At 38.3% G+C, this 121,896-nt stretch overlaps 1 protein-coding gene and 1 pseudogene across 1 annotated transcript; one reads left to right on the top strand and one right to left on the bottom strand.

Moving 5' to 3' along the window:
* The first annotated feature begins 486 nt into the window (after positions 1–486).
* LOC141493519 (alpha-enolase pseudogene) lies at positions 487–12,805 on the top strand (annotated as a pseudogene).
* A 14,962-nt stretch (positions 12,806–27,767) lies between these two features.
* On the bottom strand, positions 27,768–75,978 carry TGM3 (transglutaminase 3). Its single transcript, XM_074211188.1, has 13 exons — positions 75,873–75,978; positions 64,107–64,280; positions 63,080–63,325; positions 61,574–61,692; positions 59,434–59,562; positions 53,602–53,779; positions 52,765–52,900; positions 45,389–45,492; positions 43,121–43,363; positions 39,564–39,875; positions 36,099–36,256; positions 32,755–32,888; positions 27,768–30,049 (listed from the first exon to the last, which is right to left on the bottom strand). The coding sequence occupies exons 1-13, from the start codon at positions 75,877–75,879 to the stop codon at positions 29,902–29,904; spliced, it is 2,088 nt and encodes a 695-aa protein (XP_074067289.1). The 5' UTR covers positions 75,880–75,978; the 3' UTR covers positions 27,768–29,901.
* Positions 75,979–121,896: the final 45,918 nt, after the last annotated feature.

Genomic DNA, 121,896 nt, shown 5'->3' with positions numbered 1-121,896 from the left:
GATCCCCATAACAGTCCTAAGAGGTAGGTGATATTATCTCCAATTACTTCTGAGAGTGAGGCAGAAGTTAAGTTACTTGCATAGGATCACATAGATAGTAAGTATCTGAGGCTGGATTTGAACTCAGGTCTTTCTGACCCCAGAGCTCAGTGCTCTATGCAATGTATTTAATCTTTTTTTTAATCTTTTTTTTTATTAGGTTTTTTTTTTTTTTGCAAGGCAAATAGGGTTAAGTGGCTAGCCCAAGGCCACACAGCTAGGTAATTATTAAGTGTCTGAGGCTGGATTTGAACCCAGGTACTCCTGACTCCAGGGCCAGTGCTTTATCCACTGCACCACCTAGCCACCTCCAATGTATTGAATCTTAAAAGAAGCCCCTGCCTCTGTTCTCTGAATCCAGTGGAGGAACTTCTGTCCAGAAATTTAACGTGTTGATTTTGAAGGTCAATGCAAGAGAGATCTTTGTTGTGGAAACACCACTGTTGAATTGATCTCCATACTGCAAAAGGTCTCTTCTGAGCCTCTGTGTCTAGGGGTGCTTCTACTAGCATTCATGAAATCCTGGGGCTCTGAGATAATGATAAGATCTGCTATATGGGGAAAGGTGTCTCAAAAGCAGTTGTGTATATCAAAACTGTTACCCTGATCCTGGTTAGCAAGAAACTGAATGTTGTGGAGCAGGAGAAGATTGACAGAATGATGATAGAAATAGATTACACTGAGAATAAACCTAAATTTGGTGCAAATGTGATATTGGCAGTGTCTCTGGCTATTTGTAAGGCTGGAGCTGCTGAGAAAGGTGTCTCCTTGTTTCACCATAATACTGACCTTGATGGGATCAGTGTTGTCTCCCATGTTGGTAACAAGTTGGTATTGCAGAAGTCCATGATTCTCTCTGTTGAATCAGCAAACTTCAAGGAGGTTATGCACATTGGAGCTGAGGTCTACCACAACCTGAAAAATATGAAGCAGAAATATGGACAGGATGCCACCAAGGTAGGAGATGAGGGTGGTTTTGCTACTAACATCCTTGAGAATAAAGAAAAAAATCCTGGAGCTGCTGAAAAATGCTATTGGTGAAGCTGGCTTTACTGACAAGATTGCAATTGGTATGGATGAGGTAAATTCATCAATCTCACTCTCTTCCAGAGTCATCAAAGTCCCACTAGTGGCAAGACAAAAGTCAAGACAACTAGAGATGGCTCTGGATGCAGTGGATGACTGTGATGTCTTTGGTGTCTGACCAAGCTCTAAGCACTCCTTAGCATCTGCTTCAGAAAATATTAATGGGCATGACATGAATGAAGAACCAGGAAAAAAAGACAGAGAAATAATGATTAGATAGATAGGAAGAGAACCAGGATACTGTAGTTTAGAGAGTTTAGAGAGAAAAGAGTATCCAAGAACAGAAGACAAATGTAAGATCCTGCAGAGAGGTTAAGGGAAATTAGGATTGAGAAAATGTTGTTTAATCTGACTATTATGAAGTTATTGGTAATTGAAGAGGGTAATGTTATTTGAATGATGAAATCAGAAGAGGAAGTGTTAGTATCAGATATGATAACTTTCTCAAGGAGTTTAGTCAGAAGGGGAGGAGAAATCTAGGACAATACTTATTGGGGATGGTCAAATCCAATGAGGGTTTTTTAAAACTGGAGGAAACATGGACATGTTAGTTAACAGCAAGGAAGGAAGCAGTAGATAGGGAGAGATAGACCATTAGAAAGAGAGGGAAAATACTGTGTAGCCAAAGTCTGGGCCCCTCAGAACAGCCCTTGAGCACCAGTGATTTGGTTAAAACATTTCAAAGGTACTTTTGTCTATTCCTCAGGGTACAGTCAGGAGGTCTACCTGAGAAACCATCAGCGTCACTAGTAGCCATCTTGAGCTCTTTAGAGATGCATTTATGTTTTGGAAATGTTTTAGATGTGATTTCTGAGAAAGATTTTTTTTTTTGGCCAAGGAATATAATATCTTAAACAAATTTTGTGAGGGGAATTGACTTTAAAATCTCAATGATAGCCTCAAAATCCTGGGACATAGGAATTAATCAATTTGTAAGTAATTCTTATGTTTGCCTGAGGGCACACATGAAAATTGTGATGTATTAAAGGACCCGGGGATTTCTTAGGTCAAACACCAAGATTTTATTGTTGACTTTTTTTGGCACAATTGCACATTAAATATAAGACTGACTATATTTATACAATAGAGACTTTAATAATACATTTTTCAGCTTTGTGAAACCAAAATTCTGTCTTGTCAAAATGCGTTGAATTTCCTTTTTATACTGTTTTCCAAGAATTTGTAGTTTGTTAGGGGATGGGTATTGCATGTAACATGTTTGGAAATAAAAATATACCTTTTGGCAAATAAAAGAAAGAAAGAGAGGGAAATAGAAGAGTCAGTCTTCTGGAGAAGATGAAAGTGGATATAATTAACAGTATTTGCTGAGGTGTTTTCCTTGGAAAGGAGGTGGACCTCTTTGTCATATGAGAAGAGTGAAGGACAGCCTAATGGAGAAAGACAGTTGATGTGATGAGATGAGATGTGAGATGAGAATCAGGAGAAGGGGTGGGGATTTCATCAAATAACTTCTTTCTGCTTCTATTCTCTCCTCCCCCACTCCCAGAATGAGATGAGGTTCCTACTCCATGTAAAAGAGTTCGGACTTAGGGGTGGCTAGGTGGCGCAGTGTATAAAGCACCAGCCTTTGAGTCAGGAGTATCTGGATTCAAATTCAGTCTCCGACACTTAATAATTACCTAGCTGTGTGGCCTTGGGCAAGCCACTTAACCCCATTTGCCTTGTAAAAACAAACAAAAAAAAGAGTTTGGACTTTTTTCTGTGGAGAACAGGGAATCAAGGGAAGATTTTTTTAAAAAATAAAAATGATTTTTTTTCTTAAAAACAGAGGGAAATTTTTAAGTGGAGGAGAGAGGTGGTATGTTAGGAAGATGATTCTGCCAATTTTTTTTTTCAGTATAGGTTAGAGAGAAAGGACCCGGAGGCAGGGAGATGGATTAGGAGGCCATGACAATGAACTAGGGACAACTGGGAGGCAGGGAGTAAACTAGGGGACAGTTGTGAAGATGGTAAGGATAGCCTCCCCAATCTGTACCAGTACATCATGTATAAAATAATTTCTTGTACAAGTGGACCAGGCAGGGCTTTAGCAGAAAATGTCATATCAGAGGAATTCATCTTCCCACTTTGCAGTTCTCTTTTATCTGTCTTCCTCCACTTGACAATCTTACATTTACCATCTTCTAAAAGATCTTGATCTTGGCCATCTGTCAGCTAACCATTCCCTCTCCCTCAAGATTTCAAATATCCCTCTTCTGGGGAAAGTTGTATAAAAGATTTTGGTAGATAGAAAAACTTCCAAGAGCTATTATCAGGGTTCTAGATGTGGAATTTCTGAGTTGTCTGGAATTCCTGGCTCTGCTACTACTTTGGCATGACCTTGGGCAAATCACTTTCCCTCTCTGGCTCTCAGTTTTTTCTTCTGTAAAATTAGGTGATGTACTAGATGTGGTTTCTGAGGTCCCAGTTCTGATGTATGGTGTTCCCAGTCTGACAGTTTATGGTTTCATTAAACAGCTAAAATTCCATCTTTTACAATCCTCCTTAGTACTAGTTTCTTCTCTCTATTGATCATCTCCAATTTATTATGTCTGTAATCTATCATCTGTCTAGCCATCATCTATCATTCTATCCTTCTATCCATCTGTCCATCTGTCTATCTATTTGTCTGTCTATCTGCCTGCCTGTCTACCTACCTGTTGGTCTGTTTTCCTACCTGTCCATCTGTCTGCCTATCTTTCCACCTGTATGTATGTATGTCTGTCTGCCTGCCTATCTTTCTATTTGTCTGTCTGTCTGTCTATCATCTATCTACCTATCTATCTGTCTGTCTAGCTATCCATCTACCTGTTCATCTATCTGTCTGCCTGTCTGTTATCTGTTATCTATCTATCTATCTATCTATCTATCTATCTATCAGTTTATCTATCTACCTGTTTGCTTGCCTATCTATCTATTATCTATATTTCTAGCTATCTATCATCTATCTACCTGTTTTTCTGTCTACCTATCCATCTATTTCCCTGTCTGTCTTAATATCCATTTATCCATCCATCTGTATCTCTCTCTCTCTCTCTCTCTCTCTCTCTCTCTCTCTCTCTCTCTCTCCATTCACCTATCTATCTATCTACTTATCTGTCTGTCTATCTATCCATCTGCCTATCTGGTTTGTACATAATTGTTTGTGTATTGTCTCCTTCATTAGACCATGAGCTCCTTGAGAGCAGGCATTGATTATCTCTTGCCTTTCTTCAGTGCCTTAGCTCAGTGCCTGGCATACAGTAGATGCTTAATAAATGCAAGTATATGTATAGCTGTGGTGGGCACAATTTTATGATACAATCAATGCATTAGAGGCATTATATTACAATTACATTACATGGTTTTACAATTAATGCATTGGAGGCATTATGGTACGTTGGGTTGAAATTCAATGAATCTGGATTTAAAAACCAGCTTAGTTACCTGTGTGATGTGGGTAAGTCAAATTTTTAGTCTTTGTGCCAGTTTGCCTCTCATTTATAAAAGAAGATAGTTGGATTAGATGGATGATCTCTCTGGTCCCTTCCCAACTCTAATTCTCTAATCCTATAAATGCTGATTCTTTTGCTTCCAGACAATTCATAGGTATTACATACAGGCTTATATTCTCTTCTTCTGTGATAAAGTTAAGGACTGTGTTATTGATGAGGGTCTGTCTCCCTTCCTGCAGTCCTGGTTTGCTATGTCATTTTTTCCACCCCCCTCTCTGTGACCCATCTGTATATTAGGTCTTCCTCTGCCAGATCCCCCAGGGATTCCTGGTATATGGTATGGTCATTTGGAATGGGTGGTGTCTTTCTATATATTTTATAGTTGGCGTCTTATAGCCCTCAATAACAGGTTGGTACCTGTCATGCAGAACTTCCCTCTCAAAAAGCCCTGGAGGTTTTTACAACCAGTTTCCACTGTGGATCCTATCTAGGCCAGATCTATCCAGTGTGTGCATTGCAAGTCCCAAAGGGTTTTTAAACCATAGAATATCAGAACTGGATAGATCACAGGTCTAGAACTAGAAAGAAATTCAGAGACCATCTACTCTAATCCCATTATTTTATAGATGAGCAAATTGAGGCCCATGGAGTTCAACTGCCTAGTCCAAAGTCACAAAGACAGTAAACTTCCCAAGTAAGAAAGAATTCTGAGACACAGAATACAAAAATTGGAAGGTACCAGGACCTTCCAGCATTTTCATTTTACAAACCAGAAAACTGAGAATCAGAAGGAAAATAATTTGCCCAATGCCACAATAGTGGTAAAGGCTCTTGGAAATGAGATCACATAGTTTCTATGGTGGGTAGTCAGTTGTAAAGTGATGGGGTGACAGCTGATTTGGGCATCTCACTGTCCCTGAATTCCCTGGAGCTTTTCACATACAGATTGCCCTTTTCTCTTTGATAATTTCTTCCCTCTTTTATTTCTTCTCTGGATCTGAATGCTCCTTTTCTGTCTCCTTGTTGGATCTTTATACAGGTCATGTCCACTAACTTTAGCTACTGAATATGACTGCCCAGGGTCCTCTTTTTTTTCTCCCTCTATACTATTTCAATTGGTGATCTCATTGTTTCTGATGGATTCAATGATCATCTCTATGTTGATGATTTTTAAATCTTCTTCAGGTCAGACCTCTCTGCTGTCCTAGTCTCATATCTCCCTCTAGACATCTTGAACTGGATATCCCATAGACATCTCATACTCAACGAACTTTTTCTCTCCAAACCCTTGTCTTCTTCCAAACTTCCTTTTTACTGTTGAGGGTACCACCATCTTCCCACTTACTCAGGGTAACAACCTCAGCATCATTTTTACTCCTTATTCTCTCACCTCCCATATCCAATCAATGGTTAAGTCCTATAGTTTCTATCTTCAAAATGTCTTTCATATACCCACCCTTCTTTCCTCTGATGTTACTGCCACCCTCTTTCAGGTCCTCATCACCTATGCCCAAACTATTACAATAATCTCCTAATGAGTCTTCTTTCCTCGTTTGTTTTTGTTTTTGTTTTTTGCAAGGCAATGGAATTAAGTGACTTGCCCAAGGTCCCACAGCTAAGTAAGTATCTGAGGCCAGATTTGAACTCAGGTGTCAGGATTCCAGGATAGGTGCTCTATTATCCACCCAGTTGTCCCCCTTCAAGTCTTTCTGCACTTCAGTTCATCCTCCATTCAGATGTAAAACTGATTTTCTTAAAATGCAGATCAGACCTTTTCATTCCATTCTCATTCAGTACACTTCAGTGACTTCCTATTACCTCCAGAATAAAATATAAAATCTTCTTGCTTTGAAAGGCCTTCATAAATTCACCCCCTCTTGCTTTTTTATTTCACTTAAAATATTTTATGTTTTCCAATTATGTGTGAAGATAGTTTGCAGCATTCATTATTTTAATTTGAGTTCCAAACTTTTCTCCCAACCTCCCTCCTTTCCCCCTGCTTAAGACAGCAAGACATTATTTTCACATTAGTCATGTTATGAAAGAAGAATTACAACGAAAGGGGAAAATATGAGAAAGAAAAAATACAAAAAAAGTGATAATAGCATGCTTCAATCTGCATTCAGACTCCATAATTCTTTCTTTGATGTGGATGACATTTACCATCAGGTGTCTTTTGGAAATATATATCTATATATATTAGGTTTTTGCAAGGCAATGGGGTTAAGTGGCTTGCCCTAGCCCACACAGCTAGGTCATTATTAAGTGTCTGAGGCCGGATTTGAACTCAGGTACTCCTGACTCCAGGACCTACTGCACCACCTAGCCACCCCAGAAATATTTTTGATCATGGTATTGCCGAGAAGAGCTAAGTCTATCATAGTTGATCATTGCACAATGTTGCTGTTACTATGTACAAGGTTTTCCTGGTTATGCTCAATTCATTCAGCATCTGTTCGGGTTTTGAGAGCATTCAGTTCATCATTTCTTATAGCTCAATAGTATTCCATTACATTCATTTACCCACAACTTATTCATCTATTCTTCAATTGGTGTTCATCTATTCCTCAATGTCCAGTTCTTTGCCACCACTAAAAGAATTTCTATAAATATTTTTTGTACATGTGGGTGCTTTCCCCTTTTTAATGATATCTTTGGGATGCAGACCTACTAGCATCAGAATCAAAGGATATACACAGTTTTATAGCCCTTTGGGCATGGTTCAAAGTTGCTCTCCAGAATGGTTGGATCAGTTCACATCTCCAACAGCAGTGTTCCAATTTTCCTTGCAATCCTTCCCAACGTTTATCATTTTCCTTATATTAGCCAATTTGATAGGTGTGAGGTGGAACCTCAGAGTTTTTAATTTGTATTTCTCTAATCAATAGTAATTTTGATAATTTTTTCAGATGACTAGATACTTTAAATTTATTCATCTGAAAGCTGCCTGTTCATAACCTTTGAACACTTATCAATTGGGGAATGACTTGTATTCTTATACATTTAAGTCAGTTCTCTATATATTTGAGAAATGAGGCCTTTATCAGAAACACTGGCTATTAAAATAGTAAGTTCTTAGTCCAGAAGCTGGAGTCTTTGGATTTATCAACAATAGATTGCTATAGTCATTTACTACTATATCTTGTGTGTACCTAATCTATTCCACTGATCCATCGCTCAATTACTTTGTCAGTACAAAATAATTTTAATGATTACTACTGTGTGGTATAGTTTTAGATCTAGTTTGACTAGATCACCCTCCTTTGCATTTTTTTCATGAGTTCCCTTGTTATTCTTGATCTTTTGTTCTTCAGATGAATTTTGTTGTTTTTTTCCTAACTCTATAAAATAATTTTTGGTAGTTTGATTGGTATGACATCAAATAAGTAAATTAATTTAGGTAGAATTGCTATTTTCATTATATTAGATCAGTCCACAAATGAGCAACTGATATTTTTCCAGTTATTTAGTTCTGACTAAATTTGTATCAAAAATGTTTTGCTCATATAGGTCCTGGGTTTGTCTTGGCAGACAGACTACCAAATATTTTATATTTTCTACAGTTATTTCAATTGGAATTTCTCTTTCTATCTCTTAGTCCTGAGTTTTGTTGGCAATACATGGAAATGCTAATAATTTATGTGGGTTTTTTTTAAATCCTGCAATTTTGCTAAAGTTGTTAACTATTTCAAGTGGTTTTTAAGTTGATTCTCTAGGATTCTCTTAAGTATACAAATAGATCATCTACAAAGAGTGATAGTTTTGTTTCCTTTTACTTAGTATAATTCCTTCAATTTTTTTCTTCTCATTGCTAAAGCTAATAGTTCTAGCACAGTAATAAATAATAGTAGTGATAACAAATATCCTTGTTTCACCCTTGATCTCTTTGGGAAAGCTTCTAGCTTATTCCTATTACATTTAATACTTGCTGATGGTTTTAGATAGATATTACTTATCATTGTAAGGAAAATTCTATTCCTATAATCTCTAAGGTATTTAATCTGAATGGATGCTGAGTTTTGTCAAAACTTTTTTCAGCATCTATTGAGATAATCATAATATTTCTGTTAGTTTTGTTACTGATAAGGTCAATTATGCTGTTAGATTAAATATTTCCTAATATTTAATAAGCTCTATGTTCCTTGTCTAAATCCTACCTGCTCATAGTATATAATCCTTGTGATAAATTGCTATAAGATCTTTGCTACTATTTCATTTAAAATTTTTGCATCAATATTCAATAAGGAAATTGATCTATAATTTTCTTCCTCTGTTTTAGCTCTTCCTGGTTTAGGATCAGTGTTTGTATCATATTAATACATATTTGTGTCATAACAGGAATTTGGTAGGACTCATTTTTTGGTTATTTTTCCAAATGGTTTATATAGTATTGAAATTAAATGTTCTTTAAATGTTGGTAGAATTCATTTGTAAATTCATATAACCCTGGATATTTTTCTTAGAGAGAGAACTAATGGCTTGTTTAATTTCTTTTTCTAAAATGGAGTTATTTAAGTATTTTATTTTACCTTTTGTTAATCTGAGCAATTTATATTTTTGTAAATATTAATCCATTTCGCTTAGATTTTTAGCATTTATTTATTTATCTGTTCATTTATTTATCTATTCATTTATCTATCTATCTATCTATCTATCTATCTATTTATTTATTTTAGTTTTTTTTTTACAAGGCAAATGGGGTTAAGTGGCTTGCCCAAGGCCACACAGCTAGGTAATTATTAAGTGTCTGAGAACAGATTTGAACCCAGGTACTCCTGACTCCAGGGTCGGTGCTTTATCCACTGAGCCACCTAGCCACCCCCATTTCACTTAGATTGTTAGATTTATTGGCTTACAGTTGGGCAAAATGGTTCCTTATTATTGCTCTAATTTCCTCTTGGTAAGAATTCACTTTTTTCTCATTTTTGATATTGATAATTTGGTTTTCTTTTTTAAAAATAAAAATTACTAAAGATTTATCTATTTTATTGAGTTTTTTCATAAAACTAGCTCTTTGTTTTATTCGTTCAACAGTTTTTCCCTTTCAACTTTATTAATCTCTTCTTCAATTTTTCAGAATTTCTAAATAGGAGATAGGTTTAGAAGATTTTTAAATTTTTTCCTTTTCTACTTTTTTTTAGTTTCTTGGCCAACTCATTGATCTGCTCTTTCTCTATTTTATTCATGTAAGCATTTAAAGATATAGCATTTCCCCCCTATGAACAGCTTTGGCTGTATCCCACAAATTTTGGTAAGTTGTTTCATTATTTTTTTTTTAGGTTTTTGCAAGGCAAATGGGGTTAAGTGGCTTGCCCAAGGCCACACAGCTAGGTAATTATTAAGTGTCTGAGGCCAGATTTGAACTCAAGTACTCCTGACTCCAGGGCCAGTGCTCTCTGTCCACTGTGCCACCAAGATGTCTCTTCCATTCTATCTCTTTTCAATTTTCTCCAGAGATCTAACATATCTAGCTTAAATTCTATTTACTTTCTTATTTTCTTTAATTTTTATCTTGTGGTTAGATTTATTTAGTTTTGAGAGAGGAAGGTTGAGGTCCCCCACAAGAAGTAGTATTGTTTTGCTGTCTATGTCTTCCTGGAACTCACTTAACTTCTCTAAGATTTTGGATGCTATACCAGTTTGTGCATTTTAATATTGATATTACTTCATTGTCTATGGTACTTTTTAGTAATATATTGTTTCCTCTTAGATTAAGATAGCTACTCCTGCTGTTTTTTTAAACTTCAGCTGAAGTATAACATAATCTGCTCCAGTCTTTTACCTTTGCTCTGTGTTTATCTTTCTTCTTCCAATGTATTTCTTGTAAGATTCCAATTTTTAATCTATTCTGCTATCTGTTTTTAATTTTATGGGAGAGTTCATCCCGTTCACAGTCATAATTGTTAATTGTGTATTTACTTTCATTCTATTTTCTCCCATTTTCTCCATTTATATTTTTCTCTCTCCTTTCTCCTGGGTCCCTCCTTAACAGTGTTTTGCTTCTTACCAACACCTCAGTCTGCCTTCCCTTTTCTTTCCTATTTCTCTTCCTATTTCTGCTCTTCTTTCGGCCTTCCCTCCTATCAGATCAACCTCCAATTTTCTTTTCCTTTCCCCTTCCTAATTTCCTGTAGGATAAGATTAATTTCTACACCCAATTGAATGTGTATGGTATTCCCTCCTTGAGTCAAATCCATTGAGAGTAAAGTTCAAACATTGCTCATACCTTCCCTCCATTCCCTGTGCTGTCTTTTGTATCTCTTCATTTAATGTACTTTACCCTATTCTGTGTCTCTTCTTCTACTTCTCCCAGTTAAATCCTTTTTTTAGCCCCCTGATTTTTTATATCTTTACATTAAAATCAACTTATACCCATGCCCTCTGTCTATGTAAACTCCTTCTAATAGCCCTATTAGAGACCCAGTTCTCAAGAGTTACAAATATCATTTTCCTATGTAGGGATGTAAACAGTTTAACTTTATTTAATAATGTGTTTTCTTATTTTTTACCTGTTTACCTTTTTGTGCTCCTCTTGAGTCTTACATTTGAAGATCAGATTTTCTGTTCTTCTCTGATCTTTTCATTAGGAAAATCTGAAAGTTCCTTATTTCATTGAATGTCTATCCTTTCTCTGGAAATGCTAAGCTCAATTTTTCTGAGTAATTGATTCTTGGATGTAATTAAGGCTCCTTTGCCTTCTGGAACATCATATTCCAAACCTTCCAAACCTTTAAGATTGAAACTGCTAAATCTTATTTAATCCTGACCAGCTACTTGATATCTGAATTGCTTCTTTCTGGCTGCTTGCAATATTTTCACTTTGACCTGATAACTCTGAAATTTGGCTATAATATTCCTTGGAATTTTCTTTTTGGGATCTCTTTTTTTTTTGCAAGGCAATGGAGTTAAGTGACTTGTCCAAGGTTACACAGTTAGGTAATTATTAAGTGTCTGAGGTAAAATTTGAACTCAGGTCCTCCTGCCTCTAGAGTCACTCTATCCACTGCACCACCTAGCTGCCCTTGGGATCTCTTTCAAGAGCTGATTGGTAATTTTTTAAAATTATTATTTTATTCTCTGATTCTAGGACATGAGGGCAGTTTTCCTTGATAATTTCTTGGAGGATCTTGTTCACATTCTTTTTTGAAGACAATAATTCTTAAATGATCTCTCCTGGATCTATTTTCCATATCAATTTTTTTCCAGTAAGATATTTTACACTGTCTTCTATTTTTATATTCTTTTGATTTTGTTTTATTGATTCTTGATGTCCCATAGAATTATTAGGTTTCCACTTGACCAATTCTAATTTTTAGGGAATTATTTTTGTTGGTTAACTTTTGTACTACTTTTCCTCTTTTTCCATTTGACCAATTCTACTTTTTAAGGAATTATTTTCTTCAGAGGATTTTTTTCCATTTGGTTAATTATGTTTTAAGGAATTGTTTTCTTCAGACAATCTTTATCTTTCCTATTCCCCCTGTTGACTCTCTCTTGTATAACTCTCTTTTTCCTTCCATTTTTTTCTTCTACATCTTTTATTTATTATTAAAAACCTTTTTGAACTCTTCCAAGAAGGCTTTTTGGTCTTGAAACCAATTCATCTTCCCCTTTGAGGATTCACATGTAGGCATTTTGACACTGTCGTCCTCTTCTGAGGTTGTGTTTTGATCGTCCCTGTTACCATAGTAACTTTTTATGTTTAGGACTCTTTTCTGTTTTTTGCTCATTTTTTAATCCAATCTCATGATTTTTAAAAAAATTTATTTTATTTTGAAAACCACCTCCCTCTCCCCCATCTACATGCATAATCTTATAACTTAAATTTGAACTCTATTTCTAGGGTATCAGGGTACTTTCCCAATCTTCTTGTACTGGGAGCCAGGGGCCTGGTCACTGCTCTTCTGGGCTGGGGACTTATTTGCTGGAAGTTTGCCCATTGCACTAGACTGGCTCAGCCTAGTCTTACCTGTTGTTCTGGGGTTCCAGAGATGGCAATTTGCTTTCTGTGCTGGGGCTGGAGTCCACACAACTGGCTTGCTGAGCCAGGACCAAAGGGCCTTGGCTGCTGATCTTGCTGTGGCTAAGAGCCTCCTGCTGGCTTATGTGGACACCCTTTGCTCTGGTCTGTGCTCCCCCTTTACCCAAGTGAGACACATCTTTCCTAAAGTCCTTCTATGTTATCTTAAGCTGAAAATTGTTTCACTCTGTCTTTTGTAGGTTCTGTTTCTCCAGGATTCATTTAGAGGCTTGATTTAATATTGTTTCTGAAAGAAGCTGGGAAGAGTTCAGGGAACTGCCTGATTTTTCTCTGCTATACTGGGTCTGCCTCCTTTCCAGTCTTTTAACACTGTATTCCCCACCAAGTACTCTGTAATCTAGTGATCTTTACATCTTTGCTGTCCCTCTTACAAGATGCTGCATTTCCTGATTTTGAGCATTTTCTCTGGTTATCTCTCATGGCTGGAATGCTCTCCCTTCTTGCTGATGACTTCTGGCTTCACTGGGCTCCTACAAGAGTCAGCTAAAATCTCACCTTCTTGCAAGAAGTCTTTCCCTGTTTTCCTGTCTCCTTGCCTTTCCTCAATTCATTCCTGTTTGTAAAGTTTTTTACACATTGTTGTTACCTTCCCCTCCTTAAGTAAGTTGTTTTATTTGTTTGTTTGACCTTTCTTTGTATCTCCATTGCTTTGCACCATCTGGTTCATATTGTTGTTGTTGTTGATGTCAAGTCACTTTGCAGTCACGTCCAACTTCCCATGACCCCATTTGGGGTTTTCTTGGCACAGATACTGCAGTGGTTTGCCATTTCTTTTTCCAGTTCATTTTACAGATGAAAAACTGAAATAAACAGGGTTAAGTGATTTGCCCAGGGTCACCCAACTGGTAAGTGTCAGAGACCAGACTTGAACTTGTAAATTTGAGACTTCATGACTTAGGTCTCATTGCTCCACTGAGTTGTCCAGGGTACCCAGTAGAGCTTAATAAATGCAGACTGATTAGTGTACTACCTTTCTAATCCTATTTTTGTTTTCTACCCTCTAGTCAAATTAAACTATTTTCCACCTTCTGATCATAGTCTGCAATTCCTTCCATGGGACCTTTGCAATGCTATTTCTCTAAGCTTAGAATGTTTCTTCCTGTCTTTGCCTATTGAATTCTTAGCCATCTTTTCAAAGTCTAATTCAAATGCTGCTTCCTCCATGAAGCCTTCCCTCACTGCCAGTAATGTTTCTCTCTTAAATCTTACACAATCCTTTGTTTACTTTTCTCTAATGAACTTATCATGGAATTTTGTACATTACAGTTATCTCTGTTGATGTGCCTGTGATCTCTAAGATGGCAGGGAATCTAGCTGATCTAAACTCTAATTCCTCCATAACTGTGCTGGTGATGAGCACATGGAAGTCACATAATTGGTTGGTTTCTTCTTTGAAGGTCAAATGATTTCTGGCAAGTTGACCTTCATAGTGATGTCAAATCCAACCAATAGACTTATATGGAACAACTGTTATGTACAAAACTAATCTTTACAATGCAAGTTATATTTGGGTTGGGCGGTTAGTTGGCACAGTGGATAGAGCACTGGCCCTAGAGTCAGGAGTACCTGAGTTCAAATCCAACCTCAAACACTTAATAATTACCTAGTTGTGTGGCCTTGGGCAAGCCACTTAACCCCATTGACTTGCAAAAAAAAAAACCAACCTAAAAAAAAGTTATAGTTGGGTCCTTGCCTTTATGGAGTTTCTCCTCTGAATAAGATGTCTTACAGAAAGTGAATAGGCATGCTACCTCCTCTCCCCACAAGTTTTCCCTCATGCAAACTTGCCTTGGAGGAAGTTTCTTAGAGGAACAATATCACACTCATTCATCCATCCTCACATCTATATATCCAATATTTAGTGAGAGAATTTTTGTGTGCAGAGCCTTGTCCTAGGAATCAGGAGAGATTCAGAGTTGATCTAAACTCATGATTTTTTCATGAACAAGTCCTGTGCTCAGCTCTGCAGACGAGACAAAAATAGAAAAATACAACAAAACAATGGTTCCTGTATTCAAGAAGCTTATAGTCTATGAGGAAACTATATATATATAGACACACACATATACATGTGAATATATTATGTATATATATGTGTATAAATATCAGTAAATTATACACACACACAGATAAATGTACAAAGACACGAATATGGAAGATAGAATACTGTGTTTAAGAACTAGCAATTAAGTCTGTTTGGCTGAATCATATAGTGCATGAGGGGGAGTTATATGATAATCTTGGAGAGAAACACTGGGGCCAGACTGTGAGGAATTTTGAATAACAAAGTTTAGTTGAGTTCATGACCCAAAGGAACTCAAAACATTGTGGAATATCAGATTGTGGAAGCCTATCTTGTTAGTCCATCATCCTGCCAGAAATTCATTCTATATCTTCACTCTTTAAGTTGGTTTTTGATTCAGAATAAAGTTAAGTTCCCCCCCCCCCCCCAGGGTTACTATACCAGCCTGCATAATTGAGCCTATAAGAATCTTCGTGGACAGCTTTTTGAATGGAGAAGCTGCCTGAAGGCCTCAGGTGATGAGAGTTAGAGCAGAGGAGACAGGAACAAACCTGTCAAGGAATGAAAGAAAATGAGGTTTTTGGAAACATTTCCCAAATAAATTTTTTTTATTTCCTAGTTTTTTGATGTCTGAGGCCTCTGTCATAAAATCAGATCAATGAATCCCTTATGCCTAGAAGTTCTATGAGGATCTTAGAACATATAAATCATCTGGAAGGGGCTTAGAACAAAGAAAGTCAGAGTGGGAAGTAAAAATAAGCTGGAACAGGCTCATGAGAGCTGATTGTTAAAATTTCAGCAGGAGCATTTATACCTTAGCTATCAGCAAACACCAAAAATCATGGCTTGATTTGTTGTTTTTTAAATTATCCATACATAAAATGATGGAAATGGCTAATGTGGAAATGTTTTGCATGATTTCACATGTATAATTGATATATTGCTTATCTTCTTCATGAGTAGGAGAGATGCAGGAGTCAGGGAGAAAATTTGGAACTCAAAATTTAAAAAAGTCATATACAAATAAATATTAAATATTAAAAAAGAAACGTAGAGGACAAATAAACTGGAAACCTGAAAAACTAAAGAAATGGCAAAATTAAAGACTGGTTTCTTTAAAATGTCAAATAAAATTGATAAAAATTGGGGGGAGGTTTGCAAGAAAATGGGTTAAATGATTTGCCCAAGGTCACACAACTAGATAATTATTAAGTGTCTGAGGTTGGGTTTGAACTCAGGTCCTCCTGACTCTAGGACTGATGCTCTATCCCCTATACCACCTAGCTGCTCCCCAAAAGTGCCCCAGTAAATCTTTTTTAAAAGTGATGGAAAATGTTGATAATAGGATGGAAATCTAAGTATATCGTGTGTACATTTTTTTCTGGACAAAAAAAGCTGGTTGTTAAACATTTGCACGAATGCTTTTGGTTGGAGGACCCTTAGAACTCAATGTCAAGCTGAAGGGGTCATTAGAAGAGGGAATATAAAGTGTTGACAGGAATTTAGGAACCCTTTTAACCCCATCCCTCTATTTTTACAAATAAAAGGGAACTGGGAGCCCAGAGGGAAGTGACTTGGCTGAGGTGGTAGTCATCAACTAGAGAGTGGTCTCCTGACAGGGAATTGTCCTTGGCCAACGTTCTTCCTATCATTCCATTGAGTATCAACACTAGCTTTCTTCCCAGGCTTGGAGTGAGCCATCCTCCTTTATTATGGAAGTTCCCTTGAATCTCTAAAGGCTGAGATGTGAACTGCTTTGAGAGGCAGATAACCTGCTGCTAGGAGTGAATGGAGAAGAGGCTGCTCATATCATGTCATTTCCCTCTGCTGGCTGCTTCTCAGACTACAACTGGCTGAACTGGGAAGAGCATTTCTTTCTTTGACTGGGGAAGCCACCTTCTTGCTACAGTGATAGACAGAGGATCTGAATCACAAATTTAGCTGCCAGATCAGAGTAGGCATCCTTTCTCCAATCTGGATAAGGATTGGAGCAGGAGCATTTATACAACCCTTAATCTATTTCTTTCATGAAGTCTTCTGGGATCTGTCTCTCCCTCTAATCCTGTGACTTTTCTCTTTTGCTCTCATCCCCCTCCCCCCTTTAAGCCAGGATTAGTCTGAGGCTGGTCTGTCTGAACTCCCTTAAGACCTTGTTCATCACTGTCCCCTAGGTTGACTACTTAAGAGTAAGGTGGGGTAGGGGTGGGGTGCCTGACATTAGCAGGTATTTAATAAATGTATTTTGATGGATAAAACTCATGCTATTCCCCACTACTTGGATGCCTTTAATCTTCTCTTCTACCCACTTATCAGATTAAACCACATATCCCTACAACTCTTTCAAAATGCTTTCCTGACCATCACAAGTCACACTCACTTTTCCCTCTTCTGATATTCTATCCATCCTTCAAAGCCCTTGAATTACCCAGAAATATCTCTTCCTTCAAATTCATACCATTTATATTTATTAAGAGGCTGACATATATTACTCATGACTTGGTATTAGTTATTTTTTCATAGGTGTGTGCGAAAGAGTCCTGCATTCTGATGAAGCAGAGCCAGGGTCAAAACTCATTTACCAACTTTGTGTCTATTCTGATTCCTGACCATAAGATCTTTTTATACAGTAGAAGCATTTTGATAGCTACATTTCAATAAAATGATTTCCTTTGAAATCCTATGGATTTTATTTTATGCATTTAAAAACTTAATTCTGTGGAGGTGTTCATAGATTTTACCAGACTGCCAGAGAAATCATGATACAGAAAAAGATAAAATCCTCTAAGCACTTGAGCACCTACTGTGAGAAACTTCTGCCTGGAATATCTCTTAATTCCTCCTCCTCCTCCTTCTCCTCCTTTGTCTTCCTCCTCCTTCTCCTTTTTCTTTTCCCCAAAATGAGGCTTTAAAATCCTATCCTGACTTTGAGTTTGCCATCCAGATCCACCTTCCACCCACCATTCTTCTGAATCAGAATGGCACTTTGAATCAAGTATATACAGGAACCAGTGGATTGTTAAATCTCCAGATGAACTTTTTTTTGCCTCAGAAATCAACAAATTCTAAAAATCAGGGCTTGACATTGTTTTTTGATTGTCTAGACTTAAAGTATTGGAGAAAATCTTAATGTAAATTAATTTAAAAATTGTGCTGTCCTCCTCACCCCCTCCCTTTTTTGGAGAGTTAGTTGTTAAACATTTGCCAGTAAATCATTGCCTCTCTACTGAATGTTTTATTTCTGTTGCTCTCTTACAGACTTTAATCCTTTTCTTAGACTGGGATTTCTGAGAAGACAGGGATGCAGGAGCTGCATTTTTTTGCCTTTTAAAAAATTAGTATTTTATTTTTCCTCAATTCCATAATAAAATTATTTTCAACATTAGTTTTAAAAGCTTTGAATTTCTAATTCTCTCCCTCCCTCCCTTTTCACCCTCCTTCCTAAGATGGTAAGCAATTTTATATAGGTTATACATATGTAATCATGCAAAACATTTCCATAATAGTTAAGTTGTAAAAGAAAATATAGACAAAAATATCTCAAGAAAAATGAAGTCAAAAAAGTTTTAATCTACATTCAGATGCTATCAGTTCTTTCTCTGGGAATGGATAGCATTTTTCATCATAAATCCTTCATTGTATTAAGTTAAATCAGTCACAGTTGATCATCATGCATTAGTGCTGTTACTCTGTATGATGTTCAGTTAATTCTTGAACTGAATGATTGATTAAATCCATTTTCTCTGCAGTCTTGCAGTTTTACCCTCTAAATTTCCCCCACCTTTCCCCACTTCCCCACCTCATTCCCTTTCCCAGTTCTGGAACAATCAATCAACAAGTATTTCATTAAGTTCCTGCTGTGATCCAAGAACTGTTTATTTTAAGCACAGAGGATACAAGTATAAAGAATGAAGCAATACCTGAATCCCAAGAGTCCACATTCTTCTTGTTCAGTTATGTCCAACTCTTCATGATCCCATTGGGTTTTTTTTTAAAGAAAGATTTTATTTATTTTTGAGTTTTACAATTTACCCCCCATTCTTGCCTCCCTCTCCCCACCCCCCACAGAAGACATTCTGTTAGTGTTTACATTGGTTCCATGTTATACACTGATCTCAGTTGAATGTGATGACAGAGAAATCATATACTTAAGGAAGAAAAATAAAGTATGAGATAGTAAAATTACATAATAATATGCTCCCCCCCCTAATTTGATGATAATAGTCTTTGCTTTTTCTTCAAAGTCCATAATTCTTTCTCTGGATACAGATGGTATTCTCCATTGCAGATAGCCCAAAATTTTCCCTGGTTGTTGCACTGAAGGGATGAGCAAGTCCATCAGGGTCATTGGGGTTTTCTTGACAGAAATGCTGGAGTGGTTTGCCATTTCCTTCTCCAGCTCATTTTATAGAAGAGGAAATGGAGGCACACAGGATTAAGTGACTTGTCCAGGGTCACCCAAGTAGTAAGGATCTGAGGTGAATTTGAACTCAGGTCTGGCACTCTGTGCCACATTCTAACCATGATTAAATCAACTCTGTCATTTATTCCTAGAAAGTGTGTGCTAATCTACTCCACATATTCACAATGAGTAAAGTATTGCCCAAATTCTCCCATACAGGCCCCTCTTGCTCTCTTTTGCTTCCTCCTTTTAGAATGTTTGCTCTTTGAGAGCAGGACCTCCCTCTGCTTTTTCTGTTGACTCATAACAGCAGAAATATTGTCCAACCCTTTGAGATGGAAGAAAGTTTTAAGATAGTCTTTGTGGTAGCAAAGAACTTCAAACAAACTGATGCCCAAACAAATTGTGTAACATGAATGAAACAGGATACTAAATATTGTAAGAAACAATGAATTTGATAACAGGGAAGACTTATATGAACTGATGCAATGGGAAGTAATCAGAACCAGGAAGACAAGATTCAGAATGACCACAATAATGCAAGTGGGAAAAACAGCATCATCATGGAGACTGAGGGCTATGAAATTATAATAACCAAGAAGAGACAAGAGAAAATATACCTCCCTTCCTCACCTTTTTTTTTGCAGAGGTGGAGGACTTATGGATATGGAATGAGACATACATTGTTATACTTGAGTGACACATTGGTCAGTTTTGTTAAACTGCCTGAAAAAATTCTCTTTTCTTAATTTTGTTGTAAAAATAATGCTAATGATAGCAAGTGACATTATGTGGCTCTTTTTGTGTGTCAAGAAACTATACTAAGAGCTTTACAGTTATCTTCTTTGCTTTTTGTGTGTCAAGAAACTATACTAAGAGCTTTACAGTTATCTTCTTTGGCCCTTCCAATGGCTCTGGGAGATAGGCACTATTATTATCATCACTTTACAGATGAAGAAACTGAGTCAAATAGAATTTAAGTGAACAACCCAAGGTCACATGAATAAGAGATGGTGTACTAGGTGAGAAGAAGGGAAGGATATATTTAGAAATGAAAGTAAGGTAAAAACAAAAATAATCAATAAATATGAAAAAACTTAACAGTCCTTAGAGGTTCTTAACCTTTGTTGCCACAGGCCCCTTTGACAGTATGGTAAAGCCTAATTCTATGTGCTTTTTTGCTTACATTTATAGTGGAAATAAATGCTAAAGTTCCTTTGGAGGCTAGTGAAAAGAAAAATGTAACTTTTTCCCCCATTCAAATTCATAGATCCCCTAAAATCTATATATGGATTTTATGGATGTCAGGTTAAGAATCCTTGATCCAGATGAATCTTTCTTTGCTTCTTCCATTAATGTCTTTCTGTAGGGAGGAAAATGAGATGACCCAAATCATATAGTGATCTAGTGACAGAGACAGATGTAGCCCCTGAGTTTTCTGATACCCAATCCCCCATTATAACCTGATAAATAAGCTAGAGATTTGGGGGGAAAATCAGGCCAGGAAGCTTTGCTGGAGGAGGCAGCATTTGAAATGTGGGGAAATCATCCTTTCCATGTTTGAGTAACTGAGGTTAATCAGATGGGTTTGTTTATTTCAGTGGTACCCAGCCACATTCTCCTAGCTGGAGTCATCAGTGAGACTCTTGGTCTGCCTGTTAATTGGTAGCTTTGGGCAATATTGTTTAGCTTGTTTATGAAATGCCCTATTCTTAAAGCAAAATCATTAGGATTCAGTCCCTTTGGGCCAGGGGTGGAGAAGGCAGTGATGAGTTACAGCCTCCCAGTAAACAAGTAGGAACCAAACACACTACAGAATTAAAATACTGGGTAGTTGAGATGCCATAATTGCTTCTAGTTCCTATACTGAGCATAATAATAGGTTATCCAAGTGATACAGCTAAACATGATAGGGGACAATTTAGTAAATCATATCCCAGGAGGATGTTTTGTCCTTACCCTCTCCAGAACAATGTGATGAGGACCTGGAACTCCCCCCACCCCTGCCCTGCAGTCAAAGTATTTAGAACTGGAAGGGACCTTAGGAATAATTCAGTCCCAAACCCTTACTTTATGGATAAGCAAACTGAGGAGTAAGTGACTTGCTCCAGACCACATAGTGAATAAATAGCAGGCAAGATTCAAACTCAAGTCTTTTGACTCCTAAGCTCTTGCTCTTTCCACTCTTACATGCTGACTTTGACCATGGCAGGTCTTCTGCAGTATGGCCCCCCCAATTACCTTCCCAACTTTCCTGCCCACAATCCCCAGTATGCTCAATGGTCCACTCAGATTGGTCTGTTCTTTGTTTCCTGTCCACACATCCAATTTTTTTTTTCTGTGGGCCTCGATATCTTTATGTATAACCTAAGGAAGGATGTTAGACTAAATGGATTTTTAAGGTCCCTTCCATTCTACCTTCTGAGTTGTCTCTCCTCTTCCACTTTGAATGCCTCTCTGAATTCTGACTTTCCTTCAGAACCCAGTAGGGAGAGCATGCCTCCTTCATCTGCAATCTGGTGTTTGATGACCTCTCTTCTGAACTTCTACAGCATTCATCATCTGTGCCACTCACTAGACATAGAGCCAGTCTTGATGATGCTAATTACTGATCTGCTCATGTAAATGCTTTATTTTAAGAGAGTCATTGTGGAATTGAGGAAAGCCCTGAGGTGTGTGTGTGTGTGTGGGGGGGGTCAAGAGAAGTCTAGGTCCTAATGCAACAAAGACTGAAAAATTTGAGGAACAAAAAAAATCTGGGAAAACAGAGTAGAACATTATGAAAGAATTACACACAGAGAGAACATGAAAAATTTTGAAAAAAGTGATGTTTTTACCTGTTGAAATTGATTCAAATGATTAAATTATTTAAATGAATTACTGCTTAAATAATATTGAGAGATCTGGATGCTGGGAAGGAGGTTGGGGGTGGGGAGGGAACTACTGCTTCCTAAAGAAATTTGTTATATGCACAACTCTCTCATCTCTATACCCCAAACACATATATGCTTCTATACCATATCTTCCCTAACCCCATACCCTGTCCAAAGTTACTCCCACCTATATAGTACAACCCCCCTCCCCCAAAAACTCTAAAGCAAGGACATACACATATAAATTCAGGAAATAGAACCAGGAAGGTCATAGAGGTTGAGATTTCTGAGATAGTACAAGAAAGTAAATGTCAGAGCTAGGATTAGATCTCAGCTTCTCTGACCCCAGACCCAGGACTTTTCCAACTCCATAGCACCATTGTGCTAGATCCTCACAAAACCAGTTCTTCATGTTTAAAGGAGTAGAAGGCCTAAATTCAACATCACCACATTAGGCTGAATTCTGCTCCCACCTTCTCTTACCAGTTGGGCAAACAAAATAGTTCTTGGAAGCACCTTTGCTCACAGAAAGTCACTAGAAATAGGGCCCATCCCATCCCCAATCACACCAAATTTTTCCATTTTCCTAAGCTTCCATCTCTTCTTTACACCACATTCATGTAATATTGGAGATAACTGTCATCCTTTATAATTTTTTTTTTCAAAAAAGAAAAGAGTGGGGTAGGGGATTAAAAAAGTCTTATAAAGGAATAGAGCAATAAACACAGAACCTGCATGTACTTATCCTCATTCCAGATATTTCTTGGTCCCCTCCCCTTATTGGTAATAATTATTTAAAAAGTAGAGTAAGTTACTTGGGAGGAACTGATACTTTGCATCTGATTCTGACCAATAAGGAGAGGGCTGCTAAAATAGAAATGATGTTGATGATATTTGTCCTTCATTCTCAAAGAAAACCATGACATTGGGGAGGTGATGCTATGACAAGCACATGAATTAGATTTGAGTGAGGGGGTGCTTTGTTGAGTCACCAGTCTCACTTTCTCCTCCAGAGTCATCTGGGTCCAGTGGCCAGATTTGAATCAGGATGACTGGAGATGACCCTGGATACAAGGCAATCAGGGTTAAGTGATTTGCCCAAGGTTACACAGCTAGTAAATAGCAAGTGTCTGAGGCTGGATTTGAACTCCTGTCCTTCTGACTCCAGGGCCAGTCCTCTATCTACTACATTACCTAGCTGCCCTAGAAATGATGGGAACATCAGGGACAAGTAGAATTTGTAATTGAGGAGAAGAAGAAAGACAGGGTTAATCTGATGTATACCATAAGTTTTGAAAGAACAAATGTCAGAGGACTTCTGAAAAGTGATAAGTAGGATCTAATTATCCAGAGGAAAAGGAAGCTCCCAAGCTACAACTAGATAAAAATTCTGAGTAGCAAGAAAGGGGAGATGTATTAGAGACTCTTGTAGATTTACAGGGGGTTCACTGGCTTTCTCAGATTTTCATTGATTGACTGGGAAAAACTCCCAGAAACTCTAGAATAACTTAGTCCCCAAGAACCCACAATAAATATCCTCAGTGTCACCTAATTTCAAGAATAAATGTTCCTCTTGCCTAGGCCCTCTCTGAGTCTCATCTGTCTATTGTATTTTCTGAAGTCTACCCATTCCCAGATAGTGGAAACTTCTTCCATTGTTCTTGGCTGTTCCCAATCAGCACTCTCTTGGCATTGCTATCTGGCTCCATTGTCTGGCAAGGTGAGGGAAAGCAACCTTAGCAATGTCCTTCTCAACTGAGAATTATAGCTTTTTCTTTAATTTGTCCCAGCTCAGGTGGCTTGCCTGGGGCCGCATAGCGGGGCGATCATCGGGTGTGTGAGGCTGGATTTGGACCCAGGTGCTCCAGGCTCAAGGGCCAGTGCTCTGTCCACCATTCAGCCACCCCTACTATTATCACTATTTTATGTCTTTTTTTTGTTTTTTGCAGGGCAGTGGGGTTGGGGTGGCTTGCATGTCACACAGCTGGGTTATTGTTGGGTGTACGGGGCTGGATATGGGCTCGGGTACTCCTGGCTCCAGGGCTGGTGCTCCGTCCACTGTGCCACCTGGCCATACCTACAATTATTACTATTATTTTTTTAATTTTAATTTTAATTTTTTCTTTCCCCTTTACTTTATCGCTCAAGTGAGTCTATATTTTTTGGAGGAGGGGGTATTTTGTTTACTCTTAAACAAGAATATTTTATTAATGTATAAAAAACATTATTTGTACAAAATGAGAATAAATAAATTTTAAATAATTTGTCCCAGCTCTAGGGATGCTGGCGCTTCACAAGGGATTCCCTTTTTTCAAATTCAGATTGTAAATGGACACATATGGAGATAGAAGCAAGGATAGGTTTCACAGGATGGATGCCTAGGTCTGGTCCAGGTCTCTAAGGTAGGAAGCGAGCATTTACTAAACACTTACTTTGTGCCAAGTACTTTATCAACAGTGACCTCATTTGATCCTTACAATAACCTTGCAAGGAAGGTGCTCTTATAGATAGTTTACCTAGAGCAAATTTGTCTGCTGACATGAAGGAAGCAGGGAGGAAGGGGGCCACACTGCAGTTGGCAAAGGGAGTTGGGACACAGAAGTAAGAACAAGAGGAAGAATACACTGGGGCTGGGGTCAGTCCTGTGGTGACCTGACCTAACAGAGAAGAAGAATACAGGGGTGGAGGAGAGGAAGGAGGCAGACATGTGGGGGCAGACACAGACACAGACAATATGAGAAACATGTTGGGTGCAGGGACAGACATGTGGTACCCTTGTGCAGACAGAGGGATGACAGACATGTGGGGGTGAGGGTGAAGGTGGAGCAGGGCAAAGGTTTCCTCTCTTGTGGTCTCAAACCAAGCCAAGGATTTGTGGAAATAGTGACTTTCTCTCTGTTTCTCAAGTCTAGTCTGCTTTTACTTGGAGGTTTTTTTTTTTTGTAGCGATTTCTTTTGGTCTTGAGTGTTAGACCACATGGATGGAGAGGCATGAACGAAAAGAAAGAGGGAAACAGAAAGACAGACACAGGGCCAGAGACAGAGAGACAGAGAGAGATGGATGGAGGGAGGTAGAGGACTGTGGGGTACAGTAAAGCTAACATAGGAAGTATTTTTGGAATGTGGATTTCTTTTAGAATTCTTCACATAAAATCAAATGTTTATTACAAGAATTCAGGTAAAGCAAGAACTGTCTATATTACTCCTCTATTAGCGTTTAGGAAAATGAGGCAGAGAGAGGTTAAGAGACTTGACTGAGTCATATAACTAATAAGAATCTAAGGCAGGTTTTGCTTCAGGTACTTCTAACTATAGGTCCGGTGCTCTACCATTGCTCTACCATGCTCTACCACATCTTAGAAAAGTGTTAGGAGTGCTAACATTTAGAATGAACTGAGGGAAGCTGATAAGAACAGCTAAAAACAGCCAAAAAGGAGAAGAGGTCTGACATGACAGTTACTCAAGAAGGACAGAATAACAATATTGGACACTAGAGAGGAGAACCTCTAGACCTGTAAGGTCATCAACTTAGTGCTGGTTAGCTGAGAGTTAAAACCCAAGCTAAAGGAAACAACGACAAGAGAATACCAACCAGATCTAAATCAGTTCAAGTCATTGGGACATGATCAAACTATATACCAGGGCATTGAAAAATCTGGAAGATGTGATTATTGAATTGCCATTATTTGCCTTTAAAAGGTTATAGGATAGGTCTTAAATATCTGCACAGAAATGCACAAATGATGGGTAAATTAACACAGTAAACTGGAGATCTTGATGTGAAGAGGCACATTCTACCTTGATAGTACAATAGTAATCATGCATAATACTATTTCTGTGGTGATGTGGGGTGTAATTGCCATTAAAAAGTAATGTGGAAATGGAAAGGTATTTGAATAAATTAAAGACATATCCAAAATAAAAGAATGCTTTCTACTGATTGTTAGTTTCTCAGGATTGATGGTGATGTTGGTGTTGTTCTTCTTGGTCCTCAAAATGACAGCACTATGTTGGGCTATGGTATAGTGTGTCTAGCTGTGACTGAGTAGACTTCTGTGACCTAGAAAGGCTTTATTATGGGTTGGGCACAAATAGTCCATGTGAATATTTGGAGAGGACATGTTTCTTTTGAGCTACTGTAATTCTCTTTAGCTCATAGAGTATATCTCCTTTGAAAGGGGCATGCCATGCTGGGTAAATGAAAGCAAATGAAGAAGGCAGAGTCTATGAACTATAAACCAGTAAGATTTACTTTAATAGCAAAGTTCCACAATGTATTATTACAGGAATAGTTTGTGAGCATATAGAAAAGGATACAATAATTGCTGGGAGGCAGCATAGCATCTGTCATATGACCTATTTTGAACAGGTTATCAGACTAATCAGAGCGGCATCATGACATTTTCCTGTTCAGTCGTTCAGTTGTGTCTGACTCTTCATAATCTCATGGACCATAGCACTCCAGATCCTTCTATCCTCTATCTCTTGATATCTCCAGTAAAATGCACTTGTAATCAGGAAGACCTGGGTTCAAATTCTGCTGCTGACACTGACTCTATGACCACGGGCAAGTTTACCCTCTCTGAGTTTTAGACAACTAAGATTGCAAATTACTGATGAATTGTGATTTGTATCAGAGGAGGGAGTCCCTGCCTCTAATGAAATCTCAGGTCCTTGATGAATTGACATGAGTTACAGATAAGGGTAATATTGTAGATATGTTTTGTCTGGATTTTAACAAGTATTTGACAAAATTTCTCATGCTCTCCTTGTGGACTGGGGGAGAGATGTGGGTTAGGTTATATAACAATGGGTAGAACTGATTGTATGATTGAATCAACTTGGAAAGAGATTTAGAGTGAAATACCCTAGAGATTTGTCCTTGGGTTTATGGTGCTTAACAGTTTTGAAAATGGATAGAATAAAGGCAAAGATGGTATCTTTATCTGATTTGTAGATGTCATAAAGCTGGGGAAAATAGTTAACATATTGGACCACAGAATTAGAATCTAAAGTTTTTGGTTAGAATGATAATCTGAATCTACTAAGATTAAATTTAGCAGGGGAAAAATGTAAAATCCTACACTTGGATTTAAAAATCAACTTCATAAACACAATATGGGGGTAGTATAGATAGATAAAATTTGAATGAAAAAGACTGGCATAGGGAGTAGGGGAGTTTTAGTGGGCCAGCATCTCAACTCAATTTTAGTCCAAAGTACAACATGGTAGCCGAGAATGTTTATTTGAAGTTATTTTTATAGAGGTTTCATTTCTAGAATGGGGAGTAAAGAATCCTGTTGCTCTCTGACCTGGTCAAATCACATTGTTTCAGATTCTACATTTTAAGAAAGATACTGATAAACTGGAGCTTTTCCAGAGGGGGACACCTAGAGTGGGGAAGGGAATGGAAACCATGTACATGGGGATCAATTGAAAGAATTGGGGATTTTATCCTGGGGAAGACTTAGGGCAGATATAACAACTATCTCTTCCCCAAAGTACTTGAAAGACTATCATGTGGAAGAGGAATTGGACCCATTCTCTTTAGCTCCAGGGGGCAGAACTAGAAGTAACAAGTAGGCATTATAAGGCATTTAATTTCAATTCAATGTAAGAAAGAACTTTCAGACAATCAGAACCATGCCAAAGTTGATTGGTTTGCCTTGGGAACAACAGATTACCCTCTTGGTAGAAGTGTTCTAAAAATGTCTGGATGACCGTTTGTTGGGGATGCTGCAGAGGGGATTTCTAATGATAGATGAGTTGAGGTACAGGTAGGTGGCTCAGTGGATAGAGCACCAGCCCTGAAGTCAGGAGGACCTGAATTCAAATATGACCTCAGACACTTAATAACTGCCTAGCTGTGTGATGGGCAAAGTCACTTAACCCCATTTGCTTGCCAAAAAAAAAAAAAGGAGATGAGTTGAACCAGCTGGACTTGAAGGCTTCTTGGGTCTCTTGAGGGTTTGTGTTCTCTAATGCTGACATTTCATCTTCTAAGGTTCCTTCAGTCTCTTAATAGTCTATGTCTAAAAATTTCTTTTAGGTCTAACTTTCTTTTTCCTCAAGTATCTTCCACCTCTACCCTTCCTGTTAAAAACTTGAGTGAGATGAGTGAATGTCATATGTGTACTCCAGGAGTAGGTCTCTTCTGGCTGGTATAACAAAGGAAACTGGCACTAGGAAGAGATGATGGTTTCTGCACTAATCTGAACTAGTTAGATACTAGTCTGAATTAAGGTTTCTCTCCATCTCTGTTTATTTCTTGTCCTTTCTGGTTGGCACATCTGTCTTGTTTTTCTGCACACTGAACCATGGGGCTAATGGTTCAGTTAGGCAGAGGCAGTACCTCTTTCTATCTTTTCCATAGCCCCATGAGTTGGGGAAAAACAGAAAGGTATGTCTACTGTAATGTCACACTTTTTCTATGGATGGAGACAAAATCTCCTCCCCTCCTTTTATATGGAGAGAACTCATCATTGGTTCATTTTCTCAGTGGAAAGAACCTGGAGGCTAGGGAGTTAGAGATTTGTAATCCATTCTTGACTCTGCCACAAGCTATTTCTCCTCCCTAGATCTGTTTCTCTAAATGGGAGTTTGGATATGACCATCTCCAGGGTTTCTTCCACTTTTACCTTTTTAAGACCTTCTCCAGCTCTGACACTTTATGCTCTAAGGAGACATCTCCTCCAGCTCTTACTTCCTATATTCTAAGTCCTTTTTTGAGCCAGGAGGCTGCAACTCACCAAACAGATTTCTCCAAATCTAAGAGTATGGAAATAGAGGTGGAGGGTGGTGGTGGTAACAACATAGTACTAGAAAATCAGGAGTATGGGACAGGACAGGACTCTGGGCTTCTTGAACTCTGCCCAAGCTGGTAACAGAGAAGGTATAACAAGCACTTTCCTCTGAAGGCATGAGAGTGGGATGTCCTTCAACATCACTGTCATATAACATTGTTTATTATTACCATTGTTCAATGTATGGAGTTGTATCATGTGGCAGATATATCCCCATATCCTCACATCTGAGGTAGAAGCAGGAATAGCACAAACACTCATCTCATGTTGGCAAACAGTCCAAACATCCTCTTCTTCCATGGGAAGGGGAAGGAGTCAGTGGAATGAGTCCTCAACTTGGGATCTACAGCTTTGGGTTTGAATCCTACTTTTGTCACTAGCTAGTTGTGTGACCATAGGCAAGCTGCTTAAACTTTCTGACTCTCAATTTCTCTATCTGTGAAATGGGGATAAAAATCCCTACCTTGTTACCCTCATGGGGTTAAGCATCCAATGAAACAATGGATGTGAAAGCCCTTTGTAAACTGTAAGACTTATAAGCAGTAATGAGCTTGGGAGATTGTAAGGCACTGTATCAAAATTAGGGAGACTATTATTTCTATTTCTATCCTGAAAGTTCAATGGTCAAGTAATGTGCAAATCCAAGACAAAAGGGGCTTAGAGGAGAAGCAGAGGAGGCAGCTGTGGCCTGAGGAGGAATTACCTGCTGGGGAATGTGCAAAAGTGAAGTGGGTACATCCCTTGCAGACACCATCTGAAGGGTGTGTGTGTGTGTTTGTGTATGCATGTGAATGAGATACAGAGAGAGAGGGAAAAAGAGAGAAAGAGAAAGCATGTATATGAGAAAAGTTGTATATGTGTGTGGACTGGAGAAAGAATATGAGTAGTATACATGAGTATGAATATGATAAAGAATGTATGCAGTTGCATGTGTGTATTAGAAGATGTGTGTGAGAGAAGAGAGAATATGTATGTGTAAAATTGTGTATGCATCCACGTGTGTGTGCATGTGTGTGTGTGTATGTGTGTATGTGTATGTATGTATTTAGAAAGGGACTTGACAAAGGTGTTTGAGCAGCCTGGCTCTTGGGTGGGCTTCTCAGGTATGACAACCCTGGCTGAATGACAGGGCTATTTCAAGAAGCCCATGACCCAGTCTATCCAGGTAGGAGGGGAGGTGGATAGCAGATAGCTCCAGCCTCCTCATTCAGTCACATCAACAGACAGGAAGGCCTTGATTGCTGGGAACTTGCTGCAGGAGAAGTCAATGAGGAGCTGTTTGGTGCCACTCTTGAGGGGAGTGATCTCAAACTTGAAGTTGGAGCGCTCCTTTGGGCGTAGGGATGGTACCCTAAAGGGAAGAGTGAAGCAAGAAGTATGAGGAAAGATAAAAAGAAAAGAAAACAAGCCTCCCCATCTCGTATCTCCCAGGTGACACAGCTTTGGCCAAACAGCAATTCAAAAAGAGACCTCAGCTGAAAATCAAAAGACTTGAGGCCTGAACTCTACCACTGTTGCTGTGTGATACATCATTTCATCTCTATGGGCCTCAGTCTCCTCCTCCTCCATTTTCCCTCTTGAATAGACTATGTGTTCTCTGAGGTTGTTGGGAACCATTTAGTATGGTAGTGTTGTGAATTATCTTCACCTGGTGTCCTTGAACACCAGAATCTTATCTTGATAAGTGCCATGGGAGTGGGAGTGGATTAGAGACTGTAAAGGTATTTAGGCATTGGTGTTTTGGTAAATAAAGGGAGCTCTTGGAGATCTTGATGGAGTACTTGTCTCCTTTGTAATCCTTGTTTCCTGCTCCTCCAGTGCTTGCCTGGGGAAGATTAAGGAGTCTAAAAGTGGAACTTGATGACATATGGTGTCCAACAGGGACTAAACATATAGCACAAAGGCGTGTTATCTGAGTAAAGTCTGGAAGAAGGACATAGCAGATACAAGCAAGAGAATCAGGCAACATCCCAGAGCAGAGGACTCTGGAGAAAGTAACAAGTTGATTTGCTACTTAGGGGCTGATTTTAAACAAAGAGGAACCAATGAAAGTGAGACAACAATTAAGTATTTAACATCTGAGGATTCAGTGGGAAGTAGAGTCTCTGAGGCAATGCCCCAGGGGATGAAGCTTCTTGCTCAGCAGGAGTTCATACCAGTGCAGTGAACCCGATGCAGAGGACCTGCTTGATGCTCCTTTTGGCTGGGGCAGCAGGCCTGATTGTTCTATGCCTGTTAAGTGCGATCCAAACCCCTAAACCAACTGGCTATTTTAGAGACTTCTCATGGTTGCCAAAGACCCCGATGCAGACCCTGATGTTTATGAGTTTTGCTCTGGAAGCCACAACAAGTTTCACTTGCCAGCCTACAGCTGACTGCAACTTGGCAGTTGTTTGGGCAGCAGAGGGCTGTGTATGGAACACTAACTGTGCTTCCTGTGTAGAGAGCGAAGGTGTCACATATTGTTGGACAGTTTGTGATGGTGATAGCTACTGTTTCCCAAGGTACTGCAACTCCAGGTTGTACTGATGTCAACCCCTTAGGTGATTTCAAATGCTCTCTCATTCTCTGCCCTTCCCACCCTCTGCAGAGGGAGGGGGGAGGGAGAAGGGAAGTCTTCCTTTTTGGAACTTCGGAAACTCAAACCCATGTCTCAAAAAACTTATTTTAGAAATCAAGGGACTCCCATGTCTTTTTCCTGGTTTGGCAAGGACAGGGGGGTTGGACAATGACTATGTTTTTCAATAGGTTATCGATTGGGAAGCTTTGTGGTTCAATTAGTTATGAGAAAAGGGGAAAAAGACTTGTTTTTCCTGGGATTGGGAAATTTAGATTTTGAAGCCTGTGCCTATGACTTATATTTCTGTTGACTGGTCTTAATTGGTTATGTGTGCATATGTGTATTTAATCATCAATAGGACATTTTTACATCTCTCCACTGGCCTGGAGAGGTGGGAAAATGTTTTTATATTTTGAGATTTTGGTACCAGCCAGGGTATTCAACAATCTCACTTTGATGAATTTGAAATACAAAACATTTGTTTTCCGTGTTTGTGCTAGTATCTAAACTCTGAAATAAGTAAAGTTAAATGTTACTCCTTTTGATTTGAATTTTGAATTTGATTGCTTTGAAAGGTTTGTTATTGGCAAAAGAAAAACTTTGTAATCTTTGTAAGTTGGGGATAAAAGGTATTTCAAGGAATTTGGGAATATTGGTTTTTACTATTGCTTAATTGACATTTTTTATACTGTTTTTGAACTTTTGTTTACAACTTTTGTAGCATTCATTATGTAATAATTTTTTTTCAAAAATAAGAAGGGGGATATGATGGGAACCATTGTGTATGGGAGTATTGTGAATTATCTTCACCTGGTGTCCTTGAACACCAGAATCTTGTCTTAATAAGTGCTGTGGGAGTGGATTAGAGACTGAAAGGTATTTAGGCACTGGTGTTTTGGTGAATAAACAGAGCACTTGGAGATCTTGATGGAATATTTGTCTCCTTTGTAATTCTTGTCTCCCACCACTCCAACGCTGGCCTGGGGAAGATTGAAAGAGTCCAGAAGTGGGACTCAACATGAGGTCCTCTCCTGTTGTGAAGTTTATATTCTATGATCTAAGTTTCCATAGCTGATGAGTAAAGCTCTGGGGAGTTGGCGACACTTGGGTGTCCTTCCGGGCAGAGTTAGGAAGTTAGGAGAGTTAGGAAACATAGCCTTTGATCTCATGAGATTCAGTCTTACAGAGACCTTTGTGTTTATGTGCTGGAAACTCTGGTCTTTGTGAGTGCCCATCAGATGGTGTTACCTCATTGTCCTCTTGCTCCCACCCTTGTCCCACAGTCTACACCCCCTTGGTTACCATGGCAACCAGCAAGGATTGGCTGGAGATGGGAGAAGAGAGGCAGAACATAGATCCCGATTTGCTGCACCCTAAGGACAGCAATATCACTGAGTCCTGAGAACCACAAGGGTCCCCCAGTTACATTAGATCTAAACAAATCAGCTTCCTGAATCATACAAGTCCCCGTCCAGGGCTGAGATTCCAAAACTTACCTAATCCTGAGGTTGCCCCGCATGAGACCGCTGCCTTCCACTGTGAGCACACAATTATCTACTGGTTCATCCAGGGGGTTGGCAAACAGAACCTGCACATTTACGGGGGTCCTCACTCTAGCCTGGTCCAATAACTGTGGAGAAAAGATACAGATTCTATTATGGCTTATCTCCCTCAGCTCACCCAGTACCTGCTCCTCTGCACTTGACCTAGAAGACAGTGGAGAGAGGATGCTGTAAAGTGTAGTGGAGTGTTGGGAAAATGATTAGGAGGAGTCAGGCAATCTGGCTTTTAATTCCAGCTCTGCCACGGACTCACAGACTTAGAAACTCAGAAAATTAAGCAAAAAGGACTCTTAGAAGTCACTGGAAGAGAGACATAGAATAGGGAGACCCAGGGGCAACACTGTAGAGTGCTCCCTAATCAGATTCACATGGGAATAATTTAATAATAACTGGGTAATATCTAACAAAATATATTTTAAAATACAACATAAATAATGTTAACATGAGGTTTCTAAGTCTCAGTGCAGGACTTTGGGATTCTTACAAATGCCTTAGTGGTTTCATTTCCATTTGAGTTTGATACTACTGAGCTAGACCAACCCCTTCTTTTTTATGGATGAGGAAAGTGAGAGAGGGGAACCTGGAGACAGTGATGGAGCCAGGAAAAGAATTCTGAATACTTGGCTCCTAGGCCAGGGCTTCTTCCACTGTGTATCACTTACTCTCTCAATTTGACTCTGGGAAAAATACTTAAATATTGACTCAAAATAATTGGAAGCTGATATTATTTTGCATCAATGTATGCTAGGATCATAATAACCTCCCAACATAACATAGTTTAAACTATTCAAAGTTTTAAGTGCAAACATAGTTTAAACTATTCAAATGGACCAGTGACCTCAAGGCCATGGCCAGTCTGACCTATCAGTACCAGGCTATGCCATGTGATCATGTCCATGTGCTCCCAGTTCTCCAGAGGGGTCCCCTGACATTTTGGGACCTCCCTCAATTTTTCCTGACTCCTTGTTGATGATAGTAGAGTAGAGAGGCTTATTTCTCATTCTCACTACCTGACTAAACATTTTTATTAGGTCTTTCTTCAATAATATCCTTTCTTTATTTGACATTTCCTTACTTTTCATGGGTCAGAGTTGGCTCATGCCCCCTCTCACCCTCCATGTAGTTCTCTGTTGGTCATATGACATCCTTATTTTAAAAATTCTTCAGAAACTGTTCCATGTTGGACTACAGATAACCACATTGGAGATCACTGTAGCAAAAAGATAGGACTTGTTTATAGAAGAAGCTGGGGTCATTAAAAGAGCTTTACAATTTCCCTAAATTGACCAAATTCCTATTTTGTTTGGGCCTACTATCTTGTTTTCTTGTTCGGTAGTGTTGATGGTCTGGTCAAACTGCCTGGAGCAGTTACAGATCTCTTCCAAGAAGCTGTGCAGGGTTCTGGAGTGAGATACCAATAGCAGAGAAATGCTCTATCTATCTTCCTTGCATACTTGGGAGGTTGGCTAAGTAGGGATCCTCCCAATTAAAAGGGAATGATAAAAATAAAAACATCCTTGAAATATATAATTTGCCTTTGGAGAACAGAAGACAGCATAGTGAAAAACAGTGGAGTCTGAGGACCAGGGGTCAAATTGCAACTCAGTTATTTGCTACCTGTAAGTCACTTAATTTCTCTAGTCCTAAGGAAGTCTTGCAAACTGGGATCAAGTCCCAGTACTATCACTACCTAAGAAGAGAACCCTACAGAAGATGCTGCTTCCTCAGTTTTCCCAGTTTGAGATTCATTTGTGAAGGGAGTATATGCCTTGCTATCCTTCTGAGGATCCAAGAAGATAATAGATGCAATTAATCTAAACTAATACTGTATTTAATAATACTGGATAATGAGTGCATTTTATAAACTGTAAAGCCCCTTATATGTGTTAAGGTCATAATATTCTTTCTTTTTTTTGTTGTTTTTTTGCAAGGCATTGAGGCTAAAGTCACACAGCAAGGTAATTATTAAGAGTTTGAGACTGGATGTGAACCTAGGTTCTCCTGACTCCAGGACTGGTGCTCTTTCCTCTGTGCCACCTGGCTGCCCCAAGGACATAATATTCTTTTTTTTTTTAGGTTTTTGCAAGGAAAATGGGGTTACATGGCTTGCCCAAGGCCACACAGCTAGGTAATTATTAAGTGTCTGAGGTCGGATTTGAACTCAGATACTCCTTGACTCCAGGGCTGCTGCTCTATCCACTGAGCCACCTAGCCGCCCCTCCAAGGACATAATATTTTTAAAGAATTTGGTGTTGTAAAGTCCTTTGAGACCATCTAGTCCAACTTTTTCATTAGACAACTGAGGAAAAAGGCTCAGAGCATCACAGATCTGGGGCTGGAAGGGATCTCAGATACTCCATAGGTCAACCCCCTCATTTTAAGAGGAGGAAACAAGTCCTGGGAAATTGTGACTTGCCCAAGGTCACACAAGTAATGTGGAGCAGAACTGGATTCCAAACCCTGGTCCTGTGACTCTACTCATTGCTACCATTTTAGGATCTTATTCTACTCTAAGAAGCTGATGAGATATCTAAGTTGGGGAGAAGAGGTGAGTTTCTTAGAGAGGAAACCCCAGTTCAAGCCAGAGCAGCCTTCATCAGAATAAGGACTCAGCCTTAGACTGATCTTGGAAGAGTCAATGTCAGAGCCTCTTGTGGGCCGGCAGGCCTCCACATGCCAGCCCCTTAGGGAGATGGGGCACCAGTAGGCCTTGTACAGGAGGATGAGTAGTCAAGAAGGGAGAGAGCTCTGAAAAGCTTGTCTGTTTCCTAACCAGGGTACCAGGTTGCTCTGGTGGAGAATAAGGATATCCTTCACTGGCTGTACTGTCCTGGCTTCCTTTATTCCCCCTTTTCTATGTGTTTACAGTGTGACCTAGGAAGTTTGCAGATTTGTCTTAAACCAAAAAAGGTTGGTAAATGTTGTACAGGAGAAAAAGAGGAAGGAAAAAGGGAGTGTGACTATCTCCTTGGGGCATGTGCATATGGCATCAGAGAAACAGTCTCATCCAAATCCCTGAGTTGAGATACTACTAGGTCCTGGGCAGGAGTCATGTCTATACCAAGTTTCTTGTCTTTGTTTTTATTTATGAAGATCTTATTCTTTGAAAGAATTGAAGGGTTTATGGTTATGCTAGTGGTTTCAGTATACTCAAGATATGATTGTACTAATTTCAAAATAATGTGTCCATGTATGTTGGTGAGGGTCCCTTTAGCCACAGGTCTCTACTCTTGGCTACTCCCAAAATCCCCCAACCCATAGAAGGAGTATCCTTCTACCTCCAGAGTGATGGCAGGGTTGTCCAAGATGACATCTCTCTCCACCACAACCTCAGCTTCATCGGTAACTTGACACACAGCAGTGATGCGGATCATGTTGTCTGCCGTCAAGAAGTTTTCATATTGAGCATATGTGAGCTTCAATGGGTACTCCATTTCTAGAAGGACAATTCCAAGAATGAGTGTGGGGCAGTGTGGTTTTTCTTAGGAGGTGAATATGAAGCTGGTCTACTCTGGGGAAAAGTTTTCTGGTCAATGCTTGGGTTACTTCTCTCTTAGTTAATCACTGATAAAAATACCTCCTTCCCTGTGGATGTTGAGATAGCCAGACACCTGGTAACTAAGAACTGCCCTGGAATTAGGATGGGGCATCCACCATAAAAAAAGTTGAGCAAATGCTCCAGAGGCCAAACTTCTGTAAGGGAAAGTTTTCTTCTCTTTTTTTAATCTTTTCTTTCTTTTATTAAAGATTTTATTTGAGTTTTACAATTTCCCCCCCAATCTTACTCCCTCCCCCCAAGGAAAGCAATCTGTCAGACTTTACATTGTTTCCATGTTGTACATTGATCCAAATTGAGTGTGATGAGAGAGAAATCATATTAAGGGAAAGTTTTCAACAGCTCAGGCACTGCTGCTCCCTCCTTTTCCTGAGAAGAATAAAAGGCATTTAGTCCCCAGGGCCCAGGCATGTCTGGGCCTAGGAGTTGCCCATTCTGTGAGGGATATACTATATTTTCTATTCTAATTCACTAGAACCACAGAAAGTGACTGTAGCCTCGGGCTACATTTGAATTAAACAGGAAAACTCACATGAGCCAGGATAGCTCACACTCAGAGTGAACTCTGAGGGTATATGGAACCTAAACCAACAGTTTCTGCACTGGCATAAGACCCTCATACCTTCCTGCCAAGTTTAGCATAGATATGGACCTGGACTCTTCACCTTCCTCTTTAGGCGAGATGCTGGGACCTTTTAATCCACTTGAATAATACTAATAGAACAGGTTTATATATTTCACTTTATGGTCCCAAGATGCTTCACATACATTACTACATTTAATTGTCCCAACAACCTGGTGAGGGAGGCAGCACAGGAGTTATTCCCATTTTATAGATAAGGAAACTGAAACTCAGAGAGAAATAATTTGCTTATGGAAGCATGGTGAATTAGTGGCCGAGACAGACCTCAAACCCAGGTGTCCTGGGTCCTATTTCAATGCTCTTGGTTTCATACTTTGTTTCTATTCCCCCAGAGGAGGGAGGGTTTTCTTCCTTTCCTCTTTCCCTTCCTCCCTACCCTAGCTGGATGGTAAAGGATACTGCCTGGTCTCTCCCCAGGGTCACACTTCTCTAGGGACCAGTCTAAGCTCATGGCCTGTAGAGCCAGGACCCTATAGCTGCTCTTCAGAGGTTTTATATCTCAAACCCCAAAATCATAGACCTCTGCCTGAGAGAGGCAAAGAGACACGTGATCATCTCAGATCTGGCCTCTAAGTTGCATCAAGTCACTTTACCACTCCTAGCCTCAGTTTCCACATCTGGAAAAGGATGGAATTGTATTAGATGATCTTTGCTGTCCTTTATAGTTCTCACATTCTAGAGTTCTATAGCAACAGCCGCCTGCTCAGTCCCCATCCCTGCCTCTAGTCTCCAATCTATCTGGCCAAGGTAAACTTCCAATAGCATCTTCCTCTCCTGCTTGAGCATATTCAGTTGCTTCAAAAGCAATATCCCATTGCTTAAAGGTGAAATGCTACAAACTCATAAACCTAGCATTAAAAACCTTTATAAGCCAGTCCCAGTCAGCCTGCCTAATGGGAGGCTGCTCAAAAACAAACAGGGAGAGTCAGGAAAAACCTAAATTTAAACTCAGCCTCAGGCACTAGTTTTATGACTGTGGACAAGTCACTTTACTGCAGTTTGCCTCAGTTTCCTCATCTATAAATTGGGGATAATAAAAGCACTTCTCTCCCAGCGTCATTGTGAGAATGAAATGAGATCTCTGAACTTTCAACTTCATAGGTATAATGAGTACCATAACACCAATGACAGTGTACTATCTACCTCACAGAGTTGTTATGGGGGAAAATGTCAGCTTTTAAAACCTTAGAACACTAATTTTTGTTACTATTATGATGTTCTGCCCCTGGGAGAAGGTATAAGAGAAAGACTGCTATTATTATTGTTTTTTCCTAACCAGAAGGCAGGGAAGAGGAAAAGTTGTAGTTCAGGTGTAGCAGAGACCCCTGGAGTTTTGGGATTGCTTTGCAATATACAACATAACCCTGAGAACATCTATTATTGGAGAACTTCAAAGTACTTAATGCCCCTTACGGCTCTTCTTGGACTATCTTTACCTCTTCCCATCAGTAGTAGTTTAATTCCCTCTGTAGTTTAATCTTACGCCATCACTTTCTTAAATCTAAACATAAAAAGTAAATAACTCAAGTCCTGGTTTGTGATCTTTGAGGATTTTGCAAGGTGTAAATTCTCACATCAAAAACTTAACAAATGACTCTAGAGAGCAGTCAGGCACTGGCTCCCCCATCCCCCCCCCCCACACACACACACCTGGCCCCTCCTCCCCAGGCCTTTCCTAGTCCCTTAGAGCAGAAGTTCCTGGAGGCAGGCTTTGTCAGAACTTCCTGTAGAGCTCAGTGCCTTACACACAGTAAGTGCTTAATAATGTTCTATATATATGAAGAGAACATTGATTGATTACAAAGTGCTGAGAATAGAAATAGAAAAGTAAGACAAGCCCTGATTTTAAGACACAAATTCTAATGGGAGAGAAAATGAATAGATAGATCTATCTCTAATCTTTCTATCTCTTATCTATTTGCCTATTTTTATATTTTATATTTCTCTATCCATCCATCTATCCATCTCTAATGTATCTAATCTACTTCTCTCTCCTCTCCTCTCTCCTCCCTTATCCTCTTTTGCTCTCTCTCTCTCCCTCTCTCCCTCCTTTTCTTTCTCTCTTGCCCTTCAATGCTTGCGCCCTCTCCATCTTTACTCATCTGGTCAATTTGGAAACTTTTGAGTCTCTTTATGACTTGCACTATATCCAGTCAATTCTTATTATTTTCCACACTGTAGTGTGGAATCCATAATCATTTAATAAACTTTAATTAAACATCTATGTGCCAATGTGCCAGTCTTAGGTCCAGGAGACACCAAGATAAAAGTGACATGGTCCCTGCTCTTGGGGACCTTCCATTTCAATGAGAGGGACAACATTCCTACCTTCTTTAGAACAGTATTAACTCAGTAGCTTTGGGCCAGTCCTTGCTTGGTCTAGTACCTGTGCAGGGATGGGGTGAGGGGCAATGATCTCTGCAGGGCCTGCAAACATTGTAAGGCTGTACAGAATACACCAGGAGATAATATACAGGTGAGAATTCTGTCTAGTGTAAATTGTAGCAGAAGAGGGAACCTTTAAGGAAAGAGCTCCCAAGTTACCTTCTTGAGGATTCAGAGAAGCTGTGAAGGAGTCCTTCCACACCTCATGCACTAGAGTCCCATTGTACACAATGGTCCAAGCCGTCATGTTCACTGACACAGTTTTCCAATCATCACTCAGGTTTTTGAGCTGCAGGATCAGGTTGACCTCTTTGCCCACTTCCAGAGTACCATTGACCTTGAACTTCCCAGAGATAGTGGGTGGTCTTTCTCCTGGGTTTTCTTCTGTAGATGAGGTGGCACCAAAAGCCCCAGCATTGGGCTTCAGTCTCTGCAGAGCCTTATTGAATACATCCCTCTCCTCTTTAGAACCTGTGCAAAGACAGAGGGAGAAGGTGTTGGGAGGGAATCTTAAGTATTTGGAGGTCATCTTATAGTAGTGGTAAGAGCACCAGAATTCAAGATTTGAGATCTAGTCTTGCCTTTGTTATTGATTTGCTGGATGTAAGTAGCCTCCCTTCCTTAGGACTCAGTATCTTCACCTGTGAAACTGGGAAGTCAATAGCTTGATAGTCTCTACTTAGGTTCATTTCAACTTTCAACTTCCAAATTGGACTGCTTTCAATTTCACAGACATTTATGAAGTATCTATTACAAGGCAATAGGGATACAAACATCCATATAAGACAGATGCTATTCTTAAGGAACTTAGGAGCTCAGGACAATTCCAACACTTTATGTTCTAAGGTCCACTCCCTACCTAAATTTTAGATTTAACTGTTAGTGGCTGTGAGCCTCAAATCCTTACCCAGTTGGCCATTTGCCAAGGATCTCAATGGAAAGAAGGGAGATGGAATGATTGGCCTCACCCCTAATCTGCTCCCAAGTTGCCCCAGGGAGGTTCAGCTCCAGCTTTCAAGGGAGAAAAACAGATTACCAGAGCAGCTAGATCCTTTCAGTGGTGGTTCCTCTTGGCTACTTCCCATCCTTTAGTTGAGATGCAGGCTGAATACTTGGGGTCAAGAGCTATGCTGAGAACTGTAGTTCCCACTGACTGGGGCTATGTAGGTCAGCTACTGGGCTTTGCCCAAAGATCAAGACTTCCTACTCCTGTTATACAAAAAGCTTAGCAACTACTTTTATGAGCTCCTTGGGGCAAAGTGAGCGTCATAAGGTGAGGAAATTGAGGCTGACTGGTCAAATGACTCTGCTTCATGTCACGCAGGGGATGGGGCGGAGCCCAGGTTGGGTTACCAGTAGGGGATGGAAATGAAGTAGCATGGGTCCAATGGGGAAAAAAATGATGGACCAACAGCCAGGTCCTGTATCTGCCAATGACTCTCATGTGATCCTGGGTAAGTCATTTCATACTTTCAATTTTCCCATCTGTTAAATGGGGTTAATAATACCTGGATTGCCTTGTGTGAGGCAAAAATAAGATATACTATATATATATATATATATATATATATATGTACTTAAATTCAACTGCTTCCCTTTTGTAACTACACTGTATAATGTGCTTGTTATACTAAATTGTGGTCTCTTTGTTTCTAGTCTCATCTTGTTTTCTAGGTATTTTGCATGAACATAACATTAACCTGGAATAGGTCACACTCTTGATTCAACCTCTTTTGGATGGTGGGACATTTATTTGCTGAAGCCTATTTTCATCCTGCACTCTGGGGGCCAGTCTCTGCCCTTGGTTACAGAACCACCCCAGGATGGTGACATGAAGCTGATGCAGTTGGGATTGAGGATGGTTCAGGCTGCATCCATATGGAACCTTCTTGCTGGCACTGATTCTGCTCGTGACCTTAGTGTCAGCACTGAAAAGGATCTTACAGCTGTCTACTCTGATCCTCTCATTTTATAGATGGGGAAACTGAGGCCAGAGAGAAGAGACTGATCTGAAGTTAGGCAAGGTCAAGATTACACCTCAGATCACAGGACAACAAGTCCATTGTTCTTTTCATTATACTCTCTTGTCTATATTTCAAATCAGTGTGTGTTAGGGGTGGGAACAATTGTTTGTAAAAGGCTAGGGGGTTATCTGGAATTGGTAGGAGGGAGGCAGAATAAAAATCACTGTGCTTAATTTTCTGAATTAGGGATCATCAAACAGGAAGCTTTGGGCGTTACCTATAGGATAGGCTAGGCTGGCAGGAGTTATAGATGGTCCAAAGCAATCTTAGAAGAGGGAAAGGGAGTGGAAAGGAATGGAAGAGGAGGACAAAATCTAGAGAGAGAAGGGAAAGCAAAATCAAAGGGGTTAATAAAGAACATAAACCTAGGAATCTAGAGACATTGATTTTAGTTCTGGCTTTACTACTGATGAGCTGGGTGACCTTAGGCAAGTCACTGCCTCTCCAGGCCTCAGTTTTTCCATCTGTGGAATTTGAGAACAGGATAATATTACATCTCTAAAATTCCTTTCAGCCTGAACATTATATATTCCATATTCTAAGAGCTATTCTGTGTTCCCTTTTAGTTCTGACATTCTGTGGTCTATGACTTCAGTTACATTTTTAGATTCTACAGTCTAAAGTATCTCCTAGCAATGCCATTCTTTATTTTAGACTCTAGGGCCCTTTCGATGGTCTATATCCTTCAGGCCCTTTCTACTATGACATATCTTCATGATATCAGTGCCATCACCCCATTAGGACATGGTTCCCTGTTAGGCACAATGTTTTTGTGGTTTTTTTTATTTTTTCAAGGCTATAGCATTAAGTGACTTGCCCAAGGCCATACAGCTAAGCAAGTATTAAGTGTCTGAGGTCACATTTGAACTCATGTCTTCCTGACTCCAGGGTTGGTGCTCTATCCACTGTGCCACTAAGCTGCTACCTAGCTGTTGCTTGTTAGGCACAATGACAAAGTCAACTAAACGTGATCACTGATATCTCCAGGAAACAGTCACAATCTAAATGGTCTTTACTTTCTTCCCCTACTTTTCTTACTTCCCTTCATTATAGCATCTCTGGGCTTCCTTCTCAATAATTGGTGCTTATAGGCAGCATTGACTTATTTAGAGAAAATCCTTTTTTTTGAGGTTGTTCAGATCATGTCATTTCACAGCTTCCTATTGCCTATAGGACACAAGCCAAACACAATTCTGACACCTGATAGCCTCCACCACCAGGCTTCAGTAGACCTTTCTGCTCATTGTTACTTTCCAAATGGACCCTTCTTAACATAACCTGGATGCTTTTGCTCTCATTATCCATATGCCAGAAAGATTCATCTTTGCCATTCAAAATTCTATTTCTCTTTCAAGATCTCCTTTTCCACAAAGCCTTTCCTCTGTACTTCTATGATACCTTAAACCTATTTGGCATTTATTTCACACTCCCTAAGAGAATCATTTGCAGACATGGCTTCTACCCCCGTTAGTCAACAATCTTGATGAGGACAGAAGCCATGCTTTATTCATCTCTCTATGCCTTAGGATACAAATAACCAGGAGCTGTGTGGAGCAGATGCTTATACATATTTGCTAAATAAATGAACAAATGAAATAGAGTGAGTCCTGCCATATTGTAAATCTCAGGGCATTAGATAGACATCTCTCTTTCTGGGGATGACAGTCCCTGTCTCTGGTCTAGGGCTCTCACCTTCAGGATATTTGTATTTGTCTGTGACATCCATGCGGGAATTGCTGCCCACAGCCTTTGTGCTGATGAACCTGCCCACTGAGCTGGTTTTGGTAGAGGCTTGCTTTTTGCTGTTATCAGGGCCGATAACCCAGATGATCTGGTCAGCATTCACTTCCGAAAATACAAAGGGCATATCAAAATCCAGGTTCACCTCACCCTGCTTGACAGCAACGACAGAAGCAGGACCACACTGGAACACTCCTGGAGCATAAGAAGGCAAACAGATTATAAAGATGTAGCTCAGATACTCCCAGCCCTGTATCATTCCTGCCACCCTGAGAAGGCCTCCCAATTTCATTTGTGTCCTTCCCTTTTTTTGTCTGCTTCTCCAAATCCCATCTGTCCCTCAAAAACCAGATGAAGTCCTACATCTCCATGAAGTTGTCCTTGAACATCTCATGTCAGAGGAATTGTTCCCACTTCTCAACTCCAGTAGATTATATACCATCTGTACCAGTTCTGAGTTCTTGTCATAAACTTTCCAGGATTTTTAGATTGAGATTGGAACTACACAGGGACAAAGAGTATGCTCTCTATTCTTATATTTGCAACTTGCTGTAGCAGAGACAAAATAAGGTCTGGCAGGGCCATCTTTACATTGCTCCTCAAGGTTTTTATGCTTTGATGAGCACAGGCCCCAATTCTTATTCAAGAAAGTACCAGGGCTAGCGAAAGGATCAATAATTTGGGCAGGGCTGTAGGACTGCATTAAAGAATGAACAATGTCATATACAAGTTATAATATAAAGCTAAAAACCATTTTTATTAATGTATGAAAGGATCAGTAGATTGAGGGCAGGGAACATATTGTATCCGAATTTTGTACCTTCTTTTATCCCCAGCATGGTGTTCTATATATATAAAAGCTCTTGAGAGATATTTTCCTAATTGAATCCTTTAATTTTAGGAGTTGAGACAAAGCATTTATTTCTAGGCCCTCTAAGTGTAACTGAAACAGTGACAGACTTGCTGTCAGAAGACTTGAATTCAAATCTTAGATCTCTTATTACATGTGTAACTTTGGCTAATTCATGTCCCTGTTTCTTCAAATGTAAAATGAAGAGGCTGGATGACATGATGTAAGTCCCTTCTAGTTCTAAGTTTTAGGATTCTATGAAAAGTGAATGGCCTCTATTTAGTGGAATTGCTGAATGGCCCCTGATGTCATGGGACACAAGTCTTATAACAACAAGAAATTATGAGTCATACCAGGCTATGTTTGATCAGGTTCCATTGAGTGGTTAAAAAACTTAAGAGTATTTGAGTGTATATAAAGAACTTTCAACCAGAGCTGTCAAGACCCACTTTGGGGAGCATTGAGTTTTAAATCAAGGCTGAATGACTTGTTCTCAGGGTTCTTATAGAGTTGAACTCTTTTAGTTGAATTCTTTTCTAATGATAAAAATTTTATGATTCTCTGGGTTCAAAATGGGAAGGGATGATCAATAAGGGCAGTAACACAAGCCAAACACAATTCTGACACCACCAAACTTCAGGAGATCTTTCTGCCTGCTGTTATGGACCAAATGGACCTTTCTTAACATAACCTGGATACTTTTACTCCTATTATTCATATGCCAGAAAGTTTCAAAAGCCATTCAAAATCCTACAAAAACCTATGTTGATATAGGTTTCATACCAATGGTGACACTTGAAAGATGGGTAAAATCTAGATTTACAGAGAAAAGGAATGGAGGGTATTACAGGCACTGAGGAAAGATGTAGAAATAGGAGAAGGCAAGGCATGCATGTATTTGGGATGATATGTCACACTGGAACAGATGATTTGAGTGTGACAGAAATGTGTGATAAGATTGGGTTATAGGTGGTGAGGCTAGATTGTGAAGTTCAGACTTCTTAGGGAAGAAGGGAGCTAATAAAAGTTTTTGGGCAGGGAATGACATATTGAAAAAAGAGTTTCAGGAAGTTTCTCCCTCGCAGATGTTAAATCCCAAGATAGCTTCATTATACCTGTAGTGTGGCATGAGTGGTGACTTGCCCTGTCTTTAAGTGGAATGGGGTCAGAGGATACAAACCCATTTTATTATCCATCAAAACCAACAGAAGAAGAGGGATAAATTTGCAGGGAAAATATAATCTCAAAGATAAATCAAAATAACTTTGGTACCATCCTCCTCCTATTAGTTGAAGAATAAAGATCTATCTGAACTATGACCAATCAAAGAATCAAAAGATAGTTACACCAACTTAATCTTAAAAGTTTACCTTGACTCCTTTCCTGTGGAGTTGCATCCAACACTTGCCATCCATTATACTGTGAATGCAAGTCATTTCGAACAAACCAAGCTTCATTCCATACATGAAAATTCCTGAATAATCAAGTCATAGTTAAGTCAGAGCATTAGGGTCAAGTCAACTAGCCCAAATATCTTGTTTTATAGTTACAGAAAAGAGGTGTTAGACTAGAACTATTTCAGCAACAGTTATTTACCACATGAACTTGAAAAGAAGATATTTCTCCTATGACACAAAGAAATTCTGATCATTTGAGGGGCTTTCAAGTGTGGGTTATAAACTAACTGGTCTCAGAAGCACCCCAGGGAATCTGTGTTTCTGTTACAGTGAATTCTGAAGCTATAAAGTTCTTGAATTGATCTGGAGCCTTATATTAGCTTTATCCATCTCTGCTCAAGCCCAGCTACAGGACAGAGAAAAATTGCATTCAATCAAATTGCATTTAGTATGCTTTACACAAAGTCCTAGGCTCTGTTAAGCTGGAGAACAAAGACATAGAACTCCTGCCCCCAAGAAGTTTGATCTAATGAAAGAATATTTAGGTTTAATATTCTAGAGGAAAGGTTCAATTTCTGCCTCCTTCACTTACTACCTGTGTGACCTTGGGTAAGTTGGCTTCCCTTTTCCGAGTCTCAGGTTCCTGATCTCTAAAATGGGAATAGTGTTATCTATTGACCCAGTTTTCCTTATGGGAATGTTGTGAGGACTGAATGAGTTAATAGGTTCACTTTTGAAAAGAGCTACAAAATGTTAAGTGACTATTCTTATTAGCAGAGATAATGAAGAATTTTAATAGAACAGAGATATCAAATCTCCCCAAGACAATAAACATCACAGGGAATTATGGAAAGGAGAGAGCCCTTTGACTTGAGATGGTCAGGAAAGGTTTTTTGGGTTTAAACTGAATCATTGGATCACAAGATTACAGATCTGGAAGGAGCCTCAGAGATCATCTAGTCCAACTCTCTCACTTTACAGATGACGACACAATAGCCCTGGCAGATTAAATGACTTGCCTAGGATCAAACAGGTAATGAACCTAATCTGAACCTAATCACATATTCAATCAACCCTTAGAATCTGTCATTCCAAATTCCTCCTTCCTTTTTGAGGTTAGCTATGGCCAGGAGACCTTCATAACATTCTGCAAATTGAATATTCACAAAAGGGCTATTTCAAACTGGAGGGATAAGAAACTATTCTTAGAGTTTCTCCAGATGCTCCTCTCCCCTCCATTAGGACCTTGTCCTTCTGAATTACTTTTAATTGAACTGAGTAGATGTAGCAACTCTCTAGTGGAATGCAATGTCCAGGAGGACAGGTATTTTTTCTTTTTGCCTTTGTCTATCAATCACCTAGAACAGTGCTACACACATGGTAAGCACTCATAAATATTTATTGAATTGAATTGGAGTCCTTCTAGGCTGAGAGTTGGGAATCCAAGCCCTTGGGACAAAGCTGTTTTTCCAAATGGGTATCTATCTGTAAGAGTTTTCATTCAGCAGGCATTTGTTACACATTCATCTATGCCAGGAATTTTGCCAGTTACTAGGGATTTGAAACTAGAAATGAAAGTAGTCTTTGCTCCTCAGGAGCTTCCACTTTACTGGGGCAAACTAACATGTATATAATTAAGTAACTACAAAGTTGTATGAGGGAACCTTGATGATAGGCATGGGACCAGGAAAGGTCTTGGGTAGAAGCTGACATCTGAGCTAAGCCTTAAAAGAAGCTAGGGATTCTAAAAGGCAGAAGTCAGGAGTGAACACATTTTAGACATAATAATATTGTATAGAGTTTTAAGGTTTACAAAGGGTTTTGCAAATATTATCACCCTTTATCCTTACAAGACAAATGGAAAGTGGGCCATGTGAGTTGGAGAGATGATCACTGAACTAATGGAAACTACTGAGATAACACCAAGAACAGAATAGAAAGAAAGAAGAGGGCCTAGATCAGACCCTTGAAGGCCATTCACAAGTAGGGGCTAAATATGAATGATGAGGCATCAAAGGAGACCCAAAGGAACATTTAGATAGATAGGAGGAGAACAAGGAGAATACAGAGTCACAGGGTCTAATGCTGCAAAGAGGTCAAGAAAGATGAGGACTGAGAAAAAAAAACCATTGGGTTTAGCAATTAAGAGTTTTGGTCTGAAAGGTAAATGTTGAGATTGAGTTAATAGGTAGTAATTCCTACTCTGATATCCATGGAGAAGAAATTAAAATAATAGGCTGTGAGGACTCAGACTTTTCTTGGCATATACCTTGCTCTCTTGGACTCAAAGAACTTATCCAAAGAGCTGGAGGGGACCCAGGAACACAAAATGTTAGAATATATAAAGCCACAAAGTAGAACTGGTAGGAATCTTAGGACATAAAATGTAGGGGTGGAAGGGATCTCAGAGGCCATCTAGTCCAACCAAGACCTAAAGGGGTGGAGTTACTTGTCCAAACTCACACAGCTAGTTGGACCCTGTTTTTCAGTTTTATATTCCATTCCTAAACCTGACTGGCTCCAATATGTAAGTTCTGATGTCAGGGATTAGCTACAGAAAGCAATTCCTGTTTCATAGGTTCTGTGATTATGGAAATAGTAACAAGTCAGGAGTGAGGAATATTTGTGGGGCAAATTTACAGGGAAACTAAGAGTAGGCAAATTTCCATCATTGTAGTCCAGAAAGTACAGAACATGCCCATTTCTCTGTATTACAGTAAGCAAGTCACTTCATTTCTTTGGACTTCTGTGCAATGAATGAGGGAAAGATTTTATAATCTAATGTTCTTTCCAGCTTTCCAGTGTTTTATGATCTTACAGATGAACTAAAAGTCTCAAAGGTCATGAACTAATTTCCTAAATTTCTCTTCCCTAAAGGGAATCAGACAGCATTCTGTCCTAGGGTAATCTCTCCCAGAACTGTAGCCTCTATTGGACCGATAGACACTCAGGAATGGATTCTCTGTGAAGCAGAGCTTTAAAGAAGTTCAGGACTATGCCCAAAGGGCTGTAAAACTGAGCATACCATTTAAGTCAACAATCCCACTACTAGGTTTATATCCCAAACTGATCATAGAAAAGGGGACAGACTTCTCCTCTTCAAAAATATTTATAACAGTTATGTTTGTGGTGGCAAAGAATTTGGAAATTGAGCAGTTGCCCATCAATTGAGGAATGACTGAACAAGTTGCAAGCTATGAATGTGATGGAATACTCTTCTGTAAGAAATAATACATGGGCAGATTTCAGAAAAAACCTGGAAAGAATTAAATGAACTGATGTTGAATGAATTGAGCAGAACCAGAAGACCATTGTACCCAGCAACAGCAACATTGTGCTCTTAAAAATAGAATGATTAAAGACTTGTGATGGAAAATGCCATCCACATCTAGAGGAAGAACAATGGGGTCTAAATGCAGACCAAAGCATAGTTTTTACTTATTTAAATTTGTTTTTTGCTTTTTTCTCTCTCTCTCATGTTTTTTCTCTTTTGTTTAGATTCTTTTTTCACAACTTGACTAATATGGAGATATGTTTAACATAATTGTTCATATATTATATTAGATTACTTGCTATTTTGGAAGGGAGGAAGGAAGGGAAGGCAGGAGAAAAATGTGGAACTTAAAATCTTACAAAAAAATGAATGTTGAAAACTATCTTTACATTTAATTGGAAAAATAAAATGCACAAAATATAAAATAGATAAGTAAATTGCTGAACAAATAATAAAGAGATTAATTTAAAAAAAAACCTCAGCAGAAGTAAGCATTCATCTCTGAAGGCTTAAAGCTGGAGTTAAAAGAGAGACAGTGGGTGATGGGTCAGGGGTATGAAGGTATCTGAATGAGGTAAGGTATGAGGATATTTGTCTAATTTGCTTGAAACAGCCTCTTCCTGCCCCTTTTCTCTTTCCAGGGATTAGGTGGTGCAGCATACTACAGAATGTGGCATGACATGACCTGGGTGCATTTTCTGCTTTTACCAGTCATCCTAAGATATATTTTTACACATAGGTTATCTCTCTGACTGGATTGTAAGTGCCTTAAGGGCAGAATATGTTTTATTCATATTTCTAACTTCAAAAAAGTCTTCCAATTTTTGTCTCCCAATTCACATAGTAGGTGTTCAAAAAAACATTTATGATTAGGTTGGTGTTATCAGGAATAGCATAAACCCTGGAAATATTTTACTGCTGGTCAGGAGGAGGTGGAATAAAGAGTTAGAATAAATGACCTTTCAGGTGCCTTCTGAGTCTGACACTCTATGATCCTAGGACTATAAGAAAAAAAGAATTGTTTTCCTCAGGTATTCAGTGCCAGGGGGAACATTTAAGAGGGACCAGGACAAAAGAGAAATAGTGTTGGTTCAGAGACAGGGGATCTGGGTTCAAGTCTATGCTCTCTTATGCAGAACCAGGGTGACCTTGGGACAGTCACTTTTCCTTAAATAAGGGGGTTGCCCAGATCATCTCTAAGATCCCTTGATCTATGACTCTTCAAATGGGCCCCATACTTGCCTCAATGAGCACAGGACAAGGTTTCCACAGAGCTCCTTAAACATAGTAAATATGCAATCCAAGAGTGCTCAGAGACAAATGAAATGTACACAAAGACACATGCACATAAACAGAATCAGGTTAAGGTATAAGTTAACCACAGCCTAAATTGTTTCAGATGATTTAGTTATGCTCATTGACCTGGCTGGGCCTGAGGCTTCATTTATGTTAGCAGACAGAGGAATCACAGAAAAGCCCTCTAGCTCTGAGTAGGTAAATACAAGATACTCTCTGCCATCTGGTGTCAAACTAGGGGATGAACTCTGATGTAAAAATGAGGATTAAACCTTGAGGTGCTGTTCTGTATTTGAGTACTGTTAAGGCTGGAAGGACCCCGAGGGATTATCTAGTTTAACTCTGGCTTGTTTTATAAATGGGAAAACTGTAGTGCAGATTAGAAAAGGCCTTTGCTCAAGATCATAGAGGAAGTAACTCTCAGCCAAGTACTTTTTCTACTGTCTTCCCCTTGGACAAACATATTTCCTACTTCCTCACAATTAAAAAAAATTGACTCTAACTTGAAGATCCACTTGGATATGTTGAAGCTGTTATATTTTTTGAATTGGATGCTGGGTGGATGCAGGGAAAGAAGGTTCAAATTTAAGAAAGACCTTTGAGGGGCTCAATATTGCTTTCCTTCTGATCTGACCCATAGGATGGACACAATAGGGTGCCCTCCTGAAGAGAGGTCAGAATATTCTGACTCTCTTGGCATCATGAGATGTGGACTGGTCTGCCTTGTGGTGATGACCATGCTCAAAACACAGTTCAGCAAATTGTACCAGTGAATTTGGCTAAAGAAGCAATGACCCTCCTTTCCAACCAGTTCTGTGATCATACCACTGAAGGCAATGGGGATAACTGAGAGAAAATTGGTGATGGACCATGACTACAATTTACTGCACTTGAATCTGGAGGTCCTTGAGGTATTATCAACACTGTGCAACCATGGATCAGAAAATCATATGATCTTTGGGTTCCAGTGAATCCCAGTAGAATGAGGAAGAGGTGAATAGTAATTTGGGACTTCTAACACCTACCTGATCATTGTGCACCAAGGGTATTACAGCTTACTTAAGTATTATTAGTCCACTGTTTATTCTTAGAATAGTGAATTCCTATTTTACTGAACCAAAATCTGAGAACCTGAAACATCTAGAAACATCTAGAACCACCTGAGAAATGTCTACTTCCTCAGTCCCATGGCAGTGCCAGATAAATGAATACAATAATTATGTCCCCATCCAAATCTTCTGGATAGAGTACTTGGGCCTGGATTTGGGAAGACCTGAATTTAAATCTGGTTTCATATGATCCTAGGCAAGTCACCCAATCCCTGTTTGCCTCAGTTTCCTCATCTGTAAAATAGGGATAATAATATTACCTACTTCTCTGAGGATCAAATGTAATAATAATTGGGAAACACTTGGCACAATGCCTGTGACATATAAATGGCAACTGTTATTACATGTTGATGAATTTTCTAAAATGTGGTGCCAGATGCATTCTGATCAAAAAAAGAGTGCATTAATTTGGTTTAGGATAAAATCAAGATTATTCATTACCTGTTCTTCACAGGATTTCACTTTAACATGAATAGCATTTGTATTGTGCTCTAAATTCTTGCAAAGACAGGTTGGTATTCTATGCCAAACCTAAGTGGCTCTAGGCCTTCTTCACCAGATAGCACAGGGATTGAGTAAAAGAGGGTGTGACTTCTCTGGGAGGTTCAGCTATGGGGAGGGAAGAGAAATCTAGAGAATCAGAATTTTTAAGATGATTTATAGAGATAATTTGATCTATTCCCCCTCAATTTAGATTGGAGAAAATGTCTTGCTAGGGGCACAGAGCCAGTTAATGGCATCATTAAGACTAGGACCCACATAACTCTGATCTTTGGTTTTTATTAGCCCTGTCAAGTAAGAGGATAGAGGTAGGGATCAGACCCTACAGTCTTCTGTGTAGAACTTTGACTTTACAGGGACTTTCAGGCTGCTTCTAGAAGAACACCTGGACATATGCCCTGGCAGGAAGTCATAGTTATGTACAGAGTTTCTTTGCTAGCATAGCTGGGTGGACTAAATAAGTGTGAGGGTTAGGGGAGGAGTGTGGAATTCTGCATCCCCCATAGAACTCAAGGCATTTAAAATGACATCAGATGGCAGTGCAGAATTCTTCAAAGAGCACTGGAACCCAGGAGGTCTATATTCCAAGTTTGATTCTGCCACTTTACTAGTTAGACCTTGGGCAAGTCACTAAATCTCTGTGGGCCTCAGATTTTTCCTAAGTAGATTGAGAGGTCTGGATTAGATATCTCCAAGAAATCTTCCAGCTTTAACCATTATTCTGTGCTCCCCTCAAGTCTGGAAATGTTCCAAGATCCTACCAGTTTTAACATTGTTGACTTTGAGGTCTTTGACAGTCTATTTTCTAAGGAAGATTTCAATTTTAAGTTCTAAGAACCCTTCTCATCCAAAGTTTTTATAATTTAAAAAATGTCTATACTAAGTAAAATTTCTAAAATATATATTTCTTTTTATTAGGTTGATTCCAGAGTGGGCACCCATTATGGTAGTGGGTTTTCTGGGTAGCCTTTTACCAAAACATTACATTGTGTGTTCCATTCTAACAAATTATGTGCTGAAATATGTCAATTAATTTGAGATGAGTCTGCATTTCTCTTCTTCCCACCTCTCTAACCTCTTACCGCATATGTAGAGCTGAGTCTCTAAGAAACAATACAAACAGGGAGATGCTTAGTAGAGTCAGTACAAAAGAAAGGGAGGGTGCTTACCAAATGCTGTCACTCCCTCTCTCTACTGGGTTTCCTAGAGCATCATAGTAGACATCTATGGTCAGGTTGCGGTCTGTGTCATGGGCTGAATTAAAATTGGTGATCACCCGAGCAGGAATCCCCAAACACCGAAGCACTGGAAATCGAAAACCAAGGAGAGAGCTTAGATGACAAGGACAATGACAATGATGATGGTTTTGAGGCTAGTGGTGACTATCCATTTAGATATTGTCTTACTATTTACAGAAACATTTTCCTCACAACTATCCTATGGGGTAGGTTTGTGGTGCAGTGGAGAGACTAATGAACTCACATGGAGTATTTTAGGAGATATGGACTAGAATACAGGGTCTGACACTTGTTGGCTATATAACCATGAGCAGCTCAGCCCACTTCTCTGAACCAAATCTCCATCATCTATAAAATGGGGGCAGCAGGGCTCATGCCACAGGGCTGCTGTGAGGAAGGCACCAATCTTACTTCCAACCTCTATGGAGGGTAATAGTTACATTAGTCCTTGCATAAGCCTGTTATTTCCCCTTTTGTACAGGTAATAAGAGAATGATAACAATACATTAAGTATATATAGCAATTTAAGACTCATAAAGCATTGAACTCACAGCAATCCTGGTAGGCAGGTGATACAACATGATTACTATTCTCATTCTACTAAGTCTCAGTGATATTAATTAGACAAAGAGAGTGAATAGCAAAGTCAGAAAACTGGAACCCAAGACTCTTTATTCCTAATTCAGTTAAGGAAGTCTGAGACAAGTTTTGGGGAGTGAGTTCATGATTTTGTACTGACCCCACCAGGCTGCATTTTCCCCAGTGTACCTGTATTCAGAGTCCCGGCAAAGACCCAACATTGGCCAAAGCGAACAGGTTGGAAACGGTTTTTCTTCCATTCCTTCAAGATCTCAACACTACCATTCCAATTCCTAGGGTCCTTGCCACCAGTGTAATTTCCACTCCAATTCCCAGATAATACACCATTATCATCATTGCCATTGACCTAAAAACACCAATGTTCAGTCAGCTCCGCAGGTGGAGAGAAGGGAAAGGTGCAATGTGTGCAGATTGAATAAGGACAAGAAAAAATCACAGATGAGGAGAAAAGCTCAGCATGGAGTAGGGGAAAGCAATGGCTTGGGAGTCAAGAGACTCCGTTGTTCTTACTTAACTCAATGCATGTCCTAGGGCAAGTCATTTTCACTTTGGGATTCAAGTTTCTTCCTCTATAGACCTGGACATCCTCAATATTACTCTGACTCTTCATGCATGGAAAATTTTACATCAATTATTTTACAGCAACAAAGTTTTACAACTATTAAAATTTTTCTGTATTAAATGTATTCCTTATAAATAACCTATTAGATTTTAATGTATTTTGTAATCATTTCTTTTTTTAGGCAGTTCAGTTTATTTATAATTAGCACTTAATTATTAAATCTATTTCTTCCTCTCATTCTTTATTAAATTATTTTTAGTTCTGCTAGAAGGGAATATTCTTGTTACTTCTGTTACTCATCAAAACCATTAAAACAAATTTCTTCTGTCTTCTACTACTAATTATATTTGTGCAAAAAGCCTTTTAATTTCACATAATAAAAATTATATATTTTATCTTTTGTGATTCATTTCCTAGTTTGGTTAAGAATTCTCTACCTAGCCATAGTTGTGAAATATACCTAATTCCATTTTAATCTAATTTCTTTATGGAGTATATTTTATATTTTAAATATTTAAATTATCTTTAAAAATATTTTTATATTTAGGTCATATTTCTATTTTGAGCTTATCTGTGATGTATGGCATAAAATGATGATCTAAATCTAATTTCTAGGGCAGCTAGATGGTGCAGTGGATAGAGTGCAGGGCCTGGAGCCAGGAAGGCTACTCTTCCTGAGTTCAAATCTAACCTCAGACACTTCCTAGCTGTGTGACTCTGGGAAAATCATATAACCTTGTTTGTCTCAGTTTCATCTGTAAAATGATCAGGAGAAAGAAATAGAAAATCATTCCAGTATCTCTGCATCTCTGCCAAGAAAACTCCAAATGAAGTAACAAAGAGTCAGATACAACTGAACAACAACACACCTAATTTCAGTCAATTTGCTTAACCAAAAGCAGTCATCTCTTCAATTACTTGTTATTCTTTATTTTTTTTTGTTTTTTGGCTTTTGGCTTTTGCAAGGTAATGGGGTTAAGTGGCTTGCCCAAGGCCACACAGCTAGGTAATTTTTTTGACATTTTTTTAAAGAGGTGTTTTAAGGTAATTATTAAGTGTCTGATGCCAGATTTGAACTCAGGTACTCCTGATTCCAGGGCCAGTGCTTTATCCACTGTGCCACCTAGCCGCCCTGATTCTTCATTTTTTTTAAAGAATACTTTGTGATTATGTATTGTGAATAATGCATTTTGTCCTTTTAAAATTATATATATATATATATAATATATATTTCAACTTAAATTTCTATTACCTCTAAGAAAACAAGTAGATAGAAATTCACCTTTCACATAAAACCTTCTTTTAATCAAATCAAATTAGAAAAGGAGAACTTTGTCTTTAGAGAGCCTTCCCTTAACAAATTATCATTTGAAAAGGTAAATCTTGTCTTTAAGAAATAAAGTTCCAGAATCCTGTCAAGATAACCTTTTCTGCTAGAAAGGGGACATGCTTTATAAAGATCACCAAAGTCCAGAGCAGGAGAGGAACTTTCCTGACTTAATTATTAATTTTTTAAAAATTTATTTAAGGCAATGGGGTTAAGTGACTTGCCCAAGATCATACAGCTAGGCAATAAATGTCTGAGACCAGATTTGAACTCAGGTCCTCCTGATTCCAGAGCCAGTGCTCTATCCACTGTGCCACCTACCTTCCTCCTGACTTAATTATTGATAATGAACCCTTGTCTAGGAACTCCTTTGATGGACATGTACTGAAGACCCCACCTTCTGATATAGTATCAGTATATAAATATGATCCCCTAGGAAGACTCTGTGAGCATGATTGACTGCAGGCCTAGTGAACAAATAAACACATGCTGTTATCATGTCTTTTATTAAATATATATTAAATCTATTATATATGTTTAGATATGTATATATAAATATAAACCAAGTGTTTCTTGTCAGACTGACTTCCAGATAGTTTACATTTTTGTAGTAATTTGAATGGTCTTTCTATTATTTCCTCTGATTTTATTATTACTATTCTAATGATGATATGAATTTTTTTATGATATGAATTTTAAAACCCTCTCTACTTCACTTTTTTCAGAGAAGAGACTTATTCTGAAATGTTTTCTTTTTTTTACAAAATGACAGGGTAGACAATAGGAGGTCCCCTCTGGCACTGACAATTAATGTTTCAAGGCCTTTTCCAGCAACTGATGTTTATGATTCTATTTAGAAGAGCAGCCTAGAGACCATTACTTTCCTGTTGGCAGTAGTGACATGAACTTACACATCTTTCTCTCCTCCTCCCATTTTGATGGGGTCATCATTTGAGATCATAAGATATATTACAGACAGGCCAAGATGAAAGATTTCACCATCTGTCCCCATCTCCTGAATCACCAGGACACCAGCATGGAAAGTAGTAATCAGTTGGGTTACCCAGAAGTTGGGATCCTTTCAAAGGGCTGTGCAAGTGGTAATTAGTGTAATTCACCCAGCCCAGCCTAGCTGGGAGTTTGGGAGGGATCATCTCCTAGGTGCAGCTCAGGAGACTTGAGGGGAGATAAAGCTGCTTGCCTGAGGGGCTAGGAATGAGTCAGCAGCAGCTGAAGCCAAACTTGGAGAAGGCAGACTGAGGGAGGGCTAGGCACTGGGGAGGAGGACCCAGTTTGCCTCACTAGGCTGCAGGCTTCAGCTGCTCTGCACAAATCTCCCCTGATCTTTGGCTTAGCCTTCAGTGCTCTCACTTTTTCTGAAACCTCAGCTTTCAAAGTCTTACCTGCCTTCTTTGACTACTCTAAATATTTATTGATTTATAGAATATCCAAATTATAAAGGGACAGCTGAAATATATCAGGGAGTGTCCAAGAAACCAGTGTTTCATACAATGAAGGAAGGCACTTAATAAATACAGTTGCTTCTGATTATTGAGAGTATAGAATTATAGATTTCCAGTGGTAGGTAACCTTAGAGGCCATCTAGTCCAATCCCTTCCTTTCACAGGTAAAAAATTCAAAACTCAAAGCAGGTGAGTGACTTTCTCAAGGTCATACTTCTGGGATTCAAACCTAGGTCTTCACATTCCATATCCAGAGACCTTTCCATCTTACCAGTATGCCCTGACTTCTAGATTTACCCCTGCCACAGACTAACCTTTATGTTGAGTAAGCCACTTTTCTGTTAGAGGCCTTGTTGTGTTCTCTTATAAAATAAGGAGGCTGGGTGAGTTGATTTCTAAGATCCCTATGGCTTTGGAATAGTTGATGAATTAGGGACAGCTAGGTAGTGCAATTGGATAAAGCATTGGAGAAGTCAGGAGAACCTGAGTTTAAATTTGGTTTCAGACACTTGCTAGCTGTGTAACCCTGGGCAAGTCACCTTGATTGGGTACAAAAGAAAAAAAAAGTCCATGAATTATTGAAAAAGATTTTAGTGACAAAGATGGACTTAGAATACAGGACTTTTGGCTAAGCCTTTTGAAGAGAAGGTAATCTCTAGAAAAATGGACAGGTAAAGTGGGAATTTTGTGATGAGATGAGGATGATGTTCTGAAGGTTCATTGTCAAAGATGATGCATACTAGACCAGACAGGCAGGGTTTCTGGCCTGGATCTAAGAAGTCACTTCAATTAACTTGTTAAAATGTTAAAAGTTAAAAAGTTCAAAGCCAAAGAAATTGCTTTACCTTTTAACCTTTAAGTTAAGTCAAATCAGCAGCCAAATGAGTTAATTAACAAGTTGAAAGGAAAAGAATTAATTAACTAAGTTAATTAACCAAGTAGGTAACAAGTTAAAGCCATTCCTCTGACTCTGAACTTGTAAATGTTTGTAGAGAGTCAAGTGTGGTATAATAGAAGGAATCCCACTGAAAGCTAGAAGCCCTGGGCTGGAGTTCAAACTCTGCTTGTGATTCTAGGTTTGACCTAGCTAGATCACTTCCTTTCTTGGGTTGCAGTTTTCCACGTGTAAGATCAAAGTGCTAAACCAATGATCACAGATACCCTCCAGTTCTGCCATTCTGTGACTCTTAGATTCACTTATTTCTATCCCGAAGGTTGAGCCAGCTCCAAGATATCAGACCACTCTCACAGGAGGAGTGCAAAAGCTAGAGGTGTCTTGATGAGGACAAGAGCTGGACCAGCAATGGGATCTTGTACAGGCTGTATTATGGCTCCCTGGTACAGACTGGCACTGGGAACTATATCCATCCTTTGAGGCCCAGCTCCCAAGCACCTTCATCCAAGAAAACTCTTTTGCTAAACATACATATTGACCACTGATCTGTCCTCATAATCTCTTTTATAGAAGAATTATTTTTTGTTTGCATCTCATCTCTTTTGAGGACTATAAGCTCAACAGAATGGCATAGGGGGAAGAACACTGGATCTGAATTCAGAAACCTGGGTTTGAATCTTAGTTTTATAATTGCTAACTATGTAACCTTGGGGAAGGTTACAATGAAACTCTCTGGGGCTCACTTTCCTCATACACATGAACTATGTAACATCTAAGGCCCTTTCCATCACTCCATCCTGTCTTGTGCTGGGGTAGCAGTGGTTATCTTTTATCTTGGTATCTCACCTAGAACCTAGGAAAATACAGAGTATCTGTTTAGTGATACCTACTTGCTTGCCTAATGAATGAATAAAGGCTTTGGCACAATGTGGCAGAGCTGGGGCCTGGATAATAACAGTTCTAAAGTCGTTTATGGTTTAAATTGCACTTTCCTCACAATATAGTTAAGAGTCAGATGATATGAGATTTATTATCCTTATTTTATAAATTAGAAAACTAAAACTCAAAAGGAGAAGATCAGTCAGTAAAGTATTAGAGCTGGAAATTGAATCCAAGTTTTGGATTCCAAGTCCAGGGTACTTTCCAGAGTTCCTAGGTGGAGGTAGCTAGGTGGCATAGAGGGCTGGGCATAGTCTTAGGAAGCCCTGAGTTCAAAGGCAGCTTCTTGTGTGACCTTGAATGAATCACTTAACTTCTGTCTGATACAGTTTCCTCAACTGCAAAATGGCTATATTTGTGAAGTGCTCATTACAATGCTTGGCTCATAGCAGGTGCTGTATAAATGCTTATTCTCTTCCCTTACCCATGTTATGTGGAACTCAGGGGAGAATGTCCTAAAGTCCTCCCTCCTAGACTGGGTTCTGGCTCTTTTTTTTTTTAGGTTTTTGCAAGGCAAATGGGGTTAAGTGGCTTTCCCAAGGCCACACAGCTAGGTAATTATTAAGTGTCTGAGACTGGATTTGAACTCAGCTACTCCTGACTCCAGGGCCAGTGCTTTATGCATTGTGACACCTAGAAGCCCTGGGTTCTGGCTCTTGATAGTACTTTGTAGGCTGAACCCTGTCTGATTTTCTGAAACTACTATGCAGTGGCCCTGGCCATGAGGACCATGCACCAGGAGAAGAGCTCTAAGCCAGGGTCAGAGTTGGAATTGCCCAGGCCCTCAGTCAGGGTTAGATGATATTCTTCTTACCATGCCACTCAGCACTCGGCCAATGTATTTAGGGTCATTTCTTCGGGCCACATCAGTGACAGGATCCCGGCGAAAATTGAGGCTCTTGTCCAGGATCATGAGGGTAATGTTTAGAATGTCATCTTCAAACTGTTTAGAAAGAGAAGTCTGGGGTTAATATTCAATATGTAACCTGAAAGGAGAGAAGCCCTAAGGGAGGGCCACAAGGTAAACTCCAGGCTCTCTTTATTCAAGGCATCCAGGTTGAAGCAGCCAATCGATGCTTTTCTGGTTCCCTCTGTAAACTAGTTTGCTCACACTAGAGGAGGAATATGGGCTGGAATGGCAAACCTAAGACCTGGGTTCCAGAGCTGCCACTGACTTATGTGGCTTTAGAGAGGTCACTTGATCTCTTGGTTAGACTAGAGAATATCTAAAGTTTCTTCTAGCTCTAAATCCTATGACTATATTAAAAAAAAATCTGAGATAATTAGGGGTTCAGGCTAGAGGATGGATTTGTGTCACTGTGTAAGAATTTGAAAGACATGGTGCAGTAGCTAGAAACCCAATCAGTATGCCAGTTTATTACTCTGCGGTCACCAAATCTTAGATTATTAAGACAGTCAGAGAATCATTGAATGCTATTCCTAGAAGTAGTCTTAGGACACAAAGCATAAACTATTACTCTTAGCTCTAGACTTAAAAGTGATCAAGGGCCAACTGATCCTCATTTTTTTTGATTAGGAATCTGAGACCCAGAGACAGGGGCCATCCCTACAACTCACCTCACAGTCCTCTCTCAGTCTGTGCCTCTATGGGATACAATTAATTGATTGCACCTGGGTCATCTCCCCTACCCAGGGTCCTGTTGTCTTCACACCCCTCTCTTTCCCAGTATTTTTCCATTCAACCCCTGAGGGGATGAGGGTCAGACTGTATCATCTCCTAAAGAGACTGAACCCATGGTCATATTGTCCTCTGCAGTGAAACTGTCCCCTAGATCCTCCCAAACAGTTTTTGTGCTAGTCATGGCTCTGAATACAGGCCAGAGAATGTCAAAGTCAGAAGGGACCTTAGAATATAAATCATAAATATATAACTTGTCTGTTCATCATTTATCTAAAACTACATCCAAATCTTTTTGACTACTACACTTGTTCAGAGCTCCAGGTTCCTGTCTTGCTCTTCTCCCCTCTTTCTACCCAAGCACATAATGCAGCTGGGTTTTCCCAGCTTGAAAATGTTGTCTTGGTACATTTAGCAATTGTACTCACTAGATATACAAATTTAACCAAGTAACTGTCTTCTCCTGGAAGGGACCTTTCAGGACCCTAACCCTTTCATTTTATGAATGGTGAACTAGAAAGGACCTGACTACAGAATGGCAGAGATGTGAAGTACCTAAGAAAAGAAAGGGTTTTAATCTCTCAATGTATATTAGTAAAAATTAATAAGATATTTCTAAAAAACTCAGAATGCCATTAAGACTTTTGGGATACCTTATAGAATATTAAAGCTGGAAGATACTTAAAACAAAGAATGCTAGAGCTAGAAAGGATCTTAGAGATAATCTAGTCCAACCCCTAGAGGTTACTAGGTAGCACAGCAGAATGTGGAGCCTAGAGAAAGGAAGACTGATTTCAAATCTGACCTTAGATACAAGCTATATGACTTTGTGCAAGTCACTCAACACTCTTTGTCTCAGTTTCTTCATCTGTCAAATGAATTGGAGAAGAAAATGATAAATCACTCCAGGATCTTTGTCAAGAAAACCCCAAACAGGGTCATGAAGAGTTAGTTGAACACAGTGAAACTACTGAACAACAAAAGTCCAACCTCCTCATTTGAAGTTTAGGTTCAGGGGAAGAAAGTGACTTAGTTGAAGCTGTATAACTAATGAGTTCAACTACCAAATGTACCAAGAAAAATTTTTCAGGCTTGGAAAACCCAGTTGTATTGCATGCTTGGGTAGAAAGAGGGGAGAAGAGCAAGACAGGAATTTGGAGCTCTGAACAAGAGTAGTAGTCAAAAAGATTTGGATGTAGTTTTAGATAAATGTTGAACACACAAGTTATATACAAGTGAAAATCCAACTTATCTTTTGAAGTCAATCACTCAGGAAATTTGTATGCAACCCTTGACTGCTTTATTATTAATTTACCTGTCCAAAATTCCAGCCAACCATGCTGATTCGATTTGTGCTCCCTACGTAGAGGATACCGGCATCTTCCTCCACATATTCTTGTCTCTCTGCATTATTCATCATGAACACACCATCCGCTGGAAACCCCCCCAAAAGGAAATGTTTGAGGTGGGAGAGAATTAGAATGGATCCTTCCCATCTTACACCCTCTCTCAGACCACCCTCTATGTTAGGGGATTGGCTATCTCAGGGGAAGTCCCCTCCCTGCCATTGTTACAGAATTTCATGAATGGAAGGGATCCCAGAAATCTTTGAGTCCAAGAATCCTTAACTTGAAGTCCTGTAAATAGATTCTGGTTGGCCCATGTATGGAGAAAAAAAATTATATCTTAATAACCTCTTTCTGACATTTAGTATTTCCTTCAATTACGATTTTAAAATCAATTATTATTCTGTGAGGGGGTTCATTGACTTTATCAGACTGCCAAAGGGGTCCAAATCTCCTTGCAGATGGAAAAACCCTTGATCTAGTTCAACTCATATCTGAATAGGAATTGTTTTTATAACAAACATCCTGACAAGGATCCAGGATCTGCTTAAAGACCTCCAGGGAAGTAGGTGTTACTTTTGCTACTTTAGCTCTAATTGCTGACAAGTTTTTCTGACCTTCTGCATCTTCCAACCTTTGTTTGTGACTCTGCCCTTTTACAGTTCATACATGGTTAATCCCTTCTTCATATGATAGGTCTAGGCTTGATGCCTCTGGACTACCTGCTTATGCTCTGGGAACAGTGAATGCAAGTGGGAAGTGAGATTGGAGAAAGGGTCTCTGCCAACCAGTTATAAATCCTATGACCAAAATAAACTAGATACTTTAGGGGTTCAGGCTGATGACTTGATGTAATTGTGTTGTGGTGTTGAGAATTTGGAAAATGTGAAGTAGTAGCTGTCCACACACTAGGAAGTCATTCAATATTACTAGTTATTGCAGTGCTATCATTAAATATTTAGACATTGATGCTGTCAGAGAACTACTGAATGTTATAATGCTATTTTCTTGACTTACTGAGACAGAAATATTATTTATACATGAAGTCCTGTGCTAAGACTCACCTTTAAAAGTCACTGACCCCAGTCATTGAACTTTAGAGCTATAACAATCCTTCAGTAGAACAGAGATGTATAGATTTACAAGAGATATCATAATGTCTGAGATAGAAATGACCTCAAAACATAGAACACAATATTCAAATTGAAAGGATTCTCAAGATGAAGAATATTATAACCAGAAAAGCCTTTGAAATGTCTTAGGCCAACCCCCTTCATGGAGAAAGTGAGGCCCAGAGACAGGAAGTGCCCAATGTGAACCCAAGTTATTGGAAGAACTAACATTAAGACCTAGCTTTCCTGCCTCCTGGAGCAGAGTTTTTTCCAAGTCTTCCTTTTTCTTCTGTGAACATCAAGAACCCCCTGGAATGGGACACCCACGGTGGGCCAATGATGTGATGGGGACTTGACTCCTACCTTGCAACCAAGGGTTAAATAGTTGAATCCATGTCCCCAGAGTTATGGAGGTGTTACTGCCTTGAGAGGAAATCTGAATGCTGAGTGTGTATCGACCAATAGGGGCATTGGCTGGACTGGAGATGGCGATGATCATTGACCTATCATTGTTGTTGGATGAGAGTACTGCATTCCAGGGGCTGCCACTTGACTCAGTGGACAAAGGCATCACAGCTTTAGTCCGAGCTGATTCGGAGGGGTTTGGACCTTCCAAAAAATAACAGAGAACAATGGAATTCATATCTAAATAAGGAGTCAGGATAGAGCAGGTGAAATAAGATGAATATTGTTACATCCAGAAACAGATGGGGTCACTGAAGAAGTCATAGTCTATCACAATTGGAAGAGATCTTGGAACATGAAATGATATGTCTAATACTTCTCATTTTCTAGATGAGGAAATTGAGTTACAGAGAGGGGAAAGACTTGCATTTGGTTATAAATCAAGTTATTAGTTTAGAACCTGGAGTTTATAACCCAGGATATACAATTCCCAGGAAAACTCTCTGAACTGCTGCTACCCAAAGAAGTCATCAAATTGGATAATTTTAGAGCTTGAAGGAATAATTAGGTGGATACGGTGGAATCAGGAAGACCTGAGTTCAAATACAACTTCAGACACTTAATAGCTGTGTGATTCTGGGCAAGTCACTTAACCCTGTTTATATCTCAATGAGGTGAAGAAGGAAATGGCAACTACTTCAGTATCTTTGCCAGGAAAACTCCAAAAAAGGGGCATGAAGAGACAGAAAGAACTGAAATGACTGAATAATGATCCCACTTGAAGAGATCTTATAGTCATTATCTGGCACAGGCCTAGAGACGTCACCCAAGCAGAGCCTGGTCCAGGGTTCTTTCTACTATATTATGTATCTTCATGTTAATCATAACATCCTGGAGCAGTAAATTTAACACAATTTATTGAGTGCCCACTGTATGTAGAGCATTATGCTTGACCCTGGGAGAGAGAAAAAAAGAATTCAGTTACCTGTTGAAGCTATGAAGGTCAGTTTTTCCCCAGAGGTTATGGGTCTGTTTAAGGACATCCTGACCTTAAAGGGATTTCCCCTCCTTGTGATCAGCTCATTAGTATAGTACTTGTCTGTGTGGTGAGCATTTCTGTTAGCTTCTGTCTGCCAGTTGAAATCTGTGAGTTGCAAATCTGTAAAAGGATAAAGGAGAATCTGGAGACTTTGGGGTCTTTTACAGAACAATAATCAGGCCATCAACATTTATTAATCACCTACAAGACTGATAATCTAATGAATGAGAAAACATGCAAACAAATACATACAAAGTAAGCTCTATAGAGGATAAATAGGAAATAATAAATGGAAGGAAGGCACTGGAATTAAAAAGCATTGGGGAAGGCTTCCTGTAGAAGGTGAGATTTTAGATGGGATTTAAAGGAAGCTAGGGAGGTCAGTAGGTGGAAAAGAGGAGCAAGAACATTCCAGGAACTGGGGACAACCAGAGAAAATGCCAGGAGCTGAAAGACAAAGTGGGTCTTGTTTGTGGTACAGCCAAGCCAGGAGACCAGGGTCACTGAATCAGAGTACATGTTGGGGAATGGGTATAAGAAGAATGGAAAGGGGGATAGGCAATGAAGGGTTCTGAAGAGCTGTGTTTTATCCTGGAGGCTAAGGAAGGAGCTAGAGAATTTGGAACACTCAAGCTGGAAGCCATATTCATTCAACAGACATTACTAGGCATATATGTAGGTAACTAGGTGGCACAGTGGATAGGGTGCCAGGCATGGAGTCAAGAAATCTCCTCAGTTGAAATTCAAACTCAGACACTTATGAGCTGTATGACCCTGGATAAATCACTTAGCCCTGTTTGCCTTGGTTTCCTCATCTGTAAAATGATCTGGAGAAGGAAATGGCAAGCACTCCAGGTCTTTGCCAAAAAAATCCCAAAAAGGATCACAGAGTCAGATACAACTGAAAAATGATTAACCAACAAATGGGACAGTGGTGGCCTACAAATAATTCCCCTATTCCTAGCACTTTTTGGCATATAACATACTATCCATACAAGAGTCCACTGAGGTAGACAGTATCAGTATCATATTTACAGATGAGAAAATCTTGCTCTAGAGAACTGAAGTATCTTAGGATAGTAGGAATTAGAACTGTGGTGTAGGGTATGTGTGGGGGAGATGTCAGACTTCAATGACCATCTAGACTATCTTATTTTTGGGTTTGTCTGTGGTCATAGTCTAGTTCAAGATTTCAAGGAAAAGGGACACATATTTTCTTCATTTTACTGACATCCTTATTCTCAGTCTCCATGGATTCATTGATCTCTGATGGGGTCTTAGAAGGCAGTCAAGTTTAACACCTCATTTTACAGATGAGGAAACAGAAACCCAGAGTGATCAAGTAATCTGTTTGGGATTACAGAGCAAGTGAAGTACCTGAGAAGAGATTTGAACCCAGATCTTTCCTTCTCTAAGGTCATGCTGCCTCCCACTAGCTATAGTTCTAAAGACACACAATTCCTCCTCCACCTCCTTCAAACCAACCTGCCCAAATCTGCTGGCCTATTCAGAGTAGCTGACATAGTGAAGGCCTTATAATTAGGCGAGCAAAAAACACTGGAAACCCCTGGTTAAGGTGACCCAGGAAACCTCCGAGATGCTGAGATTAAGATAAACACAGGGACTTGTTACAGATATAGCCTTTTAAGTTATCAAGTCCTCAGCCTTGCTTCCTCCATGTTGGGCTAGGAAGAGCCTAATGTGAGCAGCCTTACTCCCTTAGGGTAAGAGCAGAGCAAAAATCTAAGATCTAGAAATTCTGAATTCAAGTACAGTGCCATAATACTATGATTCTCAGTAGTCTTTCAGAGATAAAGAAGGTTGGGTTTCTTGCCTTTATATGGCTTACAATTAAGAGGAAAGATGAAATAGAAATCCAAATAACAACAGTGTAAATTAATAATAATAATAATAATAATAATTGTTAGGTAAAGTGCAAAGCAGTTTACAATTCTTATCTTGTTTGATCATCCCAATCACCCTGGATGGGAGGTGTTTTTGCTATCCCCATTTTACAGATGGGGAAACTGAGGCAGTCAGGGGTTGAGCAACTTATACTAGGTCACAGAATGATTGTCTGACTGGATTTGGACTAAGGTGTTCCTGAAGCCAGGTTTAGTGCTCTATCCGCTATACCACTTAGCTAATAATAATAATAGTAATAATAGTAATAATAATAATAATAATAAAAATAGCTAACATTTACCTAGTACTTATGTACTATGTATACTACTGAACTATAATAACAGTTAATATTTACATAGTACTTACTGTATTATGAATACTACTGTTTTATATACTATTATAATTTTTACAAATATTATTTATTTGATCCTCACAATAACTCTGGGAGGGAGGTGATATCATTATTTTATTTTTTATATGAGAAACTGAGGCAGACAGATGTTAAGTGACTTGCCCAGGGTCACACAGCTAGGAATTATCTGAGGCCCAATTTGAAGTCAGGTCTTCCTGACTTCAGCCCCACCACTTTATCCATTAAACCACCTGGCTGCACATGGTTTCTCTGTAGTCGAATTAGCTATTTTTGGTCATATTTCCAGAGCCTTTGAGTCCTCTGAGGTCAGGGATGTGTGATTATCTCCCTTGCCTTGGGGTTGCCCCCAAGGACTGTGGGACCCTTGGTCAGTTGCCTTGCAGATGAAACCTTCCTAGGGTATGCTCACCTCCACCAGAGTTGGAGGTCTTTACAGTAGGGTCTATTTGACTTTTGCACAGTTATAAGTGCTTAATAAAAGCTTCATTCTTTCACTCATTCAATCAATCAATATTTGCTGAGCTGAGCTGAGCTGAACAGCAGCACTTTTTCTCTCTGGTTGGACAAGAGACTTTGTTTGCCAATGAAAAGTATGTTTCCTCCCTTCCCTAGGGGGCATTAAATCTCAGGTTATACTGGTCTCTATTTCTTTCATTCTGAAAGCCCAGGACAGTTGTTTGTGCTTCTGATGAAGGTACATGGATTAAGAAAAGGGTGTCTAATGTAGCCCCAGCCCCACCCACCAGGAAGGACCTACAGCCCTAGGCAGGCAGCAGTGCTGTCAGCAGGGAGGAGAAGACTCCAGTTTGGGGAGGACCTTTGTAGCCCAATGACTATGAGTTCGATCAATTAAATTAATTTCAATTTGGGGTTACAGTTCTGTAAGCTTTATGTCCTAGGGAAGGCCATCTCTAATCATAATAATGATGGTGGTGATGATGACGATGATGATTATGCCAAAACATCAACATATATATCCCTTGAAAATTCAAAAAGGGCTTTGCTCAGCATTACTCTTTCAGGTAGTAACATATATTATGGTTCTCATTTTATAGATGAGAAAACTAAGGTGGAAAAATGTAAGGTGAAATTAGGCTCAAGGTCACACAGTCACTAAGCTGGATCTTTCTAACCCAGGCTCAATGTCCTTTCTACTTTATTGATGTAGTGTACCCAAGGCTGCTCACATGGAGCCAAGGAACAAATTTTGCTGTGAATCATTTTTTTTTCCTCCATGTTATTTGTATATCTGTGAAACCAAGTTAAAGTGAAAAACAACAAAGATAGCCTTGGAACAGAATTAGTAGAAAGACCTGTTTGCAATTCATCTCCCAGCTCATTCTGAGGTATCTAGGGCTGATGCATCCCAGATTATATCTGATATTGCTGTATAAGTTGAAATCATGAACCCATGACTTTGGTTTGCTGTCCCTCAGGATGTAACACAACTTATGAAGGTGGCACCCCCATTTGAGCTCAGAACCCTCAAAACCTCTAGAGTTTTTCCTTCTTTAGCCACCCCCCCCCAAAAAAAAGGTATTTTTACTTCACAGACCATACATTGTCCTGAAAATGCCATTAGAACATAGAATGTCATTACTGGAAGAGACTTTAGAATGCAATGGCAGAGCTGAAAGGAACTTACTTAGATGGAAGTAGCATTAGCAGATGGAAGATTTCATTCCATTTAAATACATATTTATTAAGCATCTACTAAGTTACTGGGTACTGTGGATAAAAAGATAGAAAATGATACATTTCCTGGGGGAGTTATGCCATGTAAATATAATGCAAGATGCATTTTGATGGTGACAAAGGAGAGATCCAGAATGCTATAGGACAATCTAAGCAGGAAAAAGACATTTATTTACAGCATAGACCATATAACATGGAGGGGACATGGAGGGCACATGAGAGACCATTTAGTCCTACTCTTTCATTTTATAGGGTGAGATCCAGAGAAGAGATTGACTTGGTCTCAGTTACACAGAAAGAGGTACTGGAACCTAGGTCTCCTGAATAGTCTGATACCAGCTACCTCCAAGGAAGATGAATATATGGAGAAAGAGGCATTGCACAGACAATCTAAAAAGAGAGAGGAGACAAGAAGTATGTATTATATCTATTTCCTCAGTAGGTCCCAGCAGTCAGCTTAGGGCTCTGCTCCCCTCTTCCTGTGAGGGAAGAGAGCATTTCAGTTCTTATTTCTGTTCTATGAGAGCACCATTTTCCCAGGCTCATGGCAGCAGGGTTTTGGAGGGACAGTGAGGAGGAGAATAGGCTAAATAATCTCTCTGAGACAAAGAGTCCTGTAAAGATAGAGGAGTGGGGAGGGAGATGGCTCTTTACTAATGAAAGACGAATTCTCTAGGAATTTCCCTTGGTGTCTAGTATAAGACTTGATCCAGTGAATAAATCTTTTAATAAGCCAAAGCTGGAAGACAGGCCCATAAAAGATCTATCAGCACCTGGATGAGTGGGCGTGTTTCCTTTTTCAGGTCATATGAGGTGAATCTGCCCCAGATGGAGAGGAGTGTTTTCTGTCCCAGGTGAAAGGCCTCAGGGGTGAAGGGAATAGGAGAGGTGGCTCTTCTTAGAACTAAGAACAAAGCAAGTAGATCCATAAGGTATCAGTCATCTAGGACTATTTCTCAGATAAGTTTGATTTTGTGAGTCTAATTCTAGCCTGGGTGATTGTTCTTGTATGTTGAATGAAATCAGAGTCCTCCTGTTGTTTAAGTAGAAAGAAATGTCAAAATTTCCATTCTCAGAGAAAAACAGTGATGGAAAGGGCCTTAAGAATATAGAATGTCAGGGATGGCTAGGTGGCACAGTGGACAGAGCACCGGCCCTGGAGTCAGGAGTACCTGAGTTCAAATCCGGTCTCAGACACTTAATAATTACCTAGCTGTATGGCCTTGGGCAAGCCACTTAACCCCATTTGCCTTGCAAAAAAAAACCCTGAAAAAAAAGAATACAGAATGTCAAAGATGAGGGACTTTTAGAACACATTGTCAGAGCTGGGAGTAGCCCAAGAACACACAAAGCCAGAATTGGAAAAACTTTAGAACATAAGAAGTCAGAAGTAAAAGGGCACTTCAAAGCCCATCTGGTTCAACTCCCATATGAACCAAAGTCCTCTCCACAATATAACCAACAAATAGTTGGCCAACCATTGCTTGAAGGCTCTCAACTCCCACAGCAGCCCATTCCAATTTTGATTAGCTATAAATCGTCATAAAATTTATATCAATTTGCTTCTTTGAAATTTTCTCCCATAGTTTCTATTTCCACTCTTGGGAATCAACTAAATTTGATATAATACCAGTGAACATAGAACATAGAGCTGAAAGGGATATTAGAGATGTCTCATCTTGTTTAACCTCATTTTGCAAAAAGAAAAAGAAAATAGGTTCAGGGAAAAACACAGGTTCATAAAGCAAATTAGTGGCAGAGTTAGGGCATGACCCCAGTTTTCCTGATTCTCTATCTCTAGGAAATATACTTTTAAGATGAAGGCTGGCATTCCCCAATTGACAAATGGTCAAAGGATATGCAAAGGCAGTTTACAGATAAGAAGATCAAAGCAATCCATAGTCATATGAAAATTGCTCTAAACCATTACTTATTAGAGAAATGCAAATTAAAGCTTCTTTGAGGTACCACCTCATACCTCTCAGACTGACCAATATGACCAGAAAGGACAATGATCATTGTTGAAAGGGTTGTGGGAAATCTGAGACACTATTACATTGTTGGTGGAGCTGTGAATTCATCCAACCTTTCTGGAGAGCAATTTGGAACTATGCCCAAAGGACAACAAAAATGTGCATACTCTTTGACCCAGCAATACCACTACTGGGTCTATACCCTGAAGAGATGATGAAAAAGGGAAAAACATCACTTGTACAAAAATATTCATAGCAGCCCTGTTAGTGGTGGCAAAGAATTGGAAATTAAGTGAATGTCCTTCAGTTGGGGAATGGCTTAACAAACTGTGGTATAGGTACATGGAACACTATTGTTCTATTAGAAACCAGGAGGGATGGGAATTCAGGGAAGTCTGGAAGGATTTGCCTGAACTGATGCTGAGTGAGATGAGCAGAACCAGAAAAGCATTGTATACCCTAACAGCAACATGGGGGTATTGATCAACCTTGATGGATTTGCTCATTCCATCAGTGCAACAATCAGGGACAATTTGGGGCTGTCTGCAATGGAGAATACCATCTGTATCCAGAAAAAGAACTGTGGAGTTTGAACAAAGAGCAACGACTATTACCTTTAATTTAGAAAAAAAAAACCTGATATCTTATGGTCTGATCTTGCTATCTCTTATACTTTATTTTTCTTTCTTAAGGTTATGATTTCTCTCTCATTATACACAATTTGGATCAATGTATACCATGGAAACAATGTAAAGGCTGCCAAATTGCCTTCTGTGGGGGTGGGGGGGTGGGGGGAGGGAAGTAAGATTAGGGGGAAAATCGTAAAACTCAAAATAAATAAAATCTTCATAGTTTAAAAAAAAAGATGAAGTCTGGGATCCCCAGCTGTATCCAGATGTGTATAATCAGCAACAAGGCAAAGGTTAGCCTGTCTGGAGAGACCTCTGATCAGTCACTGTTCTCAGACTTTCAGGTGGCTTGAAGGACAGCAAATATTGCTTAAGTAAATGATTAAGTCCTTTTCCAACACAAAGGCTGTCTTGTACCTAACTCTTGCCTGGTTCAATGGAGACCATAGGCATTGTGGGAGAGGCAGAATCTCAGAGTTATCTCACAAGGAATCCAAATCTCATCCCTCACTCTGATCACATCCAGAGGTCAGTCAGAGAGTTTCTTTCTTATTCAGGAGGACTTAAGAGCTACCAGACCCAGACTTTTGAAAAATTGACTATTTCATGTCTATAGTACTTGTTACTTTACAAAAAATACTTTCCTCATAACAATCTATGAGGTAAGTCATAGAAGCATTACTATTCTCATTTTACAAATAAGGAAACTGAGGTTGTAAAAGACTGACTTGTCCCAGTTAATATTAGCATAGCTGGGACTTCAAATCTAGGGCTCTTTTGATTGCTCTATGCTGCCTAACATCCATGTCCTCAGTTAGCTCTCAACCCTAACCAAGGACAGAACCAGAGAAACCCTGGGCCCTTGGCCTCTGAAGATTTAGATGGACCCAGATGCTAGGCCATCTGGACGATGTAAGAACCTTTTCTAATGTGATTTTCAGAGAGCTTTTAGATTTCATCCTTTAGTCTCATGCTGAAATTACCTTCAACCAAATCACTATTCCTAAGAATGTATTCTCTTTCAGGAAAATCACTAGGATTTCTGGGTCAATGCTATCCCCCACTGCACCCCGCCAGCTGGTCTCCCCCTCAACACCCCTACCTTGTTTGGGTAAAGTAATTGCTTCTGAAACATCTTTTTGGCACTGAAGAATGTGGTGTAACTGTAGAAATTACTTCCTCACTCAGACCCTCACTTGTACAGTCAGGAAAATAATACTTGTACCACCTTCATGGGACTTTTGAGGAATGCACAAGTGTAAAGTACCCAAGGAATGATATTATTTTATTATTATTAATTGCTAAGGTCATCCAGCACTTAGCATAATACCTAGAACATGGGAATCCTTTCATAAATCCTTTCTCAATGTATTTCAAGCACCTAAGAGAAATTAAAAAGGAGAGTTGATAAACAAGATGAATTGTAAAGAGAATTTTAGCCATCATGCCCTCTTTAGACTATGCTCTGAGAGTGAGGACACATCCCGGGGATGCTCAGGACAAATACTCTAGGCTTTAGAAGATCTGATTTTTCTGTATGTTGGTACTGTCATTCCTGATGGCCTCTTACACACACATATGCATAGTACATGTGTGAATTTTCACATGTATGCACACACACATACACACACATGCACAGGTGGATGACTTTGGAAGAGCAAAACATAAGGAACAGATCACTGGTCTCCAGCCTGAAAATGAAGAGACTGGAACTCTAATGTCAGTCTTGCCTCAAAATTGCATCCCGTCATGCAAATCATTTGCTATTCTGTAAAACAAGCTAACATTCTTTGCCAGAAAGTTCAGAAAACCTGTTCGAAGCTGGGCAAAAATGAGCCAAATTTATCTAAATGCCTCACCCAGAATCACAGAGCATCAGAGCTGGATGGGCCCTCGGTGGTCATCAGTACCACTAGCACCTGAACAAGAATCCTCTCTGTTACTTCCCCAAGTGGTTGTGCAGCTATTATTTAAAGACCTTCAATGAGTGATGGGGAACCTCCTGGGGCAGTCTATTCCATTTCTGGATTGTTTGGATCATTCTAATTATTAGAAGATTTTCCTTACACTAAGTCTAAATTTATGTCTGAATTCCTAGGGATTTAGAGAACATGGAGTGATGAAGTCCTGAGCTTTTAATAAGGGGTTAGGTAGAGAAGATTTAAAATTAAACAAAACAAAATTCCAAATTAACCCCCCCAAAAAACAACAAAACTGAACTAAGATTTTGGGAGACCCTGTATCAGTCCCAGGGTTCCATATTCTCAAACTTCAGCTTAGGGGAATTTCTAACAGGGTCATAAAAATCTTCCAACCAAACCAAACCCAATACAACCCTACTCCCTTCCACCTACTCCCATGTCCTTTTCTCCCTAGGTAGGCTGTGTGCATTTCAGACAGTGTCTGTAATTGGCATTTGGGTAATATATGACAACTCCAGGCCTAAAATGAAAATGATATATAGAATAAATGGGACACAACAATAATGCAATGAGTACATTCAGCTTTGCCAACCCAGACACCCATCCCCGAGGTTTCAAGCAGAAGTCTGATGTTGACATCTCTTCTTGACAATGGGCAATCCTAAGGAGAGGATACATGGACTTATCTAATCTATGTGCAATTGTAGATTTGTCTGTTTTGTTGTTTTGGTGATTATGTTTTAGGGTGTTGGGATGGAAAGCACAGGCATTGTGTTTCACATAAGCCAGAGAAATTCCCATTCCTTGCTATTACAAAATTATAGAATTGGAAGGGATCTCAGAGGTCTTCTAGTCAGTCCAACTTCAACCTGAGCAGGGACTTTTCTATAATATTCCAAACAAGTAGTTCCCTAGCCTTGTGGTGAGAAGGAAGAAAGGAAAATTTTTCCTTACTTTAAAAGTTCTAAAATTCAATGCTTATTCATTCATTCATTTTATCCATTTATTCACTCAACAAGCATTAAGAGCTTACTATTTGCCAAATTTTCTACATAGTGGAGTGCTTTTAATAGGGGGTTAGGTAGAGGAGATTCAAAATTAAACAAAACAAAACTCCAGATTAACCCCCCCCCCCAAGAAAACAACAAAACTGAACTAAGATTTTGGGAGACTATGTATCAGTCAGAATTCTTTGGATTCCAAAGAATTCATTCTGCCATGCTGTTTTTCTAAGATCTAAAGCTCACAAAGACAAAAATGAATTAGTCCCTGTTCTTACCTAGAGGTAAGGGCTCTGGGGCTTTTTGAGCACAACAATAACTAACAATAACTAACTAGAGAATGCTTTCTATGGGTCAGGCACTGTGTTAAGCACTTTACAATTATTATCTCAATTGATCCTCACAAAAAGCTTGGGAATTATGTACTATTATTAGCCCTATTTTCCAAAGGAGGAAACTAAGACAGACAGAGCCGAAGTGGCAGTTATGCTAAGGTTTCTTTCATTAAGTTCATTTCTATAAGCCTTTGTGATTCTTAATATCTTCCCTGCAAAGGCCTCTCTGGCAAAGGCAATGTGCTCATTGCATGGAACAGATCTGTGTAATTTGTCATCCTCCTGCCCTATGCTTTACAAACCATGAAGTGACTGGGGCTTGATTCCCACATCTGGCTTAACAATTTCCCTTGGCAAGCTTTCTTGCAGGTTTCACCACCATTCATGAGATTTTTTAAGAGTTTGACTCATGCCATGTTTGGGTTTGGCTTGGCTGTCACCCACCCTGGCTTAGCTACTGCACACAATAATTAGCCTGCTGGAGAGCAGAAGAGCCACCTAACTAGCACCTTAAATCCTCGACAGCCACTCTGACACTTAAGACATTTCTTGCTTTCTCTATTTTTCTTAATTTCTTTATCTTCCTTCCTTTTTCAATCTTTATTTTTTCTCCCTCCCTCCCTCCCTTCCTCCTTTCCTCCTTTCCTTCCTCCTTTCCTTCCTCCCTTCCTTTCTCCCTCTCTTCCTTCCTACCTCCCTCCCTCCCTTCCTTCCTTCCTTCCTTCCTTCCTTCCTTCCTTCCTTCCTTCCTTCCTTCCTTCCTTCCTTCCTTCCTTCCTTCCTTCCTTCCTTCCTTCCTTCCTTCCTTCCTTCCTTTTTCTAAAGTTCCAGGAGCTATTTATAAAAACAATGATAATCTTACCCTACCACCTGCTCATTCTGCTACTGGGAGCTTTGACATCACCAAATCACTTTCAAATCAGACTGTGGAATGCTTCCGGATGTTACTTTACTTATGTACATTCCTAAAGTGCAGATGTTTTCTTTTCAATCAACTTAGTTACCATAGCTGTTCTAGAAATAGAGAATATCAGAGCTAGGAAGATCCTTAGAACATTGAAAAACAATGCCAGAGAAGGAGGGGATCTTAGAGCAGAGAATATTAAAGCTGAGAGGGGTTATACAAACTATCTGTAGCCTAAAACCCCATTTTACAAATGAAGAAACTGAAACCCAGAGAAGGGAACTGACTTGCCAAAGGTCATTCAATGAGAGTCAAAACAGGAACTAGAACACAGTTCTTCTGACTTTCAGTCCTTCCACATCATGCTGAATTTTAAGTGTTTTTTTAAGTGACTATTTTACTAACATTTCAGAAATATCAAAACTGTTAAAAATGCTAGGAAGCAGGTACTGCTTAGAAAAGATGACTGGAGTCTAAGATATTCTAGTGAGGCAAAACTGTTCTTTATAAATGGATATGTCTAATATCTGCTCAACAAATGCCTGCCATTCTCAGATCCATCCTAAACACACACCTCTGCTGCCTTGGAGATCATGCCTTACAATCCATGTGATAGTGAGCCTTGGTGGACCCTTTCAAAAAACTAACCTTATCCATGAATTGCAAATAGCAAATTTATGTGGCACTTTACAGTTTCTAAATACTTTCTAAGCAATAATCCTGAGACAGATAATATCACTATTAGTGTCTCCATTTTATAGTAGGAAACTGAGGTTCAGAAAGGTTAAGGTTAGTGACAAGTTAGGTCTTGAGAGCCTAGTTCTTTGGATTCCAAAGAATTCATTCTGCCATGTTGTTTTTCCAAGATTTAAAGCCCACAAAGAACTCCCGTGTCAGACTGGAGGATCTGCTAGACTGGAAGAGGTGGTTGGTTCCCTATCAGTTATTCATTGGAGAAGTTTCCATCACACTTACCAGCCATGTCTTTTCAACCTCTGCTTCTCCTCTGTGATCCTCTTAGAATGGCTGAGATACTGTGTGCCAGAGACAGGGCTGCTCCTTACCATTTATAGAAGCTGCTCCTACACACACCAATTAGAATTATAACCAGGTGGGCGAGGCACCAGGTCATTCCTGTAGTGCCTGTAGACTTCACTTACGACATACTAATCATCCGCAGGAAGGTCACTATACTTGAGAAAGATTCAAAAAAATAACTGGGGAAAAGAGGGGTCAGATAGCTGGATTTTTTTTTTAAGATAGACAAGTGATTTCAGGATCTGAATTGTGGGATTTGGTGTATGGCACCTTTTTCTCTATAAAGGTCCTTTCCAGGTCTGCTGTAAGGGTTCAGAAAGTGTATAATCAGAAAAGGAAAAGACCTCTTTCTTTATCCTGTTCTCTTGTGCATAGGAACACAAGATCCTAAGAATGGAAAAGGTACTCAGAAATTAGCTCGTTCGATTCTCTCATTGAATAAGTAGGGACATCAATTCAAGGAAAGAGAGTAAATGTTCATAGTTAGATAGTATGTGGGTGGAAGGGATCAGGAACAGCCAGATCCCAGATGTTCAGACCAAGGACTCTGTCCACCAAATCAGATTAAGAAAAGAGTCGGAATCCTACAATGCTCATTCTTTTATTTAGAGAGCAAACTTCAAAGTCAGGAAGACCTGAATTTGAGGTCTATCTCTGGCATAATCAAGATATATGATCTTGGGTGAGTCCTTTAACCTCTCCCAGATAACCCTCTAAAACTAAACTGCAGAACAATCAGAATGCCCTTCATAAGTGTTCCCTAAACTGATGAATATGCCTGCAGACAGAAAGACTAGAACTGAGTGTAAAATTTCCCCTATGCATTATATAACTGGAAGAAACCTTAAAGCATGAATGTCATGGCAGCCTAGCAAGAATAATGGGATGTAGAATGTCAGACTGGAAGGACCTTACATCACTAAAAATTAGAAGGGACTTTAGAGCAGATTGAGCTTTAGAAGGGGCCACAGGACATAGAACATACAATCTGGAAGGGACCTCCGAACTTAAGATGTCAGAGCTAGAAGGAATCTCAGAGCAGAGAATAACAGAGATGAAGGTGACTTTATAACATTGAATATAGAATGTCAGAGCTGGATTGATCTTAGAAATATCTGAGCAACCTCAATTGACAGAGGAGGAATGTGATTCCTGGTGAAGTAAGGAGATTTTTACTCTAGTTCAAAAAGTAACAGAGCAGAGAATTAAATGTAGGTCTTCTTTTTATAGTTCTCACATCCAGCTGCTGGCTGGTGAGTTGATCCAGTAACAATAAGAAGACTTTGCATGCACACACAAGATATAATGTGGCCTGGTGTTTGCCCAGGCAGATGGCCAGGAAGATAGGATGGGTTGGCAGGGGAGTACATTGTGTCTGGGTCCTATGGAAGTTCTAGGGAAGCAACATCTTGACAAAAAGATGCCAAAGAAGTTGTGGTTCCCTTAGGAAACACATGTTTGTTGTACTGATATATTTTTGCTGACAAACCACAGGTGCTCAGGAAGAAATGCCTTCCAACATATAGTACATACAGCACTAGGGTTATTAAGTGTTTCATAGGTATTACTCATAGAATTTCAGAACTCTCTTTTGAAAGAGGACGATGTAGCCATGAGAGTCCAAGCGGGTTATCCAGAGTCATTGTATGATTTACTGGTAGATCCAGGAGTCAAAAGTAGGTTCAGGGTTCTTCCCACTATTCTAATGAGGGACCTGGCATGTGGGACATTCCCCATTAGCTCTCCTGAAGAGCTGCCTTTATTGGGGAGGGTTTGTAGTTGAGCCCTATAAACTGAGAATGAGCTTTCCACACTCCTCCCAGATTAGATCTCAGTTCTGATTCTCTGCTCTCTCTCTCTCTGCACAGTTAGACTCCTGTGTAACTGATGAATGTGTGGAGATTCTGGGTCACCATAAGAGTGCCCATCTCCTAGGCTCCAATACCATGAATCCCTTTAATGTCTCTGAGGATTGCCCCACCATAGGGAGACAGGGCCTAGGCCTGCAGGCTGAGAACTGTAATTTGCACAGGGTTGTGTCACAATTTCAGGGTAAATGATTTTAAACTCGTAGGTGGAGTCATTATCTGTAAGCCTGATGGATTTCCTGCTTCGCCATACTCTTATAACAGAGACATTAGAAAAAAACAGATAGATGGAGGTTAATGTGGACTTTTTGAAGGTGAGGTCAATTAATCACTTATACTTTTCCTTCTCTAATTGAGAAATTGAGCCTTTGCAATAGCCTCCTCAGCAGGTATAATTACCTGAAAAAAAGAGGACTATTCAGCTAGAGATCTTTTCCATTTACCCTCTTGCTAAGCTGAGTCCAAGATGAAAGTAAGGTTTGGGCAACAGCCAGAAAGAAATAGCAGTGACCTTGTTTTTATATATGATGACAATAATAGCAGTTCATATTTATAGAGTATTTTAAGATTTATAAAGTTTGTCACAATGAGGAAAATTGTACAAGTACTATAGCCCATTTTACAGATAAGGAAACCGAGGCAGAGAGGTTAACTGATTTGCTTGTGATCATTCAGCTAGCAGGTATTCTGATTACAATTCTAAACAAATTTTCTGAATCCAAATCCATTGGTTCTTCTACTGTACAAGGCTACCTTGGTGAAGGGTGATGTCATATGATAAATATCACTCCACTCCTGAAAACTTTCAGTTAGTGCCTGTTAATTATAGAAGTCCATACTCCTTACCTAGGCATTCAAAGCTCTTCGTAATCAGGTCCAAATCTAACATCTCTTCATTCATCCACCAAACATATACTAAGCATCTAGTATGTATAATATATCATTTCCTGACTTCAAGGAGTTTATATTGTTGTAGGAAATTATGCATGGATATAAATAGAGGCATTCACATACATACATATAATACTTGAATACTTCAAGAATTATGATTTATTAAGTATGAATACTCCCACTGATGATCATTCAATAAATAAGCTTCATTAAGAACTTACTATGAGGGGCAGCTAGGTGGCACAGTGGATAGAGCACTGACCCTGGAGTCAGGAGTACCTGAGTTCAATTCCGACCTCAGACACTTAATAATTACCTAGCTGTGTGGCATTGGGCAAACCACTTAACCCCATTTGCCTTGCCAAAACTAAAAAAAAAAAGTTTTAAAAAAAGAACTTACTATGAGCATCGTGCAAAGGTCTGGGGATACAAAGACAAAGCAAAAAGTCCCTGCTTTCAAGGAGCTTGTATTCTAAAGTTGCAAATGGTGAACCTGCTATCAGTAATGGTCTTTGAGAGTTGTTTTGGTTCCCAAATTCATCACTCTGCAGTCAATCTGGTAACCATTTTTTTTTTTTGCTTTTTGCAAGGCAATAGGGTTAAGTGACTTGCCTAAAGTCATATAGCTAGGTAAATTATTAAGTATCTGAGGTCAAATTTGAACTCAAGTCCTCCTGACTCCAGGGTCAGTGCTCTATCCACTGTGCTACCTAGCCACTCCTGCCCTAACAATTTTTTCCCAAAATTAGGTAATTTGACCCTCAGACAATAAACATTTATCACCAAGTCTATTGTTTTAGTTCAGGAGACTTCAGGAAAGCTCCCATTTAGCAAAAAATCCCTAAAAGAAAATAGAGAAAAGAAAAAAATGATATTTGGGCCTCATCAATTATGTAGCTACTTTGCATAATGCAGGTTTGTTTAAAGGGGGAGGGGAATGTCTGCACCATTTGACCAAACTGAGTCAAGCCAGAGTGACTTGCCTCACCCCATTCTGTTGCATAGCTTTGTTTTAGCTTTATTGAAGGAAGAAATATCCACAAGGGCAAAACTGACTAGTCCAGATAACTAGTTGCAATGGCAATTGGTCAATTTTTAAGGGATGACCTTTAGGGGATTTTAAGGCCCTTTGAACTAACTACATGCTCCCATGCCAACTCCATAACAAGAATCCTGTATCAGGATTCTTGTTATTCAGTTGTTTCATTCATGTCTGACTCTTCCTGATCCATTTGGGGTTTTCTTGGCAAAGATATTGCAATGATTTGTTACTTCATTCTTCAGCTCATTTTACAGATGACAAGTTGAGGCAAACAGGGTTAAATGACTTGCCCAGGATAAGTAAATGTTTGAATCTGGATTTGAACTCAGATCCTCCTGAGACCTCCTGAGGGCTCTAGGCCCCAGTGCTCTATCTGTTGTGTTATTTAGCTTTGATTCTTAGGTGCATCTCTAAGCCAATGAAGAGGAATGACTTCCATTTTTTTTTCTCTAGATAGGAAGGAATATGTATAAATCAATGTGTTTTACTGGTGCTGTATAAGAGGATATACATATGTAAAAAGATACAACATAGAATGGAATAAAAACATGAATAAAATATAAGGTAACATTAGAGAGGATGCATTAATTTGCTTTGCTGCTTCATTCTCAAAATCATATGTCTTTTTGTTTTTTTTTTACTTATATCCCCAGAACTGAGCTCTATATGTTAAATATAGAAAGTACTTAATAAATAATTTAAAATTCATTCATTGGGGCTAACCAAATGAAATATTCAACTACATAAAAGATATTTTACATGTACTTATTTTTATATAAAGTAATAGAAATATTATGGAATATAAGACTGAATTACAGAATAGGATATACATCTACATAAGACTATATGGATCCGAGGCTGCAACAAAATAAGAAAAGGAAAAAAAGAACAAATATCTATTATTTATTCCAAAGCTTTATTGATCACTTTTTAAAGCAAAAAATTATCTTATTTTTATTGCCTTTTGTTTTTACATCACATGTATAAATTCCTCTCCTATTTAGACAGACAGACTTCCTCTGCAATATTTTTCTAAATGGGGAAAAATTACAGGAAAAAACTAACATATTGACTGTATCTGAGAATATGGGCAATATTCCCTACCTATAGCCCCCCACTTGTATAAAGAAGGGAGGGAGGAGCATTTGTTCCCTTGTCCAGGGCCAAGTTTGATTGCTATAATTACATAGCATTCTCCCTAATTATTTGTTGACCAATCATAGGTGTCAATAAGCCTTTGCTTGGTCTAAGTACCTGACTTTTCCCTACCACCACACCCACATGCAAAGCCTTTCCAGCCTGGTAGGATCTGCCAGAGCTTGTGCTTCTTAAACATATCCTCTGAGAACACAGGCTCATCTTCCTGATACATGAGGCACTAAAGGCAACTTTAGATGAAAAAAAATGTAATACAAATTAGAATGTGTTAAGTGTATAAAAGGAGCATTAAGTCCTATGAAATCAAATGAAGGAGAAATCATTTCCAACTAGATGGAATCAGAGAAGCTTTATGGGGGTATGTACTATGGGGCTTCAAAGATGGGCAGAATGTTAAATGGTGAAAATAGACGGGGGGAAGTATTATAGGCACTGGGAATACCAAATAAAGGTATGAATGAAGAAAAGCATGATACTTGTTCAGGACAAAGCAAGTGTCTCAGTTCAGCAAGAATGTAGACAGGAACAGATGTCAGGGGATTTGTGAGGAATCAAGATATGACCAGACTATAGAGGCCTTGAATGCTAGGCTGACCTTTCTAATTTTTATCTCCCACTGCTTTAAAGACAGGGAGCTAAGTGGTACAGGGTGCTGTGTCTGAAGTCGAGAAAACCTGGCTTCAAATCCAGCCTCAGATATCGCATTAGGTCTATCTCAGTTCTTCAACTATAAAATAGGGAAACACAGGAGAAAGAACTGGCAAGCTACCTGGGTTACAAAAAGTCAGACACAACTGTATAATTGAACAATGCCCTCAAAGAAACTCTGCTACAGCCAAACTGGTCCACTTATCAAAAGCCTCATCTTGCCTGTTTCTGCCTTCTCTGGCCATAACACTCTCTCTCCACTCTTTTCTACTTAGCTGGGCTCAGCTCTTCCATGAATCTATTCCCAATTAGCCTGACTCCCAGGGGTCTTTTTTCCTTCTGAGTTCCAATGGCAATTACTGCCTAAACTATTTATTAAAGTATTTATTGTATGCTGCTTTCCTATACATCTTTCCTTTTTCCTCCTATTTTTTTCAGGTTTAACATAAATTTTGGGAGAACACTGGCTGTATAATCTTATACTGCTGTAACCTGAATAGTACCTAGCACCAAGAGAGCCTTGTATATGGCAAACATTCAATAAATGCTTGTTGCTATCACTCCTAAAGACTTTGGGCAAATTATTTTCTCTCTATAGGCCTCAGTTTATTCAGCTGTAAAGTGAGGTAGTTGATGATGTCATCTGAAAACATGGAAACATACTATTTCTCTTTCTCTCTCTCTCTCTCTCTCTCTCTCTCTCTCTCTCTCTCTCTCTCTCTCTCTCTTTTTAGGTTTTTTGCAAGGCAAATGGGGTTAAGTGGCTTGCCCAAGGCCACACAGCTAGGTAATTATTAAGCGTCTGAGACTGGATTTGAACCCAGGTACTCCTGGCTCCAGGGCGGGTGCTTTATCCACTGCGCCACCTAGCTGCCCCCCTCTTTTTTCTTTTTTTTAAATTTATGTTTGAGTTTTCTTGCACAAAATGACTGATATGGAAATATTCTACTCATGAATAATCTGTATCATATTGCTTCTTGACTCAGAAAAGGGATATAATGTAGAACTCAAAACTTTTAAAAAATGTTAAAAAATGTTTTAACACGTAATTGAGGAAAAATAAATTATTTTAAAAAATAAAATGAGTTGGCATCTTTGAATTCTAATGTTCTCTCTTCTAAAGTTCTTTTTAGCCCCCACTTTAGAGCATAGAGTCTGTGCTATAAGATTCTTTAGTCTGTGGATTCCTTTCATTTTATGAATCACTGAACCAATAATGAAAAAAGCATAACATGTCTCAAAAGTTTTAGTGTAGATTTAATCAATAACAGCTCAAAATTGCACTAAGATTTTTGGAACACCACATCTTTGTAAATCACATTGCAAAACTTTAAGTATTGGCTATTATGATAATATTGGTGATTCTGGACTGAGTAAAGTCTCAATGAGAGAGCAGTTTACCAGGAAAGTAGAGATGCAATGTAATGACCCTTGACTAGGAAGGCAGTGGGCAAGTGAAGTCAGAGGACCTGGGTTCAAATATTATTTTGTCAATTACTCCCTTTGTGACTGTTGGCAAGGTACTTACCTTCCTTGGTCCCCAGTTTTCTCATTTGTAAATGAGAGTGTTGGACAGGTGTCATCTGAAGTCCTTTCCAATTCTAGATCCAGGATGCTAGGATGTTTGGGCCTTTCAAAGGAAAGATTGTTCTTTCCTTCATTTCATACTTTTAATCATCTTCCCTTGTAAGGGTTTTTCCTATTAAATCCACATATTCATGATCACCCATCAGTTTATCTTTCTATCTAGTCTTCCATCACTCTATTTAGAATTGTTAAATATTAAATATTAAATAAAATGAAATATTAAATATAATTGACTAAATATTGCCTCTAAATTAAAAGTTCTTAAACTGGGGTCCATGGATTTATTTTTTAAAAATTTTGGTAACCAAAATGATATATATATATATATATATATACATATATATATTAATACTATATATTTTATCTTATGCATTTAAAATCATGGTTCTGAGAAGGGGTCCATAGGTATCACCACATTTCCTGAGGAATCTCTGCCACAAACATAGTTTAGAGCCTAGGTTGCAATCATTCTACTTCACCAGCACAGGATGTCTGACTCTTTGTTGTACATTCATTCCCCTGCCCATCAGAAACTTGTAAAATTATCTGATACATCTTTCAAGTATTCAGATGGATCTGTGATCTGATAGGTTTGTTTCTTCCAGTGATGCACCTGTAATGTATCCATGTCTGCCTATTCTGTGGGACTCATCTATATTCTTCTATAGATTTCTCAAATGTGGGGTCCACCCAAAGTGCTGAGCATCTTCCTTTTTTTCTCTTGACATGGGGAGGGTGATGATGAGGAAAGCAAGCAGTATCTATCAGTTATCCTTCACTCTTACCACATGATTAACCCACCTGTGTTTCACTAATACTTTTTTTGGAAGGTCTGTGTTTCATTAATACTTTATACAACTTCTCTTTTGTGATTTCTTGCTTGTAATATGTTGCAGTGTATAACTGGAATGTGGTTCACCCTGCTAGGACTCAGGTGCATAGCAAGACCAGGAAAAACTTCATGAAATAAGTGGCACTTGAGCTGTACCATAAGGAAAGGGATTTCAAAGGCAGTGTCTAGACAGAAGAATGTGGGGAGTCTATTCCAAACATTTGGTATGCTATGAGCAAAGACAATGATGAGAGAAGGCATCTAGCATGGGGGTAAGAAATAGTCCAATTTGAATGGACTACAAGAGGGCATGAAATCTCTGAAAGAATATTGAAACCAGGCTGAAATATGACTGTAGAGGGTTTTAAATACTGGAAAAGTTTATATTTTTCCTGTAGGTTAATGTCAAATATACCTTTGAATATAATGTACTAAGTTTCATGGGATAGATACAAAAATGTGTGTATAAGGGCAGAGGGGGGTGGTGGTGGTAGTGAGTGGTCAGGGTTTGAGGAAAAAGCTTTATTTTAATATTCATTTTAAAATTTTGAGTTCAGATTTTCTTTTCCCTTCAGCCCCTCCCTAACTCATTGAGAAATCAAGCAATATACCTTTTATAAATGACTTCTTATGCAAAACCTATTTCCATATTTGACATTTTTAAAAAGAAATAAAGTAGAAAAAATATTCTTCAATCTGCTCTCAAAACTCATAAGTTTTCTATTTTCCTTTTTTTTTAGGTTTTTGCAAGGCAAATGGGGTTAAGTGGCTTGCCCAAGGCCACACAGCTAGGTAATTATTAAGTGTCTGAGACTGGATTTGAACTCAGGTATTCCTGACTCCAGGGCCAGTGCCTTATCCACTACACCACCTAGCTACCCCATAAGTTCTCTTTCTGGAGATAGAAAGCATTTTTCATCATGGATCCTTTGGAATTGTTTTGGATCTATGAATTGAAATATTTTATAGTTGATCATCACTGCAACATTGCTGTTACTGTATGCAATGTTCTCCTGGTTCTGCTCACTTCACTCTGTCTTTACAGGTTTTTATGAACCTATCCTACTCATCATTTCTTAGGATACAATAGTATTCCATCACAATCATATACCACAACTTGTTCAGTCATTTTGCAATTAATGGACATTCCTTAGATTTCCAATTCTTTGTCACCACCACCACTACAATATAAAACAAAACAAACAAAAAAACCCCCTGCTGTAAATATTTTTGAATACATACATCCTTTCCCTTTTAGGAGAGAAAGCTTTATTGAGGTGCTGACATTTTAATTGGACTTTGAAGTGTGACTTGGACATTGACAGAGATGGCAGGAAGAGTATTATAGACATAGATAACATTATGAAGAAAAACAAAGAGAGACAGGAAAAAAATGACATGGTTTGAGGGCATAGCAAGGAGTTCATTCTAATTGAATTTTGACTACTGAAGATGGGCTAGAGGGGAAGTGGGTGACATTTCAGACAAACAGAATGGTGTGGGCAGGGGCCAGAAAATCCAAACATATTGGGGGAATAGAGAGTAGTATGATTTGTTTGGAAGTTCAGGATATGTCAAAGGATTGATCACCAATGACTGTTTCATTTTCTATCACCTTAGATGAGGACACCATTCCTACCACATTTACTCATAAAGTTTTGCAGAATTATTTCAAATCAAATGTGTTGCAGTCTACTCTGGGCAGCCAGGCATCAGCCTAATTTACACAACTCTTTGGGGCGCCGCCGGACATGACCCACATGTTCAATAATGAAAGTCAGCCAGTGAGAGATAAGCAAGGAGTTTATTGCAGGTATATGCTACATCTCTGACTCACATAGTTGAAATAAGGGTATATCTAAGCCTAGTCCCCCTGTATCAGCATTCCTCATCTCCAGGCACTGTGAAAGTGTAATGGGCATGCCACAAAAGGTGTGTATCCTGGAATATGTGGAATCTTCAACAAGATAAGGATGAAAGGCAGAGAGATAAGGACCAAAACTCCCTGAGACACTTGAACAGGATGAAGATGAAAGGCAGAGGGATAAGGACAAAAGGTCCTTGCTGAGAATATTCAACAAGATAAGGATGAAAGGCAGGAGACAAAGAGAGAGAAGGGCTAGAGCTCCTTCCTGAGTTCAGAGCACTCTGGTATGGACATTCCTGTTGTCCCAGGTCTCAAGGACTCTCAGGATGAACTCCTCATGGCCACGTACTCTGTCTATTAACCCCTTACACAAATGGTTGAGAAATAGAGAACATATCTGATCTCATTAATTAATATCATTTAATCAGCAATGGATTCAGCATTAGTAGAATAATTTTGTTGATCTTTTGCACAATCAGTTAGCTTTTCTTAGACAAATGACCCATAGGTGACTAGTCTAAGAATAGAGATAGCTGTTTTGTCTCTTTCTTCAAGTGGAATGAGAGGAGTTTCCTCATCAGAAGATTTATGTCTAAGTTTCAGTCCTAAAGATAGTTATAAACTGCAATGAGAAAGAACCTGTCCCAGCATAACAGGGGCTCCTACAGGAAGGAAGTTCATATTTTCAAACTGGAATGGTGACTTACATATTACATCAGAACTTTTTCCATTAGGAAATATGAAGAGTGAAGGAGAAATAAGTGAGAAATAACTCATCAACCAGAAGATCCAACCCTCATCAGAGGCCCAAGGTCCAAATGGATCTGTCAATGCACTAGTCTATAAAGTGGATATGATTCTCATTAATTCTCTTGAAGGGAATAATAAGAAAAATTATGCTATCCACTATGACTAGGTATATACCTAACCTGTGGTAGAGAGTTCTGAGCTCATATTGGTCTATCCAGTCACAGTCAGTACTTTAATTCCAACAGAGTAATGCCATTTTGATTCTCTTCAAGAATGAAGGACAACAGCCATATACCATGGGAAAGTTGAAGATAAGAGAAAAGATCTCATATAAACAAAAATATTTATAACAACACTTTTTGAAACAGCATAGAACAGGATGAAAATAAGGTGCCTAACATGATAAAGATGGAAATTATTAATGTTGAAGGGGTTTCAAGAAGACAGTAATACCAACACACTGGTAGAGCTATGCATTTTCCCAACTATTCTCAAAAACAATTTGAAACCATACTTTTTTAAAAATTAAAAATGACTGACATGTCTATATCCTTTGATCCAGAGATCTTGTTGCTAGGAACATAGCTCAAGGAGGTCACTGTCATACAGAAAGTTCTCATGTAGATAAAAATATTCATAATAGCCCTTTTGTGGTAGTAATGAATTAGAAAGAAAATAACTGTCTATTGGTGGGGAATTATCTAAACAAACTGTGATATATGAATATATTGCAACATTATTACACTATAAGAAACGATGAATATGAAGAATTCAGAGAAACATGGGAAGATTTCTATGAACTAATGAAAGAACCAAGAAAACAACACACATGACTACAACAATGTAAGGTAAATGGGCCTGAAAACAGGAAAATCTGAATTAAAATCTTGCCTTGGGGGCAGCTAGGTAGCACAGTGGTGGTGGTGGGGGCAGCTAAGTGGCAGAATGGATAGAGCATTGACCCTGGAGTCAGGAGAACCTGAGTTAAAATCCCACCTCAGACCTTAACAATTACCTAGCTGTGTGACCTTGGGCAAGACACTGAACTCCATTGCCTTGAAAGAAAGCAAAGAAAAAAATTATCTGGCTCAGACATTAGTTGTATGACTCTGAGCAAGTCACTTAACCCTGTTTACCTTAGCTTCCTCATATATAAAATGAACTGGAGAATAAAATGTTTGCCAAGAAAACCTCAAATGGGATGAAGAGTGGGACACAAAACAACTGAACAATAACAATGGAAATGGAAAAAAAACCCCAAAAAAGAACCTAAATATTACATAATTATAATGACCAAATGTCCCCAGAGAAGAGTTGAGAAAAAAGAACTTCTTTCTCTACTGTGCAGAGGTTATGAATGTGGAAAACTTAGATTCTATCAAATTTTGGCTGAACTACTTTTTCTTTTTTATCTGTTTCTACATGCTACTGTTTATTGGGTAGTAGAAAGAAATGAAGGAGATCTAAAAACAAAAGATATAAATAAAAATAAGATTTAAAAAAGGAAGTAAATGCCTATCAGTAAAGAAATAGAAAAACAAACTGGAATATGAATGTAATTAAATATTATCCCACTATAAACATTCCAAATATTAAGAATTCAGAGAAACTTGGAGAATTTCTCAAAAAAAATGAAGTCTAGGCTCTTCTTTTGGTCATAACTTTCAGGTGGTCCAATAATTTTTAAATAATTTTTTCTGGATCTGTTTTCCAGGTCAGTTGTTTATTCCAATGAGATATTTTACATTTTCTTTTACTGTTTCAATCTTTTGGCTTTGTTTTATTGTTTTTTTGATTTCTCACAAAGTTATCAGCTTCCCTTAGCTCCATTCTATATTTTAAGGAATAAGTTTCTCCAGAGAGTTTTTGAATCTCCTTTTCCATTTGGCCAATCTTGCTTTTTAAGGCATTCTTCTCCTCATTGGCCTTTTGAACTGCATTTTTGATTTGATCCAAGCTGGTTTTTAAGATATTATTTTCTTTAGTATATTTTTGTATCTTCTTCACCAAGATGCTGACTTGTTTTCATGATTTTTTCTATGGTAATCTCATTTCTCTTCCCAATTTTTCTTCTACCTCCCTTACTTAATTTTCAAAATCTTTTTTGAGCTCTTCCATAGTCTAATATCAATTCATATTTTTCTTGGAGGCTTTGAATTCAGAAGCTTTGACTATGTTATGTTCTGAATGTGTATTTTGATCCTTCAAAGGACCAAAGTAATTATCTATGGTTGGATTTTTTTTCTTCTGTTTATTTATTTCCCCAGACAATGACTTGAATTTAACTCTTTGTTAAGATGGAGCTCTGCTTCCAGGGTAGAAGACACACTCTCAAGTTTTTGAGGGTTTTTGCAGTTGTTTTCATGGATACCCCGAGAGCTCTGTAAGTTCTTAATTCCTCCAAGGTCTTATGAGTAGCTATGACTCCTCTCCTGAGGTGCTGTGCTCTGGCCTGTGGATGACCACCCTGGAAATGCTGCAGGGTCCCTGGGTCCCTGCTCTGCTGTAGGCAATAAGTTCTGTTGTGCTTCTATTTCTCTTGCTGGCACTGGGGCCCTAACCTGAGACCTGGATCTGAGTATGGCAAAATTATTCTGCCTGAGGAGCCTGCCTGAGGAATAGCAAAGAGACTTGTATGGTCTTCCCTGACCCCCCTTACCATCTGTGGACTGAGTGCTATGGAAGCAGCAGCTGGGCAGCTCCTGAGGCCTGCTCCTGGTGCCCTGGAGTTGGGTCTGTGCTGAGGTCTGCATTTGAACTAGGCTCCTCTCTCACTCTGGTGCAGCAGTTTTCCCACTGACTTTCCATGTTGTCCTTGGAAATCCCTGGGCTGAGAGGTCTAGAAACCACCACTGCTGCCATGGACCCAGGTGCCCCCCGCCCCGGGACCCTGCAGTCTTTTACCGGATGACTGAAGCTGGTTCATTTCTGTGTGGCCTGGGCTGTGCTGTGGGCCCTTTCTAACCCTGGTGTAACAGATCTTTCCTATGAATCATTCAAGTTGTCTTGGGTAGGAAAATTATTTTACTCAGTCGTTTTGTGAGTTCTGCCACTCTAGAATTTGGTTAGAGTCATTATTTAAAGGTATTTGGAGTGGTTTAGGGTAGAGCTCAGTTAAGTACCTGCCTTTACTCTGCCATCTTGGCTCTGCCCTCCAACCCTCTCATTTTATAGAGAAAGAAGTTGAAACCTTTTGCATTTAAGTGACTTGGCCAAAGCCATCCAGAGATTAAGTGGTAGACTAGGATTTCAATCCAGGTGTCCAAACCCAGAGCTTTTCCCAATATACGATTTATATTCATCATTTTCAAAAGGCTTGGTGCCCAGGGAAGACTGGCCTCATACTCAATCACTAAATGTCCCTTAATCCTTGATCTCTTCCTTTTAAGCCCCTTCTATCTTGTGCTCCTAGAAACCTATCCTTTCTAGATGTTGTCATCACTGACCATCTTCCCAAGTTTGGATGCTCTTTCTTCACATCCCTTCAGGAGAATGGGGGGCACACTAATTGATCTCTCTACTCTCCAAATCACTTTCAGATCTTCACTTTGCACTAGCTCTCCTCTTATGAGCCTCATTCCAGCTGCCCATATCATCCAGGCTAAATCCTAGCAGTGGTAATATCAAATAAAATAATATTTGGGCATTTCAACACATGAATCACTAATTTCTCAAACACTGTGACTTCCTAACTCATCAACATCTTCAATGTTTATGACCTACAGCTTCAATTTATGTCATCCATAGGAATGGCCATCCCTTAGATCTTACTATCCTCCATAAACTTGCCACATCCTTGGTTTTAGTTCTGCAAGTAGCCCCTATGGTCATGATTCTTCTATCTCTTCTCTGTCTTACTCCTCCTAAACCTTTTTTCCAATCTCAGTCAGACAATTAACATTTATTAAGTGAATATCATGTGCCAGACAGAGTGCTAAGTGCTGGGGATGCAAAAAAAAAAGAGGAAAATGATAGTCCCTGCCCTCAAAAAGTTGACAATTTAATGGAAGAAACCACAAATATACACAAAAGAAAAAAAAGAAAGAATGAATGAATGGATACAATCACTATTTCCTTTATCCCCTTCTGTTCTCCCTAATCTGACCTCAGTCTTCTCCCTTCACAGTTGTGATTCTATGAAATAAAATGGAAAAGCATTTTTTTGTTGTTACTATTCAATTGTTGTCAGTTGTGCCTAACTCTTCATGACTCCATTTGGGGGTTTCTTGGTAAAAGTCTGGAGTAGTTTGACATTTCCTTCTCTAGTTTGTTTGATAAATGAAGAAACTGAGGCAGCCAGGGTGAAGTGACTTACCTGGGGTTACAAAACTAAGAAGTGTTTGAGAGCAGATTTGAAGTCAGGAAGATGAGTCTTCTCAACTCCAGGCCTGGCTCTCTACCTACTGATCTACCTAGCTGCTCTAGAAAAAAATATTTATTAAGTACTTAATATGTGCCAAATATTGTATTGGGAATTCAAAACCAATACTGTCCCTGTTATGCAGAGTTCAAATCTAATTGAGGGAGAAAACACATTCATCTGGCTTTAGCTGAAAGACTTAGGGTTCAGGGGCAGAGCTGATGGCAAAGCCCAAGAATTTTTAGCTACATTGTTGGGAAAGGAAGTTTATAGCAGGATCTAAGTGGACAAAGTTGGGGTGGTGTCATAAAGGGAAGAAGTCCCAGGGTAGTTTTGTTGCCAAAGCACCATAATGGTCTCAGTGGGGCTCAGGTTGAAGCCATCAAAAGGGATGTCTCTCAGTGATATTAGTCACTCCTTTCTGCAATTTTTCCTAATTTTATTTCAGCATTGTTTTTTTGTTTGTTTTTTAGAATTTTTTTGGTCAGGTTGGTATTTCATTTTCAAGAAAAGACTTCTTAATCTAACATTTTAAGATAGTTTTTGGAACTCCTAAAAATATTATAGAAATTTCTATAGTCATAATTAATTCTACAATCATTTAAAATTCAGGTGTAAAAGTGAAAATTACCTGTTTTTAGATTCCCCCAAATCTTTGTGTCTTCCCTTGGGAGATAAAGATGAAGCACTGCTCTCTTCCTTCCTGATCCCCCAACATCAGTTTCTGTTGGTGCTTTTCAATTTCTCTCTGCTCCATCTGCAAGACTCCCCATAACTCAGGTTCCAGTGTCCTACTTTACTGAGAAAGTAGATGATCTTCATCCTTTTTATTATTCAATACCTCAGAAGCTCTCTACATTTTTACTTATCTTTTACTCCTTAACTCCTATCTCAGGGAAGGTATGGCCCTTGCCAAGGTCAACCTCTTTATCTATTATTTTTTACCCCATCTCTCTCCATTTTCTCAAGAATCTTGCTCTTTTGTCTTCTTTGCTCTCCACCTCCCCACCTGCAGCCATTTCCTAACCAGTGACCCTAATTTTGTTCAGGTCAACCCCTTCTTAAAAATCTTCACTTGAACATTCCAACCATCAAGCTCTCTATCTCTCTTCCTTTTCACTTCAAAACTTCAATTTCTGCTTCCCCTGCCTTACCAATTCACTCATTTTCTATGTCCTTGAAATCTGACTTTAGGCCCCACTAATCAACTGAAATAGCTTTTTCCAAGGTCACCAAAGGTCTCTTAATTATCAGATAGCCTTTTCACAATTTTTGCCCTTCTTGACCTCTGCAGCTTTTGAAATCATGACCATCCCCTCTTTCTGGTTCTCCTGTCTGACCATTCTTTCTCAGTCTTCTTTGTTGGTATTTCAGCCATTAACTCTCCCACTACTATAGCTATCCCCCCTGTATTCTGTCCTGAACCCTTTCTTTTCTCTTACACACTCTTCTTTAGCAATCACATCTGCTCCACTAATTCAAGAATTATTTTAAAGCATATTATTCCCAAATATATATATATATATATATATATATATATATATATATATATATAATCCAAGTTTTTAACCAAATCTCCTGAACTTCATTCTTATACCATCAACTGACTGTTGGAAATCTTCTGCTGGTTACAGTACAAAGTATGTCCAAATAATTATGTCCCAAATCAAACTCATCATTTCCCTTTTTAAACCTCTCCTTCAAAATTCCCCATTTCTGTTGAAAGCATCACAATCCTTTCAGAAACCTAAATGTGTGACCTTGTCATCACTGATTCTTCCCTTTCTCCCTACTATCCACAAATCCATTAAGTTGTCAAATCCTCTCAATTTTCCTTGCTCATCTTTCACATTCATCTCCTCTCTACTCACACAGCTTTTGCCCTAGGTCAAGCTCTCACCTATTTTCTCCTGGACTATAACAATAGATTGTTAATTGGTCTTCCTACTTCTAATCTTGCTTCTCTCTAATATAGTCTCCTTATAAATGACAAAATAATGTTTCTAAAATATGTCTGACCATATCACTTCTCTATTTTCTATAAAATAAAACACAAAGCTATTTAGACTGCATTTCAGTTCCTCTACAATTTGATTTCTCCTTTTCTTTCTAGACTTATTTCATACTACCCCCTTTCACAGACTGTAGGTTCATCCAAAGTAGACTATTTTTATCCTTCTTGCCTGAAATGTCATCTCTCCTCATCTCTGCATCTGAGAATCTTTATCCTCTTTAAAAGATCAGTTCAGTTGCTACCTCCTCCAAGTTCTACTAGATGTCAGTCTTCCTTCAATTGTCTTTACTCTATCATGTTATCCTCCCTAGAGACCATTTTTTTGTATTCCCAGTGGCTATCTCATACTCATAGTAAGTAAATATTAGTTGAATATGAATTAAAGTGGAACCCATAGAAATAGACCTGACAGTACAGAAAGGCAGAAAAGAGAGTTATGCCCATGGGGATCCTCTCCTAGACCTCTGATTCCACTGAAGGGACAACAGGGAGTCAACAGATACAATCTGGAAATTGGATCTGATCTCAATTGTGCCATCTTATGGTAGTCATTATAAATCTTGTGGGCCACATGCTAGCACTTAGAACATGACTCTGGTCCTCAAGGTCTCACAGACTCTTATGCTAACAGAACATTAAAACTGAAAAGATGGGGTGGCTAGGTGGTACAGTGGATAGAGCACTGGCCTTGGAGTCAGGAGTACCTGAGTTCAAATCCAGCCTTAGACACTTAATAATTACTTAGCTGTGTGGCCTTGGGCAAGCCACTTAACTCCATTTGCCTTGCAAAAAAAAAACTTAAAAAAACTGAAAAGACTTCAGTCCAACAATCTTCCCTGTAGAGAGGCAGCATGGTAAAGTGAAAAGAGCATAGCACCCAGAGCTAGGAATCCTAGATTTGAATTGTAGCTCTCCTACATGCTACTTGAATGACCTTGGACAATCAACTTCACCTGTCTCGGCTTCAGTTTCTTTATTTGTAAAATAAGGGGGTTGACCTAGATGATCTCTAAGGTTTTTTTCTAGCTTTATATGTTGTGATCTGCTTAATGATTTTATGATCTTAAAGGCAAACCAGCTTTTTCTGGTGGAGTAAATGGAGTTTCTTTTCTCATGTAAAGAAATTAGGATATATGGTTCATGGCTTAGTGGGAATTTGTTTGATCTGAGCCTCTGATTCCTCTCAAATCCTGGAAAAAATAAAATAATTTTAAGAATTTCTCCAAATGATTGAAGAAATTTGGCAGTCTTCCCCATACCACATATGTATTTTTTCCTTTATATGTATTTTCCCCTCTATTCTGGTGCTTCTGTCTCTGTCATCCCTTTTAAGTTGGTATTTCTTACATCTTTATCAATTCTGATGTTCTAAATTCTAAGGTCCTTGGTTACTCCCATGTCCTGTCCAGCTCCAAAGGCTGCTTTGGAAAAACATTTGTCAAAACTTTGATTTAGTTTCTGATAGTATCTGGAGGATGATCAAGTATTCTTTGCTCTCCTGAGGCTCTGGTTCTCAGCCAACAGTTGCAACACCAGGTGTTGCTTGGAGGATTTCAGTGTGTGTGCTTTTTTTCCACTTTCTTTGCCAAGTTAGGCTTAATACTGCCATTTATTTGTGTCTCATGGATGAATCCCTCTGCTTTGGTTGTCTTGATTAGATGATTAGAAGTTTGGCTACTGTTTTGCAATGCAATGTGTGGAGTAATCTCTACTCTGCCTGGGGCTAGTGGTGAGGCAGAATTCCAATTTAGGGTTTTTCTGGCTCTTCCAGGGAAGTGAGTTAAAATCCGATTAACAGAATTCTGGTGACTAGCTCTGAGTTGGAGTGAACTGAAGTCTCTCCTTCCTGTGAAAGAGAGCAAGTCTCTCTCATAGCTCCCTAATAAAATTTCTAGGGCTTTAATCTTAAAGCTAGATCCCACAGAAAACATTACTTTGACAGAAAAGAGGGTTAAACCAAAGGCTTCTTGTATCAGATTTTAGGTAAATGCTCTCATAGTGATTATACTTCTTTATCAGATGAGAATCACAACACTTGGGTTCTTGCTCTGAATTCAGATGTTAGATGTTTAATTCTATTTCTAAAGTTCTTTTCAGCTCTAACACTGTTTTCCAACAGTGTGGTACTATAACAAGGAAAGTAGAATTGAAAGTGGAAGAACTGACACTGAATCCCAACTTTCCTACTTACCACCAGTGGGAACTTGGGAAAATAACTTGACCTCTGTGGGCTTCAGTCACATCATGTATAAAATGAGGGGATTGACTAGGTGAATTCTAAGATGCCTCTAAGATGTTCAAACTCCATTTTCCTAATGAAGAAAGTTTCCAAATCAAATTCTACAATTCTATCATTCAGATGACAATTTTAAAGACTATTAAGACTAACCACTTTCATTGATCTAAAAAAGGACTCTCAAATTGAGTACTCACCATAACTTGTAACTATCAACAAACCATGTAGTATCTCTTACAAGTTTTAACTTGAAGAATTAATTTAAATCAAGTGAAAAGTATTTGCATTATCAAGACTTGATTTATTACTGGCATTGGCCATCCTTTTAAGGAGGTTCTGAAGGAAAACTAATAAAAACAGGCTGTAAATTCCTTTGCAACACTAGTTGCTTTATCAGTAGATTCAATTGTGGGGAGGTACATAGGAGAGGTTACAAGTAAATAGCTCTAGGATTGGTCCTTAAAACCTAGAAGGAAATTGCATATTAATTAATTCCATGGTTGGTTCTTGGGAAAGTTTGGAAGAAAAATGTCATCATAACCCAGGGAACAGAGAAATTAGATACAAGGAATGAAGGCAAACTGAAATGAATTTTGGACATCTCTGTGTTGACTGACTCTTAGAAAAAGAGGTGTTCAGGATATTTTCAGTAAAAAATTTACATGAGTAGATGTAATGGAAAATGAACTATATATAAAGTAACAATAGTATTGCAAGATGATCAGTTGTGGGAGTGGCTAGGTAGCACAGTGGATAGGGCACCTGCCCTGGAGTCAGGAGTACCTGAGTTCAAATCAGGCATCAGACACTTAATAATTACCTAGCTGTGTGGCCTTGGGCAAGCCACTTAACTCCATTTGCCTTGCAAAAAGAGAGAGAGAGAGAGAGAGAGACTGAGACTGAGACCATCAGCTCTGTCTTTGGGACAGATTCTTTATCCTAAGTCCTTCAGAGGTCTGAGAAAAGGTAGGTCATTCACAACTGATGATCTTTTTTTTTTTTCAAGGCAATGGGGTTAAGTGACTTGCCCAAGGCCACACAGCTAGGTAATTATTAAGTGTCTGAGATGGGATTTGAACTCAGGTACTCCTGACTCCAGGATTGGGGCTCTATCTACTGTGCCACCTAGCCACCCCAGCTAATAGTATCTAAATACAGATTGGAGCGTACTTTTTTTTTTCACTTTATTTTTTTTCACTTTATTTTTCACTTTATTTTTCTTGCCATTTTTTCCTTTGGGGGGGTGGTTATGTTTACTTTTCTTTTTGCAAGGCAATGGGGTTAAATGCACACAATTAGGTTAATTATTAAGTGTCTGAAGTCAGATTTGAACTTGGGTTCTCCTGACTACAGAGCCACCTAGCTGTCCCAGTTATGTTTATTTTTACAACATGACTATTGTAGTTATGTTTTTCATGATTACACATTTTTAATCTTTATCAAATAACTTGCTTTCTTAATGAGGGGGAGTGGGGTATGAGGAAGGGAGAGAATTTGGAACTCAAGGTTTTGGAAGTGGATGTTGAAACTTGTTTTTGCATGTAACCAGGAGAAAAATAAAATAAAAATTAAATTGGAAAAAGAAAGAGGTAGTCAAATAGTTTCAAAGAGATAATGATCAGAAAATCTGATACAAGCACCTTTGCTGGAACACAAGCATTACATAGATTTACTAATCTAGAGTAGAGGGATGACCTTGACTTCATTTCTCTTCCTTAAAGAATATTCAACCCCAAAGGTACCTGACCCTCTGTAGGAAATTAATCAACTGGAGACTTCAAAGGATTGAAACAACATTACTGGTCCATGAGGCCAAAGAGACTCTTCCCTTGCATCTTTCCACTCTATCAATGAACAGGATGAAAGGAAAAGGAAATAGGAAGAATGTGAATTTTCAATATTCTTTCCTTATCTAATGGATTTCTAGTGGAATTGGTCATAGAACCATAGATTGTTAGAAGTGAAAGGGAAATTAGAAATCATGAAATCTAATCCCTTCATTATGGAGAACACAAATATACTTTGCTTTCCCTCTTGAAGTTATTTTGTCTAATTTTTAATTTACCCACACAGAAAATAAGCTTCTGGAGTGCAGAGACTAGTTTCATTTTGCCACTGTGTTTGGCATACAGTAAGCACTTACAAGCTTGTTTTACTGAATTAGGCTGTGACTTGCTCAAGCCAGTAAATGAAAAAGCCAGGATTTAAAAGTGTATCTTTTGTCCAGTGCTCTTTCCACTACATCATCTTGTCTCTAATTATTCTTAGACACATCCCTCTTGAGCTAGTTGAAAATGTTCTCCTTTATGTAGACATCCTTGAATTTTTCCCAAGATTGGCCTCACACTTTTCAGGATACATGTCAGGAGAATCTCTGGTTGCTAATTCTCCTCTCCAGGCTACAGAGCTGTTGGCATTTTTAGAAGAGATGGGTCAGGCATATCCCACTAGAACCCCAGAAGCATGATGACATCAAGATGATGATTGTCTATATCTAAGTCTTCCCTGTAAGAGATAGAGTCTTTAGCTGTTGGGAGCTGGACCCCACATTTAGGCAGACTGTGCAATCATGGGGAAATTTTTACACAGAGGGCTGATTTGGATTAGGTTGACACAGGGTCCTGATGACCATAGCTTTTTCTTGGCTATTATATGCCCTTTTCTGAGCTGCCTTCCTATTATATAGTAGAGAAAGGAAGAAAAGGAAAGAAAAGGAAGAAAAATTAGCAATTGAAATGCTAAGTAAAGAATGGGCAACTAGATGGTGTAGTGAATACAGCACTGGGCCTGGAGTTAGTTCAAATCCAGCCTCAGACACTATGTGATCCTATGCAAATCACTTAATCCTGTTTGCCTCAGTTTCCTCATTTGTAAAAAAGAGAGAAGGAAATGACAAATTACTTCAGTATCTTTATCAAGAAAAACCCTAAAGGGGGTCATGAAAAGCTAGATGGAACTGAAACAAAAGAACAAAAACTAGGAGGGAAAAGATGGTATCTTATTGCAAAATTTGCATTTCTATAGCACTGTTCTTCTCAGTTTAGGCCTTGGCTCTCTCCCCTGTATGACTAGGGGATCTATAAGGTCTTTTCCAGCTGTACAATTCTATATTCTGAGACTTAAACCCCCCCCACCTCAATTTTATACAAATACATGTATGGTCTTTTATGTAGTTTCAGAACACAGGATGCCAAAACTGGAAAGGACATCAGAATAGAAATTGTAAGAAGCAGAAGGGATCTTACAGTATGGAATATTAGCACATAGAACATTGACTCATACAATGTCAAGGAAATTTAGAGCTTATCAGTTCAAGACATTTATATATCTCAAATAATAAGCATTTAATATGGGTTGGATTTTCCAGGAAGATTTAGAAATGCAAATCTGGGGTCTATTAAGTGGCAGTAAATGTAACAAGTCCTTAGGAAAACCCCAGAGAAATGAAGTTATAATTAAAGTTCTTGCTTTCATCACTATTTTGAAGCCCTCATCTCTATATTGTATTCTCTTTTTTCCCCAAACTAATATCCCAATTTTACAAAAAAAAAAGAAGAGTTACTATGTTAACAATATACAGGGAATATAGAAGACCCAAATTTATTTATTTTTTTCAAGAAATATTTTATTTATTTTGAGTTTTACAATTTTTCCTCTAATCTTACTTCCCTTCCTCCACCCCCCACAAAAGGCAGTCTGTTAGTTTTACATTGTTTCCATAGTATCCATTGATTTAAGTTGAATGTGATGAGACAGAAATCATATCCTTAGGGGAAAAAAATAAAGTATGAGATATCAAAATTACATAATAAGATAATGTTGTTGTTTTTTAAAATTAAAGGCAATAGTCTTTGGTCTTTGTTCAAACTCCACAATTCTTTCTCTGGATACAGATGCTATTCTCCATCACAGATATCCCCAAATTGTGCCTGATTGTTGCACTGATGGAATGAACAAGTCCATCAAGGTTGATCATCACCCCATGTTGCTGTTAGAGTGTACAATGTTTTTCTGGTTCTGCTCATCTCACTCAGCATCAGTTCATACAAATCCTTCCAGGCTTCCCTGAATTCCCATCCTTCCCAGTTTCTAATAGAACAATAGTGTTCCATGACATGCATATACTACAGTTTGTTAAACCATTCCCCAATTGATAGATATTTACTTAATTTCCAGTTCTTTGCTACCACAAACAGGCCTGCTATGAATATTTTTGTACAAGTGATGTTTTACCCTTTTTCATCTTCTCTTAGGGTATAGACCCAGTAGTGGTATTACTGAATCAAAGGGTATGCATATTTTTGTTACCCTTTGTATGTAATTCCAAATTTCTCTCCAGAAAGGTTGGATGAGTTCACAGCTCCACCAACAATGTATTGGTGTTCCAGATTTCCCACATCCCTTCCAACATTGATCATTGTCCTTTCTGGTCATAGCGGCCAGTCTGAGAAGTGTGAGGTGGTACCTCAGAGATGTCTTAATTTGCATTTCTCTAATAAGTAATGATTTAGAACAATTTTTCATATGACTATGTATCACTTTGATTTCCTCATCTGTAAATTGCCTTTGCATAACCTTTGACCATTTGTCAATTGGGGAATGGTTTGTTTTTATGAAAATTTGACTCAGTTTTCTGTATATTTTAGAAATGAGTCCTTTGTCAGAAACACTAGTTGTAAAAATTGTTTCCCAATTGTTTCTTTTGATCTTGGTTTTGTCTGTGCAAAAGCATTTTAATTTAATGTAATCAAAATTATCTAATTTGTTTTTAATCATTTCTCCATCTCTTCCTGGGTCAAAAACTGCTTCCCTTTCCATAGACCTGACAGGTAAACTACTCCTTGATCTTCTAGTTTGCTTATATTGTTTTTTATGTCTAAATCTTGTATCCATTTTGATCTTATCTTGGTATAGGGTGTGAGGTGGTGGTCTAATCCAAGTTTCTTCCATACTAACTCCCAATTTTCCCAACAGTTTTTGTTGAAGAGAGAGTTTTTATCCCAATAGCTAGACTCTTTGGGTTTATCAAACAGATTACTCTAATCATTTCCTGCTATTGCACCTAGTCTATTCCACTGATCCACCACTCTATTTCTTAGCCAATATCAGACAGTTTTGATGACTGAAGCTTTATAATTTTAGATCTGGTAAGGCTAAGCCACCTTCCTTTACACTGTTTTTCACTGAATCCCTGGAAATTCTTGAGTTTTATTTCTCCATATGAATTTACTTACATTTTTTTTCTAACTCATTAAAGTAATTTTTTGGAATTTTGCTTGGTGAGGTACCAAACAAGTAGTTTAGTTTTGGTAGAATTGTCATTTTTAATATATTAGCTTGACCTATCCATGAGCAGTTGATGTTTGCCCAATTATTTAAATCTGATTTTATTTGTGTGAGAAGTGTTTTTAATTGTTTTCAAAAAGTTTTTGAGTCTCCCTTGTCAGGTAGACTCCCAGGTATTTTATATTGTCTGAGGTTGCTTTGAATGGGATTTCTCTTTCTAGCTTTTTCTGCTCTATCTTGCTAGTCATGGATAGAAATGTTGAGGATTTATGAGGGTTTATTTTATATTCTGTGACTTTGCTAAAGTTGCTAATTATTTCTAGTAATTTTAGATGATTTTCAGGAGATTCTTAAGGTATACCATCATGTCATCTGCAAAGAATAAGAGTTTTGTTTCTTCCTTCACAATTCTAATTCCATCAATTTCTTTTTTGTTCTCTTATTGCTGAAGCTAATATTTTAAATACAATACTGAATAGTAATGGTGATAATGGGCATCCTTGTTTCACTGCTGATCTTACTGGGAATGTCTCTAGCCTACCCCCATTGTATATGATGCTTGTTGATGGTTTCAGATAGATACTGCTTATTATTCTAAGGAACAGTCCATTTATTCTTATATTCTCTAGTGTTTTTAGTAGGAAAGGGTGCTGCATTTTTTCAAAAGATTTTTCAGCATCTATTGATATAATCATGATTTCTGATAGGCTTGTTATTGATATAATTAATTATAGTAACAGTTTTCCTAATATTGAACCAACCCTGCATTCCTGGGATAAATCCTACTTGGTCATAATGTATGATCCTAGCAATAACTTGTTGTAATTGTTTTGCTAAGATTATATTTAAGACTTTCAGATCTATATTCGTCAGGGAGATAGGGTCTATAATTTTTTTTCTTCTAGTTTAGGTATCAGCACCGTATTGGTGTCATAGAAAGAGTTAGGCAGAGCTCTGTCTTCATCTGTTTTCCCAAAGTTTATATAGAATTGGAACCAATTATTCCTTAAATGTTTGATAGAATTCACTTGTGAATCCATCTGGACCTGGAGAGTTTTTCCTAGGGAGTTCAATAATGGCTTGTTGAATTTCTTTTTCTGAGATAAAGTTATTTAGGTATTTGATTTCCTCTTTATTTAATCTGGGCAACTTACATTTTTGTAAATATTTGTCCATTTCACTTAGACTGTCAAATTTATTGGCATAGAGTTGGGCAAAATAATTCCAAATTATTACTCTAATTTCCTTCTCATTGGTGGTGAGTTCACCTTTTTCATTTATGATACTAGCAATTTGGTTTTCTTCTTTCTTTTTTTAATCAAATTGACCAGAGCTTTATCAATTTTACTGTTTTTTTTTTTATAAAACCAACTCTTGGTTTTATTTTATTTATCTGGTTTTCTTGCTTCCAATTTTATTAATTTCTCCTTTAATTTTTAGAATTTCTAATTTGGTATTTAATTGGGGGTTTTTAATTTGTTCTTTCTCTAATTTTTTTAGTTGCATATTTAATTCATTGATTTTCTCTTTCTCCAATTTATTCATGTGAGCATTTAAAGATATAATATATCCCCTCACAGACATCTTGAATGAATCCCATAGGTTTTGATATGCTGTTTCATTATTGTCATTATCTAGGATGAAATAGTTAATTCTTTCTATAATTTGTTGTTTGATCCACTCTTTCTTTAAAATGAGGTTATTTGGTTTCCAATTAGTTTTGGGTCTACATATTGCATATGATTTTTATTGCATTATTATCTGAGAAAGATGAATTCACTATTTCTGTCTTTCTGTAATTGATTATTAGGTTTGTATGCCCTAGTACATGGTCAATTTTTGTGTAAGTGCCATGTACTGCAGAAAAAAAGTATATTCTTTTTATCCCCATTCAATTTCCTCCATAAGTCTATCATATACGGGTTTTCTAACAATCTATTTATCTCCTTAACTTCCTTCCTGTATATTTTATGATTGGATTTATCTAAATCTGAGAGCAGGAGGTTGAGGTCTCCCCAGTAGAGTTTTGCTGTCTATGTCTTCCTATAGCTCTTTCAACTTCTCCTCTAAGAATTTGGATGCTATATAATCGGGTACACACATATTTGGTATTGAAATTACTTTATTACCTATGGTACCTTTTAGGAGGATATAGTTTCCTTATCTCTTTTAACACTATCTATTTTTGTAGCTGCTTTGTCTGAGATAAGTATTGCTACCCCTGCTTTTGCTTCAGCTGAAGCAAAATGTTTTACACCAACCTTTTACCTTTACTCTATATGTATCTCTCTGCTTCAAATGGGTTTCTTGTAAGCAGCATATTGTAGGATTCTGGTTTTTAAGCCACTCTGCTATTTGCTTACAATTTAAGGGAGAGTTCATCCCATTCACATTCAAATTTATAATTATTCTTTATTGCTCTCCATTCTATCTTCCCTCTGTTTGTATTTTTCCCCTTTTTTCACTTTATCCATATTCCTCAGTATTTTGTTTCTGAATACCGCCACCTTCAGTGTGTTTGCCCCCTATATCAACCCCTCCCCTTTCTTTCCCCTTTCTCTTTTCCCCTTCTTCATTCCCTTCCTTCTGTTAGTTCCTCTTTTCCTCTACCCTCCCCCCTCCCCCTTTCCCTTTTTTAATACTTGAAAGGTAAGATAAGTTTCCTAACTTAACTGAGTGTGGGTAAATTAACTTTAAGCCAAGTCTGATGAGAGGAAGATTCAGGTGGTTCTCACCTCCTCCCTTCTTCCCAAGCCTCTATTGCAATAGGTCTTTTGTACCTCTTAATTTAATGAGATTTACCCCATTCTATCTCCTCCATTCTCCTGTCTCCTTACTGTCCCCCTTTTAAAGGAGATATTGTTTTTAAATCATTCTATCTGAGTCACCGAAAAGTCATGAGTGTTCATCACTTCTGGCTAAGTATATTCTCTCTAATAGAGTTACAATTCTCAAGAGTTATTACAGTCTTTTTCCCAGGTGGGGATATAGCCAGTTTCATCTTATTGGATAGCAGTTTTTTTTCTTTACCCTGTTATACATAGTATTTTACCTATTCATGTGTCTCTTGAGACTGTTTGGTGTCCAGATTTTCTATTTAGCTTTGGTCTTTTCATCAGGAAATATTAGAAGTCTCCCATTTCCTTAAATGTCCATCTTTTCCCCTGGAAGAGAAGATTCAGATTTGCTGGATAGTGGATTCTTGGCTGCATTCCAAGCTCCCTTACTCTTCAGAATATCTCATTCCAGACTCTTCGATCCCTTAATTTTGATGTGGCCAGGTCCTGTGTAATCCTTACAGTGACTCCTTGGTATTTAAATTGTTTCTTTCTGTCTGCTTGCAGGATTTTCTCTTTTATCTGATAAATCTGGAATTTGGCCACAATATTCCTTGGTGTTTTCATTTTAGGACCTCTTTCCAGAGGGGATTGATGTGTTCTTTCAATAACTATTTTGCCCTCTAGTTCCATGATATTAGAACAGTTTTCCATCACAAAATCCTGGAATATTAAGTCCAGTCTTTTTTCCTCTTCAATGTTTTCAGGAAGACCTATAATTCTCAGGTTATCCTTTCTCAATCTATTCTCAAGGTCAGTGGTTTTGCTGATGAGGTATTTTACCTTTTCTTCTATTTTTTTGAGCTTTCAGTTTTGTTTAACAAAATCTTGTTGTCTCATGAAGTCATTAGATTCCACAGATTCCATTCTATTTTTTATTTTTATTTTTTTATTTTTTATTTTTAGATTTTTCAAGGCAATGGGGTTAAGTGGCTTGCCCAAGGCCACACAGCTAGGTAATTATTAAGTATCTGAGACCGGATTTGAACCCAGGTACTCCTGACTTCAGGGCCAGTGCTTTATCTACTGCGCCACCTAGCCACCCCTCCATTCTATTTTTTAGAGAAGATTTTCTTCATTTACCTTTTGCAATTCCTTTTACAATTGGTCAATTCTATTTTTGAAGGAGTTTTCCATTTCCTGAGTGTAGTTTTGAGAGAATTATTTTCTTTTTGCATTTGTCCAATTGAGGATCTGAGAGAAGTAGTCTCATTTTGTATTTGAACAATTGTATTTTCCAAAGATTTGTTTTCTTGTTGCAAGGTTCTTAGGTTCTCTTAGGTTTCTTTTTCCCAAATTTACCAATTGATTTTTAAACTTCTTCCTGATTTCTTCAAAGAAGTCTTTCTGGGCTGAAGACCAATTCATATTCTCCTCAGAAGTGCTAGATCTCTCTGGGTTAGAATCTATTTCTTTTAAGTATTTCTCCATGGGTCCCCCCCTTCTGCTGGCCTTTCTTCATTTCCTAGGATCTTGTGATGGGGGAGGGGCTGGCTCTCAGTGGTTTGCTTTTGAAAACTCTAGAGGCTTTGTTCACTTGGCTTAGTAGCTCCAAGTGGGCTGGTCAGTAGGAGGTGCTGGTTGCTTTTACTGGAGTGTTTGAAGCCCTCTTCCTAATCCTGGAAGGGGTGAGGAGGGAGTGAGGAGGAGCAGCAGGGTCTGAGTTGACCTTGAACAATGGGCTGATCCCTGGGGGAAGGAGTGAATCTCCCTTTCAGCTGAATGAACTCTGTTGCCCACACCTAAGCCTGAGGGGGTGGGGGGGGCATTTACCATTTGTTCTGGGAAGAATGCTCTGCAAAATGTATGGAGCTCAGGTTCTTTGCCCAGCTGGTCATTTCCCAGGCATTCTCTGCAACTCTCTGTGCTGGAACTCACCAACCCATCAAATGGGACTCACCAGAGTTCCTCTCCCCCCTGGCCAAAGATTCTGCAGCTATAGCTGGTCCTCGGACTGCCGCTCACCAAAGTCTCTGCAGCTAAGGCCAGTCCTATGGCTTCACCTTGCTGCTGCCCCTGTGCTGGTTCTCTACTCTCCATTCTTGGTTCACCCATAGTCCCCTGAGACAGATCTTCTTGGTAGCTGTTCTTCTCCTAGCTTCTTTTTCTGAGTTTTGTCAATCAAACTTCTGTTAAGAGGTTTCTTTCATGTTATTTTTGAGGGGAACCAGGAGCACTTAGCACAGTGCCTGTCTTCTCTCTGCAATCTTGGTCAGAAATCCCCAAATTTATTTTTTGAATCCTTGGGTATTGTCAAACATTTTTTAATGGGGGGAGTGAATATTATTTATTTTGTAACATCTGTAACCTGCTGTCATTATTACCCATTAAAATTTGAAGATGGATATAAATTATTTTTAAGACTTTGTTCTTAAAATTCTAAATTTAGTGTCCATCTCTACCAAAAATCCTTTCCTCCTCTGAATTCTCATCACATTGTTTGTACTGCTCTCACATACTGTGTATCATGTTTATTTGTATAGGTAATATATTCTGCCTTGCTCCCCACTGCATTTCAAGTTCCTTAAGGGCATATACCTTTATCTTAATCCCCACCTTCAGTACCTAGCACTATTTAGCACATAGCAGGAGCTCAATAAATACTTGCTGACTTGAAAGTGGTTTGTAAACTAAACTGATCCCATTTACCTCTGTTGATATCTTACCTATTCTTCAAAGTCTGCAAAAAAAAAATACCCTTCACTCAGTAAAACTTTTCATGATCTGCATTCCCCTGGTCCCTCATTCAGATGAGACTCTTCTTTTTATGTGATAGAGCATTCTCTACTTCTCTTATGTTTGTTGTTATTGTGCTTCTCTGTGTAGGAGCCTTATCAACCCCAAAAACAATAAGCTTCTTGAAGGTAGGGACTAGGTCTTATTTCATTTTTTATCTTCCACAATATCTAGAACAGCATATTATATAGATTTGGTGCTTAAAATGCTTAATTTTGAATGGAAAGGAAACTGAATTTGGAGCCAGAAGCTCAAGAGGAAATGCAATTTCCTGTTTATCATAAAGGGTTGGCTTCCATCTGCCACATCTATAACCCAGGATGATGATAACTATGAGGATAACATGTAATGTTAAATGTGAAAGGGTTTTGAAACTATAAAGTGAGTTATTACCATTTTGGGGGGGTTTTTGCAAGGCAAAGGGGGTTAAATGGCTTGCCCAAGGCCACACAGCTAGGTAATTATTAAGTGTCTGAGACTGGATTTGAACCCAGGTACTCCTGACTCCAGGGCTGGTGCTTTATCCACTATGCCACCTAGCTGCCCCTTACCATATTTTCCCATGTAAAAGATGCACCTTAATTTTGGAGCTTGAGTTACTGAACTCAAGTTTTATTCATCATAAAATTCAAGGACCTTCTGCTCATAGCTTTCAGGCATCTTTTGGGCAAGTCTGGTATGTGGGTGCATGTAGTCCATTCTGTTTCATGAACCTGAAACACTGATTATGTCCTCCTTTGAAATCAGTAATTTAATTTTCATCAGCAATTCTTCTGGCCTCCTGTGGAACCATCTTTGTGGTCCACAGGAATTCCAATGGCCCTTTGTTCTTCAATCAATCTTTTCACTTCCCTCTCAAACTCAAGCCATTTTATTGACTTTACTCTCATTACCTTCTTCTGCTGTGGCCTTTTCAGTAGGGTTTCTTCTTCCTGTAGTCAGTCTTGGATTGTTATCTCAGTTGGAGGAGACCAAACTGACAGCAGCATGATTTCCATTCACTTTTGCAAACTGGATCACTTTGAACTTGAATTCAGCACTGTAGGAAAATCTTTTCTGAGTCATTTCTGGGCAGAATGTGGCAAAACATAACTAATATACTGGTAAAAAATGCAAAACAATGAGAGCAAAGACAACAAACAAGAAAAATTGGGAAACACAAGTAAAAAAAATCTACAACAACTGTGTAAGATTTTCCCAGTTTTTAGACCCCAAATTTTTTGAAAAAAGGGTGCATCTTATACATGGGGAAATACATTAATATTATTGTATGATGATGAGCCCACAAAGTAGTGAAATAAATGTTTCTGTCTCTATTTCCATTGTCAGCCCAATGATCAGGGGGAAAAAAAAGCTTGAGTTTAGTATTATAGAATTTCAGCCCAGGAAGGGGCCTCTGAGGTCATCTAAATAAATTTATAGCTGAAGTATGACCGCGAATAGTTATTGCTGAATTTTAAATTCTTTCTAGTTCTAACTTAGAATCTAAATTATATTCTATTTTCTCTTCCAGCCCTGCTACTCTGTGATTTTTATAAAGAATAATTTTTACTTTCTTTATCCACTGATTCTGCTTTTGTTTTTGAAGCTTATTCTTCAGTGTTAAATTCTGGTAGTTTAAACTGTATGGGTCTCTTTCTCATATGAAGCTTTCTTTGCCACCTCATTGAATTCATAATTTAATCTCCCTGCTAGGTAGGTCATATGGAGGAATTTCTAGGTGAAATTGCCAAATCAATCAACTAATAGATTAGAGAAAGAAACTGTTCCAACCAATACATTCCAACCAGTGCTAAGTAGTTATTGTATGCTAGGACTGTATTAGTCCCTGAAGATACAAAGACAAATCAAAATAGTTCCTATTTTCAACTTCTATTTTCCTGGGAGAAGGGGGCCTGTGTTAAAAAGACAAGCAGAAATGCATAAAATGGAAGGGAGCCAAGGTGGTTCTTCAGAACTTTTCCAAATTCTCCTCCAAATAAACTCTAAAATAATGCCTCAAATTGAATTCTAGAGTGGTAGAACGAACAAAAGTTTGAGGCAAGCAATTTTCCAGCACAAAACAATTTAGGAGTTTGTCACGATAAGTCTATCTCACTGGGGTGGGTAGGTTTGGAACACAGAACAGACCATGCAAAGCAGGCCTTGTCAGAGTACCAGCAGTAGACTTTGGGGGTGGCTATACTAGTGGCAGCAGGAAGTTTGGGAGCTCTCTGAGCATGAATGGGACGGGGAGGGGTTGAACAATTGGTCAGAAGGAGATTACAGGGGACCCTTTTCTGGTGAGTTCAGAACATGTGGTATTGCCATATGTAATTTTTGTTGACAGTCCCAGGGCCAAAAAAGAGTAATAGCACTGTGGTAGCAGGGGAGCAGGATTCCTGGTTCATGTTCTAGGGAAGGGTGGAGTACTTGTGGTCACTCAGAGAATTCCAAAACAGTGGAGAACACTAGCAATTGTGGCTGCAGAAGAAGAGATGGCTTGGTCATAGATCTAGGGCCAGAAGGAGTGCTAACATGATGGCTACAGGAGAATGAGGTCAAATGCTGGGTAAAGACCAGAGCACAGGCAAGGAGAGCAATTGCCATACCTCTCCTTAGTTCATAACACCTTGGATACATCAAAACCAACAGATCCCTCTAGCTAGTTCTGAAAAACAGAAGCATGAAAGACTCGAAGCTTGAAACAATGCTCCTTCCACCCTGGAAGCAGAACCCAACTTTAACATAAAGATAAAAGTCAAGCAATAGAGTAGAGAAGTACATAAACAACAATAAAATAACCTCATTATAGCAAGTACTACGGTGACAGGGAAGATAAAGACAAAACCCAGAAGAAAATGATGCCAAAATAGAAAAATAATGATGCCAAAATAAGCAGAACCTCAAAGAAAAATATGAATTGCATACTAACCCAATAAGAACTCCTGAAAGAGCTCTTAATAGAAATGGAGGAAAAATTTGGGGAAAAAAATGAGAGGGATGGAAGAAAATTGTGAAAATAGAGTCAATAGGCTGAAAAAAGAAACACCTATAAAGGTAAAAATTAAAGAAAAAGCATTAGGGAATGAATAAGGTTAAAATGTTCATATTTGGGCCAGCTAGGTGATGCAGTGGATAAAGCACCGACCCTGGAGTCAGGAGTACCTGGGTTCAAATCCGGTCTCAGACACTTAATAATTACCTAGCTGTGTGGCCTTGGGCAAGCCACTTAACCCCATTTGCCTTGCAAAAACTAAAAAAAAAAGTTCATATTCCCATAATGGAAGTATAAATTATATATATTTATTAGAGTCATTAGAACAAGTATAATAGATACAGAACATGGGTGTGAGTTGATAAGAAGATTTCAAAAAAAATAAAATTAAGGAGTCAGGAAGAGAAAGGCATTGAGAGAAGGGGGGGAGGGAGAGGAAGATCAGAAAAAAAGTATCTCATGTAAAAAAGGTGCAAAAGGAAAAGTTTTTAAAATTGGGGGGAGTGGGAGTCTGTGGGAAGTGTTTGAAATTTCATTGGAATTGACTCACAGGTAGTAACATGTATACTCAGTTGAATAAAGAAATCTATATTACCCCATAGGGAAGGAAGTAGGAGGGGAAAGAATAAGAGAAGGAAAGGGAGTCTGATAGAAGGGAGGACAGATTAAGGAAGGTAGTAGTCAGAAACAAAACAGACTTGGAAGGGGGACAAGGAAAAAAGAGAGAAAAGAATAACCAGGGGAAAAAATGGAATTGGAGAGAAATACATAGTAAATAATCATAACTCTGAATATGAATGAGAACAAATCCATAAAAAAGAAGTGGCTAACAGAATGGATTAAAAACCAGAATCCAACAACATGGTGTTTGCAACAAACACACTTGAAACAGACATACCCAAAGTAAAAATAAGGGTCTGGAAGAGCAGAGGTAGTAAAAGAGTGAAAGAGCAGGGGTAGTAATCATGTTCTCAGACAAAACAAAAACAAAAGTAGACCTAATTAAAAGGGATAAATAGGATAACTACATTTTATTGGTAATTTAGTAGACAATGATGTAATAACAATACTAAAGATATATGATGTTTGTCCTTTATTCTTATGACACCAGGGAGGTGATGTCATGACATGAATGTGAACTGGATTTGAGTGAGGAGGTGTTGTGCTAAGTCACCAGCCTCACTTTCTCTTCCAGAGCTATCTGGGTCCAATGGTTAGGTATGAATCAGGATGACTGGAGATGGTCCTGGATGCAAAGCAATAAGAGTTAAATAACTTGCTCAAGGTCACATAGCTAGTAAGTGCTTGAGACCAAATTTGAACTCTGATCCTCCTGACTTCAGGGTCAGTACTCAACCCACTGTACCATCTATATGCACCATTTAGCATATGCATTGTTATTTGCAAGGCAGTGGGGTTAAGTGGCTTGCCCAAGGTCACATAGCTAGGCAATTATTAAGTGTCTGAGGCTGGATTTGAACTCAGGTACTCCTGACTCCAAGGCTGGTGCTTTATCCACTGTGCCACCTAGCCGCCCCTAGAATAAGCATTCTTAAAGGAAACATTAATAAGTTACAAGAAGAAATAGACAATAAAACTATAAATGTGTTTCCCCTCTTAGAGGTAGAAATATCTAACCATGAAATAATCAAGAAATAAGTTAAGAATGTGAATTTTGAAAAATTTTAGAAGAATTTTAGGAAAGTTTTATAGAATTTTAGAAAAGTTAGATAAAATAGACCACAAGAATATTTTATTAATGTAAAAAAAACATTTGTACAAAATGAGAATAAAAAATAAATTAAAAAAAAAAGAAAACTGAATGGAAAGAGAAAGAATTTTTCCAGGCAGACATGGCACTTTCACAAAATTTGACTCATGTCTTAGACATAAAAATCTCACAACTAAATGCAGAAAAGCAGAAATAGTAAATGCATCCTTTCAGACAATAATGCAATAAAAATTAGATTCAGTATAGGACTGTGGGAACAAAGATTAAAAATTAATTGGAAACTAAATAATCTAATCTTAAAAATTAGTGGGTCAAAGAATAAATCATAGAAATAATAATTTAACTAAAGAGAATGACAACATTGAGACAACATACCAAAATTTATGGATTACACTCACAAGGCTGTACTTAGGGAAAAAAACTCACCTCAGTAAAATAAAGAGTAGATCAATGAATTGGACATGCAACTAAAAAAAAAAACCTAGGGGAAAAAAAAGAAATTAAAAATCCCCAATTAAATGAAAAATTGGAAATTCAAAGGAAACAAAACTGAAAACACGAAACCATTAAACCAATACATAAACCTAGCAACTGGTTTCTTGAAACAGATAAGCTATTGATTTATTTCATTTTTTAAAAATACTCAAAATTATTCTTATTAAAAATACTAGAAATCATTGGAATAAATGGAGCTTTCCTTTAAAAAAAAGTAGTATTTATCCAAAATCATTAGCAAGCATAATCTGTAATGGGGGTAACTAAAAGCCTTCCCAATAAGATCAGGGGTAAAGCAAGGATGTCTGTTATCATCACTTTTATTTAATATTATACTAGAAATTAGCTAGAGCAATGATAGAAGAAAAGAAATTGAAGAAATTAGAATAGGCAATGAGAAAACAAAGACTATCATTCCTTGCATATGTTATAATTATATACTTCAAGAATCAACTAAAATAACCTAATTGAAATAATTATGTTACCAACAAAGTTCAGCAGTAAGAGACAGAAGAGGAAATCCATTTAAAATAATTATAGACAATTAAAAATACATAGGTATTTGCCTGCTAAAACTAAACTAGTCTGTATGAATACAATTACAAAACACTTTTCATACAAAAAATCAAATCTGAAAAAGTAGAGAAATATTAATTACTCATCAGTAGGCCAAGCCAATATAATAAAGATGATAATCCCAAGTAAATTAATTTATTATTTAGTGCCATACTAATCAAATGACTAAAAATTATTTTACAGAGCTAGAAAAATAACAAAATTCATCTAGAAGAACAGAAGATCAAGAATATCAAAGCAATCAATAGAAAAAAAATGTGAAGGAAGGTGGCCTAGCTGTATCAGATCTAAAATTCTATCACAAAGTAGTAATCATCAAAACAATCTGGTAACTAAGAGATAAAATAGTAAATCAATAAAATAGAATAGATATACAGTACACAATAGCAAATGATCAAGGTAATTTAGTGTTTGATAAACCTGAAGATCCAAGCTACTGGGGTAAGAAATTACTATTTGAAAAAAATTAGAAAGCAATTTTGCAGAAACTAGATTATAGACCAACATCTCATACACATGTCAAGATAAAGTCAAAATGGAAACATTATTTAGAATTAAAGGATGAAGTCATAAATAAATTAGGGAAGCATAGAATAGCTTATCTGTCAAATTTATGGATAAAGGAAGAATTTTTGACCAATAAAAGATAGAGAGTATTTCAGGGTGTGAAATGAATAATGAATGATGACATCAACTTAAAAAAAGTTTTGCACAAACAAAACTAATGTTTTAAATGTGTTAAAAGAAAATATGAGCAAAATGTGCTTGCAGAAAAACTGGAAAAGACTTTCATGAACTGATGCAAAAATGAAATGAGCAGAACCAGTAGAATACTTTACATAGTTGATGTTTTTGTTGTTGTAGTTAATCATGACATCAGGGATGAGATGCCATGATATGCAAATGAACTGGATTTAAATGAGGGAGTGCTGTGCAAAGTCACCAGCTTTACTTTTTCCTCTAGTCATCTGGTTCTAGTGGTCAGATATGGATCAGGACAACTGGAGATGACCCTATATGCATTTGACCTTTTAAAGCTAGGTCTTTCCCAGGTTGAATTTTAACTGATTGATTGATTGATTGATTGATTTGATGAATAAAGACAAAGAACACTCATTAGATCATTAAGATTAGGTAAGAGGATAAAGTAAAGGGATAAGAAATGATCACTTCTAAAAAAGATAGAAATTGTTATTGGGAGGGTAAGACTTTCAGGGTTTCTCAGTAACTAAAACAGGTATGAAAGAAAAACAAGAAGAGCCTCTTTTGGGAGTGGCTAGGTGGCTCAGTGGATAAAGCACTGGCCCTGGAGTCAGGAGTATCTGAGTTCAAATCCAACCTCAGACACTTAATAATTACTTAGCTGTGTGGCCTTGGGCAAGCCACTTAACCCCATTGCCTTGCAAAAAAAACTAAAAAAAAAAAAGAGCCTCTTTTGCAAAGTTAAAAAAATCTTCAGAATTTCTTGTCAAAACAGAAATAATTCAATCTGAATCAATCATGACCCAAAACCTAGCCTGAGACCCACTGTTGATTACTCAAGGGGAGCCAGGGAAGGAAGGGAGGAAGGGAAGAAGGAAGAAAGGAAGGAAGGAAGGAGGGAAGGGAATAAGGGAGTGAGGAAGAAGGAAGGAAGGAAAGGCTCTTTTCTTTCCTGTGATTTCTTTGGGATCAAACCTAACTTAGTGATAATATTGCTAGATCAAAGGGTATAACATCAGGAAGATGATGTCATGACTAGCAAGTAATATTGTACAATGATCAACTGTAATTGACTTAAGCTATTCTAATCAATACAATGATCTGTGACAATTCTTTATTTTTTTTTTAGGTTTTTGCAAGGCAAATGCGGTTAAGTGGCTTACCCAAGGCCACACAGCTAGGTAATTACTAAGTGTCTGAGACCAGATTTGAACCCAGGTACTCCTGACTCCAAGGCCAGTGCTTTATCCACTAGGCCACCTAGCCACACCCCATCTATGACAATTCTGAGGGATCTTTCTTTCTATTTGGTATCTGCAGCCAAATTTGAATTCAGATCCTCCTTATTCTAGGACAGTGCTCTATCCATTGAACCACCTAGCTGCCTCAAATTCTAAAGGACTTATGATTAAAAAATGCTGTTTATTTCCAGAGAAAGAATTGATGGTATTTGAATGCAGATTTTTTTTTTACTTTTTTATTTTTCTTTTTTATCTGTATTTTCTTTTGCAATATGGCTAATATGGAAATGATTTACTTGACTGCACATGTAGAATCCATATCAAATTTCTTAAGAAGGGGGGAATGTAAGAGGGGAAGGGAGAAAATTTGGAACTCAGTATTAAAAAAATTGTTAAAAATTTTGTTTATATATAATTGAGAAAAAAATAAAATTAAATTTAAAAATAATTAAATGCCCAAAACAAATCAAACACAAGTAGATATGTAATAATTTAAGGAGTGAAAAACTTGATACAATGATCAAGAAATGCTTCCATTAGGAGGGAGGGGCCCTCAAAAAATCAAAATTGTTTGCCTAAAAGTGTACTGCCATTTATTTCCTTCTTGGTTTTTTTATTTGTTTTTTTTTTTAATCCTTCATAGGTTTAGAAATGCTATTAGGGATCATCTAGACCAATACCTTCATTTTCCAGAGATGGAGCAAACAAAGCCCAGAGACATTAAAGAAACTCTGTTCTTTGTAACTAAGGTTCTTATAAACTCTAGGATGTTGTAAATGATCAGGTATTGATGAAAAGAGAGCAGTCGCCTCAGGGCATCATGAGGGAATGGACACTAAGATGGATGAAGGAGTGAACATCAGAGGGAATGGCAGTAGTCAAAAGGATGGCAGGGAGATGAAGAAGAGCTCTGAGCAAGGGAAGACTGTTAGATAGCCATAGAGAGAGAAAAGGAACCATGAAACTTTTTGTGAAATGTTAAAGAAGAAATTTAGGAGTGGGAAGTTTCCTGAGAAGGGAAAATCACATTAATGCAGTGTTCTTCATTTTTCCCTCTGCCTTTTTGAAGGTTAGAAACACTTTTAGTAACCTAGTTGCCCTATTTTCTAGCAGCCTCCATAATACAGAACCACAGAATGTCTGAGCTGGAGAAGACTTTGAAACATAATCCATATTTGTATGATAATTTAACATACAAATAACAATGCTTTCCCCACAATAGATATGAAGTTGGAATTGCAAATATTATTGTCCAAATTTTTACAAATGAGGAAATTGTGGCTCAGGGAAGTTAAGGGAATGTAATATTAGAGTGAAACTCTGAATCCACGCCTCTGTTGAATTCCACTACCCTCCACAGAGAATATCAAAGAGACCTTAGAAATAATCTTTTTGGCACTTACATTTTATAGATGAGGAAACTGAATAATAGCAAATTGTCTGTGATCATATAGTTGGGTAGTATGAGTCTAGGTCAAAACGAGTTCATGACTCCCAAGGTCAGTGTGATTTTCACTGTGATTCTTCAAGGGTTTCCTATGTATTCTCCTTCATCATCTCTACTGAGGCACTAGACAGTGGGGTCATTGAATATGCCTGCCAAAGGAATGGGTCATTCATGCTTAGAGCTTCCTATACCTGGACCAGGTCTGTATTTCTGAGCAACCTTTTTGTTCTTCTGAGCTCTCTGATCACATCAATTCATCAAGAACAGGGTATGTCAACAAACTTCATTTCCCTTTTGGAAGAATAGACTGCAGACATAGTTTACCTGGATTTTACTTTATTTTATTTTATTGAAGTTTACCTGGATTTTACTTTATTTTATTTTATTGAAGTTTACCTGGATTTTACTTTATTTTATTGAAGTTTACCTGGATTTTAGCAGTACATTTGGCAGCCTTTCATTGGTATTCTTGTTGGGAAAATACATGGACCAAATGATAGTACCATTAAAATTTGGAACTGGTTAACTGGCCGGATCCAGAAAGTAAAGATCAATGATTCATTGCCAATTAGGAAAGTGATCTTCAAAGAAATACCAGAGGGATCTGTGCTTGGCAACACTGACATCTATTATTTCAAAAGAAATGGATAGAATGCATATCAAATTTGTAGGTGACATGAACCTGTGAGAGAGAGCTAAAACACTATATGAAAGAATTGAGTTTCAAAAATTTCTTGACACACTAAAATAGCAGGCCAAATCTAATAAAATTAAATATAATAGGAATAGATTAAAGTCTTATGTTGACTTCAAAAAATGAATGCCAAAAGTACAAGATGACAAAGGTGTGCCTAAAAAGCAGTTCATTTGAAAAAAGATCTGGTGATTTTGTGGAAGGGTAGGTTCAATGAACCAAGTATGTTTTATAGCAACTCGGAAAACAAATACAGCCTCAGGTTACAATGAGAGGACTAAAATTCTAATGTCAAGGACTTGACCACAATGTACTACCCTGGTTAGATCATACTTGAAGTACTGTGTATTGTTTTGAGCATATTTTAAAAAGACTACTGATAAGCTATCAAATGTCCACAGAAAAATAATTGGTTGAGTAAAGATATGAAGTTCAGGCCAAATAAATATTAGGTTTTTACATATCTGTGTATGTACTTACTGGATTGTAAACTCTTGAAGGCAACTGCTACTTCACTTTTGTCTGCCTAGCACAATGCTTGGGAGAGTGTTGAATTGCAGAAACTGGTTATGTTTATTAACCCTAGAGAAAAAAACTTATTATGTAGGACAGGATAGCAGTCTAATTATTTGATCATGGGGATGGAGGAGAAAAAAGTAGTGACTTGCATGAGGCTCCCCCCAAACCCCTCAGAACACCTTTAAATAATGCCATAAAACAATTTCTGGAGCAATAGTATCCACTTCCAGAAGAATAGGAGTGAAATAATTTTGCAGTCAAAGACAACTTAGAAGGTCAGCAGTAAAAGTCTATCTCACCTAGATGAGACTGAAGCACAGTCTAGTACAGGCTGCACCAGCATATACATAATCCTAGCAACCAGGAGCAGGACATTAAATCAGCAGAGGCAGTAGTTGCTTCTAGAATTCTCAGCCTGCAAATAGAAAGTGGGTCAAACAGCTATTCAGAAAGAGTTTACAGGGAATTCTTTGCTAGCACTACAGGATTCTGCTGCTTTGTCTATACTTGGATCTGGATTGTATCCCCATGGTGAGGAGGAGCACTAACACACTAGAACTTGTGGTCACAGTGGATCAAGAACTCTTGGTCCTGGGGCAGAAAAAAGTGCTTGTGGTCAAAATATCTGCACAAAACCTCTGAAGCTTAAAACAGTATGCGCTCCGTCCTGGAAATAGAGTCCTACTTTAAGAAAGAGTTAAAATTAAAAAAATAGACTGGGGAAATAAGTAAACATTTGTTACTATGGTAACAAGGAAGTTTAAACAATTCTCAGAAGAAGATAATGAAGTCAATTTTCCTACATCCAAAGCCTCCAAGAAAAATGTGAATTGATCTTAGGTCATGGAAGACTTTAAAAAGGATTTAAAAAATTAAATAAGAGAGATAGAGGAAACAATGGAAAGAGAAATGAGAGAGAGATATATAAGAAAACCATGAAAAATGAATCATTAGTTTGGTAAAGGAGACACAAAAAAAATACTGAAGAAAATAACAAAACATTCTTAACATTCTTTTAAAATGAATAAAGCCAAATGGTAGAAGAAGCACAAAAATTCACTGAATGAAAAAACTCCTTAAAAAATGGAATTGGAAGTGGCTAGGTGGCACAGTGGATAGAGCACTGGCCCTGGAGTAATGAGGATCTGAGTTTAAATCCAGCCTCAGATACTCAATAATTACCTAGCTGTATGACCTTGGGCAAGTCACTTAACCCCATTGCCTGCAAAAAGAAAAAATAGAATTAACTAAATGGAAAAGTAGATATAAAAGCTCACTGAAGAAAATAATTCCTGAAAAATTAGAATTGAGCAAATGGAAGCTAATGACTCTATGAAAAATCAAGAAATAATAAAACAAAACCAAAAGAATGTAAAAATAGCAGATAATGTGAAATATCTCATTGGAAAAACAACTGATTTGGAAAATAGATCAAGAAGAGTTAATTTGGAAATTACTAGACTACCTGAAAGCCATAATCAGAAAAAAGGTCTGGACATTATCTTTCCAGAAAATTATCAAAGAAAACTGCTCTGATATTCTAGAAGCAGAAGGTAAAATAGAAATTGAAAGAATCCACCTATCACCTCCTAAAAGAAATCACAAAATGAAAACTCCCAGGAATATTATATCCAAGTTCCATTGCTCCCAAATCAAGGAGAAAATATTGCAAGCAGCCAGAAAGAAATAACGTGAGTATGGTGGAGCTACAGTTAGGATAATACAAAATTTAGCAGCATATACATTAAAGGATCAGAAGGCTTGGAATATGATATTGTGGAGAGCAAAAGGGCTACCTCCCTAGCAAAAATGAGTAATAATTGACATCCAATGAAATAGAGGACTTTCAAGTATTCTTGATAAAAAGACCATAACTGAATTGAAAATTTGGCTTTCAAATATAAGACTCAAAGAAAAGCATAAAAAAGGTAAACAGCAGAGGGAAATAATAAGAACTTAAAGTTAAACTGAAAATATTCTTATACGGAAAGATGATACTTGTAACTCAGGAACTTTCTCATTATCAGGGCAGTTAGAAAGAGTACATATAGAAAGAGAGCACAAGTGTGAGTTGAATATGAAGGGATAATATCTAAAAAAATAAAAGATTGTACTGGGAAAAAGAGATGTAGAATGGGGTAAATTATCTCACATAAAAGAGGTAAGAAAAAGCTTTTACAATAGAGGGGAATAAAGGAAATGTGAGGTGGAGTAAGTGAACTTTACTCTCATCAGAATTGACTCAAAATGGGTATAATATATATATACACTCAGTTGGATCTATCAATTTATCTTACCTTATTGGAAAGTGGAATGGGAAGGAGATAGAGTGTGTGTGATAGAAGAAAAGGCAAATTAGAGGAAGAGATGGAAGCAAAGCCCTTTTGAGGAGGAACAGGGTGAAAGGAGAAAGAGAATAGAATAAATGGGGGAAATAAGATGGAGGGAAATACAGTTAGAAATAGTATCTTTGGGAAAAAATTGAAGCAGGTTTCTCTGATAAAAACCCCATTTCTCAAACATAGAGAACTGAGTCAAATTTATAAAAATAAAAGCCATAATAAAAGAGCCACAATAAAAATCTTGCATACTCTTTGACTAAGCAATACCACAGTTAAGTTCTGTATTAAAAAAGAGATTAAAAACAAAAAGGAAAAGGACATATATGTACAAGTACATTTATAGCAGTTCTTTTCTTGTGGCAAAGAATTGGAAATTGAGAGGACATGCCAATCCCATCAACTGACGAATGAAAATTGAGGTTTGTAATTATAATGGAATACTATTATGCTATAAGAAATGATAAGCAGCATGCTCTCAGAAAAACCTGGAAAGACTTAACATGAGCTGATACAAAAATGACAACTATTCTCAGCAGTATGATGATCCAAGACAAATCTAGAGGACTTAAGCTAAAAAAAAATGCTGTCTATTCTCAGAGAAAGAATTGATAATATCTTTTTTTTCTTTATTTTTCTTGATTTTTTGGGGGGGAATCTATATTTTCTTTCCATGATTTATATGGAAATGGTTTGCATGAATATATATGAATATGAATAACCTATTTCAAATTGCTTGCCTTCTCAACAAGGAGGGATAGAGAGGAAGGGAGAGAATTTGGAACTCGAAGTTTAAAAAATGAATATTAAAAATTGTTTTTACATGCAACTAGGGAAAAATAAAATACTAAAGTATTTGAACATGGAGGGCAGAATGAACAGAAATTGAGCAAATTTGCAAAGACTGAAATAGTGCAGATTTGCAGACACAAACCCAGACTTTTCATGAAAAATGTTCTAATAATTAGAGCTATCCTAAAAAACCTTGGGAAGTAGTGGATTGCCATTCAATAGCAGTTTACATGGTGGAGGAGATTCTTAGTCAAGTGTGTGGGGCGACCTCAAGGGTCTCAAAAGTCTTTTCCAATGTGGAGACTCCTTTCCAGACTTGGCTTTGTCATTAACGTGTGATGTAATTTTAGGGAAGATATTTTCCTTTCTGGGCCTCAATCTATTAAAGAAGGAAACAGTAATAGAAGATCTTTCAGGTCCATTCCACCCTTTAAAAAAATCTATGATGTTAAATACTGTTTTTTTCTCCTTTTTTCTCTTTTTTTCCCCTCATCTACTATAACAATCCCCAAAACTACTCCACCTTCCCTGCCTCTGGCTAGGATCTGTGACTCATAGCCAAGGATACTTTCTATAGTTTCTTCTTAGATTTTTAAAACTTGCTGCCAGTATTTACAGGCTATTGGAACAAGGACTCAGTTCTACCCATCATCCCTAGTCTAAAAAATATAATTTTATTCATGCAGTATTTTCAGCCCAGATCTAATTCTCCTTCCAGGTCCATTCACAAAAGTCCTGATTCTCTGTTCTTCAAAACACTTGGGAGCCTATTCCTTCTTGGTCTCAGAATAAGCCTTGCCTAAGTAATGACAAGGCAAATTCTGCCCACACCCTGTCTCTCACCAACACACTGTCACCCTAAATGCCATTAGGGCAGGCCAGAGCAGCCTCTGGAAGTGTCCACACCCACAATATCATGGTCACTCTGCTTAGGTTGCCAATAAGGTGAACCTTGGAACAGTAGGAAGAGACAAGAGAACAAGACTTAAAAGAGATGATCTCCCTTCTCTCACCACTAAATGCTTTTCACTTGACCTCTGTCTTTTTACTTATACTCCAATATTCTTCCTTGGGATCGGCGGTCTATCATCTTGCAAACAATGAAAATAGTATTGAACTTAGAGTCAAAGGACTGGGCTCAAGTTCCAGTTCATCCACTTACTACCTGGGTGATCTTGACCTTTATGGAACCAATTTTCCTTGTCTTTAAGTTGAGGAGTTGGACTAGTGTCTTTTCAGGTTCCTTCTTAGTTCTAAATATATGATATTGGAAATATGTTATCGTTAAATCATTGTTGGCATAAAATGGGGTATTACATTGGGGTGGAGGTAAAGATGCCCATGCTGTGGCTTTGGATGTGGCAATATCCATCTTTAGGACTTAAAAAAGTTTTGTTTGTTTGAATAGAATGAGGGAGTTGGACTAGACGGTCTCCAGGGTCCTTCCACAAGCTCTGACTTTCTACAGTAAGCATTATGCTCAAAGAACCCTTCCAGATTTATCATTTTATATGTGGCATCTTCACCTTGGCCTGCCCTAATAGGAGAATGATTAAGTAGACATCTCCAGTAGATTGAGTCAAAAAGGCCATTTGTTGCTGCTCTACAGACGAGGGACTTCATGTGAGTCATGTGAGCAAGATGGAGGACTACAAATATTCTCTAATCCCTGCAACCTGTCAAATCATTTCAAAATAGGAATTATGTGTCCAAGATAAAGCAACTTCAGTTGTCTCCATGCACTAGGACACTCAGAATTCAAAAGAAGATTAATCCCCTCTACCAACCCCCCAAAAAACCTCATGAACTGATGCTCACTGACTTTGAGCCTAATTAGCATCTCTCCCCCACCTTGAATCCCACTGGTAGCAAGGCTGTACTAACAGAACCAAAGACACATCACAGGCTCACAATGAAATCCAATCCCATACATCACATTTCTCTCTTTTTTTTTTGCTAGACAATGGGATTAAGTGGCTTGCCCAAGGCCACACAGCTAGGTAATTATTAAGTGTCTGAGGTTGGATTTGAACTCAGGTACTCCTGACTCCAGGGCCAGTGCTCTATCCACTGCACCAGCTAGCTGCCCCACATTCCTCTTTCCAGAGTAATAAGAGACCCCAGCTCCAGGCCATTGAACATTACCTGGGCTTCCACAGACAACCGCTGTGGTTATAGCCAATCAGTCAGTCAGGAACAAAAGTCTAAAGGGTCGAATAGCATTGATGAGATCACAGGACCTGAGTAAAAGAGGACTCAGGAAACCTAGGCACAAGACAAGCTTCCTATCAACAAGATAGACAACCCTGTGGCATCAGAGCAGCAAAGCTTTGGA

This window comes from Macrotis lagotis, chromosome 1 (genome assembly GCF_037893015.1).
Source record: "Macrotis lagotis isolate mMagLag1 chromosome 1, bilby.v1.9.chrom.fasta, whole genome shotgun sequence".
In the NCBI taxonomy this organism is placed as follows: Eukaryota; Metazoa; Chordata; class Mammalia; order Peramelemorphia; family Peramelidae; genus Macrotis; species Macrotis lagotis.
This window is presented reverse-complemented; position numbering and strand designations above follow the sequence as displayed.

Bases quoted from the DNA above. Each gene is read 5' to 3' on its own strand.
- TGM3 (XM_074211188.1), bottom strand. The intron at 53,780-59,433 runs GTAAGAAGAATA...TGGTGTTTTTAG, and splicing joins GCCGAGTGCTGAGTGGCATG to GTCAATGGCAATGATGATAA. The intron at 39,876-43,120 runs GTGAGAGCCCTA...GTCTTTGCACAG, and splicing joins CAAATACAAATATCCTGAAG to GTTCTAAAGAGGAGAGGGAT.